Raw genomic sequence first — 143,591 nt, forward strand, 5'->3', positions numbered from 1 at the left:
TCGACAGTTCCACTCACAGACACAACCTATCTAACCATGTATCACAACAAATTCATGCCACTGTTTAAGTTTCAACTTGTTCTTAGTTTAGCTGATCTTGAGTCAGTGATAACCACCTGCTCTATGCCCGCCCACCGTTGATTTCTCCCAGTCATTACTCTCAAGTCAACAAACTTACAAGAGACAATAATGCTAGTTCATTTCTTTTAACAACTTTTATTTTATTGTGACTGGACAATCATGAACATTTGTGTTGCATTATCATTTAATTTATTCACTTCTTATTTATTTATTTTTTTTTTTTTTTTGCTTTTATTGAAGTCAGGCCTAGCAAATATTAGAAGAACACTGTACAATGTTAATTATACACAGCTGAATCCTTGATGCTTCTTCCTCTTTCATGTTTTTGTTTACTCTTTTCCCTTTATTTCTAGTTTTTTGAGCCTGATACCTCTTTCATTTTTCTCTTAATCCTTTAGTGACAGTTAAAGCACACACTTCCGAATGTGTGATGAAGTTTTTTGGCTTAAGTCAAGTTTGTTTTATTTTTTTTTCTTCTTATGTAGATAAATAAGTACAATTTAATTACAATCAACTGGATAGAAAATAAGAAAAGAGAAAAGTTTGCTGAAGACCAAAGAAAAACACAACAATTCACTTGAAAGATTGTTTGACAGTCTTGCATCTTCTGAGGAGATTTTACAATATTTAATTTTACTTTTTTTTTTTTTCTTTAAATGCATACATTTGGGCGTGGTGATGGTTCAGGGTTAGAGTGTGGGTCCCATATTTTTGGAGGCCCTAGTGCTCGACTTGGTCATCAGGGGTTCAAGTCAGATCACCATCAATTAAAGGCCACCAGAACTGAAAAAACCTTTAAAAGAAAACAATCCATACATTTCTCTTTTTTGTTTTTCCAATGCAATTTTGCAGTGTAATGTTTTATTGATTGATTTTTTTTTACTCTATTTGTACTGATTTGATCAAAAATGACAGGATATTTTCAGAACACTGCAATAAGTCAAGCTGATTACACAATCTGTTTAAGTACCTGCTGATAGTGCCTGTGCTCCATACGGGGCTTTTACTTTAATTTTTTTTAGAATTTTCTTTAAAAAAAAAAAATATTCAAACTATCAAAACAACTCACGATCAAATACTTTTAGGTAACAAAGGATCAAGAGATGTTTGAATGCAGGACCTTAAATCATAAATCAGTGTTTACACTGCACTCCTAAGAGGAGAAGTCACAGAAACTTTGCCCTTGTAAAAAACAAAAAACTACTCACTGTAGCTCAGCGATCTCAGCTTCTGTCACATGAACATAGAGAATAATTGAGTGAGTGAATGAATAAATTAATTTATTCATTCATTCAATAAATTATGACTTCCTTAGGCTTGTCTAACATCTTTATACATCTATTGCTGCATGGCTTTATGAAGCTGTGTTGAACTCTAGATTTCCCTCTGGTTGGCAAAATGTCACCGTTGTTCGATTGAAATGGATCAAAAATTTCCTTTTTAAAAAATCTGGGAAAGTGAATGTAACTTAATTGCTGACAAGTTGTTTTAAAATTAGGAATTTATTTTTGTGTATTTTAGGAAATGCAGGAGACAAGGAGGTATTAGCTACACAGAAAGCAACACTTGCAAAACTGTGGGGGCCTTCAGATGTCTGATTTTTGTTACACATATGTTGTTTACTTTCATAATGAACTTAATAGGTTGGGAGGCTTTTCCTTACTATAATAAAGCAGATGCAGAAGCAATGCAAGATGGGGCAGGAATCATGTCAGAATGGCATTTCTAAATCAGTACTTGACGCTGCACATTATAAAAAACACAGGAAAGTTCAATTGCTAAGGATATCTTTGAAAAGCAGACAATTGAGATTAAAAATGTTTACGATTATAACATTTTTACTTTTTCTATGCTTCTGTAACTTTTAATTAAAAGAGACTTGGTCTGTGATTGCATCCCTTTTAATTTAATGTAAGAAAAGACAAAATGGTGACGAGTTCAATGCTAATTTTCAGAACTCAAACCGACCATCACCCCACGCTCAGCGCGATTTGTTGATAGAGCTCTGCCTGTAAAGAAATGTTTGGTTCCACAATCACTTGGCTTGTATTTTATAGCTAAAAAAGAAATAAATATTTTTTTTTTTTCTTGCAGAAGTTAGACTTTTTTTTTTTTTTGAAAAATTACTCCCAAAACTAGCAGAGATTTCACTGGAAGAGAACATGAAGTCTATCATCCTTGGACTTTTTATTTTTTTTTCCTTGTAAAGTTAGAGGAACAACTTGTTGCTTTTTAATCTTTTTCTTCTGTTGAATCATGATTACAACCAGTTTTCAGCAGATTGTATTTTTGCCAGGTATATGCCATTGCAAAGAGCCGGGGTGTTTAAAACTGACAAGCTTTTTTTCTTTTTTATATGTAATTATAGGCAGATCTTCCAGGGAACACATGCCTGAATAATATCAGCATCAACACAGATAAGCTTTTTGCTCTATACCACTGTTGTAGAAACACATCTGCTTTTGTTTCTAGTTTCAAACTTCAGAGTATATGCCAGCTTTTACTCACATCTACCACCTTTAAATTGCTTCATTCATTTGCACATCAGTCTTGAGCGGTTATTTATGATAGCTCACTCTCCACGAGTGACGCCTACTATAATAGGATGAACACACTCCACTTATTACTTGAAATTACTTGTTTATCTCTGATTTAATCTTCACCCATCTAGGCTTGTGACAGCCTTTGTTGCAATCTCACACTTGGCAGTGAGTAAATATATTAAATCAAAGTTTTAAGATTTCTCATAATGCAAAAATATTTTACACTTACTGCTCATTACTGCCATAATATAACTCCCACCTCTGGTTGCTCAGTGTTGTTTAAAATTTATGTTTTAAAATTGAAACGTAGAAGTCGGAGCGATAGATGAGTCCTTGCCAAATGCGTTTCTATTTCAGACTTGATTTTTAAAGTGTAGGCTCAGCGTAAGGGCAGGTGTGACACAGTGGAAAGCTTAGGAAATGAAACTGTGCAGCATCCAATAAGTAAATATAAGTCGTCAGCATCTGAGTTAGTTTTGAAGTTAGTTGCACAAGGGAGTTCAAGTTAAAGAAAACCAGAGGTCAACAAGGACAGGAAAAAGCACCTCGTCATAAAATTCATTTGGGCTATTATTTATTTCTCCTTCTTTGCCAGTTACAGATAAAAAAAATGAAATATGTCAAAGTCTTTATGACATTTAAAGATTGATAATAAAAGAAAGCTGGCCTTTCTGAGCTAACATCAAATATAAATATAAGGCCACAGATTGTGGCATTTAGAGAATCAAAGTTTTTTTGTTTTTCCAATAGTTTGGAAGCATAAGAAGCTAATTGTCCTGCTTGTACATAACACTCCTACGTTGTAGTTCCTCCTTCTTAGAGCATACAAAAGTTATTTTCAAATCCAGCAAAATCAGAATGACATTTTTAGGCTCTGGGAATGTTGTCTGTTGCAAATTAAGTTCTTCATAGGGAGCATAATTTAAAGAGCATCATAATGTTTTTGCCCTCCCTTTTTAAAATAATCCCATAAGCTTGGCTCTTCATCAGCATGTATGATGAAGTCCAGTCTGTCTAACAGTGCTAAAGACAAGTTAGCTGATATATTCTGGATGTAAATTCACTCAACATATTAGTTGTAGTGTCAATATTAAAAGGTAAACCCTGCAGGAAGTAATATTAAACCAACTGGAAGTTGAAACTATTCGTGCAGCATAATCAGGTAATCATATGATGTGTATTCTTATTATGTAATTAATTTGTTGGATTATTTCATAAAAATGTATTTCGGTAAGCGAACACTCATTTTATTTATTGTTTTTGTTTGTTTTGTTTTACAAACTGGATTTTTCTCATTGCAAGAAGAAAGTATGACTTACAAAGGAGTGTGAAGAGCTAAAGAGAAAACAACATTTATGGTTTCATTTTAAACTTTCTCATTAGAGAGAGCTAAAAGATATGGTTATGTCTTCATACTCAGAAACAGGGAGAGGTAGGATAGCAGCTATAAGCCTAATTTAAGGTTCATTATTGTTGTTCAGACATGAACACAGTAGCACTTTAAAACTTGTAGGTGCAGTCATGGTCTAATTGGCAGTGAAGTGTTTTGTTTTCATTTGTTTATCTATTTATTTCCTGGCTTAGACTTTCAGGGCCAATGGAGCACAAAATTGCTGTGCAAATATATATTATTCGCTACATGGCAGATTCATTGTCTCCATAGAAACTCATCTCTAATTAGTATTGGGTCAAGAGAGAACGGTGGGTGAAAAAGAAAGTGGCATCAGTTGAGGACACAGAAGAAAAAAAAAAAACAACAGGGTAGACATAAATTATGTTCATAGATGAGAAGAGGTTTTGTGGGAGATTTTTAATTTCTGTTTTTTTGTAAAGATTTGAGCAGCTAAAACAGATTTGGCTGATTTAATGATACAGGATTAGCTTCAAAAAAATGTAGCCCTCCTGCTATGAGGTTTTAATAATTATTTATACTTGGAATAGAGCTGATGTTAAAGATTCAGTAGGTAACTTATGAAAATATATATATTTTTTATCTATCCATATGTAGTATATACAGTATATACTTTTTATTGTTGCTATCAGTTGTAGGGTTTGCATATGATGTATTCATAGGTCAGAAAAAAGTAAATCAGCCAATCAAGCTGAAAATTGTCTGATTCTGGCAAACTGTGTTTTTCTATTCAGGAGATGAACAATGGCGTATTTACTGCTAATTTTATATGAAGTTTTCAGTGCAGGACAAGAGAAAACAGAAACCGTTACATGACTTCGAGTTAATTTTCTGGCATTCACTACTTTTCTAAAACAAGCTGTGGTTTCAAAGTAAAAGTCTCTGTATTTGTCTCCCTTGGACAGAGTGGTTACACAGCACCGACATCACACTGTTCTACAATATCACACAGATAATAAATGCATAAACAGATCAATAACATCATTATGTAATTAATTAATTGCACATTGGAAACCATGCAACACACCCGTCTCCCATTACTAAATACAAATTAAAGAAATAAACTGATTAATGAGGAATTAGCTGCCAAGGTAGCTTTGTATTCTTCTGGACATGTTCATCAATATGTTTATTGATAAAAATTAACTGATAAAGGAAGGAAGGAATGCTTGAACCAGGTATGCTTACAGAAAAACTCTGTCCGTTCATCCTGAGTTTAGTCATACTCAGAGTGCAGAATTTGAGCGGGATCTGTTTAAAATACAATCCGCCTGTCTGATGACGGTCTGTTCAGATGGAGGAGTTTAAATAATCACTGCTGCTGTTTCAATTAAAACTGGAATATGAACATTTCAGTTTACAGTTAAGTAAAATCTCCAACATGGTTTTACATAATTTTCAATTGATCATTTTTTTCCACTATATTTAAAAAACTTCACTACTTTACAAACAGATCCTCTTACAACACTTACTATACGCAAGTTAACAGGACGTGTGACAAAGTGGTTCAGTTTGTGTTCACCACTTGTCCCTTATTCCTTCTCATTCACTTACTTTCTATATTTGGTCATAATGATTAATTTAAACATTGCAATTTTGCTTCACTTACTATCCCGAGTTTGTTTGTGTTAGCATTATGTTGCAGGGTCTATCTATGTTTAGGTTTATTATTTCTGGATTATGGGTTGTATTTGTTTCAAGGTATGTTTATTAAGGTATTTGTTTTCCTTTGTACTCACCATCATTTGTCCTTGTAGATCTGCAGCAGGGCAGGAGTATGGGAGGGGCCGGCCCAGTACTTCCTGCTTAAATGGCTGGATGATGTCAGTGTTGGGTTCTACCAATTAGAGGGTTTTCTTTTGTGTATTGCTTTGTTTGTTTTTCTTTAAAGTAACCTTTTGAGTTATTTTGTATTATGTAGTTTGTTTTGCAGACAACTTCATTATGTAGGAGTTTGTAAATTAGATTTGTAATTTTAGTGTTTCTCTGTTTAGATTTTGTTTGTCTGATCTGTTCCATTGTGGCTGTGTCCAATCAAGCACAGGTGTGTTGCCAATTGGAGATAAAAACAGTGAGCTTTTAGATGCTCAGGAGAGAGAAGTGAGAGAAAAGAGTGAATAAAAAGTCCTTTGAAGAAACTGAAACCAGACAGCTGGTACTGATTTTCTGTTCACCTTCTGACCCTTGTGCCTAAACTACTTTACAAAGAAGGAAAAACAAAAATACTGTATATAATAAGAAAATCCATTTTCAGGGCCATATACGTTACATAAACCTTCTCCTCATCGTTAACTCAAAAGTATATGAGACTCAACCATTTTCTTTCTTAAATTGTTTTTAATTGATTCGTAGTATAATGTATATTTTGACGTTTCTTTAATTGAATTAAAAATGCTATTAAATTAAAAGCAAGCTAAAGCAACAAAGCACAAACGAAAATAATACAATTTCTACTTTAAAGTACAACTCACACAACACTAGGTTAGGGAATGACTTTTTATAAACTCTCTAAACCCAGCCTTTTGTCTTGGGGAGTACAAGCCATAAAATATGGATGAATGCAGAGCACAAGAAAAAGTGACAGGCAGGCAGTGAAGAAAACAGATGGACCAAGAAATAAAATAGTGAATGAGGACTGATGACAAAGACTGGTCAGGGAAATGTATCTGCGCACGAGCCATTCGCTTCCCAATCCTCCATCCTTCACATCTGCTCAATCTCCTTCCATTACAGACCAGCTGTATCCTCCTGTGTGTGCAGCGTTGGTGTCATTTCCATCCACTGCCTTGCTCTTATCTCTGGTGCCACTGGAAAATGACAAAACTGGAACCACGGCAGAACTTTCTGTTCCGTGCTCCGCAGGAAGAAAATTGCCCTCTTTTCACTCTTTTTGGTCTATTTCATGCAGCTGTAGTAGAGGCTCCATATTCATTTAGCGGGATCCATGCCACGCATTGTGAGTTTTTTTTCCTGCACATATAAATAATTGTGCAATTTACCTTGACTATTATATAAAAGACCCAGGAATAGTGACATCTCAAAGATGCATTTAAAATTCAGTAAGTAAATCAGTGTCTCTGTATCTGACTGACATCTAAGGAGATTTTCTCTTTATTGAATCAGAATGATCTGTGGTAAAGGGAATATGAAATACTTTCCTGACTCTGCTTAAATCATTTCTAATCCCACTTAATTCAGTACTAGCTTCACTACTCACTGTGTTGTTTATTTGGGTCTAGTTTTTTCTCCAGATAAAGCTCCTGCCATCCCATAACACCCCCATCCATAAACCCAGAAACCACACTCAGAACTACTTTCTCCTGCTCTCTCTTTCATGCATGAGCTACTATTTATGGGTTTTGTCTTTCTGACTTTCAGATTTCTGTGTGTGTGTGTGTGTACTGTGTATACGAGCATTATTCTATTCTTGTGTGGAGTGAATCTATATATAAGTCATCATGTGTGACAATGAAAAGGAGAAAGGATTATTACTTGTGTCTTTTCTTACGAAAAATATTGCGACGTCTGAAAACTTTACAGGAGAGTCATTTACCATTCAGTCTGCTACGACGCTTAGAAAGGCTCATATTTAGATGAAATGTAGTCACTATTAAAGTCACATGAATAATTTTGTGTTCTTTCAGTGTAAAAAGAGAGACATTTTAGTTTGATCATATTTCATTTAAAATGCTTCTAAGATGTTCCGTCTGGGGAACATTTGTCTGTCTGAGATCTGAATTTTCTGAAACATCATGTAGTGTAAGCGTATGCACACAGATTCAGACTTCAAATGTACATTTCCATTAACTGCATGAGGCTCCCTGTATGTGGGCGTAAAGTAATGACAATCCTACACACTTAAATAGAAAACGACTTATTTTCTTATTGTGCAAAGATGTTTCACCTTGTATTCAAAACAGTTCTCTGAACATGAGGTTTGGAAAATAAGTTAAGACATCAGAATGAATTTCTGTTTTTGTTTAATTATTCTAACTGACTTATAGGTAAACTCTACAAATGCGAATTTTGCCTGTTACTCAAAACAAGTTTATGTTGGGACAGGATTATGTGAGGCAAATGGGAAGTAAAGTTGTATCTGCTTTTTCAGTGTTGGGGAATTGTGAGGCTCTTTTCAGAGAGTGGAGTTGGTACAACTCCCAAAAAAGAGCTGACTCTTTTGGCTCCCAAACTGCTCTTACTTTATTACCATCTGTGGCCTCATATTTTAGTTTAACTAGGCAAATCTGAATGTTTTGTGAGTTAATAAATCCTTATGTATTTAGTGTTTTTATGAGGGTCCTTGTACTTCCTTAATTTTATGTATTTGTTCTATTATGTGCTACTGTGATTATCACAGCCTTACTGTCTTGAAAGTAGATGAATTTGTTGGTATTAGGCAATTCTGCAATCCTGTGTTGACACAGGCAGTACAGCAGCTTATTTTTGTGGTTATTGCTCCTCTTATTCTTGCTCTTCCTCTTTTGGTTTTTGTTTCCAGAAACATTCTTTTGTTGATTTGTAGCTCGGGGTCATCTTCTAGATGAACTGCAGGATCTTTTCATGCTTAATTGTGTTTTTCACAAATATGAATCAGAAGTTCAATGATGCCCATTCCCACTCCTTCCCAAGAGAAGGACTAAAGCGACATTTACACCAAAGGTATTCTCATTTGGTGCTGAACTTTGATTTATTAATCTAAATGCTATGTGATGCATTTCAGTGAATTTGCACTGGTCTTTGACTGGGCCATTATGACATGGACGTGTCATAAATATAATTTCATCTAAACCACATCACTGTAGGGCTAATTTTAAATTTATGGCCCTAATGCTGAAAGGTGAATTTCGACTGAAGTCCTTAATATTACAGCAGTCCTTCCAGTATTGCTTTATGTTTACTGCTGGAAACAACATGTTGCAACGCAGGGCTTTGTGTTGAGGTTTCTTGGTTCACCACACATATTATTTTACATGTAGGACTCAGAATTCAGTTTAGTCTCATCCGACCTAAACACATTCTTGCTAGTGTTTGTTGTGTTCGCCACATAGTTTGTGGAAAGCTGCAACCAGAACGCCATGTGGGTTTCTTTTACCAACAACTTTCTTCTTGCTACATGGCTGACAGTAGATTTTCCCACCTGAGGTCAGGGTGTTTTGCAGTTCCTTCAAAGTTAAAAGAGCCTCTTGGCTCCTTTCCTGATAAAGTTAGTTTTGGTATTGATTGAATAGTGTTGAGTGAGATATTCAATTTGTTGTCTAACCAAACTTTCCTTTAAACTTGTCCACATCTGTATCCCTGACTTGTCTGCTGTGTTGCTATCATGAAGATGTTTATGCACCAACATTTTTGAGGCCTTCACTGAACTTTCAGGATTTAATACTGAGATTAAATTATTCAGTTTGTTTTCCCAAAATAGGTTACTTCTAAAGGGAATTAGCTGCACTGACTTTTTTATTGACGTCATAAGAGTAATGGCTGCTGAAATACATGCAGAATTTAATATGTAAAAAAACTAATTGTATGATTTTTCCTCATGATAGGCCTATAATAAAAGGTAACCTGAGAGAAATCGGATCGGTTTATCCAATCCAATCTTATTCAAATCTCTTTTTGTAAGATGAGGAAATGTGGGAAGGTTCAAGGGGTAATAATACTTCTGTTAGGCACAGTGTATAAAATCTGTCTTCAAGTCAGTCTTGAGTCTCACAAGCAATATGACAGCTGCACTATCTGAGGAGTCAGCAAAGCAGGTCCAGGCCAATCATTCCCTCAAGATATGAATGTTGTTATTTCTCGTCGAATCCTCCAGAATGCCCATATTACCACCACTGCAAACAAATAAACACAAGCAGCATATTTCTCAAAGTCCTCCTTCAAAATCAAGGCCTTATATCAACCCCAGGACAGAATTCAAACTTGCTGTCCTCATTCTTCGGTGTGTGCACAAAGGGAGAAAAAAAAAAGAACAACATATCCCAGGGTATCTCTGCTCCGTCAAACACTTCATCTACACCCTCAAGTCAAACAAAATCCTGCTGCTCTGGGTCCTGGGGACAACAGACAGACCACACTGGGGAATTTCCTTTTGTTTAGCTCAGCTTCCACTGCAGAGCAAAATACCTGACCACCAGAAAAACCAGTCTTAATTAACAACTCTCATTTGAGCACATGTTTTTTTATCTGCTATACATTTTTGAAAAATGTATTTGTCATAAATTATTACAAATAATTTATTTACTTCGGTGGCTCTCTGCAGCACTAAAATTGCAATACAGTTGTTGATTTGTACATCAGCTCCCATTTCTTTATGTGGTGTGAAAAAAAAGTTTGCAAATCAAATAAGATAGTCAATTATTTGGCTATCATCTGATATGCAAAGAATTTACTGTTTAAAAACAAAACCATGCACATAAAACTACCCTGAGAAAAAGAAAGAAACGAGTATCTAACCGAAGTGAGCAGGTAAACTTCATCTTCATTTCAAGCATTAAAATAAAGCATTAACTCAATGGTGTTGTCAGATGTTGAAAGAAACAGCCAGATCTGTAAAAACAAGCTCAAAACAAGATTCTAAATAAAGTTGGTGTGAATGTAAATGTCAACACTGTGACATTACCAACTGTTACCTGTTATAAATAACCATCAGGTGGAAGAAGGGTTCAGATTCACAAGGGATACATTTACCCAAACAATGTAAGTATAATTTGTGTTTTCTGAGTTTGTCATCTAAGCAAAAAAATTATTCAGTCACAACACAGTGGAAATAAAGTTCTTAATTTTAAGCCTATTCATAAATATCTTTAAGGCATCGCCACCAAAATGCATAACTTTATTTACCTTGGTTTGCAAAAATACTGATAAAAGACACAACCATTCATCCAGCCTGAAGAGCGGTAGGGTTTTCTTATCTTATGTCTCGTTTTACTTCCACTTTGACTAATAAAATCCTAATAAAACACATTAAAGTTACTGGTTATAATGGAAAAAAACGTGATGTAATATATTAAATAGTTTTCCTGGACTCTCTATGGTGATATTTGCAAGCACCTTCTTTATGAAAAGGGGGGAAAAAGCCCCTTACAATAAGCAGACATTTTGCAGTGACCTTTAGTCTATTCACACATTTTCTGCTGACTAAACGCTGCAAGCCAACGGATAACAAATTAAAAGACAAATTATTTTAAAAAATTTTTTAATGTAGCATAAAAATTGCTACATTAGCAATTTTTAATTTGTGTATTGTGTATTTAATTTTTAAATACACATTACCTTGTGGTATTTCCTTAATACCACAAGGAAATGTGGTATTAAAACATTTTTTAATTGATCCATGAATCAGGACCCAAGAGCCTCAATGGCTTACAGGTAATGAAACGTTCATGTAAATATTTTCAGGAAACTCTAAACCCGATCTGGAAATGTATATAAACTATACTATGTCGATGCAAAGCTATTTTTAACCAAAGAGTTTCCACCCTCTGATGATGTTCTTCTTGTTGTTGGCGAACTCACCTGGAGCTACAGGGAGTTATCTCCCCCTGCTCCAATTTAAGCCTGCAGAAGTGAGAGTGGCTCAGAAAAGCGTGCAGTTTTTTGTTACGGCTAGGTCGGTGAAGGAAACTCAGCCTTCGGCTTGTACTGGATGCATGAGTTTTCTCATCAGACTGGAAAGCATGGTAAGATAGTTAATTCAGACAAACCTGGAGGGGCTGTGGTGAATGTTGGGTAATCACAGAGATGGTGCTGGTGCTGAGGTCAGTTAAGGTTTCAGACGGAGATGTGAGCAGGGAGAATAAATGTTTTGCTGCAATGCTGAGTCTTCAGTGCAAGATGGAAAGTAATGCTGCTCCTCAGAGCCACACCCAGGAATTGTGTGGAGGCAATCGACCAACACCAAATGAGTCTAAATAAGTTTACATTTGCTCATGCTATTTAAAAAATGAAAATTAAAACTGGGTTTATGCCATTAAATGTAAAGAAGTCCCATCTTTTTCAGGAAGGAATGATACTTTTACACAATGTGTAATATATATTTATATAGACATACTGTCACATAAATTTTAGAGCCATTTTAAAACGCATATTTAAAAAACATTTACATAAGTATCCTATTCTTGGCAGAAACCTGCTCTAATGAATAAAATTTAAAAAACGCTACAAAAGTACATTTATAGCTAATGACAGCAAGCTAAGGCAGTTTAGGATAAAAGTCACCAAAACTAGACTTTGTCACTCACAATAGATGCAGCGGTAATCTGTAATAAGACTTGCTGGTTAGTAAAAAACTCCGGTGTGACTCTGGTGGATTGTGGATGACTCCTTTTTTTTTTTTTTGGTAAATAATTAGGAATCTTAGAGTATTTTGAGCCAACACTCCACCGTTGTGAACGATAACAAAAATAGTTCTGTGAATAAAAACTGTTGAAGTCCAAAGGAGTAAAAAAAGGCCACTCAGACACTGCTTTCAGTGCGCACAGCAGATAATAAAAGGTCATTACATGGATTTTTCTATTTATTTTCTTCTTTCTTCATGTGAAGAAAACAGTAGCATTGCCAGGTGGAGTTCTCACATCGAATGCTGTTATGTTTATTTATTTATTTATTTATTTATTTGCAGCTCGGTTGTCTCCATGTGTAAAGATTTTCCAATTTCCTGTCTGAAGAATGCTCTTTTCTGAATTGTTTCGTGTGACATGCAGCTTGAATGAATATCACTCTTCCAAAATTAAATTCTTTCAAACAGAAGACGTGCCAAGCAATTGTCTAGTTTCTATCAAAGCACAAATAATGTGCACTAAACAACCAAACAACATAGCACTTGATATTGTGAACACCAGTCCTGCTGCATGTATTAGATGAACCCCACTCCTGTTTGTGTATATATCTGTATTAATGTCCCCTGTTTTAATATCAGTATTTTCTTTTTAAGTTTTTATCACTGCCGGCTTTTTTTTTTTTTTTTCTAGTTCAATCAACAGCTCTCAGCCTAATGTGGCAAAAAGACAGTTTGAGTGATCTGAGAGGGGATTTTTGAGGAAAAACGACTGCTGCCTTACCAAGTGTATCAGCCAGCCAAGCGTTGATAGCCTTATCAGAACACTCCACAGAGAGCTCACAGCCAAACTTTTCACATCACTGTGCTGCTCCTTTCGCTTCTCTGTGCAGTCGAGAGACGTGTGCGCGTCTGAGCGAGTGAGAGGGGGAGACGGACAGGCAAAGATAGATACTATGTAATGAGTTTCCATAAAGCGCTCGCCGTGTGTGCCATCATTGTTGTAGTTTTATGAATTCATCATAAAAGGCTGAGTTTAATGTATGTCTCAGAATGTGGTGCCACGGAGGGAGAGGGGGAAGGGGGGCTGCAGTGAAAATGAAAGGCTAAAAGAATAAGGTGGTAAAAAAAAAAGAAGGATATTGTAATGTCTCCTGTGATGATTCAGCTGATAACAAAAAGGTAGGGCTGGTGTTGAGTTCATGTGAGCTGTCTTTACTCGGGGATTCAAAGAGTTGGGCAGGGGGGAGGGCGTCACTGAGAGCTGGCCATGTCTTTAAATAAAACACGACATTGATTTATGACTGTGAGCCCGCCACAATTTCACGCACACACACACACACGCGCGCACACACTCACCACACACACAGTCGCTGTGCAGTTAAACCACTGAAAACACTCTTGCACTGTAGATCTCAGCAAATCCACTTTACTTCTTCTAAAGGGACATAGCTCTGAGCACAACCTTTTCTTTTTTTTTTCCTTTTTACTTTGACTATTTATTCCACAGCTGCTTTCCTCTCAACTTCCAATATGCTCTTTGGCCTGCATCATCACAGAGAAAAGTACTTCAAAGAAGAAAGATTACTCAATTATTAAAAACCAATCACGGTGTGAGAGAGTTCCCACATGAAAGAAACTCATCTGGTTGTATATATAAAATAAAAAAAATGATATTTTAATGTTTTTGCCCCCACCACACTTTGTTGCAGCTCCATGAACTTTGACATTGCTGCTTTCTTCCTCTGAGTGGCTGTTTTATGAGTTGTTGCTGCTTTATGAGGATTACTGTTAATGTTGTGATTTCAATCTAAACTTTTATTAGCAGAGCAGTAGTTGTAAAGAAAACCATCACATAAAGTAAACATTGAGTAGAAGGAAAAATGTATTTTAGAGCAGAGAGAACAGTTATTCAATTCAAAATGGCTAAAATTGGAATAAAAATAAAAAACTTAACACATGGAGATGGGTTTTCAGCTGTTTGTCTTTTAAAATTTGCACATGAAAACCTTTTTGTGCCGACAAACACTTAACTCATTTTATATATTATGTATAAAAATATAGTATATATATATTTTAAATTTAATTATTTCTTTATATGGATTAATTCAAGCTGACAACTGAATTAAAATGCTGCTTTAATAAAACTTTAATTTATTACCTTTATCAAGTCATATTTTACAGCTTAATGAAGAGTTAATACTCAACTAACATGTTTATTATTGACAGCTAGTTGGTGATTGCTTGTAGTAAAAAAAAATAAAGTTTTGCATCTGACTTGTTGCATTGGGGTTTTATTATTTTAGTATGCCATGTAAATGCAAAGTTCATTTTAAGGTGGAAAGTACGAGGTTAGAGAAATTAAACATAAATTGATGATCCAGTATTTTTAGTAGTAGCAGCGTTCCCATTCTGTGTGTTTTGTTTTTCCTAAATGCTGCACCGGATTTCAAAAAAGAAATACTGCAGTGTAAGGGAGCTGATGAGTTACTGAGAATATGGCGAAAAGCCGGGTGAAGTCAGTCTGTACACCGTTTTGTTTGATGCCGTGTTGTGATGACACTCATTTAAGTTTGTTTAAACTTCAGGCTGCTCAAATGTCGTCCTGGTGCAAAACCAACTCAAGATAAAACAAACTTCTTGTGTGAAATATTTTTAGATTAATGATGTCAGATTAGTCTCAGTAATTTTCATAGCCGGCAGTCCTTTGAACATCTCTCTCTGCGATCCATTAAATTAACCAAAGACCTTTAAATGAGGCAAATCAAAGAGCCGGCTAACAATTAATACGGCTCTGAGAATAGCTCAGCTGAGCTGCCGCAATATCCAAACTGCAGTAAAGATTTGTGGTCCAGAACAAAACGAAAAGTTTTTGGAAACAGAAAACTTCGGCGTTGTTTACTGCTGTGCGACGAATGAAATTCACCCTTGCAAGTTGTGGGCTGGGACTAAATCGATGTGAAGTGTGTTTTTAATCACACAATTATTCTCCATGACAATTCTTTCTGTGGTTTCATATCGGAGCTCGTTTTGATGGCAGAGCAGGTCTCTCTTCACACAAATCAGCAACACATAAATGTTGTTTCAGCGCCGCTGCATGTGAAGCTTTTCTTTCTGACAAGTGTCATCCTTTTATCACCTTACAACGAAGCAATCGTGAGTCAGAGTTGTTTTAATCTTCTGATGAAAGTTAAAGTATTCAGTTTAAAGAAAAAAGTGCCTAAAGTGGATCCATGGTAAGACCGAAACAGCAGCAGAGTACAGAGCAGCAGCATAGGGGGCAAAGCCAGGTCTGTTCTGTTCTGGTTTAGGAAACTGAAGCTGTTTTTGTACCTTCATTTCTCAGATTCTCCAGCACAGACAGTATGTTTTTTTTTTTTCTTTTCAGTTTCTGCTCGAGGTTTGTTTAAATTAGCTTTATTTCTTCATGCAAGGCTTATCAGAACTTATTTCAACTTAACTGCAGCCACGCTTCTAAAATGGCATCTAATAATGTGTGTGATATTTACAAGTCGGATCCAACAAAGGTTGTTATTGTCCTGACAGTCTTTTCTTTTTTTTAAGCAGAACATTGCAGGATTCACAGAAAGAAAAAAATAAAACACAATGGGATGCTGGACTGAAAGGTCTGCACAGCTGCAGACGCACAAAATGAATAGATTGGAAAAAGTCATCAGCATCACCTTTGTACCCGAGCGTCCACAATTAAACTGTTCTGTTCCATCATACAAAGTATTTAGTTTTTACTAATTCCAGACAAATAAAACTCAAGTTTACTTCAAGCTGTGCTCCTTTCAGTTTGAACTTAAAAATATCTCGTTCTGTTAACATTTTGGATATCTTGTGGTTTGAAATACTAAGAAACAACCTTATTAGCAGATCAACATGTTTCAACTTTTAGCTTTTGCGAGTTTAATAATGGTGTTTTATAATTATCCTGATGAAAGCTACAAGCTGACACATGTTGCTTTGTTAATAAAGTTGAGTCGGTGAAGTTGTAACTCAAATTCAACGTGAAATTGTCTGTTTTTGTTTTGCTTTGTTTTGTTTTTTGTTAGTTGTTTTTTTTTTTTTTTTTGCAGAGACCTGGAAAAATATTCTATATATTTGTAATGGAAATGTAGCTACTGAGCTTTTCAGTAACAAACTGTCCAGATGGCCAAATAAGGTTTGAATTATGTTGAAATGTCCCTCATGCTCACTCTTAGGACTGGTGAAGAGTCCATGGTGCTGTGGGCCAGGCTTTTTTTTTTTTTTTTTATGGCTCTGGGAACCTTGTTATGGTACATGATGTCTACGACTTCTGGGTAAAAAGACAGACGGATGGATGTATGAGTTCCTAACACAGAAACTGATGGTGATTTCCACAAGAAACTGAGATGGGAGATGACGCATCACCGATGGCCATCCTGTTTAAAACCCACAGTTATCTACTGCAGTAAAGATATTAACTCATAATCTTTTAAAACTGAACTATCCCTTTAAATGTCTGGTAAATAGTAAAATGGAAGACACCTCTGGTGTAAAATCAGGTGTCCCAGTTTTTGACCGTCGCTCTTCTTTTGTGGTAAAATACTGGATATTTCAAACATGTCGGAATCATCAACCTCATCCCGCAAACGTAATCTCCTGGTTGCACCACTGAACACAATAAACCACTTGGAGACAATTTCAGCAGGCTGAGCGCAAACTCTGAGTCGGCCTACAACCGAATCATTCATTTGTAAAGGATGCTTCTTCACACGTCTCTGCAGCCAACATTGCTCAGTCATGCACGCACTTCCAAACTTGCAGCTGAAAAAATATCATTAGGTTAAAATGAACACAATAGTGAGATTAAATCATGCAGATTTTTTTTAGATGAAGGAAAAAAACTACAAAAAAATATTGCAACATAGAAGCTCAGTTGTAAAAAATAAACTTGCATGATTTGACAGACCGTTAGTAAAACGAGAAGCTCAAGCTTATTTCTTCAATAGGTGCTTTTTGAAATGCCATCTATTGTCTCCATTGCACAAACTGGAAAAGTTTTATTATGTTCCTGGAGTATTTCATGAGCGCCACCACCTCTTTGCACATCCCCTTGTCTTTTATGCACCTACCGCTCAGTGAACACAGAGCACTGAGGGTCTACTGAAGCTCGCATCTAATAGACACAGTGATGCATACACAGCTCCACTTGGCTGTAGAAATGTGGGATTTGAAATCAGATGAGCTTGCATCTTTAAAAAAAAAAAAGAGAGAGAAAAGGGGGAATGGTTTAGTAGGCAATGAACTACAGAAAGATGAACCAACCAACAAAAGGTTGCTTGGTAAGAGGAGAAAGATGCAACCTGCCAGAGTGAGAGGGTTGGCTTAGAAACTTCACATCATCCTTTCAGCTCCAGCAACTTTCCATTTATATTGTAGTGCAAATTCACGGCCTGTCCCAGATGGTGCTTTTCCGGCATCGTGGGTGCATAAAAGTATGATTATTTATCCCAAGCACTTAACAAGTCTTCACTGCAACCTCCGTAGTCGGCTTCAACCCCCTTTCTTCCATGTGTGGCAATTAAAAGTCAATGTGAGGAGTTCATTCTTAAAAGTCAACAATAGAAGAACAGTTGAAACTAAAGTTTTGTCTGATGAGGAAAATATTACTGAATATCACGGAAAAGTTCGACAAACGCATAGATTCGCAATTAAAGAGAAGCCGGAGAAACTGAGGCGGATCTTTTTCAGGCTTATCTGCAACACTTGGAGGCAAAAGCAGTAGTTCTCCCGACTCAAACGTGTGTTTTAATCACTTCTGTGAGCAAAATATTCTCCACAAGCTCATCTTGAGTCTCTCTGCCTGGCTGGCACATGCAGGCGGCATTTTTTTTTTTTGCAGCTGAAAAAAAATGTTTAGATTTTATGGTGCATCAACAAATAAAGAATCTATGATGCATCTTCTGGATTTCAGAGGATTGAAATTTAATTAGAAGCTGGACAGGTAGCAGATGAAGATGTTTTAAACATGGATGTAAGAAACAGGAATTCAGACACCCTGTTTTCGCACAGATGGGAGATAAAATCTTGCCGCTTTTACAAAAAACTGTTCCCATCCAACATAAATTCATCGAAACGTGGCAGCACTTTGTAGTCATTTGAGGAGGTCACCTGGGTGAAGTTGCGCGCTATGGAGTAAACAGCATCGCTGTAGATTTCTGTGGGAGACTTGCAAATACAGAAGGGCGACATGCACCGTAATCAAATCTGTGCTATAAGCCGCTCGATTATACTGTCAGCAATCCCATGCTTTCATCACGACACCTCCACTGGATTTTCTAACTGCCTCAGAAGTATTAAAGTAGCACTTGACATGTCGTGTGTGGAATAATTAAATCGCAATCTGGTGTCAAATCGAGTCTTTTAACCTTCGCTGAAAAATAAAACTGAGTGAGGCGCACAAAAGAGGCCTCTAAATTCAGAGGATTAGTTTAAAAGGTGTTTAAAGAAAACAGGGTGAAGATGCAGCAAAGATATTAGCTGACTGACTTGAATTGAAGGGAGAAGGAAATTATTTTGTTTTGTTGTTGTCGTTTTGCGCTGAAAGCCCAATGATTTGGCTAAGCCCAGTCGGTCTGGTTTCTATCACAAAATCTGTAACATGATTGATCTAGTTTTTTTAAACAAATTTTAAAAAAAACACACTGAAATGTGCATCTATGATTTTAGAAATTGTCATAGAAAGAACCAATAAATACTGTAAAAAAAAAAAGAGGAAGCATAAGTGAATCATAGAATGTCAAAAGTATTCATAATAAACGTTTCCCCATTTTGTCACGCTAAACCACAAACCTCAATGTATCTTAAGGAGATTTAATCTGACAGACCAAAACAAAGAATTAGTGGAAGCAAAAGCAGATATTTGAATGCAAGTAAAACTGCATCCATCTTCACTCACCTTTATTCTAATACCCTGAAATAAAAATCCAGTGTAACCAAAGCGAGATATTCTAATTTAATCTCAGCAGTTCTGTGAAAGTTTCAGTGGTTTGTTAGAGAACATTAGTGAACACATAATGTCACGAAGATCAAGGAGAACAGTAGACAAACAGTAATTGATCAAAGCTGGGTTAAAAGAACAGCAGCTACACTGCAACACGTAATTAACTCTTACTCAATATATGCAAACTTGTGCAATTTTAGTGAGCATAACTTAAGTTAACTTAAAAATCTAAAATTAAATCTTAATTTAAATCTTAATATTTAAATCAGTCAACTTTTTTTTTTTTACTTGAAACTCCTTTAAAAAAGAAAATTAGATTACTAAGAAAACTATGAAAAGTATTGTTTTCAAATAAAAAGTAAAACACTGTTTGTGGAGAAAACCTGTAAATTACCCTGAACTTACCACTCTTGTGGTAAAACATGGCGGCGGCAGCAACATGCTGTAGGAAAGCTTTTCCTCTGCAGGAACTTGGACAAGAACAATACAAAAACAAGTTGTCATAATTTTATCTGTAGTAAATATAAAAAGAAGAAGAAACCACATCCCAATTATGCATGATTGTCTCTGTCTGTTGTACAAAATTACAATAAAAGCAATAAGCATCGGGTGTAATGTGGCAAAATGTGAAAAGGTTTTTGGAGCCTCTGCAGCTGATAGCTCAATTAAATTTACAGCACACCTGAAGAAAAACGTCTCACAGCCTCGCAGTCTTCATGGTGTAACGAGAACATTTTGTGTTGTTGAGAAGGATTGATTTTTCATATGTTGATGTGAGACCAGCTAAGCCTTTGGGTGTAGTGCAAAGCTAACTATCCGCTTCTGTTTACTCCACAAAAATACCTGTTTAATGTATTCTGATTATAGTTGAAGTAGGTTACATAACTAAATAATTTAACTGTGCGGTGATGAAAGGAAAAGCTCTCCTGGCTCTTTGAGATGCACTTTTGAGACACTTTTGATTTCATCAGTTTCCAGTCGACCGTCGACATAGTCTTGTGTCGGGAGGTAAACAGCACCTGCACAGCATTGGACCAGCTTTCTTGTACTGCACAACAAACCAGGTACAACTAATCCCTCCATATTAAATAAAGACATCAGTAATGAAGACTGCCTTATCTTGTTGTTTTAAGGCTCGTTTAAAAATGTTAAAACCATGCTTCTGCATAATGGCCTAATTTACTTTTTTTTGTGTGTGTATGTTTGGCACTGAGGTTTCTGATGTCAAAGTTCACTTTATTTGAACAAGAGCCATGTACAATAACATTTATAAAATAGAATGAATTAATTATCTGGTTTTATCAATTCTACGTGTTAAATCATCTGAGTGAAACCAAAAGATACCCTTTTGGCTTTATACTGTGTTATCATTACATACAGTCAAGCGAATGCTAAGCTCATATTTTCAATATTCCATTCAAATAGCCAAAGTTAGTTATGCATCATTATTTTCCCTGCATTTTCATTATGCATCTTGGCTTGGAAGAGGCCTCTGGATTCAGACAAATGGCTGTATGTATTCATAGTTCCACTAACCTTTGCTGGAGCTGCAGCCACTGTGAAACCCAAGCAGGGTTCAGACACACTTCGATATGTCCCAGTGTTTCAAAAGAGCCAGGAAATGAAGGCAAGCTGACGGTCACAATAACCCAAGCAGTCGACATGTGTGGCGAGCTATTTCATCATTTCCAACAGCAAATACAATCAAATCCATTTCAGCCCCTTTTCACGTCTCTGTCTACAATGCAAATTGCGGAATAAAACACGGCAGAGCGCGCCAGCTCAAATCACCGTCTCTCCAGCCGATTAGTTCTTCTTTGACTTTTTTTTTTAAATAATTGCTTGTTTTCAGCAGGAGGCAGGACAATAACAAACACCTAAATTCAATGATGCAGCCATAAGGAAATGATTGTGGCAATTATATCCTTTCTCTTGTCGTCCCCACATCACTCTGCTATCGGCTTACCTGTTCTCACAGAAAGCAGAACCTGGCCACAAGCCTGGACGGTCCCCAGAGTCTCATGATGCTCACCATCTGTGCCCAAGGCAAAAGCCCTCCACAGCCGCTGCACTGTGGGGCCAATGAAAGAGATGAGCCTTGGGGTGACTGCGAGGTTAATGCAACCCCACTTTGCACTGCATAATCAGAAGGGATGATAAAAAATTTGTTTAGTGAGAAGGATTGTTGTACTGCATTTGTGGTGGCTGTGATGCAAAGCAGATATGTCCTTGTTTTCACGTCTTTTTGAATTATTTGAAATTGCACCGGCAATTTTTAATTAAAATTTGGGTCACAGTTTTAGAAATGAGTGAATACAATTTATCATAATAAACCCGACCGAATCAGACTTCATCAGGCTGAGGCAACAAGAATTTCTTTTGGAGCTTTTCAAGTACAAAACTCGGTTTACAATGAGAATCGGGGTAAACAAACTAAAAGCCTGGTCTAAGATGTCGCTCAGATAAACAGCAACATGTGATGCGATGATGACTTGCACCACAGAAGAACTGCCAAGTCAATTAGCGTTAGACATTTTGCTACTTAAATCAAATGGCTAAGAGGTTTTATGCATGCTGGCACAGTAAAATAATCTTCCACCTTCATTTTTAAAAGTAAAAAATTCAAGTCCAGGTTGCACATGTGTCAACACCTTAAACTTTTACTTTGTCGCAGCATATTTCAATTTAAAATTTACCATTATTTACCGCAACAAATCTTCATGAGTTTACACCTCCTGACAGTTTGTGTGAATTGTGTGAATCTGATTAGCCCACAATGAGCACAGTTGCCAGCTGCTCATTTGCGAGCACAAGGAAGCATCATAGTTTGCAGAGAAGTTACAAAAGAACCTCGGCACAAAGGTAACAGAGCGAAGAGATGAGATGGGACAACTGGACGTACTTCACAGGAAACTGCTAAAAAAGAAAAGGCATAAAATGGTCAGGGGTGCTGCCAAGAAGCTGATCACAACCCTGCAGGAAGCGGCGATGATGTTCTACATGTGACAAGCTCTCCAGGATCTCCTGTATGACTAATGAGCAGGGTAGCAGTACAGAAACATTTTTTTTTTGTTTTTTTTTTGCTAAAATAAATGTCCAGACCTTCCTAAAATCCTCCAAACCTTTGGAGGAACAACATGTTACCTTGTGATGAAAAAAACATGAGCTTTTGGGCCAAAATTCAGAGTAAATTTGGAACAAAAGCAGAATTTTACCAAAACAATATTTTGCACACTGTAAAAATAAAATATGGTGGTGGAAGCAGAAATCTGTGGGGTCAAATTTAACTGGTTTGGTGAAAGTGGCTAAAATCCTGACCTCATCCAAAAAACTATCACTTTTACCCAAACACCTGCAAGAGAACAAACATGAAGATGAAGAATTTCCGCTTTGCAGTAAATCCAAAGATACATGAAAATAAAAACAAAATATGGCCTTACCAGAAAAAAAAAAAAGATTTGGAATATGATAATTAGAACGCAGAGCTAAAGGCAACAGAAAAACGAGGGGCTCATGTGGAGCGGCTGAGAAATAGAAACATTCTCGTAATCTAATCACATAACTTTCACAAATTTGAGTGGACCAGTATCAGTCTCATGCTTAAACTATTCTTAAATTAGATCTGAATGCACCTCAACAAAGCATTAAGTCTGCTCACTCAGATCAGGGTTTTTCAACTTTTTCATTTAACAAATTGTGTCCACCAACACGTTTGCTTGTTTTTCAGTCAATTTCTAATCAGATGAGAGTCACAATAAAGGTGGATGTAATTAAAATTACACTTCCTTTTACTTTTTGTGTGTGCATACAAAACCCTTTATAGTTGCAGCCAAAGTCTTTACTTCTGCTGAAGACATGGACAAAATCCACGCAGAGGGACTAAATTGGACAACAAAATGTTGGATTTTATGAATATCTTATTAAGTATTGTCTTGAGCTTTATTGGAGAATACCATTTTGTTAGGAGTTAGGAAAGTCCAGATATTTCTTCAGCGCCAACTTATCGTACTTATATTTTTTTCCTTGTTGTTTTTTTCCACAGACCTCGTCCAGCCTGCCATGGGGTTTGTTAAACTGAAGCAGATGACAATCACTGCTCAGGGTCTGGTTAGTTTAAATAAGAGATATGTGGAGAGAAACGAAATCCCAGCATTACACCCTGTGACAGTTAGATATATAAGGAATGAGAGCAGGGATAAAAAAATTGAGAGGCAGTGTGAAGTTGGAGACAGCCGTGGAAACACACACCGAGATAGCATATTAATCCCCAAACACAACAAAACAAATCTTAATCCATATGAGGTGGACACTGGTAGGTTTTGCTCAGAGTTGCCTTTTTATTTAAGGAGGGATCATCACCTAAAGCTGCATCACGCTGGATTCATGGCGCTCTCTCTCGTCCAAACAGTGCAGCATCGCCATCTGTAGGCCAAAGGTGCAACAGCAGCTCTTCGTCGCGACAGCTGCCTTTTGCACAGTGCACGGCTGCCTACCCTGTAGACACACATTGTGCCCGCAAATGCTGCTTTCAGAATCAATTACTCACACACCACAGGTCACAGAACAGTTCATTACTGTTCAATTACTTGTTAATGTTCAATAGCGAGCCCATTTCTGGGAAAAAGTTTCTACCTCACTGCCAAGACAACAGGGAGACGAGTATGACATCCCAATGATACTATTATAGATAAGCAAGAGATTAGAGCAAACAAAGAAATTAGAGCAGAATATAATGAGCTGTGTGAAATGCAATCAAGAACAGAGTGGAAGCAAGTTTTTGACATCGGTTTTACTAATGAATGATTTACTTACGTAGCTGACTTCTAATTATTATCGATCAGCTGTATCCCATTTCCCTGAATTGCAATCAATCTCAGGGAGATCATTAATATTTTCATGATCGGCCTTAATGCCGCCTTTCAGGCACCGTGTTTTTAAACCACAGAACAAATGAAAAAGCTGCGTGGTTTTTTTTTCCCCCTCTATCGACACACACAGGAGGTGCAGTTCTCCGATCCATTCGCCTGCAATTTGCTTAAGAGACAGTATGCAATGTTAAATGTCTCTGCTCTAACTAATTAGGTCACTCTTGACACACAGTTTTTCTTTCTCCGGGCCAATTATTCTAGCAGAACACACTCGTGGTAAAAGGAAGATTTACTCTTCAACTTCTACTCGGTGTGAAATTTATGGTTTCTTTTATGTGATCTGCCAAGACTTTTCTGCTCTAACTGATTTTCCAATTTCTCAGCTCCCAGTTTAATACCAACAAGAAAAAAATAAAAATAATGCTGATGTCTTTGATGGGAAATGTATACAAAATAATCAATCAACTGCAAAAAAAAAGTATTGAGACATATGAATTTTACTGGCTTCCTATACCTAACTTCTCTGTAGAGGCTTTCCAAAAGGTTAATGCATGTAAATCCAAAGAATAAAATCATTAGTGAGGTCAGACACTGTTGTTGGATGAGATAGTTTGCTTTGTGAGCTTGAAATCAGAGATCTGTGCAGGCAAGTCAAGTTCTTCAACACCAACTTTATTCATCTATGAAGGACCTATTGTTGCCAAACCGTCCCCACAAAATTGTCCAAAACGTCAAGTGAAGGGTTGCTAAACTTAAACCCAAACCATAAAGCTTTACTGTAAGTGCATACTGTCAAGTATCATCCTCTAGACAACCGAAAAATAAAGACTCATCCAATGGTTTAACTGAGACGTTTTGGACAAAAACTGTTTTGGACAGTTTTATAGAAGTTGGACCTTTTGCCTTGTGAGTTTGACTGATTTTCTCCATTGTGTGACCAGGTTGAGATAATCTGAAGGCAAGAAAAAGTCTGGAGACCTTTGCTCACTATGCACCTCATCATTCACTGGCCCTGCATTGTTGAAGCAGTTTGAATGCCTGCACAGCTTAGATTGGACATCTATGGCCATTAAAGTAATTGAAATCCCTGAATTTGATCACTTGGAAAGATATTTCAATACGTGTGGCATTTTAGAGTAATTACGAACATTAAACAGACATCCAAGTCCAAAAAGCACTCAATTTCTACTTTCTTTGATTGTACCAGCACTGTTGGCAAAGGTAATTCCCACGTCTTTTATTACTACATTAAGGGAAAGAAACTACCTTGATAGCTTAGAGAAACATCTGGTGCCTTTAAGACGACAGCTTTTCCACAGAGCTCCATTCTTTTTGTCTAACAAGGCGATGCTGATCTGCATTCTGCACACATCACAAAGGTTTGGCTGGAGAAAAAAAAGGTGTATCATGGTTTGATTTTTTAATTTCTAGGCTTTTTTTGATTTGGACAAATGGTTTTTAACTAATCAAATTATGTAAATAACACCAAACAGAAAACATTCTGGTTCTACAATTTAATTAATTTAGCAATTAATTATCCCCCCCAAAACATTTCCAACACTTTTCTGCTTTGGGGTGCCTCATTAGTCATACCTTTGTTTTGCTGAAAATTGAGCTCTGTTCAGAAAAGAAAGTACTGAATAAATTGGGTTGCAGCTGCTAATAGCCTGCAACAAGTTTACATCTGCTAATCTGCCGGATAGCAAATTGCTAATTGATTTTAATGCCCAATTCCTGCTTCCATGTTTAACCCTATGCTTTCATGTGCATCAATAATACAGTCTGTGTAGGATGGAATCTATAAGCTTAAACTCACAACACACACACATACACACACACACACACACACACACACACACACACACACACAAAACTGCCTGTAGGTGCTTCCAACTGCATCTAACGTATGGACATGTATTCATACAAAGTTGATGTGAGAAATTTAATAAAAAGGGAGATCCATGACTTTTAGACTTCAATAAACAGACCGAAAGGTTAATTTGTAGAGTCCTGTCATCTTTTAATGTTGGTCCTCAAGTTTTAACCTATATTTCAAGCAAATAAATACTGATTTAAATTTCTAGAAGTTCTTGGCACCTTCCCATGGTGCCAAAAGTGCCAAAAGTTAGTTTAATGCTTGATTTACCAGCAAACTCGCCTCACGTATAACTTAGATTGAAAATCTAAGTGGCACCGTCAAGAGGAAAATGAGAAATGGACGCAACAATGCAGACGAGCTGAAATGTGCAATTAAATCAGCCTAAACTTTATTAAAGGGGAAGAGTTATGCAATATTCTCATTTTGCACATCTTTGTTCTTCCATTTGGGTTTCTACCGCTTCCAGCCCAGGCACTTAGAAATTTACCAAACCACTTTTTGGTGTTTTTTTGGTGTCTGGAAAATTAATTTGTTTCTAAAACCTTCCAAACATAACTTGTTAAATCAGCAGGGACTGCTACTCACCTAGCAACCCCAGAGAAGCCCAGCCCGCTACCTAGCAACCCAGCTGGTTTAACCGTTGTATGCACTGCACAATGGCTGCTGGAAAAGACAACTATTTTGTTGACTTGCCATTCAGAAACCACTTGCTGCATTTTTGTTGATATTTTAAAAGGCTTCACTTCTGCTTTTCAAAGATGTATGATTGTATAATTACGCATCTGTTTGCGCCATTTTCCTGTATAAGCATAAATGTTGAGTTAGGGAACGAGGCCAGGAGCAGGTTATTTGGCTTTAAAGTGACAAGAGGCCCTAAAACAATTCATTCTGAAAGGAGTTTAAAATAGGTAGGAGTACACAAAAACATATATTTATCTAAGAAGGATTTTGTGCAAAAAAAATGTAATTAATACATTTTGTACAGCTCAGATCTAACCTAACCTGTTCATAGGTGCCTTCCCAATACTTCATGGAGCTCAGAACAAGTTTTGAGTTAGATAGAAGTACATTATTCATCCCAACCGGGAAATTACTGTGCAGTTGCAGCATACACATACACACAGATCAAATTACAATATGAAAAATAAAATAATAATAAGATAAAAATAAGAATAAGATAAAGTTCATGTACTTTTACAGATGTTGATATAATTTACACAGATTGATTTTTTGCAATTTTTGCGGGATAAATGTCCTGTAACTAAGGGGTGATGGAACAGCAAACTTTTTATTTTTTTTTTTCCTGGACACAGTTTTGTTTTTCAGCCCCAAACACAAAAACAGCAACTTGCAGAAAGTTTGGCAGGAAGGCCAGGAGAAAACACCAGAGGGAAGGCAGAGATTGAAATCCATAAAAACAAGGAACAGGTCAGAACAGGAAGTCTCAAAACAATACTCTTGGATGAACACAATAAGGATGGCGAGGGAGACCTAGTATGAACAATGTACATACCGCAGGGCTGCTTAGCTGAGAGATGAATATTCAAGAATTTAAAGTCTATCAGAAGAAACCAAACATTACCTGAGAGGAACTACAGAATCAGTGCCCAAATAAATTAAGAGATGCTAAAATCTACAAGGAGGATTCAGAATGTGCTAAAATAAAAAATAAAAAATCAAGCACAATTCTTTGTTCAGTATTAATAAGAATATTTAATCCTAATAAACATTACATTGTGCAGTAAGGCAAATTTCAAGAGCAGTGGCTTTTTAATATTTAACCTTTCATCAGTCTGATTAATGCAGTTATGCAAAAGAAATGTCATAAATTTTATGCATTCAAGTATGTTTTCAAAAAACCCTTTTAGACAGACGTTTTGCATCAAAGATTTAAATCATATGTCCAAAACAAACTTTACAAAAAGCTGCCACATTAATATAATATGAGGTAGAAAGTCATAAATCAAGCAGGAGACCAATTAAAGTGTCAAAAAGCTGAGTTACACTGCTCGTCTGATTACCTCTTTGAATCGACTCTTTGAATCCTCCATAAAAGCACTTCCCCCCACCCCCTCTTTCTTCAACTGCTCCCTGCAGAGACCAGTCTCACTCTGAAAAATAAGAGAGGAAGAGCAACAACAGAAAGTTGGCTGGCGAACACCGACTCCCTTGGCGTCTCTTTCAGCACACAGCCAAAATGGCCATATTGTGTCTCTAAACAAATCGAATGCTTGGCACTGTGACAAGTCAGCCTCTGTGTGTTCCGATTCACAGAGTCAGCACGACTCTGTCCCAGGTCACTGCATGCAGCCGCTCGCAGGGAGCCTCAGCCGCGTTTACTCTGCTGCTGGAAGGGAACTGTGTCATTAGCCTTTTGGCTGCAAGCTGAAGAAAGTAAAACAAGAAGCGCTGATTAGTTGTTTTTGCTAAGTTTAAAAACTAAGTGCAGTCCATATTTGTCTCTTTCCAATTCGTCAAGATATATTGTGAGTGAAGATGGATTTGAGATTGGACTTTATTTACAGCTTAAAGAGTAGTTTTGTACGTTTTATCCCCAACACAAGTAGGTTCCAAAAAAAAAAAAAAGGAAATAAAAAAGCGTTGGATAGTGAAAATAGATTTTAGAAAAATTAAAACCTCAACATGAATGTTTCCATTAATGACAAAAAGGTACTTTCCCCCTTGTGGAGTTCTGTTCTTATTTCTGATTGTCATTTTATTATATAAAAGGTTAATCTGAGTAAATACAGAAACCAGAATTAAAATAATGACTACCTTTATTCATAATTTAAAAAAAAATAATCCAAACCAACCTAACCCTAACTATGGAAAACTATTTGGACTGGTTGTCCCACTCCGACAAAACCCCCCACCAAACCTCAGTAATCGCATTTATAGAGACTTTTACTAGGCCACTCAAACTTGCATTTTGTTTGAGCCTTTCAGAGTTTGATTTTCAGGTTTGCTTTTGGTCACAAACCAGCCTATGTTCTTCTAAACAATTTTTTTAATTTTTTTTTTTTTTTCAGTGTGTCAAGTCTTCTAGATCCTGAAGAAACAAAGATCCAAACCATCACAATACTTCCACCATGTCTGACTGCAAGCATGATGCTCTTTCTCTTCAAGTTGCCGAGTTAGCTTTACTCCAAACGAGACAAGTACCTTCTTAAGAAGTTCCATGTTTGTCCAGCGTACATTTCTCTAAAGGTCCTTAGGATCAAGATGTTTTTTTGGCAAATGAGAGACAGACTTTAATGTCATTTTTGATCAGCATTGGAAATCTGATACCATTTTTGTCCAGTCTTTGCTTAAAATCATGAATACCGACCTTAAGCAAAGCATGCAAGCAGTGCTGTAGATGTTCTGGGCTCTTCCAAACTAAAGACTGTTGTTGTACATGTCTAAGTATTTCAAATTCACTGAAAAAGAGTTTGAAATTTGATGGATTGGTCAGTGTGTAGGCATAAAAATAACCAAATTCCCCATTAGCAGCCATTTTTTGAAGGACATTTAGTCACCATAAGCAGAAGATAAGAGTTAAACAGTGTATTCATTAAAAGCAGCACAGTATCATAAGCGAACATTTTGATGCTCATGCAGGCAACAATTACAGACAAAAGGGAATCAGATAAGTTCGAGGTGATCATCTGCAGGGGGAGAAACACAAATTCAGGTCTGGCTGCAGGTGTACAATGAACCATTTTGTTGGTTTGTTTTTTGCTGAGGAAGAAAACTAGGGGATCCTAAGATGATGATCCAGAACGGGTGTTGAAGTTGGGTAAATGCTGGTGGCAAAGGTTTGCTGTTGATTGGGTTTGTTCCTTTACTGGTGGAAATCGAACGTTGGAGGGAGGATATGCGGCTGAATGGGAGCCACGAGGAATCGGCATGGAAGACGGAGGACCGAGAACAATCCTTCAGAGAGGAACGGTCTCCAAAGAGGAAGAGACACAAGAGTAGCAGAAGAGCTTCATCACACAACTACCAGGAACTCTGCAGTTACCACGAGTAGTAATTCAACCATCTGGCATTTGTCTCAGGAAATCCACTCGTCTAAATACTGCTCCTTGATGAGGGCTGATGAGCACCAGCTGGAAGCTGCGCCCATCGATCAGACCCTGGAGAGGAGGAAGGCGGGAGAGCAAACACGGCACACAGGTCTCCAACACCTTTTAATGTCCATTTGCAAATGCATTATTTCTATAAAATTCTCAACATCAGGGTAGAAGAGCCTGAAACAAGTTCTGCTGAATTTGGGAAAGAATTGATGAAGGTGAAACGAATTGCATCCACAATCGATCAGCTTTACTTTCAAAGTTATGGATTTATTGATCAGATCAAAGGTCTGATTACACTTTAGTGCGACAATAGGTGAAGATCTGCAGACATTTCTTTAACGATGGTCTTATCTGGTGGAGACAGCTTTCTGTAGTATGTTTAATGAAACAGATATACTCATTATTCAGGGTACAATTTATTTAAATGTGCATCATGTGTAAGGATAAAACAAAATCATGAGCTATCATTGAGAATGCATCGGGCCAAAGAAAAAAAAGAAAGACATCCGTTTAGACGTGAGAAAATGAATTGCTGATTCCCATAAAGCAGGAGAAGTAAAAACTAAAGTTTTACAGAAATCCAAAGTCACACAACAAACAACAAGGCTGGCAGAGATAGGAAGCCCCAAGAATAACGCAATCTAACCATTATTAGCTCCCTTTATTATTGTTTATTTATTTACTAACTCTGTGGGAGGAAAATTGACTTGCTTTATTTGGAAAAGTAGTTTTTTTTTCTTTGTGTTGGCTTGATGTGAGTGGAGGCTGCTTGTCTGTTTTGTTGTGGGGTTTTTTGGCCATCAGGGTCAAATCTGACTCTGGACCTCCCTCCTATTAAATTTTCTTTAAGCGTTGTTGTCACTGACAGTCGAGTCCCACAGAATGTCAACATGTGCACTGTTTTGGTTCCATATCTCAAGGTGTGAAACTGAGTGAAGGCTGCACTGAAGATGTTAGGCTACCTCCTCTGTTCAAGGTTGTTCTATTATGTTTCAAATAGAAAATATCTCAAACAATCTGACTTCTCTGTGGACAAGAATGTGGGCATTATTGTCCTTTTTTTTCTTGAGATGTAGATTAGTTCTGCTACCATCCTCTACTGTAGCTGCTGTTTTGTTCCTCCAATGTGGAGATATGAACATTCTGCGCTAAGGTGAACTGCATACACTAAACCACAGAGTGCTTTGTCCTTGGGGTGAACTAGTCTTTGTCTCACAGTGTTTCCAGATTTAAAAAGGAATATTGTGTTCAGAAAATATCTTTCTTAGTTGCTCTGAAACTCCAGCCACATACGGGATGAGAATGAGCTTCCGCCTCCTCTCCTCTCCAGAGTCTGAGGTATTTCCAGAAGACCTAAGGGAGCATTACAGAACCGCCTGCACTCAGAGAGGATTCATGAGGAAATGTATCTACAACTACAGCAAACTACTGGAGGTTGTTATTGAAAATGGGTACACAATTAACCATCAGGGGTGATTATAATTTTGACCCTGGATTGGTTTAAGTCCTGGTTAAAGGGGCAGTACAGTATCATTTTATAGAGCAATCAAGCAATTATGCTATTTCTAAAACTGCTGTATGTATTAAACATGCCTTAATAGAAATTTGACTTTGTGATTATTTATTTATTTATTTATTTATTTATTTATTTATTTATTTTGTAGTTTCATTGGCTCTAGTAGATTTTATGTGAGAGTGGTCGGGCAGGAAAGTGGGTTGTGCGCCCACAGACTTTGTAATTTAACGCCTTGAGAGTGGACCTCTGTCTCTTTAAAACTCCTACTCTTTCTGACACTCTGCCTTCAGGAAGTCACCTCAACATTGCTTCTCTATGAACCTTTAACAACATTTTTACCAGCATTTCTCTGAGAAGCAGATGTGCTGCTCCAACAGGTGTTTGCTAATTGCTGCTGGCTAGTCTTAAGGAGCCGCTTGCAGAAGCTCGGAAGCTTGGAAACTGCAGCTCGGAGGAGGAGCTTCGTCCATGAAGGCGGGGCTAGGTCCGACCAGGCGTTTTTCACAGCTGAATTGTTGCCATGGAGATTAAAGGATTTCTCAAACATGCATGAAAGAATCGAGTCAAGACTCCAGGTATGTTTTCAATGAGAGAATAACATTATAACATGATTTAAAACTCAAAAAGAGTCAATTTTACATAATATTGCCCCATTAAAAAGTGAACAAGTGTCCAAAAATTTATAAGACATTAAAAAAGTTAATTTTTATTTTGCCGTTTTCAGCGTCTCTCAGAAAACAGTTTTGAACAAGGAGTTTTTCACACAAAGCAATCACCTACTGAGGCAGTCAATCAGTGACGGCTCCTTTGTGTCTGCTAATGATTTCTTTTTCTTTTCATTTTTGTAGTAAATCTCCTGAAGAAATGGCACTGCTACAATTCAGCATGTTCTCATGCAGAGGAACACACAGTCCTTCACACGCACTCACATGAGCAAAGGTCTGACAACACGAGACGTGCACATCCATTTCTGAGTTCTCAACAGCAGCTTTCTACAGGCAAATAAAGGGTATTAGTGTAAAAGCTGTAAAAGCTGTCACACCTCCAGTTAAATGTGTCAGATAGTCAAGCTTTGATAAGAAAAAAAAAGAAACAAAATGTCCAATGGGGGATAGAAGAATCGATACGAGAAAAGGGGGGAAGTGAGAAGAGAGTGGGATTAGTCAAGTGTGTGCTTCCTACTGACTGGGATGCAAGCAGGCTAATTGCTCTGGGACCAACATGAGACACTGGGATGAGGAGATGAGGAGCACCAGCAGGTCAGATCGATTGTTTGCAGCTCTGGTGATATGCGCATGTGATTTACCCAAATGATCAGAGCCAAAAATTCACAGAGGTGACCTTTTTAGTGACGCTCCAAGCAAAAGAACAAAATTGCAACGGAAATTGAGGTTCTTTGCTTAAAATCTGCAATTATTTATTTGTTTTATTTGATGTAAAAATGTATTCATTCAAATCTCTGGCTTATAAATAAATCACACCTGTAATATAGAAGCGGATCTTCTTATTAAAAGAGATTTATTCACTACTGTCAATGGAACTTGTTTTAGGTTTCTGGCTTATCTGTTGTCATTAGTTTTGGCTCCTTCCTTTAATTATCACCAGAGCTGCAACTGGAACTTAATTCTGCTTTAAAATCGTCTGTGTGATGCTACTAAGCAACAAACAACAGATGAACCCAGATCCGTAATCCCTGAACAGTAAATTGGCTCTTAGAAGCAGCCGCCAGAGGATTTACATTTGACAGGTGGTGAGAAAAATGAGTCATAGCCCAGCTCTGTACATGGTAAAATTGTTCTCTATCTTAACATGTTTTTAGCTAGTCTACCTTTTACTAATGGTTCTTAAAATTTCAGGGTTGGATTTGCAGCATCTTTAAATTGGGTCAAGCTGGTCCATGGGAATCAACATGCAGCTAGATTCATGAAAAATATCCATCTAACGTCGCCCTGAACTGAAAGATACTCGTATGTTTTTGATGTGACATTTATTGGGTTAGGATTAGTTCTGCTTGGTTCAAGGTGGTGAAAGTTGCTAAAATCGTTTTAAAGACAAACGTTTCATCTTGTGATTATTTGATTGCCATGTCGATTTGATGAGGAGCCAGTAATTTACTGATGATGCAGGTTAATGAAGATTTCTTTACAGTACATTTACACCATTATGACATAAATTTTAACAATACCTTTTAACGATTCCAACATGTGTTTTTGCTTTCTTTTGACCTATTTCTTTGCAAAACTCAGGAGGCCTTGGCATTGCTTGGCTTTGTAGATCTATTTAGCTTTTATTCTTCATTATGCTGGTTTCTGATCAGGTCTTTTTTGCTCAACTATTAGTTTTTTTTTTCTTTGCAGTTTGCTCTGTGAGCTAGATGTCAAAATAATTAAATAGAAAAGGTTTTACCTAAAAAAAATAAAAGTGTAATTTTTATCTATCACTAAAAGAAACGGAAATGTTTTGAGTATAAAATTTCTGACTGAATGGTTAAGCACTTTTTCAGTCAGAATTATTAGAGCTAATTTAAAATGCTGGTTAGGCTCCAGTCCATTACTACCTAAAAGATGTAAGAGCACCAGCATCTATTTTTGAAGCATTTTTTTCTTTTAGTGGTCTGGATTTAGAGGATGTCAAACAAGAAAGAAGAACCTCTCCAAGCCGAAAGTAAAATTTGGAGAAGCAAATCCAAATATTCTCTGGAGAAAACCTTTGTGACGGCTAAAGAAAAGATTGATGTGCTTGCCCCAATGACAAGACGAATATTTGGAAGAGTCATGATGAGACACTCAAACCTAAGAACACTGAACAAAACATTCATGGTAGAATCATGTTTTTCTGCCATTTACACTGAATCCTTATGCAAACCATGAAACTGAAGTATACTACCTCCAAATACTTTCACTCTAGCTCAAACTAACAAACTATTAATGTTATAATTCCAAAGTCGGATAAATCAATGGTTTTTCCAATGGAAAACCTTTCAATGATCTCTAGATTGCATGTGTGAGCTGCACCCCGAGCAGGTTCAACGAAAATTTCAACCTAAAACTGAGACCATTTGACTCATCACTGAAGTTGTTTGTTGTTTACAACTTGACTTAATTAATTATTAAAACCACAAAATAAAAATAAAATCCATTCTGATGTTAAGTGCAAGTAAACTTCTGGATGTAATTGTAATGCTTGAACTGCCTAACACTAAATTGTGTGTAAAAGCCTTGAAATAAAACATAATAATAAAAAAAATTGCGTAGAATAAAAAACTTGATAAGTTTCATACATTTTCTCTGCATTAAGTGCTGATTTTCAGAGTATTTAACAGTAAGTAATTTTTTTTCCCCCTAAGAACTGTGGAACAAATTAAAGCTTGAATAGAGCCACATTCTCACTCCGGCATGCAGTGCGCTGACCTCCCCACTGGGAGCATCTTGGACTTCAGTCTCTTGCTCAAGGACACTTTGAACGAAGGAGGTGTTGTCGTTTCCTTGAGGCCTCCGGTGCTCTGTGATTAATAGGTGACCTCCCGAGTCACAGCCACCGCAGTATTATGATGGAGTACGTGAGTAAATGTACTAAGTTACTATCCGTAGCGGCTCCTTCTCAGACGGCAGCGGAGATTAAAAGATCATTTATCAGCGCCCGTATGGATAATGACTGATCGTGCGTCGGTGAGAAGTTAAATATGGGCCATCACTTTGATTTGTTAAACATTCAGCAGTAGACAAAAAAACATCATTTACTACGCCACAATGAGCAATGAGTATTGCCTGTAAAATATTCCACTTGTCATCCTCCTCCACTTAATTCCATTTCACACACAGATCCGTCGTATCAGAGGCAGCTCGTCCTCATTTAAATCCATTAATGGCTTTCCTGCAGGGAATTGAGCGGAATGGATGTGCGCACTTTGTCCGTCTTGCACGTGTGTTTGCACGCCGGTGACCAATTCAATCGCTCATGTATCAGTTTGAAAGCCTAGTGTTAAATTAGGTTTAAGGACTGTTTTGCTATGCTCTCTGTTAGTATTTGCCCCTAAATAAATGGTGGCAGGTATGCTTGTAAATATCTCTTAATATGTTTGGCTTCTTCTTTTATAACCACAGTATAATTTATAATTGCTCGACTCCCTCTCCTACTTGGATAAGTGGGCGTTGTTAAAAAAAAAAGGTGAAGCAGGTTATTGTGAGGGCGACAGCTGTTAAAACTTAGTGTCTGTGCAGACTGTATAATTTTTCCCACTGTCCCTCACCAGCAGCCATGAAAGCCCAAGAAACCCAGCACAAACCTTCACCTGTATGTGCCTGAGAAAAGGCCCCATAATCTTCTAACCTTTAAAATTAAGACAGAGGAACAATTCTGCACTTTTCTACTCTTTTTTGTACTTCAGGGTTCTAATAACTAAATACTGAAAGGACAGCAGGTAAGATTTTTGCTTCACTGACCGGTTTTTCAGGACGTAGTTCCAAAAAACTTTTTACATCACCAGCAAAACCTGAATCAAAGATAAACATTTTAGTGACAAGTACTTTGAAGGGTCATTCACATCTCTACTAAATTATTCATATTACATTGCTGGAAGCCTTATGCATTGAGTTGCAGTATTGGAAGCTGCACACATTACCTTTCTTAGAAAAATAAATAAGCTTTAATGACTGTTTTCAGTCTGGTTTCCTTAAAATATAGCCAATTCTCATGTCCCTTTAGGGCTCCGTCTGGGATTTCTCCCATTGAGTTAGATTTCTCCATTTGAATTTCAACGAGAGGACAGAAAGAGAAATTTTGAATGATTGTTGTATAGTTTGGCAGTGGCAGCGGATGGAGTCACTGTCAACCTACATCAATACACGGTTGTAATGTTCTGCTCACTTAAACACTGACATTCCACTGCAAGGGTTCTGAATCTCTACTACAGAATAATTCATATAGTTTTTGCTGCACCTCAAATCAGTCAGTTTTAGCATTTATTTAAAAATCTGGGTCCTAACCTTCAGGTTTCTGCTTCTGTTGCCGACTTGATTCAGTCAGACACCTCATCACCTTTCGTCATTTAATAACCTGAAATGGTTTGGAAAATTGTTTCCACTAGGTGTGCTCGTGTCGACTCTCTTCAGAAGCTACAGGTTGACTAGTTGCGCTGCAGTCACGCTATCAACTCGTCTACTTCCGAGCTCTTTGACCAACATTCAGAGCCTGATGGTCAGCCACCATTAAGCAGGTCACTTAGCTCAGCATCCAACCAAGCTAAGTGGTTATCCACTTATCTGCTGAACTAGTCCAGAATGATTCTTCCTTCAGTCCTGACTCTCACCTTCCCTAAGATCCTCTAGAATCTTCATCTGCCTCCATCATCATCAGAAACATTTCCATTCTCAGCCTGCACCTCATCTCCAAGGTGAACAAAACCTTTTCCCCTCAGAGCAACCTTCACCTACAAAGAAAATATCCAACCTACCTACCTCTATCATTTATGAACTTCTCAAAATAAGCCCGATCTCTGAGTTTTCTCTGCATGCGGGTCAGAAAGCTAAACGTGGCTCAGTAGACACATTGACAGTTTTCACACCAATGGAGTGTCTTCATCCGGAGTCTCTATCTTTCCGATTCAGAGTGCCTTCATATTTCTTCAGTTTGAACTCTGTGGATAATTTTACAAAACAGCTGAAGATGTTTTCATTTCAGAAGCTTTTAGCAAAACATGACCTTAATTGCAGTTTTTTCTTTTTCTGTTTCGTGTATTGTAACTTGTACGCTCTATTGGGTTTGTTTTTCTGAGAACCACTTTGAGATTTGTTTATGCCACAAAAAAACAGATTTTTATTTACTGACTTCTTGCACGCATCTATCCAAGGACTACCTTTGAAACAAATCTTGCAAATTTGCAAAAGTTTTTAAAAATGTGCATCATAACTTTTAATAAGCTAAACTAAACTCTTCTCTTCTCTGATCATGTACCCGACCTTTTTTCTTTCTCCTGGCCTCTCAGAGCTTCTGGTTCTGAAACCCACTTAAGTCCCGGGATTCTGATTTCCCATGGGTCAGTGAGCTGCTCAGAGCGTTTGAGGCCGCTTAAACACGTTTCAGATTAATTTCCCATCATCACTCCCGGCTTCCTTCATATACAGTCTATATCTTTACAGTCCGTTGGGCAAAACAATCCCCAGTAAACAGAAAACCCTATCTTTTCTTTTCTCTCAGCAAAATATCCTTTAAGTTTCCAAGGCTGATGGATTTTAAGTCTGTTGGCTCTAGCAACCCAACTCAACAGGGTGTTTATTGATCGTCAATAAACACCCTTCACTTCCTGTGTTGTGAACTATTCTTTGGGTCAGAAATGACAAGAATCAGTTCAATCACCTTCTCCTGGTCATCACTGTCATATCTCATGCTCAGTAACGAGGCAGGAGTATGCAGAATAATCGCCCACAAGGGTTTGATTTAAAGATTCTCATCTGTAATAACATGCGCTCCTCAGTATGTAAATGTGATGGACGTTTTAAGTCTGACCCATAATCTTTATCACTAAAGACGACATTTAAAGAGAGGACAAGCTTCATCTTTAGACTCATTTTCTAAAATACAACATGGCAAAGACATCCCCCGCACGGGAGCATGATCAGTGTGTTCCTGTTCTCTACTGGGACAAGACAGACTGAAGGTGAGTAAAAGGATGCCTCGTGTTACTTTGCAACACACTACAATTTTAAATTTAAATCAATTTGCAGAAACCCTCAGTGGAGCTCAATTATCTCTCAACATGCTACAAGCACCATCTTACATTTTGTTTGATGAGTCTCTATTTGATTATCCCTTTCAAGATCATTCACTTTAGCCGTAGATGCTCAGTCGCACCTTACTTTGATCTGTGTCCTCAGGCACAGAGAGTCTTGCACAACCTGAAATTGTTTGGGCGGATCATAAAATAGCTGCAAAAGATGAAGGGAGTTTGGGGTCACTGAGGTAATTTTCCTGGGTTTATCTTATTCTCATGCTACAGGTTTGAGTGATAATTTTAGATCGCTTTCACTTGGCTTTAGCCAAGGTTACGTTTATTGTTTGAAAAAGAAGAAAATAATAAATAAGGGAAGTAAATATGGGTTTAGAAAATTAATCTGTAGAGAGATCAGTAATATTAAAATTCGTCCTACATAGCCTGGATCTCTTAACCAAGAACATCCAAATGAGATTAACATGTGAAGTGGCCACTCTATGTCTATGTTATTTTGAGGCTGTTTTAGCTCTTATGTTCGAAAAGTTTGCTGGTATTTATCATCATAAAATAAATCATGTTCTGAATATCATGCCAGTGCTTTCTTTTTATATTATTTAGACAGTTTGTTCCTGGTAATGTGATGCTTCAATCAATGTATTTAGTATAAACACTGGTGCCTAATTTGCATTAGAAATTATGTTTGCAAATGTTGATTTGACAGGTATTGATCCTCTAATCAAATTACAGCAACATGCCCGTAAATGAGAAATGCATTTTTGAGTAATTTTATCAGACAGTTCATCAGTCCAGTGAGGCTAAATATGGACTTTCAATCACAGATATGTAGTAGTTATTGTCAAGGTGCCGTCAAACTGTTTCTGTGCTTTGGTTGCTCCAAAACACACGGTTGCTATTACTTGTGCTTTTTTTTAAATTAACGTCCTTTGTGTTGTTGTAACCTTGTGACGATTCTCTCAGCTCCCTCTGCTGAATAAACTTAAAAAGCGATCCATAAACGGTGACTATCGGATGTTACTTTCGTGAACGGCGCGCTGCTGTGTGACGTCAACGGTTTGCTTCTGCGCATGCGGGTAGCTTTGGGAACATAAACCGTTGACGTAGAAGTCTCATTACGTTCGGGTTTAATTAGCGATATGAACGACCAAGGCAAAGAAAGAAAAAGACTGAAATTTTAAATGCTTAAATACCCACATCATATTATTATCATAAATAAACTGGGTTCATCAGAAAATACATTCGACTGACCAGGTATACAACAAGACAGAAAAAAAAACCTTTAGCACGCAGTCACGAAGCGTTGTGTAAGTAGCAGCATTTCCTTGTCCTTCCTAATCCTTTTTCCAAGTATTTGCATAAATTTTTCACGTCTGGGGCTTTGTGTGTACAACGCCATAAGAAGTGAGGATCATGCAAAAGAATTTTTAAACATGTCAAAAAATATCTGTGGCAGCCAATCTATAGATGGAGCTCAAATTGTGTATGCAACAGTGTCAGATGCAAAGAAGCCATGCTGGAATGTTATTCATTTAAAGCTGCATATATTTGAACACCATGGAAACACAGTATAACAGGGGTGTTAGGATAACAGGCCTGAATTCTGTTTACCACCCAAAGTATCAGGTCTACCAAAGAGGCATTTTGAGTATTGATAAAAATGTCAGTTGTTAACATACCTCTGCATAACACTGAGCATAAAGCATTCCAGTCCTGTTGAGAAGGCTCCTGACAAATCCCATTACCACTGTGTATTTGTTGTGAAAGCATAACATTTATACCTCCAACGGTCCAGGAATAGTAAAAAGGATTGTTGGATGTGAGCGGTAACGACTGACCACTTATTGAAAAAGTTGTATATCCCTCTCATGAAAGTTTAATGTTTTCTTCTTTTAATGTTTTTTTATAGGTCAGATATTTGCACTGACATCAGTCATGTTAGCACTTGTGATGCTTACCTCTAATGGGTTTCTCTTTTCTACCACCATGTTGTTTTTTTCTTCAGGCTGCAGTGTTATTACCTTGTCTATGTGAAAGATGTGTTTGTACAGTGTGACTTCGGTTTTCATCTTGCAAGCAAAGTGACCAGTGCTGAGGTCTCATATGTTTAGCAGGGCATGTCGGGGGGTGTTTTCTTCTTTAAAAAAAATTAAAATAAAAAAAAATCTCTATGAGAGCCACATAGTTTATGTTCAGTATCAGCATCTGAATTACAGCATTTTGATAATTTTTTACTCAAAGCTATCAGCATCTGCTTGTGTGGAACAAGGGCTTACTCCTCTGTTGCTCCACTGAAGGTGACAATGATTTAAAAAAAAAAGAAATAAAGTTATATTGTTCAATTTTTATGCAGCATTAATTTCTGAACTACCTTTTCTATCAGGATATGTTAGAAAAACATATTTTTCCTCTAGGTGTTTCAGCAAGCTGTTGCACGGGCGCAGTCTGCCCTCTAGTGGCCAAACCATTATTTACCATTTTTAAGATCGGTTTTAGGAGCAATTTTCCAAAGCATATTTTTTACCACCTAAAGAGGGCCCTCTTCCCTAACTTATTAAACTTTTCTTTTCCCTGTAATGATGCAAAAAAAAATAAAATATTATAATCCCGTGTGCCTTGTAGTGAGAACAGGACAAAATGTAGCTCCATTTCACTTGAAGTTAAGGAAGATGCACGAATGTGACAGAGAGAGCGGAGTGAATTTCACCATGTGCACCCACATGCAGCCTCAGCAGATGGTATTTAATATCCAATCACCATTTCTGATGCTATTATCCAGTCATTTTTACATTTATGTGTGAAGTAGATGGCTTTTCAAACAAACCAGCAGATGGTTTGAAATGGATGCTTGGAGACAGTTGTGTAAAGACCACTTTATTTCCATTTTTTCTTTCAAATTGCAATCAGCTATTAAAAGTAGCAAATGGAAGAAAGTGGAAATGTTACATTATGTTCTCCTGTTTTATGGTAAAAAGAAGAAATTAGGGATGGTTATAGTTAGGACCAAGCAAGTAAAGGTTCATCTCTCTCTCTCTCTCTCTTCTTTTTTTTTTATCATTCTAGTGTCTAATATTTTATACCTTAGAAGTGACAGGGTGTTGTAAAATCACGTTTAGCCACAATTACAGCTGGAAGTATTTAGGTTTATGTGTAAAGAAAATGTACCCCTTCGTTTTTGCAAAATAAGATTGGATAAAGAGCCTCTTTGAACAGTTTTTCTCAAGTCTTGCCACACATTCTCTCAACTGGATTGAGATTTGTACTTTGACTACATCATTCTAATATGTATATTCCTTCATATAAAGCATTTAAATGTGTAGAGGAGGAAAGTTGCAGATTTTAACAGCTTATCTTCCTGTGCTATTTTGTATTTTGCTCCAGTTGATCTTTCCATCAACTGATGCGGAAAATTATCCCTACGCTGCCACTCCATTGTTTTGTCTCACAGTTTGTGTTCAGATGATGATGTTTACTGTCATTTTTCCACTGCAGATCCCTTTGATTACCTCTATGCAGCACCTACTTTCATATTTTTGCTGTTTCTCCTACATGTCTTGTGGCCAACTGCATACAAGGCTCCTTTCTCAGCACTGACTTTCTTTATCTCATTATTCCAAAAAAGTCAGACTTGTTGTCAGATTTATTGTTTTTTTGCAGGACAACCAATAGATATTCTGTTAACAGATCCTCCCACATGAGCTGTGGATCTCTGCAGCTCCTCCAGTGCTGGGTTTTGACAGCTTGAGAAAATGTTTTACAACATAACCTTGCTTTACTCTCCACAATGTTTTCCCTGATCTGATGTGTTCCTTGACCTTCAGAAAGACATTTGTTCACTAATATTTTCTAACAAACCTCTTGCTCTCCACTATTTGGGTGGCTTCTGAAGTCAGATGGTTGTGCTGGACATTAGTTAGTGGAATCAAATGTTTCACTTTTTTTTAAATATATGAAATATTGACAAAGTGGTGAAGTGGCTTTTCCTGTTATAGCCACAGTTTTCATTTCACATCATTGTGCAGTTATGAGGCACAGTGGCGAAACTTTAAACTGCTGCTGCGCAAGTTACTCAACAGGCTGTTGCTAGGTAACCACCCCTTCCTCAGCTTCCATGTTGCTAGGTAACCAAAGAATGAGTGTGTTAGTTGATTCCACCAACCTAGCTAGTCGGCTGTCAGAGGTTGAATAGCTAAAGTCTTTTCTCTGTCCTATTTCGCCGTCACCGGTAGATAAATTATTTTCTTGACAAATTTGCAGCACATCCAGGAGATAATTTTTCATCTTCAGCTCTTAATGGCTGAACCAGCTCATCCTTAACAACAACAGTCCAGATCAGCACTGATTGTACTGCTTCATAAAGGTGTGAGTGATGCGGCGCGTCAAACAGAAATCTATTTGATCTCTCCATTTATCTTTCCAGAAACATCTTGGTTCAGTGTTGGCCTGTCGGTTTCTAAAACTTGTTCAGGCTGATGTCTGGAATAGTGTTTACAATGTGTTCTGCCTTTGTCTCAGAGAATATTCTCCCTCATTATGCTTTGTTTTTCTTTTTCACATCCTTTGAGTAATTGTTGACTAGTTCAGAAAGCGCCCTATTGTCTGATGGTCACGCATCAATAATTCAGCTAAGTGTGACATTTTTCAAAGTGTCATAATACAAATGTCAATTAGATCCATTTATTGGCCTGTTTGTTTGCAGTAACAAATGTTTGGAGAGGCAAAAAAGAAAGAACTCTTAAGTGGGTCACATTTACTCCACCAGCTCTGGTCAACCTGAACCATAAAAAGGGCTTGGAAACCATATTTGGACCTCTGCGCTTCCAGTTACTACACTCTGTCAGAGGGGTACATCTTGACACACAGCTGCTGTTTGACCAGAAAGGTCATCTTCAGACTGTCTGGTGGTCTCTAAATGTTTTGGTCGGTTCTCAATTGGACTTAATACCAAATTGATAAAAGTTCTACAAACTACCTTGCAGAAAATGTTGGATTCTGGTCTCTACCTCAGGTGCATGAAGGCGAAACAAACAAAAATGTGATGGAGAATAAAAACCAAAAAGTCAAGATAAGTAAAACTGTATTATTATCGAAGTTGAAAATTAATTCTTTCAACATTCATGTTTAGATTTTAGGAGAAAAGAAACTAGATTAGAAAAATTACTGCAAAGGTTACACACATGAACTAAGATCATTTACTTTAACAAGTATTTCTTGACGTCCATCCAAACACAGGGTTTCTCACAACTCCAATAATTATTTTATTTTCAGAGTCTTCCTGCTATTTTAGCTTAATTCAAGTCAGTTCAACTGATGGTCAGACTAATAGTTACAAGGTTTTATTCTCTGAAAGTAAAAACACACATTTGAAGGGAAGACAAATGAATACAGAATCTTAAAAAAAAATCATATAACAACGTACAATAAGAAAGAGTCTAAATAAAAAACCACATTCAACGGTACGCTCATTTGGTTTAGTCAAACAATACTGGAAGAGAATGACATCAGTCAGGACTACAACAACACCTTCAGTCGCTGGACGATGAAAACTTCTGCAGACCTTAATAACCTGCTACATATATGTTACAAGCTACATCCACTTTAGTTCAACTACCAACATGAAGTTTTTTATTCATCGGAGTGTTCACCGCCTCACTCCAATGTCAGGTAATAAAATATTGTATTATTCTCGCCGTGTGTAAAATAGTCACTTATCTGATGTGCTTGGTCAAACATCTTTAAGGCTTTTTAAATATAAAACTATAATTATGACATCATCTTTCTATGGCAGGAAAATGTAAGACTTTTCTTTAAGCAAGAGCCCTCTGAGGTTTTTTTTTAAGTCTCTTCATTGGTAAGCAAAATACCCATTCCTTTTATTGAAGCAGAGATGTTCACAAGTCATTTTTCCAAGTTCAAGTTACGTCACGAGTCTCTAAATACTGTGAACGTTCTCACATTGATGCATGGCATAAACCACAGAGTTACTGTTATGGATATAACTCATTATTATGAGCCCTAATTGTGAGATACAAAATGTCTCCCCAATTAAAATATGAAATTGCTCGATGAATCAGGACAGTACAAATCTTTGCAATAGAGGTGAGAATTTATCGTATCGTTTATCATTCTCCTGATGAATTTCTTATCATGATAAGGATTTTGATCTATTGTTGTCATGATAAATTAAAATTATTGATGCTTAAAAAATACTGTCCTTATTGTCCAGATCAATAAACATTAATCAAATTAAAAATATGAATAAACGCAGTTACTGTGACCTTTGTGTGACTGGCATTCCTTAAGAGCAGTATTTATGTTTGTGGAGCTACAATTGTTCTGTCATACAGTCAACAGCTATTAAGTTAAACTGAAGTAATACATAGTTCGTATTGTCACTTTTGTTGATAAAAAATAATCACAATTGTACAAAATATTGTGATAAAACTCTTAAGTCTGTATTGCCCACCCCTACTTTTTAATGCTGTTACCAATCTAAAAAAGACGTTGGAGGTAAACTGAGTGCGTTCTCAAATAACCCAGAGTCACAGCTCAAAATAAGAGACATCCATATAGTCATTATTATGATGCTACATTAGATATGAACCAGTAGCTATGAGCCATTAATGGTCCATGGTCTGTAAACATCCCTGATTAATTAATCGAACGCAACCCTATTGCATCAGAGCTACGCTGTCGTCTTACTTACTGAACTAAATGATGATCAGTTTTAGCATGAAACCAAAACAGACCAACTTTAAACTTTACTAGGTATCATTATTAGTCATCTACTAAAATGAGCTACAGGTTAACTCTTCACCTCCATTAAATGAGACTCGAGTCCCAAACCTCGAGTGCAAGTCGAGTCTGAAGTCACCTTTACATATTCTGCATAAACCAAGAAATGTGTTCTCTCTCCTGGAGCTGTGAGGAAAGGATGACATGATTGAGTTTTTGCAGCTTGTTCTCAACACATCGTGTGGAAATAATGTTTATTTTCATCAGAAATTTGAGCTGGTTGTCATCAGTGACAACCAGGAAAAAGTGGAAATGTTGTGTTTTGTCAACTTCAGAACAGAGTTCTGCTCTTCACTTTGCTGTGAAGTTTGAAATGTTCTGATTTGGACTAAATTTGTTCTTTGAATAAACCAACTGATTCCTCAGTTACTGCAGAGAATGCAAAGTCTTTAAGTCAAAGATTTGAGTCTTCATCTCTGTGTTAAACTTGGCAAAAGAAAAAAAAAGAACTTTAAATGTAGCTCTCCTGCATTCACATTGAGTGCTTTACATTCTTTTTAGCATGCATTGCTACATGCAAGCAAAATAGCAGAACCCACAACATATATATATATTTGTACAGTAGTAACAAGGAGGAAAGACATTCTTGCTTTATGAATAAAATCAGTTTCAGTAGCTACAAGAGACAGTTTATTCAACAAACAGAATTCTGTCATGCGCAAAATAAAATCTAACAAATAAATAGATACAGTTTACTGTCGTTGCAGACTCCCCCTGCCCCCCTTACAATAATGCCCTTTACACCGACTTCCTCCTTAAACTACTGAACTCCTGGAAGCTGTGCTCAGGCGACAGTGTGCTTCCAGGGGAGGAGAGTCCAGTATTGTCCCTGGATCTCGACGAGCAGCCCTCGATCCTATAGGAGACTGAGTTGTAGTAAACTGAGTTCATGTGGCCTCCGTGGTGTTTGCTGCGGTTCACCACGGGGTCGTCACAAACCTCTGAGCGGTAACACACGCAGGAGGAGCAGAGGGAGCTGACGCTCGTCTCCTCCCTCCGTCTGCCTGGCTTGATCCGAAAATGCAGCCTGTGCCTGCAGGGACTTTCCTGCCTCTCTGTGTCCTCAGCTGGGGAAGGGATGAGGTTGGTGCGACTGGTTCCCTCCTGCATGGGGAGGAAGAGTGTGCTGTGGCTGCGGCCGTGCACCATGCTGTCCCTGCCGGTCCTCTCCCTGCGGCTATCTCGGCTCTGTTCACCTACAACGCGGGGGCCGGTGGGCCCCTCTAAAAGACCCTTGTCCCTCTTCAGCGAAGCTCTCTCCTGAGCATCCCGTCTTTCATCCTCGGTGTTCATGGTGAGGAAACGCAGGACCACCAAATTGAGAAAAGCTCCGATTACCGTCAGCCCCACCAGAATGTACATGAAGCTGAAGGCGACGTAAGGCGTTTTCTCCTGGAGGTCCTCCTTCTTCTGCAGGGCCACAAAGTCCCCAAAGCCAATAGTGGTGAGGGTAATGAAGCAGTAGTAGTACGCATGGAAAAAGCTCCATCCCTCGAAGTGGGAAAAGGCTGCGGCTCCCACACACAGTGTTCCAATGCAGGACAGGAAGCCCACCAGGACCATGTTCTCCATGGACACCTCGGTGTGTCTGAAACCCAGGCACTGCTTCATTTTGTGGAGGAGGTAGCGGACGAACGTGTTCATTCTCTCTCCGAGGCTCTGGAACATCACAAGAGTGAGAGGAATGCCTAGAACAGCGTAGAACATGCAGAAGACTTTTCCTGCGTCTGTTCCTGGTGCAGCGTGCCCATACCCTTAATGCAGAGAGGTAAACAGAAGAAAGAGGAATATTGTAGCAACAGTAGGCGGTACAGCATGAGGCAAATATTTCTTTGAAATTCAGCTGAATTAAAGTAAAACATCCATACTTCCAAAGAAAGGAGGGGGAAAAAGCTGCGCCCCAACTTACCTATGGTCGTGATGACCGTAATGGCAAAATAAAAGGAGCCAGCAAATTTCCACTGCCTCCCGGCGCGGTGGGGCTCCGCTTGCAGCACCACTCGCTCGATTTCGCGGTAATCGTCCTCGGAGAAGCGGTACTTCCTCTTCATCTCACTGCGCTTCTGCTCCAAGATGCGCCTGCGGGAGTTCTCCGACTCGGACTCCAGCGCGTCAAACACCGCGGCGCCGACCAGTAGGTAGGAGAACATGCAGAGGATGAGCGAGAGGGTCCGGACGTTCTGCTTCTTCATCCTCGGTGTCGGCATGGGGAGTCCGGAGGACGGAGGAGAGGTGGGGAGGCTGCAGTTACAGGTGGTGCGGCTTTTCAGCGTACAGGCATCACATCGGTGCTGCAGCCTGTTGCTTTCAACCAAAGCAGCGGAGGCGGGCAGGCAGGAAAATAAAGCCTGCAAGCGCGGTTTGAACGGTTTTCAGCGTATGTACAAAAATGCGTATGCAGCCTACCTGCTCTTGATGTGGCCATCTGTTTAAACAAGTGGCCCCGCATTACTTCATCGCATGCGCAAAGCAGCCTCCACTGAAAGGCTGTCCTTAATGTAGGTGTGTGTTTGGAGAGGCTTCAGCACCACGGACAGCAACCTGCGGATTTCAGTCAGTTGTAGACTTTGAAATATACAGTGCCACAATTTCCCACTAATTATAATAACAATGATAGTAAACCTTTTATTATTTTTTTTTTCAGATACGACAAGATTATTGGTTAAACAAACAAGACGCAATGCTTTACATTAACTTAAATTAAAAACAATGGAAGAAAAGCATGAAAAACAAGAACAACCGTTTAATGATGCCTTCTGTTTTCTTCTTAATATTACAGTGAGTTGAGATTTTAGTGGCTCTATTTTAGTAACACACAAAGATAGGTAAAATAGTAGTGGTGCAAAGTTTTGCATGTGTAAAATATTTAACCAAACAGTTTATTCCTATTGATTTTCGGTGCTCCATGATAAACTGTTCCCAACATCTGTAGACAACAGGAGATTTCTAATAAATTATTTTTTTGTAGTCAATGTGAGGTAAGACAGTGGCTGCAGCAGGGCGTTTTCTCATGCTAAATGAAAAATATAACGTATTTTCATTACAGAAACTAATTAAGATGGTTTATAAATTGTTCACACCGGGGTTTTCTGCATTGAGCTTGTATAACTTTTAGATTCATTGGTAACTGTGGATTGTCCTCAGGAGAGAGAGTGTGTGTCTGTGTGTGTGTGTGCAGACTGTACACTGCTTCTTGTACCGCTGGAGAGATGCATCATATGGATAGGTGAAGGGCACATTTTAATACTACTTTATTATTACTTTATTTTTATTTAATTTTGTTATTTTTGGACTTCCATAGAGGTGTCAAAACAAAATGCTAAACCAGCTTAAAGCTAAATCAAAAGCTAATATTTGGAACCAATTATTTTAAAGCTTCAAAATAATACACTTTTGATTTGTGACAAATAAAACTAAATTAAATGGTATAGCTGCCAGTTTAATTATCAAATGAATAAGTTAAAGCATTTTATCCAAACAGATTTTAAATGAAAAAGGGAAAAAGAATTGCCAATAAAATGAATTCTTCACTGCAGTATACTGATAATGTTTACTATACTGATAAAAAAAAAAGGGATGAAACATTTTTTTAGCATCACATTCTTCAAAAAATTTGAGTAGAGAAACATGCTGATTTTTTATTTATTTATTTTCAATATTAAAGAGGTGGCACAACATGTGCAATGTGAGTGAACAAAACAGGTTGGCTAGATGCTTCCTTACTGTAGGTGATGCCGGTTGCCATGGTGACTGCACTTGTATCCGAGGCACAGACTTTGGCCATCAGTTAGGATGAAGCTAATAGAAACGTAATGATCATGGCTCTTGGCTGGTAAATGATATCATCAATGCATCACAGCTTTTGTTTTAGCCGAATGTGAGGAAGAAGAAAGAAGGAGGGAAAGAGAGAATGAAAGAAAGACAGAAAGAAACATAAATGAAGGAAGAAAGAAACAAAGAGACGAGGAAAAGAAGCTGCATCTGAATAATGCAGGCGGATTTTCACATGTTCTTTTGTTCTCACAGAGCATCCTGCTCCATGTGCTCCTGTTTTTCTCTTAAGTGGTTAAATCAGCACACTTATGTCCTTGTTTGGATTCAACCAGCTCTCCATAAATCAATTATATCTCAGCTGATAAGAGAGAAACCTGATGCGCCAACAGTCACCAATCAATCCAGACGGCTTTGAGTCACATCCTTTTCTCTGCCGACAGACGTGGGACAAAGTGAGGGAGGCTACACTGACTCAAAGAGATAGATGCTTCACTTAATGAGCTCTGCTATCTCTGTTCTCGCAAAGGTACATTGCGTTAGGACACGAGCACGCACACACACACATGCACACACACACACACACAAACACACACACATGGACACACTGTATATTACCATCTAATAATGAAACTTCACATGCATGCCTCACTGGTTTGAAATTTATGTTTATTTTTGGCTGTTGCTGCACCAACAACCTGCAGTTACTGTGTTTGGTGCAAAAGTTTTTGTAAATTTGATCTAATCCGCATAAAGGAAAAGTATATCCACAGGGTTAGAGACATACATTCACTCCACACTAATTTTACTTTAGGAACTTACAGAGACACCACAAATTTTTTTGGCTGACCACTCGTCTTTTCACAATGAACTGAAATTAGTTGATTTCCTGTCTCAAATCTGACTTATTGTCTATTCTTAGTAAGGTTGAAATGGAGATTTTCCAGAAGCCTGATGCTTGGCTGCTCCATCTGTTCCAAAACCATCTTTAAAGAAATTTTACGATCATTATCTCATCGGAAAAAACGTATCTAAATAACGTGTCTCCCATGAGGACACATAAAAAAAACCCTGACAATTATTAGATTTTCTTTGCCATGCTAAAAAGTTTGTAATAATATTCTTTGCAGAAATTTATTAAATATTAGCTGATACGTCCATTTTGGCTAAACTTTCTGAACGTCCACAGATTTTCTAAGCCATTTTAAAGACACAAGAGACATTCAGTGGACAGAAGATATTTTTCCTGTGTTGAAGAAATGAAATCTGTAATAATAATAATAATAATAATAATAATAAAAACTCTGACATTACATCTGGTGTAGAAGTAAATCTGACAGAACGGATTTGTAAATGAAGGCGGCGCCTGCAGGGCAGGCCATTAAAACCCAGAAAGAATCTCAAAAGAGATAAACGTGTAAATTGTTGGCTTTTCACCAGGAGGCCCATGCAGAGATACTGATCTGCTGGTCGCCTCTGATTAAAGAGTAGGCAGATTATGAACACCCGATAAGACTTTTTGGAGCAGAAATCTAATTATAAACTTCTCAAGAACTAATTTGGCTTCAATGACGAATTCATCTGGCTGGGAAGCTTAGCGGTGATTGGGAGAGGAGATGCTGAGAATCTGTTGTGGAGCTTCCCTTTGCCTTTTTCAGTTTCTCATTTCTGCCGTGTTCAATTAAATATGGAAATGTGTAAAATGGACAAATATAACACTCATGACATGCTTTACTTATAAAAACTGGATGGAACAGGCCGTTAATATACATGGTTTTCAGTTCTTATCAATAAAAATAAAACAGATGAGCACACATCACACATTCACTCCCATGAGAAAGATGAATCTACATTATGCTTTTTAGAGTTTGTTTTGTAAAACTATATTTTATTCCTTCTTCCCCCTCAGAAGTTTGCATCACAAGCATGAAAAATATGTTTTTTTTTTCTCTTAAAGCAGAAACTTCTTTAAGTAAAATTATCGTTCATATTTCAGAAAAGTGTTCTGGCATGTTAATTTCATTTTGATTATATTTTTTAATGTTAATCTGAAACAACTAAAACCTGCATGGAAAGATTGACGTGGAAGAATTTAAGCTGCGTTAATCAATATATACACAAATAAAACTTTTCATTGCTGCCAGCAGAAACTAATTTAATCTCTTTACAATAAAAACGTATATTGAAGTATTAAGTGGTTGTTTATTTTTATATTGTATATTTCCAGTTCAGATGATTGTTACTTTACCAAAGTGTGGCCTTGATTTGGACTCTAAAATATCATTATCACTCAACTCTTCTAGAATAGATGAACCAAAGAAAAGTAACTGTATTGCTTAAAATCTCTACTGAACTATTTAACTTTCAGTAAAATACACATTCAACACAGAATAGAAAGGCACTGCTGCCTGATTTGCTATCATAACATGTATTTTAGTGCCACTCAGTAATATTTCTCTTAAAAAGCAGTAAAGCATGGACCAAATTAAAAAAAAAAAATACACATAAATTTCTTAGTTTGTGAGTTTTGCAGCTCATATCTGGTTTCTAACACAGTGGAGTCTGACTGTGTTAGGAAGGATCCCTGCCGAAGCGCGTTCTGACTGATTATAGTCTCACTTGGTGGTGAGAAAATTGAGTTGCTGCAGAGTAACAAATCACCTTCTAAGTTTGCTGCAACTCAATTACAACTTTGCTTGGCAGCTTTTTACCACATGCTCTAAATAGACTAGTAGGCCTAAAAATCTAACCTGCATTAACACTGAGCAGCTAGGTGTAATATTATAAGTCTGAGTCTTCACTGGAAATTGCCATTAATAATAATTGATTTTTTTATTGTCAGCTTCATTATTATTCTGCATTTGTGTATAAAGTTTTCCACTCAGCAACATTAAACAGAAAAGGGAACATTTGTATTTCAGTGACCGAGACGTTTTATATGTAACGTGAATCTGAGCGAATCGGATCCTCTCGCGTTCGCTGATCTCACACAGAGAAAGGTGACGGGGGGTTTATGAAGCAGAGGCACAAAACAACAACAGCAAACACTCAGATGCCTGCAGAGCCCCGCGGTTACCACAGTAACGACGAGCAAAAATAGTAACCCACACCAGCATCTTTTCAACACTGAATCCCCAGTGATAACACAGGATTCTATTTATACCCTCTAATGGTGAAATAAGCCGGTGCATAAATGTATCAGTCCAATTACAGTCAAAAGATGAAGAACGTGGAACAATTACATGTTGCCACCTCTGATATCCTCGTTTCTGCTGCCGGGTCTTACAGCACAGCCTCTCATGGCGAATAGTGAGGTCAGATTTCAGACTATAAATGTGTGTGGTGTACAAATTATGTTTATGTTGAAAACTTTGGATCAATCTCAAGAAAAACTTCTCACATTTAATGATTTTACAGAGTGGACTTACACTGACACTGCAAAATACAGAAACAGAGCTATGTTACCATTCTTTATTAAGTACTTATTTGGATTGTATGCACAAGTATACACAGATATTTCTACAATTAAAGAATTATCCACCCTTAGGCATCTTCAGCTTAATTTTAACACTTGCCCACAATTTATTTAAAAAAAAAATCCACAAAGCTAAAACATAGTCTTGCATGTCATTCATCAGGCTGTGTGAGAGCTTTTGGTATTAACAAATACTTTCAAATGTGACAATCAGGTGTGAACAAACACTCAACTGTAGTAAAAGAAAACATGATCTATCATAATTTGAACTTCACAAACACACACACTATTTGATTAAGTATCCAAGTAAATAAAAGGAGGTGGCTGAAGGATGACAAGAGAAAGAGGAACTGATATTGATCAGGTAAAAAAGAAAGAGATGGAAAATCATCTCCACCAAATTACATTCTGGTGAACAATATGAGTGTTTTCAGTCCCAGAAGAGGTTCACAAATGTATGGGGGAATTTTTCTGCCATGATCCAAGAGCACACATTTTCAGTCTGAAAAGCAGGATTTCATGTCTTTTGCTATCAAAACTTTTAATACTTTTGCTTACATGTTTATTTTGAAAGCAGGACTTCGTCTTTCTTCTCAAAACTTCTCCTCACTCTCAAGACTTAGTCTCTGCGCCGACTCTCTGCTCACTTACGAAACATTTTCCGCTTGTTTCTAGAACAAAAATGCATCGTCGCCTAGCAACCTCTCAGCCAATAGAAAGAAAGTGTTGCACTGGGTGCGTTTGATCCCTTCTAGTGGGTGTGCCTGTGTGGTCACTATCGATTGTAGTAACCTGCGCCACGCACTGGGTGTAGGGAGTTGGTTGGGTGAACAAACTCCTGCCTAAGATCAGTAGCTGTTAGCGATCAGTAGCACACTGCTAGCGGATGTTTAGTGTAACATGGGGCAGAAAGCTGAGGTCGTCGTTTCTCCCTGTGCTCTTGTACTGTGGCAGAAAAATTTCCCCATACAAATACAGATTATTCCAAATGTAAGAGATGGCTAAGCAGAAACTGAGAGCCTTCAAGATTAATATACGTTCTTCCTGGACATCAGAGAGACACAACTGTAAAATAAGATTAAATATGAAAACAACTCGGAGTAAAATATTAATATGAATTGAAATCAACATAAAGAGTAAAACAAAAATACATCCAAATAATTATAAATAAATAAATTAAAAATTATCAAGCACAACAGACTGCAAAAAATGTGTGGTAGACAAAGCTTTTTACATCTTGTTTAAAATCTTCTCCTTAATTTTTTTCTTCAAATCCATTCCATCAAATACCTGCTACTAAAAGCATTTTCTATTATCTGGAGCAGTATGATTCTACTCTAGGTTTCATTCATTTCCTCTGTTGACAGTACCCTCTTTATCTTGATCAGCTGTTTATTCCTGTAGAGAATATTATCCACAGATCCAGGCTACATAAGGAAGACAGAGCATGCACAGCACAAATAAATGCTGGTTATGGGCAGAAATGCCATAAATTACAAGTGTACACCAATTCTTGGAAAAGCTGATGGATTCTGTTGCACTGACTTCCAATTACTCCTCCAAACTCAGCTATTGTACTGGACTTACCTGAGAGTGCATCTCTCCAAAAGGATAGAACCACAGTAAGCAGCTGTAGTCACATTACAGGTACATCTCAAAACATTTGATTATTATGAAAAAGTTTGATGCTTTTTGTCACTCCTTTCAGAACGTGAAACTCGTTATAGTCTTTACACAGAGTGAAATATTACAAGCCTAACAAACAAGACAGAGAGACACTGGGAGTTTTCAAAACAAATTCTTAATTCATTTAAATATGTATAAACATATAAAGAGGCTGCACAGTGGCGCAGTTGGTAGAGCTGTTGCCTTGCAGCAAGAAGGTTCTGGGTTCAATTCCCAGCCCCGGTCTCTCTGCATGGAGCTTGCATGCATGGGTTTCCTCCCACAGTCCAAAAACATGACTGTCAGGTTAATTGGCCTCTCCAAATTGCCCCTAGGTGTGAATGTGTGTGTGTATGGTTGTTTGACTCTGTGTTGCCCTGCAACAGACTGGCAACCTGTCCAGGGTGTACCCCGCCTCTCGCCCAGAACGCTAGCTGGAGATAGGCATCAGCAACCCTCCCGACCCCACCAAGGGACAAGGGTGTAAAGAAGATGGATGAAATATATAAAGAGCTCTAACCCTACCCTGAATGGTCTGTAAATTGGGCCAAAAACTGAGGTCAACATAACAGACTTCAACTCATGTAGTAACACCTGTCTACTTATGTGTGTGTGTGTAGTGTTCTCGTCCAGTCCATTCTGTGGCTGATGCAGATCTCTTCTCTTGCAAATTTGAATTCCTTCCTGACTTTCTAGGTCAGAGCAGCTCAGTGCATTTCCTGTTGAGAAAAACATGTCCAAATAACATATTTGTTATTAACGAATAACATAGTTATTATCCCTACTCTCCCCCAGTCTCTTTCTAAATACCGACCTTAGTTGAGTTTAGTAAGCTCTGCAGTGCTCAGATGTTGTTCTGTTCTTACGTGACCTCTTGGGAGAATCAGTCGAGCGCTCTTGATGTAATTTGGGCAGCCTGGGAAGGTCTACCTCTGTTTTATGTTTTCTCCATTTGCAGGTTGTCTGGGTTACTTTGAAAATGGCTTTGTAACCTTTCCAAGAACATAAAAATTGGTTTCCGGAGAAACAGAAGAAAGTTGTGTGGTCTGATAATTTAGATTTATCTTGTTCCAGAGAGAAGGGCACATCAGGGTACAAACCGATCTGCATAAAGTGATAATTTACAACTTGTAAATTATGTGTATTCCAACATCATTTGCACTACAACATCATGCATATATTTTGATATTTGTACTGCTGTCTGTACTGTTTACTAGTGTTTGTTCAAGTGATGACTGCTCTTAGATACATTATTTATGATCTTCATAACAATATTCTACCTTGTCTGTCCTTATTAACACTTTAAACAGTTTTTCCTCAGTCAAGGATTTAAAATCTCAACATAATTGAACCTCATTTGAGTTTCAGAGATAAAACAACATGGATAGAACATTTAAAGTTAGAACTTTAACAATTAATCATACTATGAATATCTATTATCACTTCCATTTGGAGTTCCTCATTAGATTTTATGGTTTTTGTTTATGTTGCACTTTGTAATTTACTATTAAATAAAATAAATGAGCTATTGCTAACTGCTTTATTTGTATTCTTTTTCACTGTTGCATTTTGTATATTAGATGTGTGAGAAGAAATCTACATCTTAATCTTGAAATTAGATCATACTGTTTGAGAGGAAGTATTTAGTCTTCTGCTTCAAATTTAATAGAGACCAATAAAAAGAATTTGCAACTTTGTTAATGAGACTGAGAAAACTTTGGATATATAAATATAATCAAGTGGACTTATAAATTCAAAAAATACATTTATTCAAATTTGAATTGAGACTGATCATTATGAAAGTTGTGATTTTGTGTTCCGGTTTGGAAATAGCCTGTTCTAATATTTTTATGTTTTAATTAAAACATTCCTAAATTTATTTATAAAACAGATTACACATATTTTATCTATATGGAGTTATTATGCACTTGACCTGCATGTTTTTGCTGTGTCGTTACATAACTGTGAGATGGAAAAAATAGTTTTTTTCTCTACTTAAAATAAACTGTCTGACTCAGCTGATTTGCACTTTAACACTTACAGCCAACACAGAAATTATATTGCCTTCAAGTACAGTCGTAAATCTGAAATTAAAAATCCTTGGAAAAATACTATTAAGAGTGCCAAATAGAACCACGTTGAAATAAATGATCTCTTTAGTCATATGACAAGAAGAAGTGATTAACTCAAATAAATTGTTTTTGACGGTAAACGTTAGGTGAATTTAGCTGTGTTGATTATTACTGTCAGTTACTCCAATTGTTGTTGCCTGACGATCATCAGAAAGGCGAGTTCGCATTGGAGATTCACTTTGTAAGAGTAGAAGTTTCTTTGCGTTAATATAAAAAGCACCTAATATTTACGTACCCCTTTTCCTCAGTAAAGTTTTTTGTTAATTGTCACATTTCCTACTCAGTGCAAGCACGTGAAGGCAGCGTGATCACTGCAGCCGTTATACGACGGAAGGCGACAGAGACGGATGGTCAGGGCCGTCCCCGTCTCTAACCCGAACATGAAAGTAGAACTGATTCAAACCCGGTTATAGTACCGAACCAGGTTACGATTTTATATACTCTTATTTTTTTTCAATTACAAAAAAATAAAAAAATAAAAAAATGGAAGACGACTATGTGTGTGAATACGACTCGACATGGGACACAGAGAGTGATGGAGACGACCCGGCCGGAGAGAGCCAGAGCCGTCGGTCAAATCAAGACAAAAACAAGTCTTCCTGGGCAATAGTAAGTGCTTTGATTGCAGGCCAGCTCAGTCTTAACGCGCAAAAACCCTGTCCCGCTATCTTTCACTTCCGTTTAGGCACGTACTGTAATGGAAAAGCTAATGTTAGCTTTTCCCTCACTGCTGCAACCTCGCTAACTAGCTAAGCTAGCCATTGTAACTTCCTTTTTTAAAATATCTGGTTTACGTTTTATTATCTAAGCTTCCGTTTTATTATTTATTAAAGAGCTTTTCAGCTTCATTGTTAAATAGATTCCTTGCAGATCACATAACCAGAAGTCACGATTTGTACCCTGCTTTTATTTAACTTGCATAGTTTTGATGCGCTAATTAGCTGCAACTAGATGCAGACTAATTAGATTTTTTTTCATTGCAGTGGCATCACACACCCAGAAATATGAGGGCAGCAAAAGACATGCAGAATTACAGAAGAGGATATCCTGTAAGTAATACATGGCAATTAAAAAATCATTTCCGTTTAGAGCAAGTAATGATGAGCTTTTTTAATACTTACAGAATCTAACAGATGATGATTGCTCAGAAGACAAAATGAACAACCTACAGTTCTACCTAAACAAGTTTCCATCTGCTCCTGATGGTAACACAGTTATTTATTTATTTTTTTTTTAAAAAGATTGGTATTTGTATTTTAAAATGTTTTTGTTTGGTTCTAATTATATATATATTTTATTTTTGGTACAGATATCTATATTGAGTCCTTTCTTAAAGAATGGAAAAACGACTACAAAAAATTGGAGAGGGTTCACTCTTACATCCAGTGGTATGTATTACACGAGTGTTTAACATTATTCGAATATACTGGAGATGCACAATACTGGTTTCTATTTAGTATTCCAATTGGGAAAGACTGTTTGGATGGGATGTTTCATAGGCTGCAGGATGCAGTCTCAATACAACAAAAAACAGAATTGCATTAGAAACAAAGCAGCTGCACTACTTTGTCATATTTGCCGTTTATCAGAGTTTCCCAATGCTGGTTCTTTGGCCACACTGCCCTGCAGGTTTTAGCTGTTTTCATGCTTCACCACACCTTTTAAAATTTGAAGGGAAATGAAGTTTAAGCTTTAGATAAATTGATTTTCTCCAGATGTGTTGGAGCATTTAAAAGACTCTGCCTTGAGGACAACGGCGGACCAATGCTGCTCGAGCTTTTTTGGGGTTGAACAATTTTAATTCTGATGACACCATGTCAAGAAGTAAAGCGTTTCCTGTGTGTGTAATGTCAGATCTTCCTCAATCATTAAGCCAAATCTGTAGATAAAAAGACAAAAATATATATTTTTAAATACATTTAAAGCTATATATGTTTGGATTTGACATTTTCTGCATTGTTGTTAGCTTTTTGGGATAAAGAAAATAGAAATACTTAATTTTATTGCGTTTACAAAGATCAGCTTGTAGCATATCCATAGAGCAGTTTCAGTAATTGCTGTTTCTTCTCTCTTCAATCATCTACGAGGTTGTTTCCACTACGAGAACCAGGGGTTAATTATATGGCTTCAGAGCTCACCAAGAAGGAAATTGAGGTAAGTTACTACTGGACTATGACTTTAAACAGGTTTGTTGCTCTTTAAAATTTAGGACTGCCACATTTTTTTAAATGACCTAATTATCTTTTACTTCCTGTATTTAAATATTTACTAAAAATCAGCCAATGTATAAAATTTACTTTTATACATGTATGAAATTTACTTTTTCAGCAAAAAATGTAGTCTACATGACCTTAAAATTCTGCAATTCTGTTAATTTTCAACATTGAGACATGATATTGGTGTTATTTCAAAGTTTTATTTTAAGCTGTTTCACAGAAAAGGGTTTATTTAAGTATTAAAATGTTGACAAAATTCCTAATATAAATAAATTCCCTACCAAAAAGATTCCCTACCAAAAAGATTCCCTACCAAAAAGTTCATAATACATTGATATCTATTTGCAACCTCTTTTTTTTTTTTTTTACACAACTTAATTCAACTACTAACTGTTTTAAAAAAAAGCTGCTGCTATCAACTGGGCTTTTTGGACTGCAGTGGAAAACAAGAGATGGTACAAACTGAGGAAAAGAGATCAAGTGTGTGTTAAGCTGGTGTGGAGGCGTTGGGAGGCTGCAGCCTGCTCTCTTAACAGCCCTATAATAGCAAAACCACATCTATGGACACGGTGAAAGTGTTCACACTAGCAATATTTTCTGTTTGTAAATATTGTATGCTTGGAGTGCTAATTTTTCGTTTGTAATAAAAGTGTTCTTATGGGTACTATACAAACTGTTGTTTCCATGCAGTGCTTTCTACATTGCATGCTGGATATAAAGTCATGTAATCCTCCACATCTATTTTTTGGACGTTTTGAAATTCAAATGTTTTATTATTTAGGCATGTAACTCACCTATCCAACTACCTTGATTAGGTATTTTCACTTTTATCTTGATGTACTTATTTCTGGGAATCTAAACTATTTGCTTATTGCTGAATCCTTCTAGAGCACAACATCATGTCATAACGAAGAGATATAAAACGTGTAAATAATTTAGAGCTTTTACTTTGTGCTTAGTGAAGAATTAAATCATTGAGGAAATACAAAAAATAGACTGAAATTTTAAACAATCATTTGTACATTTGGTTCTCAAAATAAAGCAGGTGTGTCTTCATCCATTTGTGTTTTATTATTAGCAGCTATTGTGGCATTAGTTTGGTGTGGAGTGCTTTAGATAATAGGTTGTGGTTCATGTACTTTTTTGCCCTGGCACTTTACAAACAGCTATAAAAATACATGAGTGGATCCTCTTCTGAATGAGAATGGAAATTCCTGCTGGTGTTGTTTATGTGGCTTAATTTGACACAAACTGGTTGCAAAGTTTGCAGATGCAAACAAACAAATTAAGGCCTCTGTGTGAAACACCAAGTCAGTTTAAAATGTTCAAATTCACATTATGAAGCAGGTCCTACACGGCGCTCTTGATGAAAAATCAACTAACTCATCGCGTTCGGCCTTCATCAGAGCCATTGTAACCTGTTATCTTCCCTTCACCAAACTGTTGAACATGATGACATCAAGTTAGGGAGATAAACTAAATGTAGAAGACTTTTCATTTATTTAAAAATGTCAACTATTTTCTATATTTTTACCTTTTACATTTACTTTCCATTTTTCTAATGTTTTAATTGTGATTTTTTTTTTTAAATTAGTTTCTTATCTACCCACTTACCTCCACATTTGGATAACTTATTTCTCATCGGCACCAAGAAGCCAAATGTACGACCCAGAAAAGTCACAATATCTTATACATCAAAAGACCAATGGGATACTAAAACAAAACAGCAGTGTTTCTATGATCCTCGTCTCTTTAAATCTTTTGAATTTATGCACGTTTTCAACTTAAAAGGCTTTCAAGAAGAATGAGGATGCCAAAAGGAGGCTGGTGGAGGCGTATGAACTCATGTTGGGTTTCTACGGCATACGTCTGGTCAACAAAGAGACGGGGGAAGTGAAGCGTGCAGAAAACTGGAAGGAACGTTTTGGAAACCTGGAGAGGTAAACACTGATTTCAGTAAATTCTCATATCTTGATGGTTTTGTCAGTAATTCCAGCTTCATCTGTCTGGTGTGTTGCAGAAATATGCACAACAACCTCCGGATAACTCGCATCCTGAAAAGCCTCGGGGAGCTCGGCTTCAAGCACTACCAGGCTCCGCTTGTGCGCTTCTTCCTGGAAGAGACTCTGGTCAAGAAGACGCTGAGTAACGTTAAGCGCAGCGTGTTGGACTACTTCCTGTTCGCCGTACTGGAAAAGCAGGAACGCCAGGATCTCGTGCGCTTCGCTTACCACCACTACGAGCCGAAGGACAAGTTTGTGTGGTGCCCCAGAAAGATCCAGAAACAGTTCAGGAAGAGCCCCAAAAACAATGACGTTGTCGGGAATGGAGACGGGAAAGAGGACGTCTCGCACAGTAAAAAAGACGGGGATGCAGCAGTGCAGCAGAAAGAAGATGGGGTGAATAATGTTACTAAGACTCCGAAAGGAAGTGATAAAATTAAAGACAAGAGCAAACAGGCGGAGGAGTCTGATGAGCCACCAGCAGATTCAGAGGCTGTCGGGAATGGAAACGTGGACAACCTTGGAAATATGAGCAATGGAAATGAATTTCCAAATGATGATGACGACGACGACGATGAAATGGATCAGTCCCCCAGTCTAGACGGCGGCATCACAAAGAACGAGGCCACTGCAGACAGTGAGCAGAAATCTACCAGCAACGCCAAGGACGCCGTTCAAGATCTGGACGTTATGCAAACCGGTGCTGATGGAGAGACCGAAAAACCTCCAAAAAAGAAAAGGGAAGACGACGAGGATCCGCCAAATGATGACCCTGATACTGCTGCCGCCGGCCTGGTGCAGGAAACTGCTGCTCCTAATAAATCTGCAGGTCAAACAAGCCCTTCAGTTCACACTCCTCTTAAGACCTCAAAACACTCACCCTCTCTGTCTTCTGAAAGGGAGGAAAAGATCCCAAGGACGGATTTTATTCAACCGTCGGATCAAAACGAAGACGAGATGTCGCAGGAAAATAGTTTGGCTTCAAACGGGATGCAGAGCGGCAAAGACCTGGAAGGACAGAGCAACGGGACTGAGTCGGAGGACGTTCCCATGGATTCAACCCCTTCAAGCTCCAATCACAACGAGGGAGCCTCATGAATAAGTAGTGACAGACGGAAATTCATATAAACTTAGATTTTATGTATTAAAAGGACCGAGTCTGACAGGACATTTTCTAGGCCTTATTTCTACTATATTTGATGTTAAGATATTATTCATTCTTTTCACTTTAAATGAATTACGGTATTCTACATTTGGATTTCTTAAAACTTTCAAGACAAAAACTGAGAAGACCAAAAGCAGCAATACGTTATTCAGATGCCATAGTTTAAGATTTAATCACATGAAGTGGTTTCAAAACAGGAAAAAAGTTCTCTGATGCTGAGATTCGCAGCTGTGATGAAAAGAAGTGATTTGTTGTTTTATGTATATTTTTATCAGCTGAACAAGGCCGTCGTTTAACTAAAATAGATTTTTTTCTTTGACGATGAAACATCGGACAGATTCACTACATACAGACGTGCATCCCAACAAATTTGAACATCATGGAAGAGTTTAATTTATTTCAGAAATTCAGTTCAGAGTTAAAAACGTACCCTGGTTTCATATATTCCAATATTCTTACTTGGTTTTAATTTTGAGGGTTTACATCTAATAAAAATCAAAAGTTCAGTTTCTCAGAAAATTAGAATAAAAAATGATTTCAAACATAGAAAACTAATCACACTAAAATGTAATGTATTCAGTTTTTTGTTTGAGTAAGGGTGAGAAATTTGGGATATTACATAAGATCAAATAAAGCATTTTTTATGTACAGAAATGTTAGTTTATGGTCTACAAAACCATAGGGAAGACTGCTGACTTGATATTGATGCGTCCACAAAGAGGGTCAAAATGCTATTCAGATTGTTGTATCCAGGCTTATTGATTGAAAGTTTAGTGGAAGAAAAAAATGAGATTACATGAAGCAGATCTAGTATCAATGTTTTAGCCCTAATTAGAGCAACCTGAGCTTCCTTAAAACATCAGCACAGGCTGGTTATCTTCACTGATGCAGTAATTCATGTAAAAATATTCCTAAGCAAGGATTGGAGTGTTTATATAGATAAAATTTATTAAAAATACTTTTTTTTTTTTTTTACTTGGTCTTATGTAATCCCCTATTTTTAAGCTGAATTTTGCATTTTTATTATCTGCCACAATATTTAAAATGTGTATGTAATGAATATAACTCAAATTCAATTATTCAAATAAATGAAGTTTAAATTTATTTAGATGCACCTCTTTTATGCTTAGGGTGGAAATTAACTGCAGCAGAAAACTTAATATCTCTGCATCCAGATTTAAATGCGGGTCAAAAGGGGGTTTTATTTCATTTTAGCCACATTTTCTTGCACTGAGATTTAACTGATTTTTATGAACTTGTTTCTCTCTTTGGGCTGTTTTTGTGTTTGTAAAACAATGTGTTTTTTTTAAATCCTGCTGTTTAAATGAAGTCGAAGTCGTATTTCAGAAAATGCTGCGCATACTGTATGCTGTCATGCTGATTTAGGAAGTTGATTGAAGCTGAAAGCCTTGCCAAAAAAACAAAAACAAAACAAAACAAAAAAAAAAACAAATGTGATGAGACTGGTTGATTGTACAGTGTGTTTGTCTTGAATGAAACGAGAAATGCTTTGGCTGCAACTTAAACTCTGTATGTTCCTTTGAAATCGGTGCAGTCCATGAAAATGGAAGATCCGGTGTGATCAGGCATCCTTTTATATTTGCACTGATTTCTGCTATGACTTGTTGAAGTTGCTGTATAATTTTACCTGAATAGACCTTTACAATAATTTCCCAGTTACACACTTGGCTGTTATGAGAACTGAATAAAGTCATCCTATTTTCTGAAAATGATCTGTTTGAAGTTAAGATTTGTTAAAGTCCAAAGAACCTTTAATGCTTGTTAACTTGCTGCTGACTTATCTTATATATTTGAATACAGGGTCTCTTTGCTAACAGCAGCCAGAATGTGTTGAAAGTTAATTACCTAAAATGACTGGAGTTTGATGCAAAAGTCAAAAAAATATCACTTGTAGTTATCTTGCTCAAGTTAAGTTTAATGCTGTTCTTTTTTTGTCTTCAGTTTATACAGGAAACTCATATTAATCAAACTGCAGAAATCATGAGAATACTCTTAAGTTAGTTATGTGGTTATTATATTGTGTTATGCCAACCTTACTGTAAACTCCCATCTATATTACTGAATTTTGTTTGCAGTATAATCTCCTTTTCTCCATAGATACAAAACTCAGAACTTATCTGTGCTTGTGAATCATAACCAGGTACAAAGTTTAGCTAAAGGAAGAAACAAGAGTGAGAATAGTATTAAGGCAGGTCAACAATCTATCACAGGACAAACAACGACGCACATTTACTCTTACCTAAGGACAGTTTAGAGAGAAAATGAACCAAACAGTCATGATCATGGAGGAAGCTGGAGTACCCAGAGAGAACCCACTCATGAATACGGAGTCATGAAAGACTCCAGCCAACTGTGCATCCGTCCTACGGCTCAAAACATGTTAATGGATTTTCATTCAAACCAGTATTTTTTTTTCCAATCCCTTCAGGATCTTTTACAAAATTAAAGTCTTACTTATGCAGCTCTTCAAGGACATTCTTTTCCATCAGGAGGTCAGGACAGTGAATACCTAAGAGAAAATGATGGGAAAGCCAGATTGATTCAGAGATTTAGAGTTTTTAAAGGTGAACAGTTTTCTTATTTTGATCAGGTCAGGTTGTTCCTGACATGAACTTTTTGCTTAATCTCTTTCCACTTTGATGTTCACTAACTTAAGCATGCATACTCTACTTTTTTACTCGACTTCTAAATGGCAGCATGTTCTACTGTGGGTATCAGATTATTGTTTGTAAATAATTTAAAATAAATGATTTCCCTTCATGTTATGAATTTCGCCTTGTTGCTCTGTCACTCGGAAATCCAGACAAAGTAGCTTGACGTTTGTGGTTGAAAGCAGACAAAATGAAACGGCCTCATTCCGTTTGTTTTTGGCCACTTTCTGATTGGTCAGTTGATGTTTTTTAACATTTTTTTTTAGCTCAGCCCACTTTCTTGGGAGTCCAAGCTGGGGGTCCCCCTCCTCTGTGTGCGGACAGCCGGAGCTGGAGGCTCGGGTTTATCTGGGAGCAAAGAGAAAGCCATTCAGGAGCTGCGCGCCGTCAGGTGAAGGAAGGCTCCGCTGTTGGGGGGGAGGAGAAGAGTCCGGAGGATTTGACCTCTTTTCCATTAAACGCTGGCCTGTGAGGACAAGCGTGGACGATGACGGTGTTCTCTGCTCTTTGGGTGCTCTTCCTCTGCCAGCTGCTGTCGTCCTCAGCCCAGGTAAGGCTGGTCAGGCAGCTGCTGCACACACCTGCTGTGTAACTCAGTGTGGTGATGGTTTCCTCGTGTCGTGAGGATGATTACTCAAAGGCCTTATTTTTTGCATTTCTGCTTTCTTGTAACGATTATGTGTTTACCTGCACTTTCTGCATTCAGTTAAATTCAAATTCAGAAAAGTCTCAATGAAAGTACAGAGCTACAATTCTGTTCTGTGTTCCGTGTATGCGCATTTTTGCCGTTTTAAACCATGAATCTGTTCATTTGATGAGCAAATGTGAACCGGTGGCTCGGCAGCTGCCGCAGTCGGAGGTAAACGTTTCCCCTGGACCTGTGGAATGTGCAGACTGGAGATCAGTGCACACAATGCAGCCTCTGTTCATACAGCAGCTCAGTTCTGCAAAGTCTTCAAAGAGGCCCATTTATTCAATAATCTGAGCAAAAGAAACACTGATATTTTAATGTAGAATACTATTAACACAGGAGGTTTAAAGCATGATCTATTTGAATTCTCTGAATCGTTTTCACGGTGTTTTGGGATTTATTTGATTCTATATTCCTGGATTTGAATCAAACCTGTCTTGTTGAGAGTTCTGACATGATAACATTTGCCTATATCATATCTAGACTTTGTTTTCAGGCACAAGCTTCCAGCTTTATTTTGTTTTATCTTGCAGAGGCCTGGCCCCCAAGGACCGCCAGGACCACCAGGACAAGCAGGAAAGGACGGCACTGATGTGAGTTGACCAGATACTAGATGTGCTGCTGGAGTTTGTCTGGAACCTGGACTGTAAACCAGTACTGATCAGACTAACTGGCTCTCATTAAACTATTGGAAAAACAAACTTCTGCCTCAGAAAGACTCTGCGGTTCTTACATTATTTGTGATTCGGTGGCACAAGCGAAGGTATATTTGCCGTTCTCTCTATGCCTCAAACTGGCTAACTGCCCTCACACTTGTAATTATTTTTAACAAACCTCAATGACCAATGCTTAGTTATTTATTTTGTATGTTGTATCACGACTGCAGAAGTTTGGATTTAGCCCCTCTTCGTTATCAGTCGCCTCCATCTGCCTACAAATTAGAACATTTTCTCAGGGTGCATTTTTAATTTTAGATTCCAGTTGCTTTTCTTTTTCTTGCTTGTGCATAAATGGAGTAAAATGTCTAAAAAAAAATGAAACGTTTCATCAGTCTGACTCCTCCCGCTACTCCGCCTGCGTTTATTAAATGATTACCTGTTGGATTTGGGTAGGCAGGGCTTAAAGGTGTGTCTGGGTTTATTGTTCTTACTTAGCAACTGTGAATCCTGGTTAAATAATTTCATTTTATTGCATCATCTTAGTGAAATACACTAAAATACTCATCCTTAATCTTTATTTTCCCATGCATTTTTATGTGATTTTGCCTCCATTGTGTTTTTACCTATGAATTCTCAGTTTTGTTTAACACAGAAGAACCGTTTGCTTTTTTAAACGTCACCGATATCAGAACATTTCATCCCGTTTTAGCTCTGAATATTTTTACGTCTCCGGTAAACTTTGGGCACACAGACGACCCATTCATACATTCCCCAGCCCTGTGAGAGCATCTAGGGTTTCAGCTCGCACCTCCTCCCCGCACGGTCTTCAGACCGCACCGAGGGCCTGAACATGTGACCAGTCCGCGGCGCTTCTGCTTGGAGCCGTTTGTTCTCCGCTGGCAGAGAAGTTAAACACTGAACAGTGCAGCAGCTGATGCTCTTAGCTTGGGTTATGCATGATTAAGACGCAGCCAACCGCCGGAAAGCTGCACACCTGAGAGGAAGTCATTTTGTTTAACACTGAAAATGCTGTGTAAGAAATCTAACTTACCTTTTTTTTTTTTCTGGTTGTCAGGGGAAACCAGGACCTCCTGGGTTGCCAGGGAAAGCTGTAAGTAATCCAGTCATCATGACAAACAGGAAGGACACAAGAGGTTTTATTTAGAAATGTGACATTTTCATGTCCCATTGCAATAAGTTAAAATCATTTTTAAAAACTATTTTAAGCCTTTTTATTCTCAGATTTTCCTATTATAAAATACAAAAAAGTTATTGATTTGAAATACAAAGAAAAGTTTCCATTTCTCCAGGAGATTACGTTAAGGAGGGCCAATTATATTGTTATTTATTATGACAGAGAACAAATTTATTATGTGATTTATTGCGCTAACAATAAACTCGAAGGTGAGGTGACAGTCAAAAAACTATTTAATATATTTTGCTCAAGTAAAAGTAAAAAGTTATCAAAACATGCAAGATTAAAAAAACATATTTGGCAAAAAGGTTGCAGAAGTACTGAGTGTTTGCTAATAGCATCCAATGCTACAATGATTTGGTATAATACAAACTAAAATAAAGAACAAATTATTACAAAGGAACAAATTCAAGTCGAGGAAACACACGTTTCCTAAGCTCACTTTTCCACAACATAAAGCACCTGAACCAATAACTATGACGTCGGTATGTCAGAATAACGACGATATACATCATTTACCTGACCTCCAAGTAGCAGAGGCTTATTAAATAGGAAATAAAAGTAGAACAATGAAGCTTGTGTAGAAACAAGAAACCCCACTTTGACATGAAATGGTGCGTTTTTGGTTAAAGCATCTTTGTTTGTCACTGAGTGAAGTTACTGGAGGTGAAGGACCAGCTTGAAGCAGTACCTGAGTCGCAATACTTAAAAATGTTACCAGACAAGTAGAAGTTAAAAGTACAGTAGTAGTAAAACTACTCTGAAAAACTGGATAGCATTTGTAAAACTCAAAAAACTGACTGATGTCGCTGTTTGAAACCGTTTCTACCACAGATGGTTTAAGCATTTGTAAATATCATCCGTTGTCTAGATCCGCTTGTTGTTGTAAGGTCACAAGGGGCTGGTGCCAGTTTCCAGCAGCCATTAAGAAGCCATTAAGACAGGCGGGTCCAACCTGGACAGGTCAAAGTCCATCGCAGGGCAGAACATGCAAACTCCATGCAGAAAGACCAAGAAGCTTTTTTATCTCTTTTTTGTTCATCTCTCAATTCTGCCTATGTTGCATAAGTAAACTAAAACAAAGTGACAAAAAGCACTTCTGAGGATTATTCAGGTGCACACAGAAATACTTTATTTGTTTGCGTTTTGAACATACACATTAATCTGCCTGGAAAAGACTTTATTAAATTTCTCCTGGATCGTTTGCAGGGCCCAAAAGGGAAAGCAGGAATACCAGGAGGACCAGGAAAACCAGGTCTGCCAGGACTCCCAGGAATTGATGTAAGGGTCCAAAATCCTCAAGTCTTACAGAATTACACAAGAAAGCTGCAGGTTGGTCAGGTTGTCTAAAAAGAGGAACGAGTAATGATGCTGCTATTCATCTCTAGGGCTTGACCGGTCCTGATGGTCCTGCCGGCAGAGACGGACCCCCAGGGGAAGCAGTGAGTGCATCTTCTGAACCTCTCGCATGTTTTAGGATGCAAGTAGAAGATTTTACCCTTTCCTGTGTCAACCAGCTGAAGTCAGCATCCATCAGGGTCCTGATCCATCAGGACCATGCAGGTTGTTCTGGTTCTGTTAAACCCACAGGCTTCAACAGGCCTCTGCTCTCTGTCAACTTAAATTTGTCTAATTGGCTCAACTTCTTGGTTGGGAATATTTTTAATGAGGGATCAGGATGAGGTAAAATTTTCTGCTTCTCCCTAATCCGGCCTGGAATCTGACCCATTTCTCGCAAAAAAAAAAGAAAAAGAAAAAGAAAAAACAGTAGAAGATATGAATTGCTTTTCTAAAGGAAACCCATAAACTCTGAATGGTCATTAAGACAACATCCTGTAATTTAACAAGACTTATAGTTTTCACAATGCATCAGATTTATGAAATAACAGAGAATCAGTGACTTACTGCCCCCTCCCAGCTAATTAGCAGACTTAATGAGGAAGCCAGCTTTAACTCACTTCACTAATTACACAGATAACCACACTGTGACGGCCGGCTCTGACTGATTAAGGGTGACGCAAAGTTTAGATGCAACACAGATTTATGAGAATTAGATACAAAATAAAAATTGGTGAACATTTGTTTTAAGTTTTCATTTAAAATAAAGAACAGAAAGGCCTTCAAAATAAGGCAAGTTATTGGAAATTAAGCTGGTAATATGTTAATAAGTCGAACCAAGCAGTTTTTACATTTCTAAACCTAATTGTAGAGGAAATGTTAAAATCAACAGGAACTAGAAAGTGTGATGAGCAGCTGCTCCAGCAAGTGATGAGTTCATTTGACTATTTCTACCACCATTATTTTTTTAACACACTACGGTGACAATAATAGCTTTTTGAAAACCTTTTCACACATTTAAGTGGGCTGTGTTGACCTCAAGCTAAGCTAGGATACAGCTAACAAACTTGTATTTCAGTAATCCCATCGTTTTTCACCTAAAATTATTATTTTGTGACAACTCATACATAGTCTATGTACATTTATGGAAAGTGCTATGAAAAAGTATTTGCTTCTTTACATATTTCTTCTTTGTTTGTTTTTTTGGGCAAAACTTAAACGCCTAAAATGGCAAAAAAAAGAAAAAAGGGGGAAAAAAAAAAAAGTATCTGAACCGACCTGGCCCGATGTCAAAATGAATCCTTTCCCCTGGTTAAACTAAAAACTGATTATTTTAAGCACATTTCCTGCAATTCAGTTTCACAAGCCACACAAAGTCAGAATGTTTGCCACCTAAACAGAAAGAGTTTGACAGCATGAAGTAGGCCAGAAATCTCAAAGAGCAACATATCATGTCTCAAACTACACAAATTCAAGAGCAGATGGGAAACAAAGTCATTGACATGTATATGTCTGGAAAGGATTGTAAAGCCATCTCTAAAGCTTTAGTTTTTAAAGTGAACCACTATGAGAACCATTATCCAAAATGGAGAGCAATGGGACAGATTGTTCCTGGAGTGAGCAGTCGACCAAAATGAGAGCTTCAACCACTGATCCAGATCAACGTCTACAGCACCACAGGCCTCAACTGCTTCAGTAAAAATCAGTGCTCATGATTCAACAATTAGAAAACACAAAGCACTTCAGGAAAAGAACAACATACCTACAGTTAAATGTGACGACTGTAGCGCGCTGGGCTGCTTTGGATCTGGACGACATGGAGGTCTGCTTCGTACCAGACATCAGGAAACCCTGCAGGAGAAAATCCAGCCATCAGTTTGTGACCATAAGTTCAAATTTCCTCAGATTATTCAGCAGGACGATCTCCCAGATCACACCAGCATGTCTATCTACTGCTGAATGGCTAAAAATGTGTCATGTTTTAAGAGGATGACTTGTCTTGAAGGAGTGAGAAAAAAAAATCAATATTTATAAAGCTACTCTAAAATCAAGCACAAATCCTGATATTAACATTGTTTTTGTTTTTTTGGAAGAGAATAAATGAACTCAACCAAACGTAACTGGATCCAAGTCCAACAGCCTCCTGGAAAGGCTTCATTCCTTTAGTTATCAGTGTTGTGCAGAAAATCACTAACAATTTTAGATTTTAAGAATCAACAGAGTAAACAATACTAAATGTTTAGTCAGAATATTACACATATAAGCTGCACCAGACCATTCACTGCTTCATATGAGCACTAATGGTGCTAATTCCTGCAGTTTTTACTGTAAACCACCTGGATTTGTCGGTGATTTTCTCTCGTTGGCTACAGGGTGAAGCTGGACCTCCGGGGCCACCTGGACCTCCTGTAAGCAATCACACACACACTTCACACATACAGCAGATGTTTCTCTTCGAGTAATCCTGAATGAATCTGCTTCAGTGAAACACTGGATATGTTCATGCTGTGAAAATCAGCTCTAAACGCACCACCAGATGAAGAGGACACGGATGCTGCTGCTTCCCTTTCAGTATCTGAAGCTGACATCTAATTTATAGCAAAAAAAAAAAAAAACCCACTGAAATTCAGAACACTTTAGCTGCAGGGTAAAAACCATATAATGGATGTTGTTTTTATCAGTAAAATCCTGGTTCTTGGTGTGACTTAATTTGTCTTCTTGTGTCTTCCGTAGGGCAGGGGGAGACCAGGAGCCCCAGTGAGTGAACATTTCCTTTGAAACAATCTCTTTTCTGATTGCACCCTGGGAGCTTGTGTTTGTTGGACTCTGATGCCTTCATCACAAACACTTTTGTTTGTAGGGATTACCTGGGACCAATGGGTTGCCGGGCGGAGTCGGACCCCAGGGAGCAGCAGTGAGTCCGTCTCATATTTAGGGTTAAGGATGTTTCACAAGGTCACAATTGAGCTTCGTATTAAACAAGAGGCTATTTTCAGTATAAAGGTACAGGAAAGTGATCATTACAGTGCTTTAAAAATGTATAAATCTGACCTTTTTCACATGATCAATACGTTATAATTGGATTTTATGTGATAGATCAACATAGACAAGTGTGAAAAGGATGGAAGAGGGTACATCGCTTACAGAGTTTTTTGTAAATAGAAATCTGAGGTGTGATATGCATATATATTCAGCCCCCATTAATCTGATGCCTCTAAGCAGGAATGAGATAAGTAAGTAGAGTCCAACGTCTGTATAAAGATATCTATTCTGTGAAAGTGTTAGAGATTTGTTAGGGAGCATTAATCAATAATCAGCTTCATGAAGGCAAAGAAACACATCAAGTTGAGGAGAAGTTTAAAACAGGATTAAGTCATCCAAAGCTTTAAACATATCAATCAGTCTCCTTAAAAACAAACTATGGCACAACTACAAGCCAGCTAAAACATGTCTGTCCACCTAAGCTGACAGCAAGAGCGAGAAGAGCGTCAAGCAGAACTTCTTGGTAACTCTGGAGGAGCTGCAGAGATTCACAGCTTAGGTTGAAGAATCAGACAGGACAACTTTTAGTCTTTAACTTCACAACAGCAGAGACAGAGAAAGAAAATGAACAGGCCTCTAGACAGGAAATGTGCTAAAGGACTTGAGTCTTGGTAGATGCATATTATAGCATTGGTATCGGTTAATATTAGTCATCTTTTAACATATCGGTATCTGTTCAATAAATAAAACAGTGCTGATATTAATAATCGATATTTATTTCTGTCTTGTCCTAAATATTCATCTACAGCTGCAATGGTACGGTTTGAATACTTTTGCAAGGCACTGTAAATCGTCTTTATTGTGTCAAACTACCCAACGTTACTGTAAGATTTATTTTAGAGATGGACCTTAAGCTTTGCACCAAAGTGAGATTAGATCAGGTTGAACATAAAGACTCAGGACTTTAATGTTTTAATCAGAGCTGCTGAAAACGTGCCTTTATAATCTGTTAGGGTCCAGAGGGTCTTCCAGGACTTCCAGGACCTCCTGGCCCTGATGGACCCCCGGTAAGTGCAATTATCATCACATCATATCTGCTGCTGCTTCCAGCTGGCGGCTAAATGGGAACCAAACAATACAGCGATGCCAGAAATGAAACAGATGTGATCTGTGCATTTTTCCCTCCATCAGGGGCTTCCTGGCTCTCTTCAAGATCTTAACGGTGACCTTCTGGTAATATGTCTGCACTGCACACCTCAAACTCTGTCATCTGAATATGGGTTTTTCAAACTGAGAATGCATCATGTCTCTGTCATCTTCAGTGTCCTGCTATCTGTCCTCCTGGTCCCCCCGGCCCGCCCGGGATGCCAGGATTTAAGGTAAACAGTTCATTTAATCATTTATTTCAAATAGACAATAAAAAGTAAAAACAGGAGCAAGACAAATAGTAATGCCAATTGATATGCAATTTGACACATTTTGCAAAAAGAAGCGGGTAGAAGATAGAAGATGCTATTATTTTCTGCCCTTCTCAGCCATAAACCAGATAAACTCTGAAAGTATTTCCACATTAAATGACGCATAAACGTCACATTCCCATCATTGTACAATTAATGCACATTATTAACATCAACAATAGTAATTTTGGCCTTTGGGACACCCATCCTATACAACTTATGCTCCAATCAGTTCATTTTTGCACAGTTTTCTAAGCTGGTTTATATTTGTATTTTTTTGTTTGAGCCCATAATTTAGTCCATAGTTATCCCACATACAGATATATGAAAACTCTTTTTGAACGTTTTCATACTTCCATTTGTGTTTCCACTGCTTCTAAAAGCAGCCAAGGTGCTTAAAAAAACCTACCAACTCAATTGTTGTCTATAAGTTTATGTTTTTTTGGTGTCTGGAAAATGACCCGTTTCAAAAACCGCCAGAATGTAACGTCACAAATCAGCAGGTACTCACCTAGCTCACCTAGCAACCCCAGCTGAGGCCAATGCGTCACCTAGCAGCCCCAGTGAAGCCCAGTGCATTACCTAGCAACCCAAGCAGAGCTTCAAAATGTTTGGTCAGCTGGTTTTACTGCTGCATAACGGCTGCTGGAAAAGGGAAGTGTTTTGTTGTGGACTTGGCATGCAGAAACCTCTTGCTGCTTCCTTCTTTTTTGTGCAGGAGGCTCAACTTCTGCTTTTCAAAGATGAACAGTTGGCCATTTTCATGTGCGAGTGTAAATGCTGATTTGGGGGGCGTGGCCAGCAGCAGATTCTTCGGATTTAAAGTGACAAGAGGCCCTAAAACAGCTCATTCTGAAAGGAGCTAAAAATAGGCGGATCTGCGCAAAATAGAATCTTATTGTCCAAGAACAATTTTGTGCAAAAAATGTAAAGAACATGCTTTGTTTCTATCTACCCAACCTGCACAAGGAAGCATAATAAGGACCTTTAAATTATAATCGCCCTCTTTGTGTCAACACATTTTTTGAGTAGTGTGGAAGTTGACGGTTTCTTTCTTTGAACATAAATTGTACAGTTTTGAATTTTACAAGGTCGCATAATTTCAGTACATTTAAAAAATAATGAAATTGCATATTCCCAATCTCCCGCTTTATGTAGGACTCTGATTGCTTTTATTTTGTATTGCATACAATGGCTGAAAGTTTGCTGTGTATGAACTGCTCCAACAATTTATTTCTAGCTGTTTGGATTTAAACACCCCAAGTCAACTAACCTGCTTCTTCCTATTCATGCTTCACCACACAGGGACACACTGGACACAAAGGAGACAAAGGCGAGCCCGGAAAAAACGGAGAGAAGGTGAACTGAACATGTGAGACAAATAAATCAGCTGTTATTTATGAGACTTACCTGACGGTGGTTTTAAGTGTCGGCTGTCGTCTCCAGGGGGATCCAGGTCCACCGGGACAGCCGGGTGTTCCAGGAACTGTTGGTCTGCAGGTGGGAATTTGTCTCATTACTGGAAATTATACCAAATTTGATCAACTATTTAATCTTCAATGCCTGTTTTCATGGTTCATTCATGGTGTGTTTCAGGGCCCTCGTGGTCTGAGGGGTCTGCAAGGCTCAATGGGACCTGCAGGGGACAGAGTAAGCATCATTAAAGCAGGATCGCTCCTTCCTGCCTCATTTTCCCTTTTAGCCCCTCAACAAGAATCAGACAGGTCTGGTGGCTTTGTTTGACTTCAGCTCCCTCTGTTTGTCTCCAGGGCTTCCCGGGTTTCAGAGGCAAACCTGGCGTAGCTGGAATCATCGGAAAGACAGTGAGTCACTCCTAGTTTGCTTCATTTTTTATCACAGTGACTGTGTTTGTTGGTAGTTCACAGTGAGAATGGATGGCTGGTCAAAGCACAGCTGGGTGTGTTTCATCTGATGTCTGCAGGGCGACGTTGGGGAAAAGGGGCCGCAGGGGTTCAAGGGACCTAAAGGAGAGATTGTAAGTCGAGATACAAGGAGTTTAATTTTTCATCTATATGACACACAATCATTGTGTTGATGCTGCAAAGCACTTAAACTATCAGTTAGATCATGTTCTTTTTTGTCCTTCTGCAATCTTTGTGCTGTTTCAACCATTCACATATGAAAACATTCAGCTCTTTTTTTACCATGTAATTTCTACCATAACAGTTTTTAATTCCTAATATTAAATATTACAAAGTTTGAAACACTTTTAAACACATTTATGGAGCTTTAAACCTACGAAATTATACTAAAGCACCATTTTAAAAGTAGAAATGTTCTTATAATACATCTGAATATGTACTGATCAGATTAGTCTAATGTGCTATTATTCTTCAATGTATGCATTCTCTACTAATATATTTTAAATTATTTGCTCTCTTCAACAACATTTTCTGCTTCAGCTCAGTTTATTCAGCAGATCAACATTTAAATAAGACATATTCCTTCTAGTTAATAATGTCCATGTTATGCATCTTTCATCAGGGTAAAATTGGCCCCAAAGGAGCAGTGGGAGGAGCAGGACCCAAAGGGGAGCCTGTAAGTTCACATTAGGAGAAATTGAATGTGTGATGCACGTTTTGATATCTGAGGGTCATATCTGCTGATTTTTACAGGGCATACCTGGACGAGATGGGAAAGATGGAACGCCGGGGTTGGATGGCGAGAAGGTGAGCTGGACCTCCTCATCCGGGAATATTCTGCATAAGCCGAGACCCGAGAGGTCAGAAGGTTTTTCTTTCTGCCCACAGGGAGATCCTGGACGCCATGGGGTAGTTGGAGAGAAAGGACCAAATGGACTTCCTGTGAGTACCTAATCAACTCATTATTCTCTGATTCATCACTTTATTCTCCATTCAGTGCCAGAGTTTGGTAATTATGTTGACTAAACTGTGCCGATATATAGCAGGACTCGATTTTTTGCTCACTTGAAATAATATTTACTAAAAAAAATGTAGCAACTTACATTCATCATTGAATGTACGTTGCATTCAATGATGTCTTTAAGAATAATCTTTAAGGCATTGTTAAATGCAACTTGTAACTTCTAGATAAACTACTAAAACGCATCATTATCTGAGAACCGGAGTTCTTGACGGATTAAAAGCTGCTGTAAGTTTTAACATCCTCTCTTTTCCTTTCAAGGGTTTGCCTGGAAAAGCTGGAGCTAAGGGGTCAAAAGGACAAATTGTGAGTATTTTGACAAGAAAATACTCAGAAGTTTGAAGATGAGATGTTTATCCTCACTTCTTTTTATCCCAGGGTGATCCGGGGAAGAATGGGGAGCAAGGGCCCTCTGGAGAGCCAGGTATTCCTGTATGTATCTGATGGGATTGTTTGGGAGGGTCGTCAACCGCTCCGCATAGTCACATGACCTCTAGATGCGCACTGTCAGGGATCTTCTAACTTGTCTACAACCTGTTCTCTTCAGGGTGAAATTGGCGTTCCAGGAAACAGGGGGATAGCAGGTCCCAGAGGAGTGGCTGTAAGTTAAAACTGCTGACCAGTCATATAGTAACATGATGAATTAAGACAACAAGACAACCATGAGAGTAAACTGTTAAATATTTGTCCAGCATATTAAAAAAAACTGCTCTCTACTCCAGTTTGCATGTCCGAGTGCTTGATAAGTGCTTATAATGGAAATAATATGAAGCACCAAAGCTCAAATATCAGATTAACAACAAACAGTTGGCTTCAGCAGGTACTTACATGCTGCAAAAGCAATTTAAAAAAAAATTACCAACGTACCCGAGTAGAGTTAATTAGAAATGGAGGAATACATGCAGGGACATGAAAAGAAAAAAATCACAACTTAATAAGGCTTATACAGAAAAGCTTTTGTCTCAAGTTAGTCTTCAGGAAACAAATAAAACAAAACATCTAACAGGCTGTACTGCATAATGAATATTTCAAAGCGACGGCATCAGTTTGCTTATTTCCCGTTCTCTGAATTGAAATAGCCTCATAAATAGTCTAGTAGGATCACATGATTATGTCTCTTCCTAACAGGGAGGAATCGGACCAGTGGGCAATTCTGGGCCTCTGGGAGTAAGAGGCTTCCAGGTCAGCAACATGAAATCACAAATTATCATGTTTTTTTTAAAGTTATTAATATGTTATGGTGAAGTTACTGATTCTGTGTATGTGTGTGTGTGGAATCTGCTGCAGGGAGTCAAAGGAGCCTTGGGCGACCCAGGCCTTCCAGGGCCGACAGGACTCCGTGGGGAGTTTGGTGACAGAGTGAGTTCCTGCAGTAAAATGGGTCCAACTTGGATAAGCCTTGAATTTTCTTTTAACAGATTGTTTGAAATGATTTAAATGAAACTAAGTTAAACAAGCCTTAAGTGATAATCCCTAGCGGTTCTGTTTGGTTGGTGTTAATCAAAATGTTTGAAGAAATTTGGCAGTTTAGAAACAATACCTACCTCCACACAAACACTACATAGACGTGTGTGATCATGTGAGGTAGTAGCCAGGTCGTTCTTCCCGATCAGTTAAAAGTCAGGCTGGAGAACGTAGAGACACAAGGTGGCCTCCTGTTCAGAACCAGAAGACAGAACAAAGACGTCCTTTATGTCAGTCCAGGTTCCCCTCAACCAGCCCACCTCGCTCCCCTCCCGCTCTCACAGCAACAAATTCTCTGTATGTCTCTTATATATTGACTCCGTCTCTGTTTCCCACCTCTTCAGGGTCCAGTTGGAGCTTCTGGAGCAAAGGGAGACATAGTAAGTCACCCAAAACCTTCTCTGATCGTCATGTTACAATGTTCCTCCTTAGCGTTTTCTCCCCAGCTCTCAACAAACAACAGGCCATGTTATTGTTCTTCCATGTTAATGAACATATGGTGCTTTAAACAGCATTAAACCAACAAATTCTCCTTCTTTAGGGCGTGGCAGGAAGTGATGGTTTACCAGGAGAGAATGGAGAACCTGTGAGTATTTTGTCCTAATCCAACTAGTGAAATTAATGTATTTTTTAGCCCCAATCAGCTGTATGTTACAGTAAACTCTGCTAAAACTAAAATAAAACTCTCAACTTAACTTATCAATAAATTTTTATCTGAAGCATAAATCATAGCTTTCCATTGAACTTTGAGCAATTGCATAATTAAAGATAACAATAAAAGAAATTATTTAATTTACTTTTTAGAAAAATAAACATTAAATAAAATTAGTGAACAAATAAAACAAACTGCACACTTTTCTACAAGATTTAAACTGATTAAGACCTTGAAGCTTCTCTAGTATTCGTTTGATTTTCAGATACTAGAGAATAAAGAATAAAATTTCTAATTTTATGACCTAGCAGTAACGTTGAAGGGAAAAAAGAAGAGTTTGGGAGAAGAAGAAGGAGCTAATGGGTGAAATTCACAGACTTCTAAGGAGGTTTTCTACATTCACTTCAGCCTCAGGACAAAGGAAAGTTAGTTGGTTTGGACTTTTACTTACTTTCAGAATAAACTGAACATGGACTGAAGCAAGAGCAGGGAGGAAAACGATTCAAGTTGTGTCAAGTCCTGTGCGAAGCTTTCACATTCAGTGGTGATTTGGGGAGCCGTGTGTTCTGCTGATGTTGGTCCGTTCTGTTTTATCAAGTCCAAGGTCAGCAGTCTGCTTGGACATTTCAGAGGACTTACTGCTTCCCTCTACTGTCAGGATTTATGGAGATGCTGATTTCATTTTCCAGCAGGCCTAGCACCAGCCCACACTGCCCAAACTACCAATGATCATGATATTTTTGTGGTTGCTTTGGAGTATTGTCAACCTGGACTTCCTTAAATCATCAGCAGTGAGACGAGGCTGATCACCTACTCAATGCAGTAATTCAAGCATAAGGAGCCCTGACCAAGTCTTTTGTATAGTAGGACGGCATTTCTGAATTCAAATCCTTATTTTAATTGTCCTTTTATGTAATAATTTAGATAGCTTCATCAACTATAACCCACTAATCATCAAAACTAGCAGAAATCTCTGAAAAGATATAAATAAATAAGTGAAATAAATGAACTTTTTGATAATACATTGAAATGCATCTGCCTTGTTCGTCTGACTGATCTAAAACTAAATGCTTGGACAACTAAGGTGTTTATCTACTTTCAGGGTCCGTTTGGTCCAGTTGGACAGAAAGGAGAGGTAAGATAATTAATCCATTTCCCCTGTCCTACATTTACAGAATCTCACCCTTCAAAGCGTCTCTCCAAATACAGTTTGTGTTGCCAAACATACATCAGATGCTGTGTGGGTGTAATTAGCAGTGCAAGTTTGCTCCAAACTCCCTCTGCGTCTGTTCCTTCTCCAAACATTAAAAATGGCGCCTCACTCTGAGCAGTTTCTGCCCGCACGTCAAAGTCACGGCACATGACGGCGCATTCCAGGTTTAATGGGATTATTTAGAGATAGGCACTGCAGCTTCAGCTTTACTGGCCTGTTTGCTGCTATCGCCAAGAGGGAAAGACAAGTCGCACTAAGCTGCAGCACAATTTGTGTAATTAGCAACACAGCGCTGATGAGCCTCACTCCCTTAGTCTCACTTACTGTTTGCTGTGCTCTTTGGAGTAATTATCAGGCAAGAAGAGTCCATATGAACCCACCCCCGCATTGTCTCGACAGGCCCAGTTTGTTTTCCTGGTGGTGTTTAGTCAGCGATTAAATCTCAGGGAGGTTTTTAGGAGTTTGGATAAAAGATTACTTGCTTCTGCAAAACATACTGAGCAATTAAACCGATAAATCTTGCTAAATGCAGTCAGGAAAGAGAGGTGAACTGGGGCCTAAAGGTGTGACAGGTCCACAAGGCGAGATCGGGGCCAGGGGGCCTCCGGGAAAACCAGGACTGATGGGCTTCCAAGGGGAGCAGGGTCTGCCAGGAATCGCAGGAAAGACCGGTGTACCTGTGAGTGGGATTGTTTTAACAAACAAGCTCTAGTTTTATCGTCTGACTTTAGGTTACATTTCATAAATGGCTTCTTGTGTTTCAGGGTAAACTAGCAAGTGAGCAGCACATCAGGGAGCTGTGTGGTTCCATGATCGATGGTGAGAAACCTTAAACCTGTCCTCCAGTCATGATCCACACATTTACCAGAGCTTACCTTATGGTGTCCTCCGTCATCCAGACCAGATTGCACAGCTAGCGGCCAACCTGCGGAGGCCCCTGGCCCCAGGAATGGTGGGCCGGCCTGGCCCTGCAGGTCCTCCAGGAAAGCAAGGGGTTGCTGGTTCAGTCGGGCATCCAGGGACACGTGGACCGCCAGGATACAGAGGCCTGCCAGGAGAACTTGGAGATCCAGGTCCCAGAGGTATGAGAAATTATACAGTTTCTAACAAAGTGCACAAAACGAGTCCTCACCTGGATTCCTCTGAACATGCCTCATCAATGCGGCCAAATAAATCAAACGCTGTCTTGTCTAACCGTAAATTTATATCCAGATGTTCCATCCATTATCGGCATCCAATAATGTTAAACTGCCTTGACCGTTTATGATGGGCTAGAACGTTTGCCATTCCTGTACTGTTATTGAACATCATGACAAAGTGGCAGCATGTTGGCAGCATCATGCTGCAGATAGTTTCACTGCCAGTTGTGCTGCCACATTGAACAAATTGAGTGAAATATTTAAGACCGAAAACTACCTCCAAAAATTTCAATTTCCAGCTGGAACATTATTACACCTCAAAACTGCTTTGGAATGGATGAAACAGGCTGATATTAAGATTTTTAAAAGGCCCTGACATCAACACTATAAAAAGCAGTCATATTTTCTGGAAATTCAAAGTTGAAGTTGTTTGTTGTATCACTAATCCAAAATGAACAGTTCAAAAGCTGTTTTTACTTAACCTGGTAAAAACCAACACTTGTTTTATGCATTCCTTCATATAGAAGGTCTGGACTAAACAATTGTCGCTGGAGGCATGGACTCTGTTGACGTTTTGAATTTTACCCAATTCATGACGTTTACCTGTGACTTGCATAATGTACGAGTTCAGCGCTATGAAGCTTAGCAATGCTGTAAATAATCACCCTGAAGAGAGAAGTGTCGAGCCAAACAAGATGGTTGATTATGTTTAGAAAGCATGGTCAATGTGGACTGAACGACTTCGTTTACTTTCACTGCTACCATTGCTAAAACTACAGGCAGACTACAATTCTAAAGCAGAGCAAAAAAATCTACAAAATTGTTAATTTCTTGCCGGGTTAAAATTCTACCAGAGACATCCAAGTGAATGGGAGAAAGCCCAGACGGAGAATTGAAGAGAGATTAGAATTGAGACAAAAATTGGTATTACATACAGCATAACTACCTCCAATTAGTTTTTCTTTTTTTTTTCAGAGGTCACAAAGCTGAAAATAAATGTTTTGTTTTTAATAACAGGTGATGTTGGTGAGGCAGGTGATAAGGGACCTGTTGGCAAAGCCATTGATGGGCCTCCTGGAGACCAAGGCCACCAAGGTATAAGGCGGATATTTTAAATCACCTCATGGACAACTGCCTCAAACACTCACCTGACCTCAGAAACCTTTTCTCACCCTCATTAGGTCTTCCTGGAGTACGTGGGATTGTCAAAGATGGCCGTGATGGGTCTCCTGGAGATCCGGGTGAGCCTGGAGAGTCTGGCAGGGCAGGTAGGACTGGGCATCAGGGTCCTCCAGGGATCTGTGATACAACAGCCTGCCAGGGAACGTCACCAGCTGGGAAATCCTCAAACCCCAAAAACAATTAAACCTGACTTCCTGCAGCCTGATCGCTCCGCTTTTAGGAGGGAAGGTTAACACGAGGAGGAGAGGAATGACAAAAGAACGTTCGCAACAAGTCCTCTTTATTTAAATACATGTATCACAAGAGAGGAGTAACATCTACAAGTGTGAATGGAGGAACATCCCAAGAGTGACAGGAACACCAAAGCAACCGAGACCCAAAAGATTACAGGTAACATCTTGAAAGAAAGAAAAAGAAAACAAGAGAACAACTGTAGTGACTCAGAAGTGTCACATAACAACTGGTATAAGTTTGTAAATGTTTCGATGCTCCATTTGTTTCGATTATCATCAACGCGACAACTGTGACCGTCTCTGATGTGAACGCCCATTTGACACGGCTTATTGTGTGAATCACAGGTGTTACCTCAGTATACAAACTGACAGTGTAAAATATGGACAAAGGTGCTGGAGCTGTATATGTACTGTAAAAGTAATAAAATAACAATTACCCAGGTGCCCAGAAATTGTGTAGAAAAATGCAAAAAAAAAAAAAAAAAGTAACTTTTTTTTTTTACAGCTTGTTTTTTGATATAACTTGTAAAGTGAAGGTGATTCACTAAAGCTAAGAAAATAAACAGGATAAAACTTGTGGATGCATAAATCAGACCTGTATAATTCATAAAGAAATTAGAAAAAGTTTATTTTTATTTTTTGGTTTTTCAATCAGCAATGACCACATTCACTGTGTACCGCCGGTGCTGTAACTATTAAATATACATTACTTTAAATACTATTTATTATTGTGGGTGACTGTTGTATGTACAGTAAGATGCTACAGCGACATGTTGTAAGAACAAATAAAGCCACTTTTCAGTAAAACATTACTCTTCTCTACATATCAAATGAGCCCAACACTTCATTATAACTCCATTAATTCACTATTGTCCCAAGTTTCTATATAAAAATGCATAAATATGAATACAAAAGACAATATATAGAGAGTTGCAAGTTTAAGAACATCAGCTATAAAAGTAACACAACGGAACATTTAAATAAAATATAAAAATGATACGTTAATAAAACAAAATGGGTCGAGAGCAGTCCTATTCCCATATTCCATTTTCCAAAAGAAAGTTTCATCTTATTTCATCTAGTGTGAAATACAGTTTTTAAAGTTTATCAGCTGAATGGAACTGGTCTTGGGAATTCTGATACGAAAGTGACACCTAGTGGTCTTACGATGCAACTGCAGAAAACCACCTGCCATCTTTGAGCGTCTCTCAATCAGACAAAGGGAACTTTCGACTCTCTAAGGCAGAGTTAAATCAAACTTTTCAAACACATAAAATGAACTTTTCAGTTAAGCCCGACAGTCTCCATCGGTTTACTCACTCAATTTAAAGTGCCGTCTTACATGTGGATTAAACGTGAAGCAGATCATTGCTCAGCTGCAAGAGAAGTGCTCAGTGTCTTGTCTTTCTTTGGGTTGGATGGTTGTTTACCTGGAGTGGGGCTGGACTTTAAAAACCTCTCTCTCTCGTTATTGAAGACCTTCTGAAACTCCTGCAAAAGAAGAAATGTTCATTTCAAATATTTTCAGCTTACCCACAGTCATCAGAAAAAAGTTTGAGAAGTGGAACGTAACTTTTGGGGTTTTATGTTTTAATACTAAACTGAACAATTAATAATATCTTATAAGTTGGGAATGCACACAATTTACAGAGATAATTATTAATTGGCAGCCAATCTTAATTATTCTGTGACTCGATCACAATTTGTCAGCTTCTGCTTTCCTTTACTTCAGTCATGTTTTGATTTAAAGACGCTTCAAAGTAATTTTGGTCCTGAAAAATGGTTCTCCGTAATGCTCAAAAATATACTGATCATCACCAAAAAGCACAGCCTGCTGGAAGATTCTGTTTTCTTGACCATTTGCTGGAAGCACCATCACACAGAGTGCGTATCAGGATGCCTCATTGTTGGCACTGCCTGGGACTCAATAAAACTATATGTAACCAGGTAGGATATTTCCCTACCTGTATAAACATGAAAAAATAGACTTAACTGGCTCTGAAAAGTTCAAATTAATAAAAAATACGTAAACACGAATCAACTAGACATCTATTCTACTCCAGAGCTGTTCCAGAAATGCAACCTGAATGGAGACCTGATAAGTGCAGAGTGTTCAGGTTCAAGAGAACAAGATCAAGGCAGATTGAAATCCGACCACCACTGACTAGGACATACAAAGTGAAACTGGGCCAAGAAATATTAGAAGAAAATCGGATCAGATGGACGGATCTGTGGCTGGATCAGTAACAGGAAATAAAGCTCCACTTCAACTCAGATGCCAGAAAGGTGGAGGTGAGAAGACTCATCATCTTCTGCTAGAAAATGATGAGTCAATCTTCACCGTCTAGTTGAAGATGGACTCAAAATCAACTCCTAAAACTACCGCCAGTTTTTAGAAGTCACTTTTCTTCAAGCTAAAAAAAAATAAAACTGCATAATTGTGCACACAGGGCACATAACTGCAAGGAAATAAAAGCTATTTACAGTAAAACAGGTGTACATACAGGCATATCTTGAAAACAGAAATCAATTCAAGACAAAAGGAAGGCCTGAAAATGGCTTTATAAGTTGATGTTCTACACAGGCTTACCTCCTTGAAGCTGTCTCCATACATTTTTTTGATGTATCTTAGATAAGCTGTGGTCCACTGCAGCGTCGTGACTTTGTCTGTGTTCGAGTCACAGAATGGCACCATGGTGTTCAGCTCGTCACAGCAGGAGCGGATCCTCTTCCTGTACGTCACCAGACACATACAGTAAATCAAGTAGCATTGTGACGTCTATCGAGTCATTTCCTAAGGTTCACATACTACTTATGTTTATCTTTAAATAATTTATTCAAGTTCTTTGTTAATGGCAACAATCAGCTTTCAAGAAGCCCTGATCATTCATGTAACTTCTTTGAAAAAAAATCGTTCTTTTGAAAAGTGAACTGAGGATGCTAACATTCGTGTTGCGGATGTCTGTGCTGCTGCAACACGTCTTACTAACTTGGGATTAAGTGCCTTGCCCAGGGTCACACTGACATGTGGCAGGAGGAAGCTGGAATCAAACCTAAAACCTTCTGATCACAAAACGACTACTCTACCCACAGAGCCACAGTTGCAGCAGAAACTAACCCCCGGTATACCAAGAGAAAGATTTTGTATGTCCAAAAAAATGCAATTGTTTTAAAATTTTTAACATGTCAAAATCGTTCCAATTAATTAATTTAAATTAATGCGCTATAGTCCTGGCACCACCAAAAACATTCAGTTTAGATGAAAACAATGATTATTTCATATTTGGATTAACTATTTGCCATCTTAGGTTTATGCCTGAAATAAAATGAAAGCAAAAACATTACAAATGTTTAGTAAAATTTTTATTTATAGAAAGTCACGTTAAAGCAACATGGTCACCCACCGCATGTTTTCCCATGTGTCCACCTTCACAGCTTCAGTGGGAGTTAAGTAGGAGAATAAGAGGCAGCAAGACGTTGAATACATAATCCACACCATGAATACATAATCCACACCTGGATGATCCACATCAGGTGTGGATTATGTGAGCAATATCAGAGAAAACGATGTTGAGTGTGCAGCCAACATTAAATCTAAAGAAAATACTTTATAAGATAGAATACGAGGTGGAAATTCAACTAACACAGTTGGATATGGCTCACCTGCGCTCCCTCTCTTTGCTGTTGTGTTTCTCCTTGCGTTGGGTCAGTGACAATGAAGATCGGGCTCTTTTGCAGCCGCCCCTCCTGGACTTCTTGGATGGTTTCGGAGCAGTTTTAGCAGCTTTGGGAGGTTCAGGGCACAAGCTGCTGCAATGCCCTCTGTAGACAGCATGTGGCACCACATCCTCTGTGCAAAACAGCCATGGGATCAGACTTAGAAAAATGCTGTGTAGTATAGTAGACAAAGAAATTAACTGAGTTTCTAATTACAGTAATGACTCGTACTTTCAGTGAACATCAACTCCTGCTCTTCTCTGGGGTTGCTGTTGTCAGTGTAGACGGTTTTTATCACAGAGGTCTCAGGGTGAAAGCTAAATGAAAAACTGGGGGGCATTATTAAACCCTGATGTATGTTGGGCTCAGCCATGTGTGCAATAACCTGCAATTGCAGCAGAGAACATTAAGGATTAAACAGCTTGATTAAACGTGCTGCCTAAATCTATGAAACTGATTGGTGATGTTAATTTCTATCCCACCTGCCCAAAGACATTGGTTATCGGTTCGAAAACACCTCCGACGTGAGAGCTAGAGAGCTTAAAAGAATTTGCTCGGTCAGCTTTCACCCACTTTTGTGTTTGAGGATGTGTGGATGCCTCTTGAGCCTCTGCTGAGTGTTCAAATACTGTCAAAAGACTGAGGAAAACAGAAAAACAACGGTTGCTGCACACTATGCAAAAATAATATCAATACAAACATCATTACACGTCCTAAAAAAATGATTACACTATAAAACTGAAACTAACTTGCTGAGAACAGCAGAGTGGCTATCCGGCTGCGTTGTGGTGTCGGCACACATGCTGTTGAATCTTTTCTCCAGACACACTCTTGCGGCTGATATGGATCGGTTCTTGGAAAACTCCTCTTTGACAGTCACCTTGATTGGGCTTTCTTCACCTCTGATTCTAGCCAGCACAAAACTTGGAACCTCACCATAAAACACAGGAGTCTTTTCCCCTGGCATTACCAGATTGTGTTCGTCATTTGAGGTTGAAGTTGACAAGTCAATGGCTTGACTGGACGTGTTGGGGGAAATCCCTGTAGAACAGGTGGCATTTTGAACCACTACTGCAGCTGAGGAAGGACTGGTATCAGAGTCGTCTGAAAGCCCAGGCTCCACTTGCGACTGGTTGAGGTGCTGAAGGTGAGAGTAATCAAAATCTGACATCTCTGTTAGATCAAACTCTGAGCTAGTTGTCAGCCCCTGACTCTGGGTCCCGCATACACCTTGGCTCCAAATCAAACCGATGACATCAGAGGTGTGTTCACTTGATGTAGATGACGTATGAAGAGTTTTATAAACTGGGTGAAAGGATGACATGTTTCACTCTGAAGATAGAAATGAAATAAATAAAAATATGATTTATTTCAGAGGCCAAAACCCACTTCAGGTTAATCACTGTTAAACATTTTGAATTAAATAACCATTACGCCAGCGTATTTTCTTAAAGAGTACTCATATAAAGTGGAAGTAAAATTATGCCATTTTCAAAACCTGCAAGTCTGGCATGCATCTGTAACAACTCATCTTTACTCTGGCTCCCCTAAATAAAATGTCACCAAATTAGTAAATAGACTGCATCAGTTTATAATATAATTTTAGAGTAAGTACGGCAGTCCTGTGTATGCTTCAGAGGCTCAGGTGAGAGGAGTCTTAAGCGGCCAAGAGGGAGGTAGTAACTCTGGAGGGGCTACAGAGTCACAGCACAGGGCTGGGGAAATCATGCAGACATATTAGTCATGCCACACTAGCCTCATGGTGATACAAGGTGATGGCTGGCTCATGCAATTGGGATAATTGGACAGATGAGATTAAAGTTAAACCTTTTGGTCCTAATCTTGAGTTATTTTGCATAGAATAGGCAAAAGAATAAATAAAATTGAACTCTAGACATGCTAAGCTAGTGAGGACCTAAATTCTATTAGAAATTGAGGCAAAATGATGTTCTTCAAAAATATTAACTCAAAGAAAGTACAAATAGACACCAGTCTTTTCAGATTTTTTATTTAAAAGAACTTTAGAAACTATTTTGTCTTCACTTAAGTATCGTGTGCTATTTTGTTGTTTAAATAGCTGGTAAAACATTCAAGATTGTGAGGTTTGCGTAAGAAAATGTGAACAAAAGTATAAATTCTTAAGCTACTTGACTTTTATAATGGTTAAGCTAAAAGTTTCGTACTAAGGAGCCCTACATTACGCCGCTGGTTGATCAAATTAAACAAAACTTCCTCTCATTAAAAGAAAGAAAAAAAATCGCAGTCTTTATTGGTTTATTGTTTATACTGAGACAAAATGTGCGTGCATTACCACATACATACTACGGCACGGCATAGATTAAGCTACTTTTTTTATTTAAAAATCAGACAAATGCGTATAGAGACTGCTTATGATGAGACAGTGGAAAACGGCTACCTTAAGAGTAAAAACTATTTGATAAATTCTTAAACAAATGTACCTAAATATATCGATATCAATGAATAATTCTTACTCACGAGGCGGTTGTTGGAGGGATTTCTTTCCAAATGGACGAATTTTGTTTCTTCAGCATTTAAGCATTTTTTACCATAATTAGCAGCTAGCTGGTGAATGCTACATTAGCGTTTTAGCTAAGCGACGACCACACTAACGTTCGGCTACGTACACCGTCGCCATCTTTGAATACACTACACAATACCCATACCTAAACTAATTAATTATAAAAGTTTGCTTTATATATATGCACATATAAAAAAGTAAAATAGTTCCTTGCAGCTAGATCTTTTTTGCTTACTTCAGAGATAACTTCTGAAATGATGGTCGGAAAAGTAATGTTCGACGTCAATTATGTTCCCAAATGTATTGGAGAACTTTAAAGGAAACCTAATGATCTAAAACATGTTAAGTTTTTGTTTAGTTTGGCATTCACTTTTATAAGTCAACATAAACTCAAATGTACAAAAACCAGCTTTATCAAGTAAAGTATACTGAAAACATTATGGCAACAGTGAAATATTTGAAAATGTGGGTTATGAGAACAATGATTTCAGTAATAAACTGCTGCAAATAAAAAAAAACATAACTATGCAAAACTGTGCAACTGTAGAATGTTGGATGGAGGAACCTAATGTTATTGCTAAAATGTCAGATCCCTCCCTCCCCCAAGTCCTCCAAAAAGAAACTGTGAAGGTCAAATCTGACCTTCTTGTCTTCAATCTGACATTGTTGATAATTTTTGATGCTTACTGTTGAAGCCTTTCAACACAAAGACATCTCTTCTAAATGTAAAATTAAACACCCTCCTAGAAAAAGACAATTAAAACCCTCCTTCCACCTTATGATAAAGGTAAAACATACTTTTGGGATAGCTGACATAACATGAGAAGTTTTTACTCTTTTTGGAAATAAAAAAAAAACAGTTCATTTTCCAAACTAATAGCCTATTTTGTCTTGATATAATATGATTTGAACATAAATAGATATCTCTACTGTTGCACCTAATCAAAACAAAAATCCAGTGAAGAAGCACTGACAAGTTACATTTTTACAAGTTTTTAAAATGACTCTTTATTGACTTGTAGCATTCTAAAAGAACACTGAAACAAGTTACACTTTTATGAGCATAAAAATGTAACAAAGACAACGTAATACAGTGATGTTACGACTCTTAAAAACAAAAACAAAAAGAACTACTTTTGTACAAAGCTGTTCAAACTATTTCCTTCCAGAAATGCCCCCAGGTAGTATAATATACAACAATTTACAAAGTGTAGGTCATAATCAAACAACTACTATGACTGGAAACAAAGTCGAACATAATTAACACAAAAACTCAGCATTTCTGTATCAGTTAACCATTACAGATTTTACCAATGGGCTTGCATGTGGGTCAAGTTGTAATATAAATGAAAACTGCCTTTACAAAACCATACATTTCAGGAAGCAATATTAAAGTGTCTTATAGCCTTGGAATCCTAAAGAAAACATACATACTTTGAGATATTTGCAAGTCTCAATATTAGATCAATATGGTTTTAAGATCCAAGACTGTCCATATTTTGTTTATTTCTTATTAAAACTTTGTCGTGTTAAACCTCTGTTTTAGTAATTTAACCGCATTCAATCTTCTTACCCTACATTTCTTTAACGAGCAGGGGCTCCTCGTCCTGGCCCTCTTGCACGCCCTCTGAACCAATTATCCATTGCTCTGCCTCTACTTGTTCCCCTGTTCCTATTGAATGGGGAGCCAAACTGTGGTGCTTTCATAGAGGAGGCATCATGACTTTTCATCACAGGATCTGAAACCGGACCATCAGGAGTGGGAAGTAAGGCACCTCTGTGTCTTTGAGGTTGCACAGCTTGTTGATTTTGTGGGCTGTCAAAGTCATGGAATGAATGTCCTTCTCTGTTTGGACCGGGACCTAAAGGCCTATTGAATGGTGCTGGAGGTCCTTCATGAGGGCCATGGTCACCTTGATGAGGACCTCTTCTCCCCCTGCTAGTTGTTTGACCTGGATGTCTTTGTTCTCTTTCCCTCCTATCTACATCTCTTCTATTAGATTCAGGAAATTCTGAGTTTGAATCCCATCTACCAGGTCTAAAATCTGAATTATTGGGTGACGCTCCTCTACGTTCTGCACTGCTAGGCCCTTGTCTCATTATTGGACCCCTTCTTACTCTCCTAAAGTTACGCTCAAATCCTTCAGGGTCTGCTCCTGCATCCATGTCTATACTACGCCTTTCAGAGCTGGATTCCCCAAAATCTGAAACTCTCCTATCTGACTTGGGACCTTCATCATTGAAATTTCTGTAGGAAGTTTCTGGGTATCTTAAATCTGGACCTCCTGGAGCCTCCATCTCAAATGGTCTCCTGTTTGGATGTTTGGCTTCCCTTTGAGGCCAGGGTGTCCCACGATCATGGCCTCTCATATCCTCCTCAAAGTCCTGATGTCTCCAATCATCATCCATGTTTGCATGTCTTTGCTGAACTGATCCTCGTCCTCTACCTCGGACTCTACACCAGCTTTGTCTTCTATTGCATGGACCCCCTCTCCCTCTGAAAAATGCCCCAGAATCTTCTCTATCAGACTCAGTCCATTCATGTTCTTCTCTTTCTCTATTAGGGCCAGGACAATCCATGTCTGGGTTGTCACGAACAGACCTTGGATGCCTAAAACCAGGCCCATCCCAGTCATCTTCAGAAACAGAAAACTGCACATTTTCTCCATCCTTTGTCCATTCACTATGGTTATCATGGAAACTATGGCCTTCACCTTGTTCATCAGGATGATCTTGGAAAGTCTCTAAACCTCTGTCACCACTGTTGTCCCAAATATCTCCAGAAGATTCACCTCCCTCCAGCTCTTCAAATCTTGGCCCTCGTCTGTCTAACCATTTCCCTTCAAAGACACCACCCCTCCGACTCGGTGCAAAGCCACGGGCATTTGGTCCCGGTCTTCTGATGCTTCTTCTCATTAGCCTTGAAGGTCTAAAATTTTGACCTCTCCTATCAGATTCTAATTCCTCAAAATCAGGAAATTCTTGAACAGGTTCAGCCTCCCCCCAGTCATTTTGTCTGTCATATCCAAGATCCTCTGTATTTGCCCTTTCCTCCCTGGCGCCTCGATCTCTACAATCACTTGATTCTCTCCAGTCAGGTCTTCGGCCATCCATGCCTGGACGTGGTCTCACAGGCATGGGTTCTCTAAAGCTTGGGCCCCTTGGATTTTGTTCATCAGGGACTGGGCCCTCATAATCTGGTCTCCTACAAAATCTTGGACCCATCCCTGTAGTCCCAGGGCCTCCCACAACATTTCTGTTATGTTCCACTTCTTCAGGGTGCACCATGTTCCTATTAGGCTGCAGACCCTCCATATTTGAAAATGTTCTTCCTTGCTCAGGACACCTGAATTGTGAGTCTCTTGGAGGGCTTCTGTTTGCTTGTTTCACATTTGGAGTCACTCTTTCTGGTCGCGGGTCTCTAATGTTTGGGCCTTTGGTACATTCAACTGGAGGACCTATTCTCCCTGTTCTTGGAACCCCTGGTCCTGTTCTATTTAATTCTGAACCCACCATATCTGAATTACAACCTCTGAGATTTGGACTTCTCCCCCTGTGTTCTGAGCCTTCCGAATTTAGACATGCACCTTCTGTTACATTTCCCCTGAAGTGTGGTCCTCCCTGTACAGGTTTAGGACCTTCTAAAACCAGGAGAATTCTTCCTTGTTCTATGCTATCAGGCCCACCACGCCCCAAATATGTTCCTTTTCTTTCAGATCCTGGTCTCCAGTTTTCTGGTTCTTGTGATCCTCTCCTGTCAGAATTTTGGCTATCCATAGCAGGACTCCTCATTTCATTTACAGGCCTACTGAAATCTGGACCTCCCGTCATTCTCCTGGCATTTGTATTATCTAACCCTTGCTCAATAAAATTTGGATGTTCAGATATTTTGTCTGGCCCAGGTCTTTGCGTAGTTAAGTATCTGCCTTCGGGACCTGGCCCTCGGAAAACTGGACCTCTAAATTCTCGATTTTCAGACCTGTGTTGCTCCATAGACAAGCCTCTTGTTTCAGGTCCTCCTCTGAAATTTGGACCTCCTCCTCCTCCTCTCCATTCATTCCTAGGACCCTCCATATTTGGACCCCTTTGATCAATCCCTGGACCAGGGGCATCTGGTGCTCTCCTTTCAGGCCAGTTTCTTTGTTCAAGTCTTTGTCCCACGAGATCTGGACGCCCTGGTCCTCTACTGTCATGCAGAGAGTTATCATTCCTAGGACCTATCCATTCAGGTCCCTGTATCTTAAAATCTGGACCCACTGGTTCTCTCCTGCCATGCACTGACGCTTCAGTGTCAGGGCCTTTATTTTCTGACCATTTTCCCATCATATCTGAACACACAGGTTGGCTAGTGTCATTCCTTGTCAAGTGCAACTCAGGATTTCTTATTTCAGTTCTGGGTCCTACAAAATCTGTCCCTCTTGGTCCCCTAAAATCATGCTTGAAAGTTTGTCTGTCTGGACTTCGTTCTTTATTTCTTTGTCCATACTGAAAGTTTTGAGTGCCTATTTTGCAAGGTCCCTGACTCTCCAAATTTGTCACTCTTTCACCAAACTGATGGGTACGCCAATCATTTTGTGTAAATGTTCCTATTCTGACCGGATCTGTTGACTCCCTATTTAATCCTTTTTGAGCATCTCCACTGTCTGACTGTGGGGGATTTGAACATAAAGGTCTTTCAGGTGGACCAAGGCCCTTATTTTGATTTATCTGAAATGACCCTGGACCTCTCCAGTCTGGATTTGAAATATCCAGCTTGTCTCCACATTCTAGACCATCACTGAAGTCTGGATCTCTTTTAATGTGTTGAGATTCCCTTTTCCCAAGTCCTCTTTCATCAAAGGAAAGACTTTCAGTATGTTTTGAATGTGTCTGATCTCCTCTGAATCCAAAAAAAGATGGGTTGTGACCTGTTTTATTAACCATTCTAATATGAGAACCCAAAGTCCCAGGATGTGAAATCCTTCCCTCAAACTGTGGACTCCCAAATGATGTGTCTATTTTCATAATGTCTGACTTGCTGTCTGCGTTCTTTGGCTGCGATCTTAACTCATCTGTTTTCAAAAAAGGCAAAGGTTCTCTGTAATAACCGACATTTTGGTCATTAATATTTGGATTACGATGTTGAACAGCTGAGACAGAATCATTTGACCCAGGCAGAGGTCTATCTGACAACTGGCTTCTAACAAATTGATTTTGGGTCTCAATTTGTGTTCGTAATACTTGAATTTCAGAATTTGATGCACTTTGCACAACATTTTGCATCACTCCAGAGCGGGACGGAGTTACGCCTTGGTTAATGACTTGGAAAGAAGAGCTTTCTGTTCCTTGCATTTTATCTGGGGAAACTCTTGAGACAGTCTGTGAATCAGTTACATTGGGGTTATGATTTTTTATCAAATTTAACAATGAGCCCTGAAGACATGTTGCTTGTTGCATTGCACGTCTCTCTGAACCATCTGCATGAGTGTTCTGAGTGCTTGGAATAGGTCCCAAAGCATTTCTCATTATATGCTGCATGTCAAGCCCTTTTCTATCAGGCCCCGTAAAGCCAATTTTCTTGTCCACTAGATCTGTTTGGGTCACACTGTGTTCGTAATCTTTTATATTTGCTGTTGGATTTCCAGTGCTTTGAAAACTTGGACCAGGTAGAACATTGTGTAAAACAGCATCCATTTCTGGTCCCGAGTCCTGGATATTTGGTCCTTTTTGTAGACTGGAAGTTGTTTGACGACTAACTACCACAGAGTCATTTTCATCTTTAAGAAATGTTGCTGAAGCACTGTTTTGCTCCTCGGAATCTGTAGTTTTAGCACAGTCAACACTCTCAGTGCTGAAAGGTTTTGAAAACTGTGGTTCTGGATCTGGACTTTCAGGAGAATCTCGAAGAGGTGGATCAATTTCTCTCAGAGGAATTTTGCTTTCAATTTTGTCTTGAAGCCATGTTTCCTGCAGGGACAGTTTGTTTTCTTGACTAGGAGAACTGTTCATTTGATTATCGCACTGACTGATTGACGGTTCTAAAATCTCAGTCTTCACATTTTGAATAAGTGCAACCGAGTGTGTAACAGGGTTCTCAACCAGATTGCACTCAAGCTTAAGTTCATTTGGCTCATTTTTAATTCCAACAACTGATGGTGTTGATTCTATGGATGTCTTTACGGTCTCAGAAGGATTGCATGGACCACTTCTATGCTTTGTTTTATCAATGACTTGTAAAGGAGCTCCCCTATGGTGTTTTGGTGAAAGAGAGGCAGACTGTTTTCTTCTTGGTGAAGATGAGGACCTTCTCAGCCCATGAGAATGTCTGCTAGCAGCATGGTCTTTTCGATGGTGTCCTGGATAATCAGATGGATCTCTGGTTCTATGCCTTGACCTCTCTCTTTCACTTCTGTGTCTATCCTTGTCTCTATGTCTCCTAGAATGTGACCGAGAACGCCTCCGTGACCTTCTTGAAGGGCTTCTGCGGTCCCTTTCTCGGCGACTCCGTCTTTTAGGTGACGACCTTCGCCTTCTGCTGTGGTGTGAATTTGGAGAATTGCCTTTATTCCCAACACTATCCCCAGTCCTTGATGAACCATCGTTAGTCTTTGTACTCCCTCCCTTAAATACATCATCTTGGATTTCATCAAAAAGTGACTCATCTTCAGGGTCATAAGCTACATCAGAGTCTTCAATCTCTCCAGCAGATGAATATTTCTCACATTCCTTTGCATTTTCTTTCGTTCCCATTTGTTCTGTCAGTGTAGTTGTGGTATCTTTTAAATTATCACTGACATTTGTATGTTCTAGCTTAACAGTTTCTGACTTTACACCAGAATTATCTTCCATCACTGTATTGTTGTTGACCTTTTCAGATTTGTCTGCAGGCTTCGAGTCTGTTGGCATTACAGCACTCTGCACAGCTGACAGCTGACCAAGCGGCAAAGATTTTGTGGGAGGAGACATCAATGTATCAGAAACAGAAAAGTGAGCCATAAACATACCCACAGCTTCTCTCTGTTTACGCAGCACCTCTTCCTGCTCTTTTAGCTGTCGCTTTTGCTCTTCAATTTGCTTATTAAGTTCCTCAAGCATCCGCTGCTGTTCACTCAGTGTTGCAGCTGAGACAACGACAGCGCCTGTATGAAAAGTCGACACTACAGAAGTTGGGTTAGATTTAAGTGTAGCTGGAGTGGAATCAGAAACTGATGTTGGTAATGTTGGTGTCTCTGCATTTTGGGCTGGAATGGGGAGCTTTGTTACGACAACATCACTTTGAAATACTTCAAAGATAGTTTCATCTTCTGGATCATAGGCCACATCATCTTCCACCAAGCCTGATAATGCAGAGTCATCAGTCTTATTACTGTCTGTGATTTGTGGAGTAAAAATTTTGTATCCCTTTGCAGGATCATATTCCTCTTCAGGGTCATACGGCCTGTCAAAGTCATCTTCCTTTTCTTCTTCCTGTTCGACCCGTTTGACTTTTGATTTCTGTCCATACTGCTGAACTATTGGATCAACCATAGGTCCAGACACTTTAGGGAACACTGGTCTCTTCTTGGAACTTTCTGTTGCTTTGGGGGAACTCCCGTCAGAGGAGGTTGTGGGGTCTGACTCCTTTCCCCCAAACAATGTCTTCAAAATAGTCTGCAATGGGTTATTATTGCTGGATGATGGTGTAACATTCTTGACTGAGTTGCTAACAGATGTGGACTCAGTGGCAGCAATGGATGAGACTGAAGGAGTTGCTTTAATGGAACTTAAGAGGGATGGTATGGTAATTGAGCCAGAAGAGGAAAAATCCGATGGCGAACCAGGAGGGGAGGAAGTAGCAGGAGTCTCTGGATCATATGGTTTGAACATGTCCAACTTGTCAGAACCATAGAGGACTGGTGGTTTTGGAATCCACATAGGGTCTTTGGACATGTTAACTTTGGGTTTCTTCTCTTCAATTTCCTGAGGGAAGCTTCCTGGACGCTTTAACTTCTGGACAATTGCTAGACCCAAAAGAAGATTGGGTCTGTTCTTTTCAAGGCCTGAAAAAATAAACAAAATAAATTAAACAAAGTATTCTAAATTATTTTACTTAAATACAACTTAAAAGCTCTGAAATATTCCTGAATAAAAACAAAAACGTTGACCTTTCTATGAAGTTTCTGTGTGTATATCAACACTTGAGTTGAATTTAGGCTACATAAAAAAACAGGTACTTTTCTATGCAAATATAAACTCAGATGTACCTATGAATTGTAAAATTTTCCCTTTGCTGGTCCTAATGAGTGATAAGCGGGTCAGAAAAATCTGACTTTTTTGTACTTTAAAACCAAAAGCTCTCACTATCTTTTGTGTTTAAGAAAATCAAATTCATCAGTAAAAATTAAAAGAGGTTAAGGAAACTCATATTTCTTTTATCTTCTGTTGGATTCTAAACTCCTATCTCAATTAACAAACCTGTTGCACTTTTTTCTTATTTATGTGTCATGGAGAAAGAAAAATCAAATGTTATCAAAATAGAATCAGCAGCAAAAATCTGAATTGGTCAGAGAAAGCCTGATCAGTGCATTTTTAGTGGAAATAAAATTCAAATAAAATAACTTTTAAAGATAGGGTGAAGTTAAAGGCCATGATAAAACACAAAAGTCAAACATTTTCATACCTGGACCTTCAAAAGGTTGTAGTATGGATGGGATCGACTCATTTGCGCCAAGAGGGACAAGATATACATCTTTGATGGAACGGCTTATGTTGGCAACGACACCAAAACGGCCTCTGCTGCTGAAGTAGGAAAACAGGGACACGTAGGCTACCTCTTCCTCCTCTGTTGCAGGGTGAAACCGGATCACACACAACTCCTAAACAAAACAGAAGAATGAGTAAAAAATAAGTGATACACCCTCCACTCTATCTCGCAAGGTGGAGGCATATATATGAAAAAACATCTTGCTTGCCTTTGTAACTGAGGTTTTCAGTTTTACAACATAATCCCACACAGTCTCAGGTAAGATTCTCCCCCCGATTTGTATGGTATCAGGCAAATCCTGCACAACACACAAAACAGTAGTTTTACAACGATTTCCTCTATGAAAGAGGCAGATGTGCTCAGCTAGCATTAAGCACCATTGTGCATCACTTTACCGCTTTAATATTTTCAGCAGGTCCTGAAACCAGATATCCCTTCGTCACAAACTTGGCCACCGTGAGCATGTTTACAAAGCCTTTCCACAGTATGCCCTGCTTAGCTAGGAACTGTGCAGTATCACCATCTGTTGGGGTCTGAGAGACTGTGGCTCTGAAACACAAGCAATGGAAGAGTACAACTTACATCCCCATATTTCTTCCCAAAAACACTAAAATCAGATTTAGAATTGAAACTCTTTAAGTACCTGGAGGATGCACCACTAAGTCTTGGGTCAGCAGAGGAGGATGGCTTCATTAAGATTGATTTGGGTAATGCTTTTGGTGGTGGAACTGAAGGTGATGGGGCTGAGCTCGGTGCCAGGCTACCTTTTATAGCAGCATAAGGAGCTGCTTGTTTGGAAACAATGTTGCCACCTGAGGAAGCAGTAAACCTGTTTGCTGCAGTTCGGGGGTCACGTCTTGTAATGGTTACAGTGGAGACAGTGGGAATCACAACTGGTGTGTATGATCTCTTTGGTGCAGGCACTGTGAATCCCTCTGGAGTTGGAGATGCAGGAGACTCCATGATGGGGGAAGCAGGAGACTCTAATGCTGGAGAGGCAGGAGAATCCATCATCGGGGAAGCAGGAGATTCAACAATTGTCAATTTTGGAGAATCAATGTCAGTTTGGGATGATGGCTCCATCAGTGAAGATCTAGGAGACTCCATTTCAGGTGTGTCAGGTGGTGCCAAGAGAGGAGACTCGTCTCCCCCAGGCTTCTTCCAAGATATCTTATCAGTCTTGTCTCTTGATGTAGAGACCTTAAACTTTTTCTTAGCAGGTTCTTCACCTTCAGCAGCTTGCATCTGGCCTTTGAGAATGAATACAAAATCGTTTTAACCAATACATTTTAAGCTGGCTTTATGTGCTTATTTTAGGTAATGATATATTATAAGTATTTAGATTACATAGATAATATTTTCAGTTACTTAAAAGTTATTTTAAATGCACATAAACAAGTTTAGATAGTTTGTCTACACATCTCATGATCAAATATCACCTCTGATTTTCTTCATCTCTGTGTAAAAACCTAAGCATTGCAAAAATACAAAACAGCTTCTATCGCTAAAACTAAAGTCAAAGAGCAAACCAAACATGAAGCTCATCAACTTTTAATGTATAATAGTAGTTGAATCAGTTAATAAAATTGTATTTTGTATTTACCTGTGCATATTTTGCATTTCAAGTCAAAGAGGTGAGCCTTGTGTTCTGATGTTGTATCCTTAAGCATGCAGGAAAGTATATCTGGCATCTTTTTGCTCTTGCTTAGTTGCATAACTCTAGATTTGGAAGGTTGAGAGGGAAGAACTTTCTTCTGATCCTAAGAGCCAAAGGTAAAATAAAAATACAAAATAAGTATAATAAACATTAAAGGTTCCACCAGAAGTGACAATAGTACAGACCGTGCTCTCTGGCTTTCTTTCGGGTCTAGGAGGATTCAAACTGGGCAGATCGATCTTCACGGCTTCAGGTTTTGGGATATTTGTCCCCTTAGCAGCTTCAACTTTAACCTTTACAATCAAAAACAATCAAAGCACTCAATATTCTTCATTTGTTTTATATAATTCATTAAAATCCCTTTTTGTTTTCAGATATTCTTTACCTGAGTTGTTTCGTTAGTAGTTGGCTCAGGGGCTTTAGTAGCCTGCATGTCCTTTTGGGTCATTCTGACCAGTCTGAAAGGGCCAATTTCTCCATTTACAACCCGATACAACAAGCCCTAGAAAACAGTAAAAAAGGCAACTTTTGATTTCACAATGGAAAAAAAGATCCTATCTGCAATATGAAGAATCAGATTTGAACATCAAGAGGTGAAAAAAATAATAATATGAAAAAAAAAATCCACTAAGATGTCAACCAACCTTATTTCTGGGATCTTTTATGTTGAACATTATAGTTCTATACTTGTTCATGTATTTGCTGTCTGTATTGCGGAATATGTCAAACATTTCCTTCTCAATGCCAGCAACAAGTTTTACAACTTCGCTCTCAGGCATCTCCAGATCGTCACAGTCACTTACCCTAAAGAAAGAAAAATATATCTCCAATCATTTTACACACCTACATGGAAATGTTATTCTTGAGATCCAGACGAAAAGGATGAATTTTCTTGGTCACCAATACAAATCATGACAGAAACGTATTATATATCATTTTTTGATGTTTAACGGAATATTAGAGCCAAGCAATGAGAATTTATTTTTTTTATTATTTCAAGAATAAAGTCATAATAGTTGCAGAAAAAGATGCAATATATACAGAAGAAAGTCATAAAATTATGACGGGAAATATATTTTAATGAGAAAAAAGCTTGGATAGTTAAAGATCTGACGTGACCAGAAACCAAAACTGTGGGGTCCTTTCTTCGAAACAATCGTTTCTGCTAATAGTAACTTGATGCTGATGTGTAAAAGGATTAAGTATTTTGTTATTTGTAAAACCCATACCAAAGTACAACTTCACAAAATGCTCAAAATTAATTATATTAGGACTTTATTCTGTGATTTTTTTTTCTTATCTTGGCCATGGTACTGAAGAGGTTTAAAAGGACATAATGAAAATGGCCTTTGTTTCTAATAATCCAGCTAAATTGGGTAAACTTGATATGATCAAAAGTTTCTTACACATATTGGTAAAAAAATGAATAAATAAAAAAAAAACTCTAAAAGACAGAAGCACTGTGTAAAAAGCTGACATAATTTATATTTTAGTGGTTCGACAGCCACCAATAGTGGGAATAACCACAGGTGTATCAAGAAGTAATATCAATACATTTCTAATTTTTTGAACTAGTATTAATTATTGCTAATGAAAACCCCAATCTTTTTTTTTTTATTTAAAATATTACCTACAACCAGTAAATGAAAAAAACATTATTCAGCTACATTATTGGAAAATTGAGTGGAAGGAAAAAGTGTAGGAATGAAAAGAATACACAGCTTTGAGAGAATGTTAAAGCCCATTAAGGAGCAATGGGGAAGATTCACAAGGCTTGGATTGGTGAGTTTCATCACTGAAATATAGTTTTGCATGATTTTCTAATTTTGGCTCCATCTTCTTTACAACAGCGAACCTTGTTTTATTAAAGTCGTATTCACCCAATTTCATTATGAAAACATTCATTAAAATGAAATTAGTCAATTACATGCTTCAGAGGCTTTAATGCGAGTCTCTAAGGTAGTTCTCACCTCTTGAACAAGATGGCGGTAAGGGAGCGCTGGATGCTCTGTCGGACCTGGTTATTGGGCTGAGAGGGTCTGGAGGACGGAGCGCTGGGTGCTGGAGGCACCAGCAGATTTCGAGTTTCGCTCAGCAGAGCTGGAACTGCGGACGGTTTCTGGGACGGCTGGCTGCATGAAGCCTGAGGTACGGGCTGTTTCTTTGGTATAACATATGTCGTCTTTTTGACGATCAGGGCGCCCATCTCTAGATGTTGAACAGCTGAAACGGGAGGAGCTTGGGTGGCAGCAGGTTGATCAGATTTCTCAGATGTTGGTGGTGGCGAGACACTTTCTGCTGCTTTTTGCTGATTGGACACATCAGTACTTTCAGGTTCTTTTTCCTGGGTCGGACTCTGTAATGGGGGTTCCTCAGCTACAGGCTGGGGGAGTAGAGGAGCGTCTGCTGTGGGCTCCTCTGGACATTGTTTCGGAAGAGATACGGCCTCAGTGTCAGGCTCTGGCTTGTCACTGGTCTCATCAGCTGCTAAAAAATGAGGACAAAAGAAAAATGTGGCATTTTATAAATATGAGAAAAACATGCACAAATTAGTCACTGATTACTACTTATTTATCTTTCTAGTTTTCTCTAGTATATTTATTCTGCATACATGAATGTTTGATTAAGATGCACATGAAGTGAACATAATTTTGTTTTCTAATTCCAGCGCTTCACACGTCTGAATGAACCAGAATATGAATTATGGTCAGGAGAAGGAATCAGATCTTCCAGATGTTGGTAAAAAGCAATTTCCTATGTAGAAGACAATCTTTTTTTTTACTTGCATTTCTGTGTACAACTTTCCTTTTTATTGTTATTTCTGGACTGGTATGTACAAGAAAATCAGGTCTAGTTTCAATGCAGTAACTCTTGGAGGTAATTTCTGCTGTTATGTAACCAAGAAGAAAAATATCAGACTGAAATTATATAACTAAATGAGTTATAACATTGAATGCACTCATCAGTCTGCATGATTTATGTTAAGATCTTCAACCAGGTACCATTTCACAGCTTGTACTTTCTGTGAAAGTAAAAGCTGCACCAAATAAAATATGAGTAAATACTCTTAAAAAACTACAATAATGTAAATATACAAATTAAACAAAAAATCAAAATAAGCCAATAAGTAAATCTAATTAGATGCCGCTGTGAAGACACAAAGACTAGATCGAGAATAGTTTCTGATGATGTGAACTTTACAGATAAAACATTTTGTTAGAGAAGAAAGAAGGAGCAAATTCATAATTCATATTCACTGCTGAATAAATAATAAGAAAAAACCCTTATGAATTAGCAGCAAAAAACAATGGATATATTTCTTGGGATGTTTTTCCTACTGTGACATTTTTCAGTTGACCTTTTTGCCATTTTGCTTATATTTCAAGGCTGTCTTTGGAAAAAGTGTACTTTTCAAGTCACACTAAACAGCTTAGCGATGTTTTAACTTCTGTTTTTTTTTTTATTTTCAATGTTTTTCTAATTACGGTACTTTTCATTTTCAGTACCTGCTATAACATTTTCAACTAAATTAGCTCTCTGAACAGAAAACAGTAAATTTATAACGATTTTAAAAACTGTACTACTTGACAGGGTTTTTATGTTTTTTGCACTTTTCCACAATTTTAATGGGGTACTTAGTATTTGCAAACTTCTACATTTTTCTTTCATTTCTGTTTAATGTATGAAGACGTCAGTGGTATCTGTTTTGTAAACTTCACCTTAGAATTGGTAAAGATCAGATCATTTATAAATTCACACCTTAAAATTAATTTGTTTTATCACTTTAATATGCAGCTACTCTGCCTAAAACTCTTCTTATGTTGCTCCTCAGATTTATTCAGTAAATATGTTTACAAAAGGATCACTGAAACAGGACTAGTCCTTCACAGTCGTCAATTTATTTCTTTGCATTTGTAATATTTACGCCCAATGGAGCCAATTTAATGGCATCAAAATGTAATTTGTGAACTGCAGAGACACACTGAGATAATGTTTAATGTATTTGAGAGATGAAGCATCTTTCTGAGAATATTTACATCAACGGTGTCTGTGTAGCTGATTTCTTCTGTCCAACTGAAATATAACAAAGCACTTCTTAATTATTTGGTGTCATTGGTCGGTAAGTTCAACAGGATTATTTGTAGATGTAACATACTAAAAAGTGGCACAAACACTTTGCACAAAAAAAAAATCAGCTTGCTGACTGATGTTTATGTTTGTTCTTGAGATATAAATACTAATATCATGATGTATGTTGGTGTTTACACACTAAAAAAAGTGATTTCTCAATTTTTGTGCCTTTAATGAACAGAGATAATCCCATTATTATTGACTATTTGATTTTTGCATCATTAAGACAAACTACTGCAGACATAGATCAATACTAAAATAAGAGTACCATCTATAAGCCTACCTTGCAAAACAAAGAGTATATAATAAATATTATTATTATTAGCTTTCTCTAAAAAGCAGATGTTTTATTGGGTTAAACGAATGTCCAAAAAAATGATGACACCTCTCGATTCAGAGATCAATACTCTGTTGCTTAGAAAGCATTCTGAATCTCTGTTGTGGCCAGTTTGATATTTAAACAGTTCCCCTCTGCTGAACTGAACAAATCATCTAAGTATTACACAAACAGATTCTCCCTCTTCACAGCAGATGGGTTATAGTTTAGAGACAGAAACATGCAAAGGTTTTCCATACCCTTTGAAATTTTCCACATTGCCTATAGGTAAAGCCACAGGCTTTAATACCTTTTATTGGGATTTTCTTGAATCGACCAAAACAAAGCAGTGTGTAATTGCAAAATACAAAGAACTGGATTAATGGTTTTCTAAAAAAGTCTGGACTTTAACTAGACCATGAACATGTTTTGATCTAAACTGTCCCACTGTTACTCCGGCTGTATGTTTTAAGGTCATTGTCTTGCTGTAAGCAAATCTTAAGTCTCAACAGGTTTTCTTCCTGCATTTAGCTCCATCCATCTTCCCATCAACTCTGCCCAGTTTCTATGTCTGAAGAAAATCATCCCCACCACATTTCACCTGTGTTAATTTTCCACCATGCACATCATTTTGAATGTGAAGTTTAATTTTGGTCTTCTGTGACCAAATCAGACACCCTTCTTCTTTCTTGATACATTCCCAAAAAGGCCAAGATTTGTTGGAAGTTCTTCTCCCAACAAATTCGGATCTCTACAGGTCCTATGTTACCAAAGTGAATTTGGTCTCTTCTCTGTTCAGTGCTATGCCACACCCTGACAGCTTAGGTAGATGGCCAAGTCTTGCTAGATTTACAGTTCTGATAAACGCTTCTGATAATGTCTGTAACATAGCATGTGGAGATGTTCAAAATCTGGGAAATTGTTTCATAACTTAAACTTGCTTTAAAGCACATCACAAATATACTCCTGCTCTTTCTGTGTTCCTTGTTTTTCATCCTGTTTTCTGACAAAAGGGCCATTTTCACCAAACCGGTTCCAGTTCTTTGTGTTTCCACTGAAAAAGTTAAACCTCTGGCCCCAAACAATTTAAATGTTGACAAAACCCAGTTTGACGCTGGACCAGAGGAAACTATCACTTTCATCAGGACATAAGAGACGGACAAATGGCAAATGGACAATCAAAAACACCATCGTGGTTCAAAGCCATCATGTTTATGAGGTGGCTATAGGGTGGTAGAAAATCAAACCGGTCCTTTGACCTGTTTTAAATTTGACCAATCATCTTTGACTGGTCAAATTTAAAACATAAATCCTTAACAGCACAGCACTTCACAATAATGAAATGTATATGAAATGAAGTTTAGCAGAATAGCACAAGCTAAACCTGCAGAGTTTAGGTAAATGGGCCTTATAAGCTACCCTTATTATCTACAGGTAGTGTTGATAAAACTTCCGATTAAGTTGTGCTTAACCTTCTTTTCAGCATTTTTGGTGTGTATGAAACATTAGCTGCTTAAGATTGTGTGTTATTCACAACCTTCACCTTTTTGTATAAAACCGTGTTGTTAACTTAAGGCAACAGTTTGTGAAACTGGGGTAAATTATATGATTTGTATTTTTTAAAATGTTTCCATCCACTGTGATCCACCACAACAAAAAAAGACATCTAGGATCAAATATCAACTAGATGAGATGTTTATGACGTGGCTGTTGGGTGACAGAGAATCAAACCGGTTCTTTGACAAAATCAGACCTGGTTAACACCAGCTCCAGTGAAGGACTAGAGCCTCTTAACAAATTTGATCATTTTTTATAGACTTATTAAGAACAAGTTACATGTACAGCATTTCTTAAAAAAAAAAAAAAAAAAAAAAAAAAAATTGGCACTTTGGGCACCAATTACACCCCTGCATCTTCTTGGTTATTTCTCTGCAAGCTTGGAAAAGCATCTTTCTAGCATTTCCCACTTCTTATCGGCATATCCTTCTTGACCTCTGTCAGGTGGTTTGGAAGTGCAGGTGAAGACATTTTTGGGTCTTTCCAAATACTCAAATTGCTCCTGAAACCACTCCCTTGTTATCTATGCTATGCTATCTATGCTATGTGCTTATCATTATCATGTTAGATAAATAGTTGCAAAAATTTTTATAATATGCATTAACGGCATATATGTATGGCATTCCTTCTCTTCTGTTGTCTTTACTGAACATCCCTTCCAAAAATAAATCGTCAATGACTTTGGAAATGTGGTTATTTTCTTCAGGTAGTCGTCTTTATGCTTTTCTTTCGGATCACACAAATCAAATGTTCCACCATCAATTCTTCGTGCTTACGCTTTTTCACGATTACCACATTTCAGAGTCCATGAAAGTAAGCCACATCTAACCTTCTTTTCCCCTGTTTAGTTGTTATTTATGGGGTGTATTTGAATATTTTTTGCTTTGTAATGTTTTCTGTCCTGATATTTTTATGTATTCTTGAATTAACTGGAATTTTTGCATTTACAACCATCTCATTTAATTTTGAATTGATCAAGCTATACACAGACATGTTTTACCTTAATGAAGGTAAAATGAAGGAGTGAAGGAGTTCTCCTTTGAAGTGTTTCAACTCTTATCTTATTAGATTCATACTTCCTGTCAATCACCCAGGTAAATGGCTCATGAAAGTCTTTAGGCTCTGTTGTTTAGACTAAAAGCCAATACATACTCTGAAAGAACAGAGAAAGGTGTCCTTCTCTCCCAGGCTGCAAAAACCAAACGCCGTCTTTCTGTTCTTGATGCACATTCTGGGCAGGACATTTTTTTCTTGTGTTTGGCCCACTTTACTTCTTCATAATTATGACTTGTCTTTGCTAACAAGAACTTTATTTATGTCACCTTGAGTTGAACTAATTCCTCTGTTCTTTTGGAGAATGTTCAGGCCTTAATTTGCATAGTCAGGTTTGTGCAGGTATTGTTTCAGGAATATAAACTACAAGATTATTCTGTATTTAATTTTGCTACTTGACTTGATCCAAAGAAAGAAGCATCATTAATGGTAATGTCATTTAGTGTTCAAGTGTATGGTACAAAGTCAGAAAATTCAGCTGTTAAACGTTTATTTCCAATCGATATAATTATGGGTTTATGGTACATTAGACTCATGGTTTATTATACACACGATTGTAGCTAAAGAATATATACTCTTAAGGAAATCTTGACAGCAATTTAACATGCAACACTTAGTATGCATTCAATAAATTTTAGGAGATATTTGAGCAGAAGGTCTGGTGAAAGTTAATCCCTAAAAGGATTCCAAATTTTGTCCAAAAAGCTGTGGACAAAATTCCTATTTTATCTAGGGTGACTTTGGTATCACCTGTAGACTTAGACATCTTTGGTGAGTCTCTGACTTTATCCAGGTTGTTGTTTGTTTTAAAGCTGTCCTAAATGTCAACAGGAATCCCTGTTATCTGTTAAAATCAAATAAATTCATGTAAACTAAAAGTGGTTTTAGCCTAAACCTAATCCTGTTTGCCTCTGTGGTTAGAGTCTAATAAAATATTGTAGTTAACATATGTTAACACAGATGTGTTTTGCTTGTGGTTTTCTACTGAGTATGCCAGAAGGTATGTTTACGAAACTTTTGCAGCATGTTAACTATGTGAAAAACATTGTGTAAACCTTTGCAAAATATGTCCCGACAACTCCAGTCTCTGATTTAAAAAGTCCTTATAGGTATCTTGTCCAACTAGTCAGAGCAGAAGAGTGGCTACCTTGTGTCTGCAGTGGCATAAAAAAGGCCATTTATACCAAAACATTTTCATAATGTGTTTTGGGCGACAGAGTAGTTTAGGGCCAATTATTTGTGTTTCAAACAATGTCAGAAATGATCGAGGCTACCAGGTTGTAGTCAGACCAAGTCTTTACTTATTCGGAACAAAGGCCAAGTTCATTATAAGCCAGGGTTCAAGCAGGACAATGAAACAGTCGTCAGTGTCATGTTTTTAAAAAAATTCCTATGCCTGCTTAGCCTGACCTGTTTAACCTATGAACGCATGAACATCTGTCTCAGTTTTCTGGTATCTGGCGTTTTAATTCTGTGGCTATAAATGTTGCAATAAATAAACAGCCCAGAAACTGTAGCCATCACCTTTTTAAATTATAGGTGATATAAACATCTTGTGAAGATCCTCTATGTAGCCATCTATAGTCACTAGTTTGCATTAAAAAAAGGACAAAATCTGCAGCCATTTACCTAAACCATAGTACTCCATAAAATAGACTATTTTTGATTAAATAATTACTGTAAAAATACTTGGAAAGAGTAAAATAATAAAAATTAAATATGGTTCTAAAGTAGCTCTATCTGGTGAAAATCATTCAGTTTGCAGGTTTGAAAGCCACCAAGAAAAAAATATGAAAAGCATGAATGAAAAAGTTAGTGGTACTTTTCCTTAAAAAAGAAAAAGAATGATGAATGTCACGAATTTCTAATTTCAACAACTTCTAAAATAATTCAAAGGTATATGAATGGTGCTTATGTGAATTTGATGAGGTGACTTTTAATTTTTACAATTAATATTTTGGTATAAATTTTATTCAGTATTTAGCTATGTACACTCATAATTATGTTTGAATGTATAAACAGGTTGAACCTTTGCTGCAAAGTTGCATGTCGTGCAAAACAGTCGTACGTGTGACAGCTCAGGGAACAGCGTGAGTAAAAAAGGAGGTTCATTTGTGAATAGATGTGACATTTCTGCTGAAGATTTGTCCATAAGTTTGTTGCAGATAAACTTATGGACCTAAAACTATTCCCCATCAGACCGATGGCTAATTACAATCTTACAAAATGTTAAATTATTTCATTTGAATATTAGGTTGTTCTGATTCACATTTTCTCACTTTCCAGACACACAAATGCAGCTATTTTTTAAGATAATTCTTTTAAGTATGTAAAGTGTTTTTTTAAACACTTCATTACTATGAAATTATATTTTTATAATACATTTCTCCACAGAGGTTCCCATTATTTTTTTAATCTTCCCTCACACAGATATTATAAATTTTGAAATACTACGAATATTAAGTTGGGCCTACTCTATGGATGTTTTTCTTTTGGCCAGTAGAGGGTGCTTGTGTGTTACCATCAGCTGATCTAGACATCTGCTGTGAAGTGATTAAATTATCAAAAATTACTTGGAACATTGATTTCAAGATATGTATGCCATGAAAGCATCTAAAAGTAAAACACTTTACAATGCAGCCAATCTAAATCTAACACGTTCTAGAACATGTGCTCTGTAAAATAAACAAAATGCTGCCAACACTGACCCTCATCAACAACAGTCAAGCTTTTCCCATTACAACTTCTTTGGACTAATTTTCTCAAATTACACTCAGGAAGAGCAAAACAAAGTGTCAGCTTATATTTCAGGAAGTACAATGAAAGAAAAACTCATTCAAGTGCCCTTTCTTTACAGAAAATCTACAAGCTACACTAGCTAATTTCACAGCACATAATGGAGACTGGATATATAGGCGTGTGTACAACTGAACTACATCGCCCTCAAACCTTTTTACAGCTTGTGATGAGATAAGTCAACATGCTGTGTAATAAAAATAAAACTAATTGCACTTATTGTTTAGACTGAAGTACATGGACCTCAACTTGCCATGAGAGAGGTCATGATTTAACCAAAACAAACATTAAAATCACAAACCGATCATTTGTTCTTGCTCTTTTATAACTGACCTATAATTATGGTCTATAGCAATTCTTTAATATTTAACATTTCCTGGCAATGTTAAATTGCCAGGAAATTATATCACTGTATTTTATTATATCACTGTCCCCGTCAGTGATATAATACAAGTTACAAATAGTCAACAAAAACTTTTCTTTCAGGGTTGATGTTGTGTTTTGCTCGGCAGAACGTGGCTTAGCACAGTCAGGAGACGGAGCAAAGCCAACTAAGACTGTAAGTCAATGGGAAAATTAACAAAACAGAAACACGTCTGTTTACAAAGCCACAGTGACTATATGGATGAAAATGAATTGAATTGTTAAACTTTTACATGCTAAACTTTGTCACAGTGGTAAAACCAGAGTAGGCTACAAATATAACTTCTGACAAAGTATTACGCACATGCTATCGCAAATAGTCACAACAATGTAGCTCTTCCAGATTACTTCATTTATCAGATTTGTCATGTCTTTGTAAAAAATGTGTTAAAATTTTTGCTTGACAGTTTAGAGAATCAATGGGTTGCATTTAAAGGCAATAAATTAAATTGATACATCTTTCCTGTGATTAATTTGATATATGTCTAATTCTAAGACCTGGTGTTTTAATAATATGAGCAGAAAAGCAACAATTATTCCTACTATCATTAAGCAATAATCATAACAGAATGCTTATGTAAAATATATCCATTATTTTTATATACTCAGACTTGAGCAAAAATACAAATACGTTTTTAGGTTCTTAACAAAGCCAGTTTTACATTTTCGTTTTGCTTTTAGTAAAAAAAAACCCAACAAGCTGCTATTAGTTAGCCAACCCTTTTAATCCTTCCAGTAACAATTGTTGCCTTACTTACTTTTTTTTTTTTTTTTAAACCTCTGGATAAAGTGTTGCTCTAGTTTTGTGTAGCTAATTGAGGTGTTAAAATAAGTTATTTATTCTAATCAATATCAACTTCATGTAGCGAGCGTGAACGGTCACATGGTCAGACCCTTTTATTTCCTATTACTGCTGAAGGTAAATGTCCGCCTCAAACTTGTACAAGAGGAAGTGGGTAAAATACTTTAATGAACTGATTTACCTGAAATGTTTTGTACATATATTCTCTAAAAGATCTTCTATTAATATGAAATTTTATGTCTGCATGCGTCTTTTGAGCAAAAAAGGAGAGAAATGTAAGAATGGCGATATTTGTTGTCGCTAGAATTCCACATTGCCATGCTAGGCGCCAAGAGTTCGGCTGTTTTATTTATTTCGTTGGCTTTTTCCACACAGCTTAAAACTACTAGATGTTTTATATCTTCTACACCTGAAAGAACCCCAAATTGATGTGTGCTACATTACAATCATTTCTAAAGTTAAAAAGGATACAACTGAAAGTGACGGTTATAGCGACCGCTCGGATAGAGTTCCAAGCCAAAGCAGGCCATTTGCCTGCTAGACTGTTGTATGGTGAAGCAGAAGCGACCTAACCGAATAATAATGATGATATTAATATAATGAGTCTGGACCTACCCACAAACTTCCTCCACTCACAACCCATCCACCCAGTTGCCCCTGTCCCTCATCTCTCACTCCTGCAACATTTTGTGTTGCAAGAAAACCATCGCCACTACTTGGTGAGTCTCCCACAGCATCAAGGCAAATGAAAGAAAGTTCCCTGTGATAAATGAGACCACGCGACCAAGAAAAAGATGCCCTGAGATCAATGATACCCCAAAAGGCCATAAAAAAACAGAAAATGACCTGTGATGATGGTGAGTCTCCTACAGTGCCAAGCCGAAAAAGAAGGTGCCCAAAAGATACTGATGTCCTACAAGAAAATGCCCAGATAAGAATGAAACTTTGCAACCCAATAAAATAAAAAAAACATAATCTCCCCACCCCTTAATTACCAGCCACATCCAATATTCTAGAGTTTGTGACCTATGGCCCACCGCAGATTTCATTAAAGAAACTAAACTCGACCCTGTTGATTTGTTCGTGTTGACATATCCTTCTACTCGGAGGGAGCTCTCAGTTGAAATGTAAAATGCCTATTCAATACAAACCAAAGGGAAGGTACTTGATCTGGACATGGATGTGATTCTGCCCACTTCTGGCTTCAATGGAGGTACATGTATTGGTCATATGACCATCACGTCTAAAGTGAAACCATGTCAAATGCAACAAGCAACCGCTTTCATGAAATGATGGCCCCAACTCATCTGGTGGATAAGTTAAAGGCAGCAGACAACCCTTTCTACAAAATGCTGCCCATCTTCAGTCCACTGAGAGATTCCTACAAAATGACGACATACACATGACTGCTATCCATTGTTGATACTCTTATTATAGCAAACAAGGCTGCAAACCGTTTATTTGGGAATTTGGGTAGAAGTCATGGAGCCTTGTTTTACCCACAGTGTCCATGTTTCACATGGAGCCCTATTGTGAAGTCCACTCAAATCTTCTTGACGTGAATGTAGTGCTTGGTCTGGCAGAACAGGCAGAAGTTCCTCCAGGGTGCTCATTCGTGCATGGTAACCTTTTCACTTCACTTATCCTCACTGAGGAAATGACCAAACAAGGTTTTGGATCCCTTGGTCCATTGAGACACTGATGTCTGCATGATGTGCCACAATATGTTTATGTATCTAAAACACTTCTTCTACTTATAACCATGCTTTGCTATTATAGGTTATGCATGTTATTGTAATTCTCATTTTAAATGTGCGTAAAAGGGGCAAATTAAAGTTACAAAACTATGTAGTTTCCCACTGGTAACCATTGCTGCTGAGTGTAAAACCTACACCTTCACTAAAAATACCAACAAAAATGTTTTTTAAAAATCTAATATGCGTTAGAGAGTTTTAAGGATTGAACGAACGCACTTATTTTGCGAAGAAAAATGTAGAATTAAACATGTAAATTAGTCAGGGTATCTACTCAGGTTGCCAGGCAGTAGCCTGCCAACTATAGCTTTAACATTGTGACAGATGGCAATCCTTTATTTTTCAAGTCATGAAGGGCATTATTTTTTGTGACTCAATAGCTGGAAGCAGTTGATTATTTTTTCCCTTGTGGGAACGGAAAACGTGCAGTAGCCATCTCGTGTGTCTATACTTACCCATACGGGTGTGGGTAAGTATAGCACTACTGCTGTGCCACGTGTAGCTCATAATATACTGACAGTCAGCCCATCTCTACTGAGTATATTAACTTACTAACTTCATATAAATATATGCAGCTATTGTTTTTGTATTTTACAAAACAATAGCAATTGTATTTTTGTATTTTACCGATTTCTGACAAATTCTTTATTGTATAATTTTTTACTGCATTTTGGGGAAAAAAACATTACGATATTGTGTATTGTGTGATTAGTATAGTTACCTTTAATTGTGTTTGAGACAATTATCAAGCAAAAATCTAGGAACTGCTCAAATCTTTGACCTCAACTTGGATGAAAAACTTCAAATGATCTCAGATCTTCTTGGGTCCTCAGGAATCTCCAATAAACGACATGCTGAGCTCTACAGATCTTTTCACAAAACAAATGCACTGAGGTTGAAGAAAAACAGTGAAGTTTCTCTTCTGATTTTATTAATTTTTAATTTTTGAATTTAAGCCCTACTGACGTGTGGGATTTAACATTAAGAGTGGAAATTCACCTTTTTAGATTTAGGTAACTACTGACTTTTGATGATATTGTAACAAGCTCAAAATCTGAGATGTTTAATTGATAGTAATATTTGAAATGGTTGGGTATTTAGGCTGAAAATATTTTGTGGATACTGAGCGTTTGATAAATATGACAGCATGATATTAATAATTTAGTTTGTATGCTTTTATAAATTCCATATAAATGTCTGATCAACCTGTTGACATGATGTTAGTGCCCTACGTTGCAGGTGTTGGAAACCAAAACCTCCTTAATGCATTATTTAAAAAGTGGATCTACTCTCACAAAAGAATAGCAAATTACCATGTCTGGGTGAACAGGATGTATTATGTAAAATGAGTTGGGTTGTATTGCTTTTTGGTGTATATACTGATGGAAAAGAAACATGTAGTTGGAATAAGGACCATAAAGCAATAATAGTGATCATCTAAAAAGATCACATGGAGTGCTTTGATTCACCAGGACAAAACTTCTGCTCTCAGCCCCTGTGATCACATTTGTTCAGGGAAGATCATGGAGTGAAGACGCTGTCTCAGGTTGTCTCATTCCTTGATGTCCACCCCAGCGAGAAACTGTGTGCCGTGTTGTGTACCACAGCTGGAGACTTGACCGATTCCTGCCAGGGACCAGATGTTCAGTCGGGATCCTCTTCAGGAATGTGCCAGCACTTCACAGCTGCACACCCAGAGGCTCAGTGGTTCCACGAGGTGCTGAGCAGAGAACAGGTTGTCTCTTTGGTTATGATACACTGCAGGACAACTGGTGTTGTGGGGAAAGTTTTCTTTTTGCCATCAGTATATATCAAGACTCGGCCAATGCTGCAAGAATATTCGGATCCGAGGCAGGACCTTGATATTATTGTAATTAATCCGTGTATTTTAACAAAGGGGTTGAAACAGAAAGGCATCAACAGCCCTCCACTCCCACTCCCATCAAATATTAAATAGATGTGCAATTCTGGCAGTTTGATCAGCTGAGTGTACAAGCATCAACACTAGGTACGTCAGTACCTACTTGAGTTTGAGGAGTGATCATATAAAAAAAAATGCAAAAGAAAAAATATTAAAAGCTGACCCTGATAAAAAATAAATAAAAATCTCAAAAAAAACTTCAGAAAAAGTAGTTTGCAGCAGTCCGTGTGTGTATATGTAAGAAATGTGTATGCTGTAATGTATTGAGTAGAAAATATTCAAAGTACTTTGACACAGCTAACATTGCTGTATTCATGTCATCACTTGAGAGCAAAGTTGGCTTATTGTCATCCAACTTCAGCTTTTCAACACACCCCCTCCACGCCGAGATAAAAATGGTGCTCTGCTCCAGCGGAGGCTTGAATGTATAAACGAACTGTTACTCATCCCTGAGGCTAAGCAGGAGGACAGCCTTTCACTGGTGCAGACAAGTCTTTCCTCCACCGTCACAAAACTCTAATTCGAACAGTGTATACCAGATTTATGTACCATGTGTAGAAACAAACTCTTCCTGCTCGAAAGCAGCTGCCCTCTCAATAGTCAGCCGAAGACTTTCTCCGTCCATTTTGAAGAAAGAGAGATGTCTACTAAGGTTACTGGAAGCGTAAACAGCATAATGTGAGATTTTGTTTATCAGGAAAGCTACTTTGAGACGGCATGAACATGGGGAGTTTTAAAATGCAGACGCTACGTGTATGCAGTGAAGCATCTAATGCAACAAAAAGCTTCAGTTGCACTCGGATTGTGTTTAAATGTAACCTCCAAATATATCAGGAAAACGTTGCCAGTTAGTGGCACCAGGTTGCTAAACAGTAAATACCTTCTTAAAAATATACTTCATCAAAAGAAGCAACTCTGAAAAGAACAGAGAATGGCATAATTATATAGCATAAAGAAGAAGTTTAAGTTGCAGTCTGAAATTAAACGTCATTAACTAAACATTTATTTAACCTTTTGGGAACTGGGCAGGGAATGTGTCGCCCAAATATTGAAGCCTTAAAATGTAAAATATCTTCTAAAAGCATTTACAGCCCTCAAAACTTTTCACATAACTTGATTTTTAAAGTTTTTCACACATAAAATCTAAAAAATATGGCATGAATTGGTTTTTTTAGTCCTCGTGTCAATAATATGTAGAATATTCTTATTGTGGTATGTTACAATAATTGTTTAACGCCTAGAAATAACATTTATTTTCCTAATTTGAAAAATAGCTCAAACTCAGTCTGACTGGATGGACGAGGTCTGGATTTAAGTCTGGACTTTGACATTCATTTAGTAGTATTATGTTTTGTAAAACTGGTGATAAATTGTGCAAAAAAAATGTTCGTACTGTAAATATTTACTGTATGTTTAATTTACTTTGAGAGCTTTCCCAGGCTTTTTGTATGAAGTGTGAGCTTCATAAATGCACAAAAACCGTACAGTCACAAAAAAAAAAACATTGTCACAATCAAGAACTAGGAAAACTGCTGCTCATTCTGGCTGAAAGTGATTAGTGAGGGATGTTTAACATGCAGATTTTGAGGACAGATTCATTCCTAGGGCTTCCAACGAGCCAGCAGAAACGTGTATCAGGGATCTGACCTTAATGTTGTGAGAACATGTTTACTTTTTAAACTGAAAACGAAGCAAGAGAGTAGCAATGTTTCTCATAAAGCAGCCGTAAAAACTGATTAAGATATTTTAAGAGTAAACGTGAAACACTGTCACCAAGGAACATTTTTGAAACGCAGTCAGCAGGCCTGAGCAGCCTGTCTGCACTTTTCTCTTGAATGAAAGTTAAACATGGGTGCACAATATAGAGATTAAATATAAAATCCTATTGCAAAACTTTGGGAAAGAATCTTGATAGTTTTACTGGTCATATGATGAGTAATGCTCCCCCCACCAAAAAAAAAGGAAAGTTGTATCCAACATGTGAGGTTTTGTTCATTGTTCAAATGATCCTTCAAAGTTGAGATTTATAGAGAGCTTGGGAGTTTAAATGAAGTTGCATCAACACAGAAATTCAGAAGTAGCCAGGCATTTTGTTTTAGGGTTTACCTAATATGATGCATTAAGACTCTCTCAACACAACATTTTTGGTATTTAAATCCAAGAGCAACAATAAAATTTAACATACTTACCCAGAGCTGACCCCTGCTACTTTTCAGTCATCCATGAGAGTAAATGTATATGTACAGGGAGTGTGTGTTTGTTTTATGTAGCCAATATATTTAAAGGGAAGGACAGCTCTATAGTATCTGAGGAGGTGCTTTGTGCATGGTGAATAAACTGCCTGAATGTGTACGAGTACTGAGTGGTACATACACGTGGTGTTTAGGTTAGATGACGGTATGGAAGTGGACTGAACATCTGTGAGATTGGGGTCACAGGTTTTAGGAGAAGCGGACGGCTCCTCCCGCTCTGCCTGATCTTCCTCCGCCTCCACTTCATCAGCAACTTCCACAGCTTTTCTTGCCAACCTCTTAGATGTTCGGCACGAGCTTTCAGCCTGGAAGGAATATTTTAAAACATATCAGCGTCAAAGATTCCACCCATTATCTACAAAACAACTCTTTCTTAACTCTAAAAAGCTTCACCTAGTCTAGGTATTTACTCACCTTTGCTGCAGCTTTTCTCTGAGGTCGTCCTTTGGATTTAGGCACCTTAGGGCTGGAAAGAGTCTTCATGGTGATAGCAGCATGCTGAAGGATGCAGTCGGTGCCACAGTAAACCGAGTCCGGTAGCGCTGGTTTTGCGCAGCCAGGCCCAGTGCAGAGAGGGAACGAATCATCTGCCTCCATCTCACACTGAGGGTCAGCTTCCACTTCAGCTTTTGATTCCCCCTCAGCTTCAACTTCAGCTTTTGATTTCCCCTCAGCTTCAACTTCAGCTTTCGATTCCACCTCAGTTTCAACTTCAGCTTCACCTTTTGTTTCCCCCTCAGCTTCAACTTCAGCTTTTGTTTCCACCTCAGATTCAGCTTCAACTTGAGGCTTTATCGCAAGAGCCTCCCTCTCTTCTTCTTCCTCCTTCTCCTCTACTAAAACAGCCTCCTAAACACAGATCACCAACTTAAATGCAGACTCATTCAAATTTGTTATACTTATGCTAAATCTTAAAATAAATCAGAGCAAAATTCAAAAACATCTATCATTTTCATTTAACTTCACTCTGAACCTTTTGTTGAATGGATAACAATCCAAACTAAATTCAAACCTTGACAACTTGCTGCTGCTCCTCTTGTGGCTCCGTTTCCACAGCAGGAGGACTCAGTGTCAGACATTCAGGAAAGCTAAGGTCTGGCTCAAGGTGCGACTCTAGGTGGATGATGCTCTGCCTCGTCGTAGTGCAGGTTAAACACATGTAGTCTTGGTCTCTCTCCTCTGTCGTCTCGTCCCACGTTTCACTGATACCGACACATGCGCTATGAAACCACTCCTGGCAGCTGCTACAGCAGATCATGAACCTGAAAAACGGACGTTTTCAGGAAGTGAAACAGGCATAAAAAAAACAGGAATGCAAATCTCTCAGCTAAGAGACTTTGTTACCTCTTAATGTGCATTTGGCTGCAGACGAAGCACGTGGCGTTGGAGTCCTGTCCCTCGCTCTCTGCTATGCTGGAAATCTCTGCTGTAGTCTCACCCTGATTCTTGTCTTCCTCTCCTTCCACCTCATCTGGTGCATCATCAAACTGGCCGTGAGTTATGGCGCCACTTTGGTTAAAATCGCTGTCTAGGATTACGCAGCCTGTGCTGACAGACTGCAGTGCAGCATTCAGAGTTATACCAAAGTGTGCAGATGTTGATTCCATCTCAGGAGGGATCTGTGGGTCGATCTGGATGCCGTCTTTGGGTAAATCCTGCTGCTCGTCTGCGTTAACAAGCACCACTTCATCGTCTGTGTCTTCGTTGACTGCCATGATGGACTGAAGCACCGCTGCCCTGCCTCGGCCTCTTCCCTTACCTTTCCCCCTTCCTCTACCTCTTCCCCTGCCTCTCCCTCTCCCCCTGGCTTTTCCTCTTCCACCATTCCCACCTCGAGCTTTTGAGTCTCCCTGCCTGCTGCTTCTGGCCAGCTGTTCTTTAATTTGCATCTGAGACTTTTCATCACTGTCCTCTTCCTGACTAGAGATCACCACAACATAATCGCTCTCTCTTTCTCCGACAATGGCAGGAGCAACAGGCTGTGTGACCTCCATCTCATCCAGGTTATCAGGGGTCTCGTTTTCTTCTACAGGCTGTGGATCAGTGAGCTCAATTTCATTAGCAGGCTCAAAGAAACTAGGAACTGCCAGGGCATCTGTCAACGACAGGCCTTCGTTGCCACCAAGCAGAGAGAACGCTGTGTGGAAAGCAGAGCCAAAGTCCTGCCATAAGCTGGGATCAAAGCTCCCTCCAGCAGAGGTCTCTGGTGGCTCCTTGCTGTCCTCTGACGCAGGGGAGGAAGGGGCAGACCACTGCAGGTCCTCTATCACACTCCTAGCGGTTCGAGTAGCTTTCTGCTTGGTGTCTTCTTCTGTGTTCGTCTCTGGCGCCTGGTTGGTTCTTCGGCTTCTGCCCCTTCGAAGTGGTGGGGGACTGTGGGTCAGGTCTCCGACCTCCTCCATGAACTCCCGTTTAGCAATGGTTGTCCTTCTGAAGCCCCAGGACTTTTTAACCTGCGACAAGGACGGCCTTGCACCGGAGTCCACCACACCTGATTGGCTCTGTTCATCTACAGGGAAAATGAATGACCAAAGTAGAACCAACACCGTGATATTTTAGCATTTTGCTTAGGAAACTCATCCACGTACCTGTTGAACCTGAGTCACCATCGTCATTAACTGCATTGGTCTTTTCTACTGTGTCCATGCTGACATCAGTAGCCAGCAGTCCTGTTCACAAACAATTTAACCAAAAACACCATCTCAGTAGCAGTATTATACATCAATTTATATTCACTTCAACAGACAAAACCAGTTTTTTTTAATCTACTATAAGGAAATAGAGTTCTAGGAGTCCAATAAATATCTACAAATAGGATGTAAATTTAGACTTATTTGGGTTTGACCTGAGATCTTACACTCATATTTCCTGAGTTAATTGTGCCTAAGAGGATAAAAATATGAACAAATTGAAAAAGGCACTTTTATAAACTTTACAAAAAAGAAAATTGAAAACAAATCAAGTTACATTACAGGCCTGATTTGAGCATTTCTATCAATAAATATTGCTATAAATTATGAAAAACACTCTACTGCAATATTAATGATGTGATACTGAAGTGAATTGGTATGAAGTAGTTTGTGGAAGTAGGAAGAATAAAATGGCAACACATGCCAAATGAGAAGAAGAATTGACCTGGGCCAGGTTTCATTTTGGTTAGTTACTGTGACAAAAAGTTTTTTTTTATTTAAATAAAATATTGAGAAAACAAAAATCTGAAAGTAATACTCATGAAAATTGATTATTATAAACAAAAAATGTTTTTAAATAAAATCTACTTACACAAGCCTAATGTTTTTAAGATAACTTTCCTTTTTCGGGGAGGCCATTAAAAAAACTGCTTACATCAGATGAAACATAAAGGACAACTGAGCTCTATTTTATAGGGAAGTGGTGTTTTTAATTTACCCCTGCAAAAATATTAGCAAAAGTAAGTAAAGATGTCCAATTTTGAAAAAATATCTGGTAAACTTTCATCTGTAAGTAGGCAAAGAATCTGCATGCTGCTGTAATCTGTGCAAAGCTGGCCTTTCAGGTTTAACCCCAAATGTGCATTCAGCATAAAAACTACACATAATGATAAATTTTGTAGTCTGTACTTTGAATACACGTTATAACCTCAATGTTAATGTTAATTAAACGTTTGACCCTTGTGTCTGAACTACATTTCGTCATGTTATTTACCAGAGCAGAAACAGTGTGGTGCTAGTATTTGTTCATATCCCTTAACAATATTAAAATGCATTCTGAACGTCGATAACACTAGTTAGATAAGTAGTAATGAAACTAGTCTTCTAAATTTAAATAATAGACCTCAACCAGAAATTGCAAAAATAAAATCATTTATCTGCTCTCTCGACAACATTATTCCGTTAGGCCACAGGGGAGAATGGCTACTAGTTAAAAGCGTCCGACGTTGTTGTCTGTAGCTAACTTAGCTAGCCGTGACGGTGAACTGGTAACAAAGAACTACATTTTAAAGCTAACTATATTTGATAATCCTGTCTGCGAACACCAGAAGCAGACAAGAATACAATACCTTGAAGTATATGATACTGTTTTCCAGTAGTTGTTAGATTCGTTCAGCTACCATGCTAGCATGGGATTCCATTTTCTTTGCCCTACTATTTGGAATCTCGCGAGATTTCGCCAGAGGCGGAAGCAGTGTTGACGCTGCATCCATCTCATTATTGTGAGTGAGAAGTGTACCTTGGAAAGTGATTGTTTGCTAACTTAGTTTTTCGAATTAAATAATCTCTAATAGGCATGTTCTACTTAGTTTTATTGATAGTAAAAATGCATGCAATGTAATGTCCATTTTATTCGTAATAAAAATAGCAATGTGACATTATTACTAAAAGAGCAAATCACATTTTAAAAAAATATTTGAAAGCTTGGAATTTATAAATTAAATCCTACATTGTGCAACCAAACCTGATTAAGCATAAGTTATAATAGTTACTTGTAATAAGTTATGCCTTGCTTTGTAAAAATCATAATGTGAAACAGTTTATGTATTTTTGATGTAGAACATTTCCTTTTTCAACAGAACTGCACATTAGCACTTAAATCTAGCTCCTTAAAGATCTGCGTGAGTTCGGTGGCAAAAGTAAGCCACCGAGTGAAGATTCACTCCATAACACCAATGGAGTGAATCTTTGAAATGAATTAAAACTGCGGGCCATGCCTTTTAATCACACATAAGTGTCTGACACCACTATTGCGCTTCAGGAAAAATGGTCAAAATTTTATAAAATTACCATTTCATCTTGTGAAATAACTGCCAAGATATATTCTTCTTTTAGACCATATCTTTTTTTTTTTTTTTTAACATGTACATAGGTCTAAAGAGTGAGTCAGCATAATTTGAGATCATATGGCTCAAGAATGGCATGCCAGTCAAGTCAATATATTTAAAGATAGGTGGACAAATATTTTTGGCAATATCCAGCGTTTCTATTTCTTACAGCAGCAAGAGGACATTCAAGGTAAATCAGCATGTCATACTTCAAATAAAAATTTGTGGAGTGCCTTAGTTCATAATTGTCAAAACCCTTCCTGTGTGACTGACTTAAATAACTTCTGTAAAGAAGAGTGGCTCATAAAAATAGAATAAAATGTGTTTGTGTTTTGTGGCAGCCAAATGTGGCTCAATCTTTTACTTTTGAGGAAATCGTTTGTCCATATATGGTTGTCTTCTTTTGCAAACTGCTCTTTGAATTTCCTCAGTTTGGTAAGTTGAAACATTTAAGCATGACAGGGGGGAGGGGGAGAAAAAATACATTTGTACTTTTCGTTTACATTTTCATTCTTCATGTTGTAAAATAGAGGAATCCAACAGCCACCAAATTACCTGAAACTTTGCCATGTAAATAACTCGCAGTTTGCTTTTGTTCTCACAAAAATAAATAAATGCATGCTTAAATTAAAGCAACGGCGATGCCAGGGTGCTCATGCAGCTTCTTTGCTTCTTGGTTTTATCACCAATTTACAATTGGATGATCAGTAACTTATATATTTGCAACACTGCAATAGAAAGAAAATGTGTTTTCATATCCGTTCAGATCAAATAAGTTGAGAAACTTCTTCACAAGTCCATTTATTCTTTTTACAATATGTAAACAGTAACAAGACAGAGCTCAACACAAACATGCTCACAGGAAATATATGGCTGAAAAAGCAATATATATTTATGTCTACTCAGATGGGCACATTTTTGATTGGATTTACATCTGCTTTGGGTAACTGGCTACACAAAGACTTCACTAAGAGCTGACATTCATGTGAAGAAGTTTCATTTCAAATAACTTTTCTCAACACATAGAAATGTGATTGCAATAAACATACTATAAAAACATGTAACACTATAAATATTGTTCAGGTATCTTCTTACAAAAGCTGTACAGTTTAAATTTTTTAGGCTTTTTAATAAATCGGATTTTGTTTTTTTCCATTTTAAATGTGTGGCTATATAACACAGAACTACAATACAAAACTGGTATGAAACCAAAACGCCACCACTGACATGAAGCAGACATGTTGGACTGAAATGTGTTGTTTAAACCTGCACTATTCGACATTAAGCAAGTGTGGTTCAAACCACAAAAGGAAAGAAAAAAATAAATCAGTCTAAGTATTTGTGATGGCACCATAATCATTGTGTATAACTGTTGAAGGCTGTTTCAAATGTTTTGTCTCACAATATGGAGAGCAATTAAAACAGCAGCAAAATCCTGTGGAGCAGCAATGAAAGAGGGAAATAAAGAGATTATCCTGTGGGTTGATATAATCTGAGCAACAATGCAAAACTGTAGAATGAAAACATTTCACATCTCGAGACAGACTACTTTCACGTGATTAACTGACTTAAACGCAGATGTGGAAACCGAAAATGAGAAGTGAACCGAAAACAGTCCAGTAACCACATATACAAATGGGAATGAAAGAGAGAGAAAGGAAACAAAAAAAAAAAAAGTGATTTGTCGTCAAGGTGCAGGACTTGCAGCACCAACTTCGAGGCTGCCTGCCTCACATTCACTCCACCGATGTGTCTGTAGTGTATCAGTTAGGTCACAGTGACACCAGAGCTGTCCTTGTTTTTGTCAGTGTAGGTGGGAGAGTTGCTTTTGTCCGATATCGAGCCTGCGGCTGAGGGAGCGGACTGCACAGCGGGAGAGTGCCCCGATGGTTTGACAGACGGCTCCGAGCTGGGCTCTGCCTCTGCTTCCTGCTGGGATGCTGTGGCTGGGGAAGAGCAAAAACCAACATGAGAGGAAAGACACGGTTCATGTTTTGACAGTGACTTTTTAACTTTTTGTGCAACACAAAATCAAATCAGGCTATAAAATTGATTTTAAACAATTCAATTTCCTTCCGTTGTCAAAGGGACCGTGCCAATACATACAAAAGCGCTTTACAAAAGCAATCAGCTTTTGAAATTTGTCATTTTGTCAGGTTACAACCACAAACTTATATACGTGATTAACCCCTTTACCTCAACTGATGCCTCTAAAATATAATCCACTGCAACCAGCTGCCTTTAAGTCACCTAATTTGTTTTGAACCGACCTCAGGGGTTCATTAGAGAAACACAAGTGAGTACGTGAATCAGGAGTAAAGTTGGAGAGAAGTTTAAAGTTGGATTAGATTATAAAATAATAAGCCATGTGCTAAACGTCAGAGAGCCCATCATCCTAAATTGGATAAGGAATCATAACTGCAAACCTGAAGAAATGGTTTTGCATCAATCTTCAGGTTCTGAAGAGCATTAATCACAGAGGCAGCTAAAAGATCCATGGCAACACTGAAGGAGCTGCAAAGATCCATAGATCATGTGGGAACATCTGTTTGCAGTTTAACTCAAGATGCATGGGAGCAAAACTGAACTCGTCGGTCGACGTACATAAAAACAACAGCAAAATTCTGGTGGCAGCCTTATGTTGTGGGAATATTTTGCTTCATCACATGGAAGTTTATGATCACAGTGTGAAAAAGGATACAAATACTTTTGCAAACATTACACATTAACTTTTTAAACAAGCTAAGATTGCTTGAAAGCTGCGGTAGCAACAGATGCTACGCTTTAAAGCAGATTGGAAAAACAGTAAAATTACTTAAAACTGAGAGAATTCTTGTTTTACCCGACTGTGTGCAGGACTTCATGTGCTCAGGCCAGTGTGCTTGCTGACAGGGGTAATCACAGTAGCTGGTATTCCAGCAGCAGTAGAAGATGGCCTCCTTCCTGCAGTTGGCGCACCACTGTTTCTTTTTGGTCTCATCCACCGCCTGCTGCTTCTCCAGCTCCATCTGTTTTTTCACCTCAGCCACCAAACGTTCCCGTTCCTGCTCAAGACTCTGCCTCATCTCCGCCATCGTCAGCTCTGCGTTCAAGCGGTAAGTTCAACATGAAACCATGCTAACGGTCTTAGAAAATAAAAGGTAATCGCATGATATCCATGCAGCCCTGGAAGCACAAACCTACCCAGATTATGCTTCATTTCTGATAACTCCTGCTGATGAAGCCACTGGAGTTTTTCAATCTCTATCCTCAGCCGTCGAATCTGTAGCAAAAAAAAAAAAAAACGATCAAGAAATCAGTCATGGTTAAAATAAAGTACAACCTGTTTAAGTAGGCATAATCAAACAATCTTTTCTTTTTAAAAGATCTTCAAAGTGCATAGGTAAAACATTTATTTTATAAAAGCACAGAAGCAGCCATTAAATAAAACTGTGACACTCTATAATTAACCTCGGTTAATTATATTTCTATAATTAACCGAGGTTAATTATAGAAATACACTGAAACCATTTTATTCTAAATTACATAATCCAGCTGGGACGTTTGGTCTTCTTTTCTTTACCACATTGCTTCACTTATTTGATGAGGTTTACTGGCATTCCCTCTTGCTATGGTTCCACCACAGACTTTGAGATTTGGACTTTGACTGGGACACTTCAAGAACTCAGAATTAACTTAATCAGTCATTCTAATCTGGCATGTGTTTACATAACATGGCAAGTTTTTGCTGTATGAATAAAAAAAAAAAATCTTAATGTTTTCACTCTAGAAATACTTTCATTTACAGAGGAGTTCATCATAGTTGACGCAGTGACAGACAGATGTACTTCTTGTCTTTCTTTCAAAACCCCATTTTCAAAACCCGACATAAACTTTTTAAAGTATTTCATTGTTTTTGTGGCATTAGTTGTTTTTGGAGGCAGAGAAGGAAGAATAAACTACATATTTTCTTCCCACCACTAAACACACAGGACCTCCGAGCCGCACCAATGAGAGACGGAGGGATTACCTCTGCAATTGTATTTCCTGATGTACTTTTAGAGAGATCGTTGTAGATTTCAGTCATTGTCCCTTTTATTGTGTCCATAATCTGTGAGAAAAATGATAAAGTTATGCATTTTAAATCCCTGCAAAGCAAATCAAGAGAACAGAGCAGTAACTTTATTTAGGTTTCAATATTTGTCTGTAAATATTAGAAAATGTACATGAAGGATTCTAACCCGTGTATTAGAAGTATTATTAATGGGAATTGTGACTTACTTTGTTGGTGTATTTGGCGATATCTGCTGCTACATCTGCTGAAACTGTGGGGATCTGCAAGTCTGCTGACACCAGAGACGACGCAGCAGATGTGATCTGTCCCGCTGTTGATGAGGAGCTCTGAGCTGGGTCTTTTTGTTGCACTGCAGTTGACAAAGATGGAGAAATGTTAAGAGAAATTAAACAACCTCAAATAGTTGTACAAGTTTTGTGATGCATAATCCCAGTGGCGTTTTTATATTACCTTTAGCTGCTTGTCTGGTCTGATAGCGAGTGCTGGAGGAGTTCTGCTGCGACTGCAGCTGCTGGCTGCGCGTCTGACTCTGACCCTGCGCCGGGACACCCGACTGCTCTTCGTTCTGCTGCCTCTGGAGCTTCTGCACTTGCCATTTCTGCGACGACGTCTGTAACTTGGTGGGGCTCCAAACCACCGCCTGCTGCACATGCTGAGCCGTCTCTTTAGGAAGAAGCGGCCGCTGTTTTTTTACAGTTGTGGGTGCTGTGGACGTTGTGGAGCCAGAAGGTGGCGCAGTGGTAGATCCACTGGTGGTTGTGGAGGCGCTGGGCTGACCAGATGCTGCACTGGAAACGAGGTTGAGCGCTGCTGTGATGGACGGCTGCAGGGAGTCCTTCAGGTTGGCGGCAGCATCTCGTGTCGGTGTGGCTGACGCAGCAGATGAAGACAGCTTGCCTAAACAGAAAGCAAGAATGAATAACTAGGACTGCTTAATAATCCACCACACAGTCTGGATTTACAACATCAGCGTTTTAAACCCAAAACGATGTGAAAAAGCATTACAATTAAACCCCATTTGTAGAAAGTAAGATGTATATTTTCTCTTTAATTGAGGGAGAAAGAGATAATTTTAAAAAAGGAACCAAAGAGTGAATCTGAAGTCACACTGTTGCATTAACCTGGTTTGGTTTGGATTGTGCATATCACTTGACCAGCATGTCTACACATTTCAAGGATTCTTCCGAAGTTTAATAAGCAACAATAAATATTTTACGCAAATTTGCGATGCAGACAGGCAGGCAACATTGTGGAAGAAAATTACACTTTCCCATTTTTCCTCCCAGGTTTAACCACAGAGTTTGAGTCTTCTTCCAGGTTTTCTCCAAGTTCTGCCAAATCTAAGACCGTTCTGATTTCAAAGTTAAGACCCAAGTGGAGTATGAAAAATTATGATTTCTGGCATTATAGCAAGCTTCACAAACTTCAATGTATTCCTTCTGTTCGTCGTTTTATTTATGCCAGTTTCTTCTTTATTCAGCCCGCAGTTAAAATTCCAGTTTGAAGCCAAGCCACAATAAAAAATAATCATGCCCATAAGCTGATTGTAGATAATGAAACGTTAAAGTGCTTAAACATGGACTAAGACAGCTGCAGGAGCAATATTCCTTTGCAGGGTTACTGCAGAGGCTGAACAACTGAGGAGAAACATGCAACCGACCTTGTTGTGTCTGGGCATCGTGAGATTTGTTGCTTTGGCACAGTGTAATAACATAAATAAAGATTACTAAACTAAGACTAAAAAATCCTGTCTTTAACAACAAATGACATTTAATTTTGAAGACTATGGAACCAGTAAGAGTAAAAATTGTTGCTCATACGTTAGGGTTGTGGCTAAAACGTTTGTCCGAAAAACAGAAAATGGTTTGCATTTTCATGAATGTTTTAAACTAAATGAGATCTGCCACGTTAAGGAAAACCATGGAAATCGCCGCTTCTTGCAATCATATAAGTGCAAAAAGCATTTATCTTTTTGCAGATTTCTTTCTCTCCATATTTCTCCTAAACTGATAAAGTCCTAAACTTATTTTTATGCATTTTAACAAAGTAAAAACCAATGCACAAATAAAATCGGCTGAAAGAAAGAGCAGAATTTGGCTCTGAGGAAATCAAACACCAACTAATGGTAGCCTCTTGAAAATGTTGTCAGAGAATCACCTGAAAATCATACCTACAAATCCAAATGAACTTATTCTACCAAAGATAGTTTTATACCAACATATCCAATGAAGACATTCCAGCATCACTGTGAACATACAAAAAAAAAAAAAAAAAAGAACCATGAGCAGCAGAGCAGACATGATCCTACCAGTACTTCAGTTTAGGCTTATTTTTAACTTGTATTTTGTCTTAAAATGCGATGGAAACAGAGCACAACCATAAAGTGGACAAAGCCTCACCTTCCACCTTGGCAGTGCTGGACTCTTTTGTAGTTTTGGCAGCGGCGGAGCTCGGGTCTCTTCTCTGCCTCTTTGCGTCCCGTCCTCCATGTTCATCGCCCAGATCAATGACGAGCTCCCTCTCAGAATCAGAGTCCTGTTCAGCCGATGCAGCGGCTGTTTTGCCCTCCTCTGGCGGTTTAGGCTTTTCAGTGACGGGTTGAGACTGAGGTGTCCTGGGCTTGTCCTGCAGACCCCTGTCTGGACCGTTGCAGCCTGGCTTCTCTTTGAGCAAAGGCTCGGGGGCAGCGGTTTTATCCCCCGTCGCTGTAACTCCCTCCTTACCCTCTCCCTCCGCGCTCGCCTTTGACTTTTTTCTTTCTGCCTTCTCCTTGTCCTCGTGTGCAGAGTTCTTGGACCGATGTTCTTCATCGCTGGGATATTCGCTGTCGCTGGAGTCAGATTTCTCTGAGTCCTCAGAGTCGCTGTGGTCCACATCTTTATAAACATCTTCAGATATCTCGTTAATACCTGTGCAGGCAAATGTAAAGTTCACAATTATTGTAGTAAAACACACAAACACACTATATTGTATCACTGGACTGAATTGGACTACATGTAATTGTCTGAACTGAACTCATTTCTATTGTAAAGTAGCTTGAGGTGATTGTTTTACATGGGCACAAGACACAAAGACAGAGTGTCAGACTACAGAAAACTGTTGGGCAAAGATGATCAAAATAATCATTTTTATATATTTAACAAATCCAAAACCAAGGCCATGTTTCAAACAGTCATAAAGTACATCTACATTTACCAAGCTGTGCTTTGCAGCTTTCAATGGTCTTGTCCAGACTCCTGATGGGTCTCTTTGGAGTGGCGACAGTAGTGGGAGCTGCTTGTTGTTGCTGCTGCTGTTGCTGCACAGTCTCACTTAGTTCCTTCAGGTCCATTTCAGCCTTCACTCGATCTGAGTTACACACAAATTACAGGACGACGGTCACGGTAATCACATGTGACCGTCTTGTACATCCTTCCAAATCAGTCAAAAAAGATGTTTGCTGTATTCCGATGGGATTTTATGCGATAAATCCAAACAAGATAAGTGCATAATTGTGGTGTAGAAAGAAAAGCGTACATGGTTTTCAAGATTTTATTTATTTATTTATTTTTTTTACAAAACAAAAATCTTATAAGTGATGCCTACATGCAATCAGCCTCCCAGAGTTCCAGCAGTAGGTCTTATGGAGGATGCGTCTATTAGCTTTCCATATGTAGACACCGGCATATTTGCTCATTCTTCTTTGTAAAATTATTTAAAGTCAGTCAGATTGGATGGAGTATGACCATAGACAAGTCAAGTCCTGTCACAGTTTCCCATTTGGTTAAGGTGTGTACTGTGACTGTGCCATTCTAAACTTATTTAGCTAAAATAAAGCCTCATAACCACAACAACAACAAAAAAAAGACAGAAAGACATGACCAAGTTTTCCATGTTTCCAACAGACTGAATGTGATTAGCACACATGTTAATGATACATGGACTGTATCATATATTTCTGAACTTAGAATTACACACAGCTTTACCAATTCTACCATTTCAGAAATTAATCAGGTGACTTCTGAATGCAGATGGCTGCACTGGATTTCATTTGGTGGTATCAAAGTAAAAAGTGCATGTTTTTTTTAAAACATGCACTACTTTGCATTGTTATTAAAATCTCAAATACCATCAATATTCTGGTTGCGATATGATAGAAATTTCAAGGGACCTATACATTCTTACTGGGTTATCACTCATAAATACTAGTTAATGTGTTACTGACCAAGGTTAAGGTTGAGGATGCCTCCGGTTCCTGCTGTCCTCTCCTGCTTGGGAGCCAGTGCAGAGTTTATGGGTTTTGGACTGCTGCTCAGACTAGCAGCTGGACCAGGCTTCCCCGATACAGGAGATGCTGTAATTACAAGATTTTGCTAAATATTTCAAAAGCAGTAAAATCGTCATCATGGCCGCCAAAGAAAAAGAAACTTGAAATATGATCTACCAGTGCAGTCCATCGATTCCTCTCCAGTGCTGTAGTGTAAGGCAGGGTTCCTGCTCGGCTTCTCGGTTTCTTGCTCCCCATCGGACCCCGTGTGGACCGAGGAGTTGGTGCTCATTGGAGACCGAGGCATTTCCATCATGGAGGCCCGCCGGCTCATCCCGCTGGGCGTAGAACTCTTGCTGAGGATCATCTTGGGAGAGGAAGTCATGTCAAAGTTGAAGCGGAGCTTGTCTGGCTTCTCCGTTTTCACCGTCCCGGAGTTGGGGTTGTTAGGGTCCATCAGCATCTGCAGCTGGTTGTTGGGTGTGTAGGGAGTGCGGAAGGGTGCGTAGTTAAAGATTCCAAATTTCTTGCGGATGTTTTCCACGTAGACCTCCATCTCTTGCATGGCGCTGTTGAAAATGCTCTTTGTTTTCTTCACAGAGAAAGGGATTTCTTTGGACATCAGGTAGCAGTTGTTGATAGGAACCCAGGCGCTGAACGGACGGCGGCAAAAAGAATATGAAAATCAGCAACTTAGAAAAATGAATTAATCGATTCGCAACAAGAGCCGTTTCTCTTACCGATCATGTTGCCCAAAGAAGCGTGCGTCTACCTGACCGTCCTTTTCTCTGAGTGCTTTTGCCGGCCAAAAAGGAAAACCCTTCAGCTTAGCCCAAACCAGCGGGTGAGGCTGACTCTATTGAAAACAAGGAAAAGTAATTCAATATGCTTCAAATGTGTAAAACACTCTGTAAATATGGTATTCAAGATGAAGCAAAGACCTACACATGGCTCACAAAACCAGTTATCCCTTTTTTGGCAAGAAGACAAGTAGCACTCCGGACACACTTCAATCTCATTCATCTAAAAATGAATTTAAAAACAACATTAATGACGCATTACTTATTTTTATTCTGTCCTTACCAATTTAGAAGAGGACTTTTACCTCATGTTCACAGATCTTGACAATGACCTTTGCAGTTGCTGTTAATTTATGATTACCTGAAAAAAGAAATTGTAGTAATTTTATTTTTCTGTAGGAGTTTGCACAATAAAAGGAGAATTTATATATATTTATAAATGACAAACCTCCATTATAGATGATGCAGTTGTGTAGAATCCACTTCATATCAGCAAGAAAAGCCTCAGTGCAGCCATACATTTTCTTTTTCACATTCTATCAAAAAGGGAATAAACATATTTACATATTTAAGGACGATAGAACATTTTAGTGAAAAAAAGTAGCATTTGGTAAAACTGACCCTTGCTTTGGGTGTTTAAAAATGTTAGTACCTTTTCTATAGTGCTTAGGTCCATAGGGTGGAAGATGTACTCTGCATAATCCGGATGCTGTTCCAGTGACACGGGTTTCTGAAACGGCTCTGTCTGCTCATTAAAGACAAGAAAGGGACAACTGTTAAAGCCTGAACTTTGAAACAAATACCTCCTGCAGCCACAGCACCTTTGCAGCCACGTCCAAGACGCAGTTAAAATAAATTCTGATTTTATCGCAATAGCATAATCCCACACTGAAAATTTTGTTGCAAGATTTTGAAGATTTTTTTTAAAAACCACCCTGATCCAGACTCTCACTGGTGGGCAGCAGATAAGACAAATTTATCACTTTGTCACATAAAGTAATGGATTATTTATTGAAAGATTCTCGATATGTTGACCAAATTAAACTTAAATTCAAAGTGTTTTATAGGAATTTTTGTTTTAAAGAGAACTAAAACGTTGAGATTTTCTGCTCTATAGAGCGAGAATACTCCAACAAAAGACTGGACTTGGATTGGTTTCTAAATCGTTCAGTATGAGATCATGCAACTGCAGTGAAAAGAAAAAAAAATTATTAAAAAATTGTAGCATTTTTTTTTCAAGCAGATTTTCCCAGGGTGCTGTTTGCTACAGGATTTTCCAATATTATTTCAAAAATCTGTGTACAATACAATACAACAAATAAAACGGCTTCCTTACCCCAGGCTGTTTGATTTTTTGGAGTGCAAATTTCAGTAAGTAGGAGAGTTGGTCTATCGTTAGCATTGTCATTGCTTTGCTCTGGGTTTCAATGCACTCAGCAACTGTTATTTTCTGAAAGAAGATAAAATGACGACAAGAATTATTGCATAATCTTAATAATAATAATAAACAAGCAAAGTTAAACTTTATAAAGTTTATTCCACAAGTCATCTTAGTTGTACATCGTAAAAAATAAACTAAGCAGGTTTTTTTTCTGTAAATCCCCAGTTCATGGTGTTCTTATAGCATCAGGCTGAAAGGCCCGATGCTATAAGAAAATCAGAACTTGAACAAACTGAGTCGCAAATGCAGAGTGTAGCCAGGGGGCATCACTGACGCCCATTCCCAAAGGTTAAAAAATAGTAAATAGCTTTAGAGTAATGCAAAACGAATTATTTAAATGATGACTTTCAAATAAATAATTCAAATTAAACAGGAATCATCAAATATGAAAGTGGTAAAAATAAACAAAAAACTGATTAGAGACAAGACATAAGAATATAATTTTGATATTCAAATTTCATTGCAGCATTATCGTTTTGTAAATACGCAAGCTGTAGTCATAATATCAATCAGATATTAAGTATTTGTCATTTTGAATTTTATTAAACAGTTGTCCAAGTTTTAGGAAAACTAAGAAATAGATCTAAATAAAAAAAATTAACAAATCTACTTTCACACGAATCAAGCAGCTGCTTTAGCTATTCTTTGCATGCAGAGCAATTGCATCTACATTTATACCAAGCCCAGCTCAAGGTTCTTTCATGTACAGGTGCAAGTCAAGCAATTAAAATATAGTTAAATATATATTAGTAATTCTATTCAAAAACCAAAACCCATTACACACAGTGATACATTTCCAGTGTTTATTTCAGGTAATTTTGTCGATTATGGCTTGGAGGGTAAAAAAAAAAACCTCACAATCCTCTTGAGGCTGTGGGATTCCCACCACACCTCTTTCTTCCACTCAGTTTTTCATTCAAATGCTTCGATAGAGAAGTGTTTCCCCAACCTTGGTCCTCCAGGCACACTGCCCTGCATGTTTTAGACGTTTCTCTGCTTTAACACACCTGATTCAGATGATTGCAGTTCAGAAAAGCCTGACAATAAGCCAAACCTGAAATTAAGGGAGCCGAAGCTGGAAAACATGCAGGGCAGTTCGCTTTAGAAGAACCTGGGGCGTAGCACAGCTACTGCCTGCAGGACTATAGGATAACTTTTAAGTGAATCGCCTTCCTCGTGTTTATGAAGGCCACCCTTACCAGCTACAATCATTCAAATAACATCTGAAAGTATCAGTGTGTGTGTAATGAATTCATGTAATTACAAGTTTTTACTTTAGGATGATTATTTATTGAGCTGCACCTGAACCCACTTTTGTCACATTTTGTTATTTTGTGCAGATTTTTAGTTCCTGCGGTGACAGGATGATGTACCATTGTGGGCCATTTGTCTCCATGTTTCGGCCTGTACCACAGGCTGAAGCAGGTCATTACACTGATTTATGTCTTCACTGGGACACCTCGTTTTTGTCAGCTGAGCCATGCTGAGTCTAACAAGCGTCTGCCTACGCCCACACCCACACACAAACACACGTCGTCCGTGCGATACCTCACACTCTGGACAGAACCAGTCGCCCTCGGGCTCGGCTGGTAGTTTGAGGCACTTGGCGTGGTACACCCTGGGGCAGAGCTCACAGCAGAGCACCTGACCCTCGCGGTGGCACAGCCAGCAGTAGAAGTCATTCCTGCCGTCCTGCGGTACAACATCAACAGGGTCTGTGGTGAGTGCTGGCTGCTTCATATAGTAAAAGGGACCATGTCTTAGCTCTGACTGAAATGCAGGCAAGAGAAACAGGGGGCAGGTTTCAAAAACACGCAGGAACACAAAAAAAGGTGCAGTGCAACAGAAACAAGGTAGTATTAAGGTGAGGCAAGCAGGGTAAGCGGCACAAGGGATAATAAAGGCAACAAAACCTACACAATGGTGCTTTTTGCAAATAGGAGTACAATAAATCAATTCCACTAAAACTGGGCTTCCCTTTTTAAAAGATACATAAATGGTTTGATTGTGCTCATGGTGAATACAAGTGATAAAATTTAACAAGTGTCAAACCATAAACTATTTTGCCAAAAGTATTCATTCATGCATTCAAATTGTTGCCATCATGGCCACAGGTGTTTAAGATCCCACATCTTTTCAGGCAGACTGCTTATACAAATATTTGTGAAAGAATGGGCCGCTCTCAGGAGCTCTGTGAATTGCAGCAAAGTTCAATAACCTGCACAACTGTAAAAATTTCCAGGCGACACAGTTAACTTGCAGTGGTTGCCAATAAGTGGCTCATGTAAAACTCAAACAACAGTGAGATGGTGAAGCATTCAGGGGATAAAGGTCAAATTTTCGGAAGAGACACTTGAGTACAGAGCACCAAATTTCATGTGGCCTTCTAATTAGCTGAAACTTGTGTGTAGAGAGCTTCATGGAACTGGATGAGAAGCTGTGGCCTAACCTTAGATAGCCAACTAACATAATGAGAATCAGTTCCTATCACTTCACAATGCTCGTTTTGCACAAACCTCCAAACTTTGTGGGGGGAAAAAAAAACTAGGGATAGCCCCTTCCTGTTCCAACATGACCGTACAGAGCAATGTCCAAAAATGAGTGAGTTCACGGAGGCCAATCAAGGAGTTCCTGACCTCAACCTGATAAAGCTTCGCAAGCTAGTCCAAGCCGCAGAAGGTGGGCAGGCATCGTGTAATCTCTATGGATTAGAATTGGGATACCACTCAATGCCATGCACTTCAAGGCATCTGAACAAATACTTTTGGCAGTATAGTGAATTTAATGACATTCATATTGAGACAAAATATGCTCATGTCAGAGTAAAAACCAAAATATAAATAATTAAATACAATGATCAAAACAAACTCAATCTCTGAAATACATGGTTAAGCTTAACATGCATTTAAGTCAAAGCTCAATATGCACAATAAGTGACTTTTTAATGCATTGCTATTGAGCCGCAGATCATTTTTGTTTCTCTCAGTTCTGCTGGTTGAGTCCATTTACATGAGGTTTATATTGATGTTCTTTCATGCCAAACAGCTCTGCTGACTCTTTTAGGAAAATGAGGGACTGGACTACATTTCTTCAGTGACTCATTTCTGTTTGCATTCCTTCCGCTACTTGCAGCACTAGAGCAAGTACAGAGAAGTCTGATTCATTACTGTGAGGAAACCTATTCACCTCCGTGGGCCTTTCAACCAATCTTAAATGGAAAGAAAGTACCACATAACTCAAATAGTTCAACTGGATAAATATTATATTAGCATGAAAATTACAAGTTCATTAGCCAACAATTATTACACTCCAAACAGTCCTTTGCAGTGCGAGTATTGCACACACTGATATTATTATGATATATATTGCAGGCCTAATCAGCACATTAGACAACTACAAGTGAACTAAAAATTATTTGGATGTAATCAAGATTATATGTTTGGTTTTTGCTCTGAGAGAAAAAGATCTAGTGGCAGGGACTGGTCTAACAATATTTATGTTTTAAAATGTTACACAACACAAAGATACTTCCAAATTAATGAAGTGTGTGTGTTAAAGGGACTCCTGACGATCTCTTACAATCCGATAAAAGCAGCAGGTCATGTCTGAGTTCGCGATGAGCCTCCAGGAGCCTTACCTGGTCTTTGTTGTTACAATTCACAGCTCCTGGCTTTTTCTTTTTCTTAAGAGGGCTGGGGGAAGTGTCAGAAGGAGAGTGTCCATTGGAGGAATGGGTGGGACTGGACACCTTTCGCTTCTGTGGTGCTGCTGATCGTTCCGCTGAACCTGGTGCATCAGGTGCTGAGATGAAAAGGCTTGTGTCATGCCAATTGCACCACTTGTGGTATAAAAGTAGACAAGCTAGACCAAAATTAAATTCACAAATGCTCCAATAGATCACTTCCATTACCCCGGAGTGCTGCAGTTGAGATTCTACTGATTTTGCAACTGTCAGGCATTTCAGATAAAAAAACCATTTTAATATCAGACAAAATTAACCCAAGTAAATAGAAAAAGTACATAAAAGAGTTATCCAAAGCAACCTGGCTCTATATAAGGATATTTAATGTCAATTCTTGTTAAATTATAAATATAATGAGAGTAACCATATTTTTGGGTTCATCTTTACTTGCTACACTCAAGCCTGCCTGAACTGCAGAACCAAGGAAACATGTTAAGCAGAGCAGTAGGCTAAATTGTTTCACGAAGCAACACATCATGTCCTGCTCTAAAGAAACACAAGAACACATTAGAAACAAAGTCATTGAAATCTATCAGTTAAGAGGTTAAGGTTGTATCAACCATCCAGACCCCTCAGGTCTTCTGGTTCTGGTCTGCTCTGCATCCCCAGAACCACAACCAAACGAGGAGAAGCAGCATTCAGCTTCTATGCACCACAAATCTGGAACAAACTTCCAGAGAACCGTGAAACAGCTGAAACACTGAGTGCCTTTAAATCTCAACTAAAAACCCACCTGTTTAGAGTTGTATTTGAAACGTAATCAATTACGAATTTAATGACGGCACTTGACTTAATGTAATGTTTTGATTGTTGATTCTATGTTGCATGACTTTGTGTTTGTTATGATGTAAAGCACTTTGAAATGCCTTGCTGCTGAAATATGCTATACAAATAAAATTTGATTGATAAAACAGCATATTAAGGATGAGAGACTCCAGGAAACATACACAAAAACCCTGCCAGGACTAATCCAAGAGCACAGCAACGATTCATCCAAGTCACAAAAGAGCCCAGAACACAATAGCTTCTTCTGTTAAAACATCGGTGCTTATGACTCAATGTAAATGAGACTGGGCAAAAATGGCATCCATGGGGAAGTTGCAGGGACAAAACCACTACTGATTTTGTTGAAAAAATAAAAATCCATCCAAATCTAACAAAGATGTTGATGCATGACACATTCGTGGTTGAAAATCCTCCAATGTGCTATTCCTACTAAATTAAGAAAATTCTGCAAAGAAAAGTGGAATAAAAGCCTTCCACAGTGTTTGAAGGTAATCTCTAAGCTTAGAGAGCAGTGACTATTTCAAATAGACACAGTTTAGTTTGGATAGTTAAGGTGAAATAATTTTGAAACTGCATTTTGTATGTACTTGGGCAAATCTCTCTGATATAACTCATTTGATGATTTATTACATCCAAGTACAACTAACAAGGCAATTGAGGAAAAAAGAAAATCACAGCCATTTATGTCCTAATAACAGGAGCTAAGCAAATATTTTAAATGTCGCTAAATAAAGGAATGCCTGAAATCTTTGAGTACATAAATTAAAACATTAAAACAAATGCCTAAAAGGCTTCATCTAAGATAACTAGGCTGTGTGCTGATTCCTGAAGGAAAAAGCCATACAGTCATAACATATCACTGTTGCAGATCTAATGCCCATCAGCATGCATTAACCTCTCAAAATCCAATAGGAAAATCCTGTTGTGTTCTCCGACACCGTCATGTTTGACTTCTGATAGGACATGCACGGCCTTAAGAGACTTACCTTTCGATCGCAGAGAAGCGTCCATCCCCTCTACCACATCCGGCTCTTTCTTTATCTCCTCCTCAGCCAGACTGCACAGCAACGAACACGAGCACACAGGAACACAGGAAGAGGGGCAAACACAGAGTCAGAGAGGGTGTTCAGAAACCACATCAGCGTTATCTGTAAACAAGTGGAACACCACCTAAGGCACTGGGTCCCAGAGGACCTGTCAACAGGGACTCTAACGGTTTCCACTGTTTTTTTTTTTTTAACATCTCATCTGACTTGAACGCATCTTTGACTTTTAATGTGACGTTCGAACCCTTTCCACATTTTCAGCTACTATCAAGTCGGAAAATGTTCTTTATACTCCAACAGAGAGACCAGTAGCAATCACCATGGCAACACTAATTTCACAAATGGATGTTCACAACAACACATAGAACCTTTCAGCCAACATTACCGTGCATCCGTGCTCGTCAGAAGACGTCACAGACGAAGTAAAATTGTGGCTCAACTGGGCCACGGACTGTTTTGTTTACGACAATCGGCGAATAGACCTACGCTAACAAGAAATCCAAAGGGAGCTGGCCCATGCTACTGAAGAGGACAGCCTCTCATTGTAATTAACAGTACATGGTTCTACCACAATCCAAGCCCCTTCAGTAACAACAGCAGACTCTCTGGAGGATTTAGGCCTTTTCTTGGAGACCATTCAGGTCATCTCAATATTCTTGAACAAAATCTTTACCAAATAATCTGTTTGGAATCCACCAACTATAGAGATTCACTTTCACAAATCCTGCTCAACATAAAAAAGTCAAAACATTAACCTCTGAACAAAAAAAAAAAAAAAAGAAAATAATCCTCACTCCCCCCCGTATTTCCTCCTGAAAAGCATCTCGTTCCCTCTGTGGTTACAAAAAGCAGAATAAAAAGGAGGGTTTGGCAATAAATGAGGGTCTTTGGCTCTTCTTTTGTCCAAGCAACACAGGGCCTCGTTCCAAGGATGTGCCCTTTATTCAAAAGACCAGGGAAAGAAGCCCTCCACAGAACCCCTGACAGGTCACACACTCGATCAGTTAATAGCTCTGGCTGCTGCAGCTCTGGTTTCCAGCTGAATGATAGGGTTTCAGTCTGCAACTCGAATGCCCACAGTTGTGGGACGGTTTTATTTTCACTTGGAAAACTAAAACAATCCTCTTTACGCCTCCAGACTCCATTTTTACAGAGAAACTCCAGACAAAGTTGGTTAAATTGCAGCCAAGCTGTGGATATACGATGGATAAAAATGTAAGCCCAAAAGCCTGAATGTGAACAGTCGAGCCAAAAGATAAGATTTGATACAAACTATTAAACCCAGATATAATGCAATCAGTCAGTAGTTACTTAAATTCCTCTTTGTGGTCCTTCTACAGCCCAAAGACCTAAACAAAATGAGCATCACTCAAACCAGGAGAGACTTTAAAAATGAAGCAATTAGAGAAAGTTTATCAAACTGAAATAAAAACAAAGTTTAAGATATGACACATGGAGATCTTGTTTCAGCTTGCCAGCTTTCTCACAAGCGCACACACACACACACACACACACACACACACACCCCTTCAGGGCCTTCCTGTTCCGGACTGAGTGCACAAACGAGGCCCACATGAAAATAAGAGACGTTAGCCGAGTCTCCACCACAGCCCTGAAAAGGAGAGAACGTTCGCCATTCTTCAGCGGAGCTGCACAACAACAACAACCTCGTTTTCAAAACCTTCTTAGAATCATTGTCAAGAAATTTCTGCAGCCACCGAAAAGACAAGATGAGCTGGAGTAAAAAGGTATCCAAAAGGGCTTTTTTTCATATCAGGAAATAAGATCCATCAAGCAGCAAGCAGACTTAAAGGCAAATAAATCCCCAGCAGAGAGTCAAGATATATTCCAGAGAGATCAAATAAAGAAAAAATTACACACACACACACACACATTTCTCTTCTGCAAAGTACTGTAGTACCTGATGGACAAAAAGGAAACAACACTGAGTCACTGCCTTCAGATTCCACTCCTGTGAGAGACGAGCAGGGTTCTCTCGTCACAGAAAATGGAGGCCACAGCTTGCTACCCTCCCCCCCCACTCTCCCCCATCCCCCACTCCAAGGCTGAGACTCGGGCACATCCACACAGGAGGACCAGCGAGAGATCTGTGGAGATCACAGTCCAACATTTCTGAAAAAATAAAGACGGTTGTGTCAGGACGAACCTTCATGAACCAATCACAGAAACAAGAGGGAAAACAACAGCGAGGAGACACGGGAAAATCCAGCAGGACGAGAAGCACCGGTCTGGCCCCCACCTCTCCACCTCTTTCTGTATGTCTTCGATCCTCTTCCTTCTCTCCTCTGTGAACACCACTGTCAGAATAATTAGATGTCATTTTTTAGGAAGGAGAGACCCAGAATGTGAAACCACAGTCAGATCCCGACGAGCCCATTTCTATGCATGTCGCAAGAGGCTTGTTAAATTCCTAAATATCCGATACAAAGCAATTTCAGAGTACAGAGACGATCTATCATGTGCGAAACAATATGTTAGACTGAAACTCCTGATGAAAGCAACTTATGTTTGTTCCACTGGCTAAAAAAGAAGCAGCAAATAAGCATACGGAGCAGAATGCAACATAAAAGTAACAAGAAAACCATTTTTCAGCATTACAACCTAACTCAGAAGGTCCAAAAACACTGAAGAGACTAAGTTTTCCAACCCAGTAGCCACTAAATAATTAAATAGTTCCTACATTTGATAAAATAATGCATTTATCTGCAATAGAAAAACTTATCATAACAATATTCATTGCTATCATATACAATAAATCCTGTAGAAGAGAAAAATATTAGACCTGGATTTTTATATAAGGCTGTACAGGATGAATCAAAGATGGCTGTGGAATTTTCCAGAAGGCCCTTGCTCTCCCTGCCGTGCTCCCTCCGATTGTCAATCTTTAACCTCAGCTCTCGCTGCAATTGGCTGGAAGGCCAACAGGCTGGAACGCCATTGGTCGGCCGCACTGTGCCATACAGATCAGTGTGCAGGCTCCCCTCTTCCTCTTTAAAAAGCCTTTTTTGCTGCAATGCAGAGATTTTCCTCCTGCATTAGTCGGTTTTATTTTTTCCCCTCTCGATTTAGCTTATTCCCCATCTTAATAACGACAGCATAAAACTCTAGAAAAGGGGGATTTTAATCAAGGAGTTATGGGAGATTACATTTGTGCATATACAACTGCGATTCATGGCTCTGCTATTCAACATCTGTCACCCTGTTGCCTCAGACGGAGGCCCAGATTGGTTCCCCGACTTATCTCACTACCAGTGAGAAAATTACACGACATGCTGTCGATACCCAATAATCAAGCAGGTAAAAGTTTGACTTTTGGTTTTGATTTTACAACGTGAATTAGTCGCAGGCCAAAAAAAACCCTCTCTGATTGTAATGTTCCTATTTTCAGGTTTTATGTAGATCAAAACTGCCTCATGTCAGCCCACAAGAGAAAGAGATCCCTCTTTGTTTCCCCCACGCAGCTGAGATTGCTATAAGGGTGCTACATGACGTAACATGGTGTTCTGCCTATGTTCTGATAAATACAGCATGACACAACGAAGCATTTGCTTACATTTTGAGCAATCTGTTTCATAATTTTACATAAAATCTTTTTTTAAAAGAAGTCATTTTGAGATGTTTGAATATAAAATAACCTGTCTTACCTTCGTCCGACTTCCTACACTGAATCTCTAGTTGAAGACAAACCTAACTGGCTTTTTGTTTATGTGTTCAAAGCTACAAAAAAAAAAAAAAAAAAAAAAAAAAATAGAAAGCAGCAAGAGTAGGACGAGAAAAGCAACCTAACAAAGATTAGGTCCAATCACTGAAATTCTTTCTAAATCCTGTTCAGATGTTTAAATGTTACATAATACAAAGATCCTCTTAAATCTTGTGTTGTTTCTTTGTCCTGGTGTCTGATCTGTAAAAGGGAGGGTAAAGTTCTTTCAACATGAGCTCTCTGAACACAAAATGGCCACTGTGTGTATGCGTGTATCCGTGAGCATGTGTGTGTATGTGTGTGTCAGAGTGGAGGAAGCAGCTTCACAGTACAGTTGAAGAAGTCGGGGGCGGAAGCCTCAAGGCCCATGACTCTAATAAGTCCCGTCTAGTGTTTTTCGGCTCTAAAGATTTGACTGGAGGGAAAGATGGGTTCAAAAACAGGTTTGAAGCTGCAGTCATTCTTTGAGCAGTGTGAAGATTAGAAACTCCTGTGTCAACAAACAGAAAGTCATGCAGATTTCGGTTTCAGGATATTTTAAACTGCTCAAAGTTTTGCCCTGAACTACCTTCACTTCTTCCAAACACGTATGTTGCCACTTGCTCTTCCTCCCTGGGCCTGGCATGAGATAAGAAGTCAGAGCAGAGCAAGTACACTTGCACAGGGTACATAGTACCCGCAACCTGCCCATCCCCCTTGTTTCTCTGCCAGGCTACAACACGAGAGCAGAAGCAAGGAGGTGAGAGCGCAACTTTTAGATCAAGCTCTCCTTTGCCTTGTACACAGGAAAAAGAAAAAGGATTTGCCATGGTGGGATCTGCCTGCTGTATGGCAGCCTGGCTGTCTGGGGCACACATGTGACCCTGAGACACAGAGAGAGAGCAAGGGTGAGAGTCGTTACCCAACCCCCCAACCCTAAAAAACCCCTGTGGAGGGCGCAGAGGCCTGACGAGGCCTCCAGTCCAGCCCAGCTCCTCCTCCTCTTCCTCCTGCTGCACACTAAGCTGACTTTAAAGGTGTGCACATTCATCATGAGAAACCCCACAAGTCAGCACGACAACAAGAAAGGTAGCCATGTTGCTATCAGAAGGCTGAGATAAAAAAGACAGAGCTTACCTCTGTGGATGCATGGCTGCCTGACACAATGTTATGTCAACACTTATAAAACATGGAGGACACTCTCAGCCCTCAGCCGGGGAAGGCTCCGCTCTTCAGGCAAGGCGATCAGGCCCCGGCGATGTTAGCCAGATCCTGACTGGTCGCCTCCCTCGCAGGCGAGATACAAGGCCGCGCCTGATTGGCCGAAATGTTTCCTGAGTAATTATCTTTGTTCAGTGCAGGCAGGGGCAGCTCTGTGAGAGTCAGAGGCAGGGGAAGAAAAATGAGCACAGATCTAGGTCTAAATCCACACAAATATATGATTAAGAGGAGCATTTTTGACATACAAACCCTTTGTGAGAGTGTTCTGAAGCGTCCAGGAGGAGAATCTGTCGGCAGCTCTCTCAGTGGAGGATTAAAAGAGTGAAACTGTCAGCCTGTGGAGTGTTAGGAGCAGGACACCATGGCTTCCCTGAACAAGCCTCCATTTTTTATGTGGAGAGGGCCTTTGTTTAAACTCCTCCCTCCCACTCTGCTTCCTCTAGACTCGGAGAGGTGGGGGGGGAGAAGAAGCCACTGCTCTGCACCTATTAAGAATGCAAAAAGGGAGAATTAAGCTGCAAGTGATAAATGATCCACACTGGCTAATACTACAGCTTGTTGTGAAGGGAATCAAATAAACTAACGTGACATTTAAACATAATTCAATACAGTTACTGAAGTCATAACCTTGGCAACTAAAAAGGTCACTCAGAGGTAGACAACCAAACAAAAATGTATTTATCCAACATCTGAATTATGATTAGCATTTCAGTTGCTAATGGTTGATTAATTAGGTTTTCCTGTACCTTATTTTTGTTGCCTCTTTGGGACTTCAGGACATTTCCACACGGCTGTAATGTCTGTTTAATGATGACATGGGCAAAAAAAGCATTTTAATGGGGGTGGGATCAAATGCATTGTAGATATAAATCCCAATAAAAACCTCACACTAAGCTGACAGCATATTTTGTGACAATATTATGCTCTGTAAGGGATTGGAGCAAATATAGGTAAATCTCTATAAACAAGAAAATTATTGAAAACTCCCTGTATTCCAGTAATGTAATTCAAAAATCAGCAAACTAATTACACAGAGTGATATATTTCAAACAGTCATTTAATTTAATTTTCATTACTATAGTCTACAGCTAATCAAACCCTCAAATGAAGTCTCTTGCAACAATACATGACAGTAACCATCCATTGTCTACACCCACTTATTTCAGGGATGTGGGTGGTGGGGGGGATGGTGCCTCTCTCTAGCTGTCATTCTTCGGCAAGAGGTGAGGTACTCTCTGGATGTCACTAATCCATCACAAGTACACACAGAATTAACCACCAACAACTCTCTGCTCATTTAGAGAGACTAATTTACATGCATGCATGTTTTTAGGCTGTGGAAGGAACCTGAAGAAGCCAGAGGGAACACTCAAACTTCATGCAAAAGGCGGCTGGGATTTGAACCAAACACATTATTGTAACATTTTAGTGCTAACTACTGTTCTACCAAGCAGCCCCTACATACGACCCATAAAAAGGGTGTTTTTTAAGTGAAAACTAACATTTATTTTATTTATGTATTGGCTAATATATTTATTATTCAAAACGTTTCAATGTCCAATGTTTATATATATTGGCACCATGTATTGTTTGCGAAGTACTTGCCATTATTTTAGGTTTTAATCACCGTTTGGATGTTAAACATTTAGTAGTTATTGTCTGTTTTAGGTTATTCAAACATTTCCTAGTTCTTCATCCCCCATAACTGTTTGACTTAATTGTCTTATCAGTTATTCTTTTATTAAATATTTGTAGTGCTTTTCTGGTTCATAAGTTTTCAACCTGAGAAAATAAGCTTTGTGTTATTGGAAAAGAGGGAATAATTGTTTGACAGATACTCCCAGAATTGTTGCAAGGTATTTAAATAACATGAAACATTAAAGAAATGAAAGACTGCTCCATAAATAAGAGGTTTAGTGATACCAGGTAAATCATATTTTAGTCCTAATTTTTCTTCGTATCTAGACTAAGACAACTGAGGCCTGCTTTTACAGTTATAGGAAATGAAAAATTTGAGCGCCCAACGTGGGGCTCGAACCCACGACCCTGAGATTAAGAGTCTCATGCTCTACCGACTGAGCTAGCCGGGCTACGAAATTCAGAAAAACAGGCGCTGTTTTTCCTTCACGTACCAGCAAGCGTTGTAACAAGCCTTCTGTCTAATACTGCCCTCTACTGTTCACAAGCGATTCCTTCGAGTGAAATACCTTTATAGCAGAAATAAAATATAGTATATGCGCCTTATGTTCGGCTGTAAGTTTAATTTCACGACAAAGTACGAAAGGAAAATGAATAATCTTGTATTTTATTGATAAATAGTGACTCCTTTTCACAATAAACTAAGTAACGGTTGCTTAAAAATAATTGTGAGCAGTTAGGGTGCTTGGTAGCTAATTGTGCTAAGTACGTCTATTCCATAACATTAGATTGGCAACTTTGGACAGTAATGGGCTTAAAAATAATACATCTAAACTCATTAAAACATGTATGTTCATAAGTACTGAAATATCTGCATAAAAATGGTTTAGAATTATAAATGGACATACCTCACAGGCGACACCAATGTACTGTAATGCCAACACAAGTGCAACTTCCGGTCACTGTAACAAAGGACAAAAAAAAGCGGAGTGACTTTTCATAGCATCAATATATTTTTACTCAAATAGAAATAAAACATTGTAATCCAAAAAAGTAGCCAATAACTGTGAAGTGGAATGGGAAAAAAATACATTTTCCGCATTTACAACTAAAATCTGAAAAATCTTCCTGCAATGCCAATTCACAACATA

General features: G+C 38.4%; 6 protein-coding genes, 1 long non-coding RNA gene and 1 other non-coding gene across 20 annotated transcripts; 2 read left to right on the forward strand and 6 right to left on the reverse strand.

Annotated features, from left to right (window-relative positions):
• Positions 1–44,153: 44,153 nt before the first annotated feature.
• kcnk15 (potassium channel, subfamily K, member 15) lies at positions 44,154–50,805 on the reverse strand. Its single transcript, XM_007566307.2, has 2 exons — positions 47,030–50,805; positions 44,154–46,874 (listed from the first exon to the last, which is right to left on the reverse strand). Exons 1-2 carry the CDS (start codon positions 47,325–47,327, stop codon positions 45,859–45,861), a joined length of 1,314 nt encoding a protein of 437 aa, XP_007566369.1. The 5' UTR covers positions 47,328–50,805; the 3' UTR covers positions 44,154–45,858.
• Positions 50,806–55,919: 5,114 nt separating this feature from the next.
• ogfr (opioid growth factor receptor) lies at positions 55,920–63,280 on the forward strand. The gene is made up of 7 exons (XM_007566308.2): positions 55,920–56,772; positions 57,147–57,212; positions 57,287–57,368; positions 57,473–57,551; positions 58,251–58,317; positions 60,171–60,319; positions 60,400–63,280. Exons 1-7 carry the CDS (start codon positions 56,647–56,649, stop codon positions 61,478–61,480), a joined length of 1,650 nt encoding a protein of 549 aa, XP_007566370.1. The 5' UTR covers positions 55,920–56,646; the 3' UTR covers positions 61,481–63,280.
• Positions 63,281–64,364: 1,084 nt separating this feature from the next.
• Positions 64,365–81,905, forward strand: col9a3 (collagen, type IX, alpha 3). Its single transcript, XM_007566311.2, has 32 exons — positions 64,365–64,769; positions 65,444–65,503; positions 66,645–66,680; positions 67,974–68,045; positions 68,153–68,206; positions 70,475–70,510; positions 70,836–70,859; positions 70,963–71,016; positions 72,098–72,151; positions 72,276–72,317; positions 72,407–72,463; positions 73,847–73,900; positions 73,988–74,041; positions 74,138–74,191; positions 74,311–74,364; positions 74,484–74,537; positions 75,047–75,100; positions 75,178–75,231; positions 75,313–75,366; positions 75,707–75,751; positions 75,824–75,877; positions 75,993–76,046; positions 76,574–76,627; positions 76,733–76,804; positions 77,254–77,289; positions 77,451–77,495; positions 78,664–78,696; positions 79,307–79,453; positions 79,539–79,593; positions 79,674–79,856; positions 80,931–81,008; positions 81,095–81,905. The coding sequence occupies exons 1-32, from the start codon at positions 64,707–64,709 to the stop codon at positions 81,277–81,279; spliced, it is 2,025 nt and encodes a 674-aa protein (XP_007566373.1). The 5' UTR covers positions 64,365–64,706; the 3' UTR covers positions 81,280–81,905.
• On the reverse strand, positions 80,608–119,118 carry LOC103147798 (death-inducer obliterator 1). 8 transcript variants are annotated; one of them, XM_016678770.1, is made up of 18 exons: positions 119,008–119,117; positions 117,557–117,637; positions 116,313–117,477; positions 115,981–116,230; positions 115,383–115,817; positions 115,090–115,273; positions 99,934–100,450; positions 98,608–98,767; positions 98,349–98,465; positions 98,149–98,256; positions 97,910–98,066; positions 96,950–97,556; positions 96,702–96,855; positions 96,515–96,604; positions 96,223–96,418; positions 91,536–95,602; positions 89,243–89,250; positions 80,608–80,662 (listed from the first exon to the last, which is right to left on the reverse strand). In XM_016678770.1, exons 2-18 carry the CDS (start codon positions 117,612–117,614, stop codon positions 80,623–80,625), a joined length of 8,313 nt encoding a protein of 2,770 aa, XP_016534256.1. In that variant the 5' UTR covers positions 117,615–117,637; positions 119,008–119,117; the 3' UTR covers positions 80,608–80,622. The 8 variants fall into 8 exon arrangements, with proteins under 8 accessions (XP_016534256.1, XP_016534254.1, XP_016534255.1 ...); XM_016678768.1 differs by lacking the exon at positions 80,608–80,662 and having other exon boundaries at positions 88,567–95,602; positions 115,383–115,678; positions 115,715–115,817; positions 119,008–119,115; XM_016678769.1 differs by lacking the exon at positions 80,608–80,662 and having other exon boundaries at positions 88,567–95,602; positions 115,383–115,594; positions 115,691–115,817; positions 119,008–119,115.
• On the reverse strand, positions 81,821–87,703 carry LOC103147796 (transcription factor-like 5 protein). The gene is made up of 7 exons (XM_007566309.2): positions 87,542–87,703; positions 85,795–86,377; positions 85,528–85,684; positions 85,277–85,430; positions 84,992–85,178; positions 83,919–84,060; positions 81,821–82,819 (listed from the first exon to the last, which is right to left on the reverse strand). The coding sequence occupies exons 2-7, from the start codon at positions 86,367–86,369 to the stop codon at positions 82,694–82,696; spliced, it is 1,341 nt and encodes a 446-aa protein (XP_007566371.1). The 5' UTR covers positions 86,370–86,377; positions 87,542–87,703; the 3' UTR covers positions 81,821–82,693.
• LOC107837930 (uncharacterized) lies at positions 105,082–107,696 on the reverse strand. The gene is made up of 2 exons (XR_001663979.1): positions 107,200–107,696; positions 105,082–107,156 (listed from the first exon to the last, which is right to left on the reverse strand). It is a non-coding gene; the product is annotated as an uncharacterized LOC107837930 (long non-coding RNA).
• Positions 119,119–120,551: 1,433 nt separating the features above from the next.
• Positions 120,552–141,793, reverse strand: LOC103147799 (protein kinase C-binding protein 1). 6 transcript variants are annotated; one of them, XM_007566319.2, is made up of 22 exons: positions 141,549–141,793; positions 141,052–141,287; positions 140,719–140,954; positions 135,822–135,892; positions 133,945–134,108; positions 131,856–131,999; positions 130,203–130,316; positions 129,519–129,611; positions 129,315–129,402; positions 129,172–129,227; positions 129,012–129,089; positions 128,807–128,922; positions 128,244–128,719; positions 128,025–128,153; positions 127,016–127,168; positions 126,220–126,729; positions 124,271–124,717; positions 124,027–124,169; positions 123,776–123,856; positions 122,950–123,028; positions 122,609–122,848; positions 120,552–121,712 (listed from the first exon to the last, which is right to left on the reverse strand). In XM_007566319.2, the coding sequence occupies exons 3-22, from the start codon at positions 140,730–140,732 to the stop codon at positions 121,534–121,536; spliced, it is 3,375 nt and encodes a 1,124-aa protein (XP_007566381.1). In that variant the 5' UTR covers positions 140,733–140,954; positions 141,052–141,287; positions 141,549–141,793; the 3' UTR covers positions 120,552–121,533. The 6 variants fall into 6 exon arrangements, with proteins under 6 accessions (XP_007566381.1, XP_007566378.1, XP_007566379.1 ...); XM_007566316.2 differs by having other exon boundaries at positions 131,856–132,077; XM_007566317.2 differs by having other exon boundaries at positions 131,856–132,077; positions 141,048–141,287.
• Positions 141,794–142,819: 1,026 nt separating this feature from the next.
• Positions 142,820–142,892, reverse strand: trnak-cuu (transfer RNA lysine (anticodon CUU)). The gene has a single exon. It is a non-coding gene; the product is annotated as a tRNA-Lys (tRNA).
• Positions 142,893–143,591: the final 699 nt, after the last annotated feature.

The sequence above is a fragment of the Poecilia formosa genome, unplaced genomic scaffold (assembly GCF_000485575.1).
Source record: "Poecilia formosa unplaced genomic scaffold, Poecilia_formosa-5.1.2 Scaffold190, whole genome shotgun sequence".
Lineage (NCBI taxonomy): Eukaryota > Metazoa > Chordata > Actinopteri > Cyprinodontiformes > Poeciliidae > Poecilia > Poecilia formosa.

What these genes read in the sequence shown, in the direction of transcription:
- kcnk15 (XM_007566307.2), bottom strand. Translation starts at nt 47,327, where the DNA reads ATGCCGACACCGAGGATGAAGAAGCAGAACGTCCGGACCCTCTCGCTC. An exon ending in TACGGTCATCACGACCATAG is followed by an intron (nt 46,875 to 47,029) that starts GTAAGTTGGGGC and finishes CTCTGCATTAAG; the next exon opens with GGTATGGGCACGCTGCACCA.
- ogfr (XM_007566308.2), top strand. Translation starts at nt 56,647, where the DNA reads ATGGAAGACGACTATGTGTGTGAATACGACTCGACATGGGACACAGAG. An exon ending in GTTCACTCTTACATCCAGTG is followed by an intron (nt 57,552 to 58,250) that starts GTATGTATTACA and finishes ATCATCTACGAG; the next exon opens with GTTGTTTCCACTACGAGAAC. An exon ending in CGTTTTGGAAACCTGGAGAG is followed by an intron (nt 60,320 to 60,399) that starts GTAAACACTGAT and finishes GGTGTGTTGCAG; the next exon opens with AAATATGCACAACAACCTCC.
- col9a3 (XM_007566311.2), top strand. Translation starts at nt 64,707, where the DNA reads ATGACGGTGTTCTCTGCTCTTTGGGTGCTCTTCCTCTGCCAGCTGCTG. An exon ending in CAGGAACTGTTGGTCTGCAG is followed by an intron (nt 74,042 to 74,137) that starts GTGGGAATTTGT and finishes GGTGTGTTTCAG; the next exon opens with GGCCCTCGTGGTCTGAGGGG. An exon ending in TGGAGATCCAGGTCCCAGAG is followed by an intron (nt 79,857 to 80,930) that starts GTATGAGAAATT and finishes TTTTAATAACAG; the next exon opens with GTGATGTTGGTGAGGCAGGT.
- LOC103147796 (XM_007566309.2), bottom strand. Translation starts at nt 86,369, where the DNA reads ATGTCATCCTTTCACCCAGTTTATAAAACTCTTCATACGTCATCTACA. An exon ending in TAACCAATGTCTTTGGGCAG is followed by an intron (nt 85,431 to 85,527) that starts GTGGGATAGAAA and finishes CTGCAATTGCAG; the next exon opens with GTTATTGCACACATGGCTGA. An exon ending in ATGGAGACAGCTTCAAGGAG is followed by an intron (nt 82,820 to 83,918) that starts GTAAGCCTGTGT and finishes CTTCTTTTGCAG; the next exon opens with GAGTTTCAGAAGGTCTTCAA.
- LOC103147798 (XM_007566313.2), bottom strand. Translation starts at nt 117,614, where the DNA reads ATGGACACAGTAGAAAAGACCAATGCAGTTAATGACGATGGTGACTCA. An exon ending in AGCCAAATGCACATTAAGAG is followed by an intron (nt 116,231 to 116,312) that starts GTAACAAAGTCT and finishes TCCGTTTTTCAG; the next exon opens with GTTCATGATCTGCTGTAGCA. An exon ending in CTACTAACGAAACAACTCAG is followed by an intron (nt 98,257 to 98,348) that starts GTAAAGAATATC and finishes TTGATTGTAAAG; the next exon opens with GTTAAAGTTGAAGCTGCTAA.
- LOC103147799 (XM_007566316.2), bottom strand. An exon ending in CAGCACTGCCAAGGTGGAAG is followed by an intron (nt 124,718 to 126,219) that starts GTGAGGCTTTGT and finishes CTTTCTGTTTAG; the next exon opens with GCAAGCTGTCTTCATCTGCT. An exon ending in GAAGTCCTGCACACAGTCGG is followed by an intron (nt 121,713 to 122,608) that starts GTAAAACAAGAA and finishes GCTCTTCCCCAG; the next exon opens with CCACAGCATCCCAGCAGGAA.